The sequence below is a fragment of the Chlorocebus sabaeus genome, chromosome 11, assembly GCF_047675955.1.
Source record: "Chlorocebus sabaeus isolate Y175 chromosome 11, mChlSab1.0.hap1, whole genome shotgun sequence".
In the NCBI taxonomy this organism is placed as follows: Eukaryota; Metazoa; Chordata; class Mammalia; order Primates; family Cercopithecidae; genus Chlorocebus; species Chlorocebus sabaeus.
In genome coordinates, this window is record NC_132914.1 from 43,765,681 (window position 1) to 43,909,859 (window position 144,179).

Below are 144,179 nucleotides of genomic sequence, written 5' to 3' on the forward strand. Positions count from 1 at the left end.
AATATAACAGTAAAGTGAAAGTACTTTGAGATGATCAAAGAGCCACTAACAATTTTTTATTTATGGCACTAAATAATACCTCAGTCAGACCTTTGGTGGGAGGATAAAGTAGGTAGTAGGAAAATATAGGAAAAGACTCAGGTACCCAAGATGAGGAAAAAGGAGATTGTCACAGGCTCTTGTCCTGAACTCTTGTTTTATAAACTTTGCTCTCTATTCTTTAGAATTCCTAAAACCAAGATTTTCTGCATGTCAGATCCAGGAACTTTGTTTTTCTTATGGCATAAAAGCTAGCCAAAAGATTCACTGTGAAAGTTCCCATCAACCAGAGTAGATAAGCAGTTATGGGGGATGAAGGATGGCTACTGATACTTAAGTAGACAGGATTCTAAAATTACATTAACTTTTCCCTAGAACTTTATTAAAGTGGCAGTTTTATATGTGTCTTGCCCTCTGTGTACAAGAACTTCGGGAGCTAGCTAAAATCTGAATCTGAAAATATCTTCTATAAAAGAGAGGACTTTGTAGTTTTTTTTTCCTCTCTCTCTCTCTCTGATGAAAAACTGGATAGAACCATAAACACTTCAAAGGATGTGAAATCCACATGGGCTGGAGTCCTAGCCAGAGTCCTTGCAAGATCACTTTCCTCAGAGGATTTTCATGCTCTTCCTTTCTTAGGGGAATAAAATTTCCCAGCCACCTCAGGCCAAGAAGTGCTGTAGTTACATGTACTCACTTTGTGACTTCATGTTAAGAGGTCAAATGAGGAGTGGGAACGCTACAAGGCAGTGGGTATGGAGAGATTTCCTTTGGATGTGCTTTCACTTGGGTTACACCAGGTACCTGGAATTCTGTGTTTTACTTTTGGATAAAATAATTCTTTGCCAAAATGTTTTCTTCACTAGTGTGAAGCCATCTAGCTGAATCAAGATGGAGCTGCTGCCTGCCTACACAATCTTTATGTGGGTGAGCATTATTGTTTATTAGAGAGGTGAGAATATTTATTTCTCTCCATTTTCATTCTTCAGAGATTATTCTATCACTTTGGATTCAGCATAGGTTACCCAGCAATTACTACTCACTCTTCTTGGGTTCAAATAAATGAGTTTGGTCCAATGTTTCCTATATTTTAAAATGGAGGCAGTTCATGATGATCAGGATTTGGGGAGGAAGTGGATTTAATTAGACCAGGAAAAGGGTAGGAGACTGGACACCATTTGGGGTTATTTTCAGCTAGTTGAACCAATTTGTTATTGACCTAAAGCTGACAGCTTTTCCGTGGCCTACACAATATGAATTTAGTGAGCTCTGCCAATTCTCAGACGACAGGCTCTCATATTTCTAGACACACCAGCAGTGGTTCCCAACATTTTTATTTCACGGACAAGTACAATTAAAAATAAAAGAAGTGTGGAGATAGAAGCCAAAAAATCTTAGGAAAAAGTCAGTCCTTTAAATGGAATACTTTCAAATATATGAAAAAAGAAACCACCTCACTTCAACATCCTCAATTTTCTCATTTTTTTCCTGGCCAGTGATAACTAGATCCTGGGACAGCACTGGACACTCACCGATGTTTGAGAACCACTGTTCCCAATCTATGAAGTAGGCTGTAGCTTTTTAATCTGCAAATTCACTTCAGATATCTCAGAAGAACCTTGCAAGTGAAAATATGAAAGTGAACAAAAGCTTTCCTTTTTAAATACACTTGTGTAAACAATTGTTTGAAACTAGTCACCAATGATGCCTCACTTCAGTTCACTATTCTTTCAAATAAAAGATGTGTTTGTGCAATTATAATCATTCAAATAGCCATTTTGAGGACTATGTTTTGTTTTGTTTTCTTTTTCAGTCACAAATCTAAGTGACCCTGAGAATTGTAAAAAGATAGTATGGGAATATCAAGAGTGTTTTTGTGTTCTGAGCCAATGATTTTAAACTTCCACTTCCTAAAGAAAATCAAGAAAGATGGAGTATGAAAACAAGCACATAGATCTTTCTTTTGTGTTATGTGTGTAACTAAGAAGCCAGTACTCAGGTAAATGGCTTACAATCTTAATAGCTCACTCCTGGAAAGTCAAAACTGCACTTCTCTTTTGTCAGGACTGGAAGTATGTAAACTGATTGCCCAATTAAGGAAAGGTTGACTGAAGGTGAGTAAGGTTTCAATGTTCCTGCCTTAATTGCTCAGCAAGCTTTTCTAAGAGGCTAAATGGAGCAGCAAGGGGGTAGCTGGGGTGCAAGGGACTGCTTCTCTCCAAGTATTATTGGACAGCTGCCAAAGACAGTTAAAAAATAAAACAAAACTGCTCAAGCGTCTTATGTCATGAAGTACAAGATTCTTCATGTTGGGGCTCGCAGTTTTAGTTATAGCAAACGAATTACAACATACATAATTTCTAGTTACGGATAAGGGGCCATTTGCACAGCGTCTAGTAGTTTTCATATAATCTTACCCTGGATTCTGTAAATTAATAGAGGTAATATATTATTATGGAAAAAGATGGAATCTGGCAATGATCTCAGGCACTGAAGGAACCAGCTGTTCCATAGCAATGTGATTTTGCAAGCTTCTTGGGGCCTGGCATCCTTAAACTTCCTCCAGCGTTAATTCTTACTGGTGAGTTTTCGCTCTGCTGGGCCTGCTTATGCAGCTCAGTGGTCCAAAAGTCTGATGTCACAGCCTAACGCTGTGTGTCCTCTGCCAAGAGTCTTTGCTGTGGGCACAAATTTCTGATGAGAATCTACCCTGCTTTGACTCTTGACTGCATCAGTCTCTGGCAATTACTCTTGTGAAAATAACTCCTTTTTCAAGCATGCAATGTGTCTGGCTTTTATCCAATGGTTTAATCACAAACTCTCTGTGACAGCTTTACCTTGACTAGTCCCTTAGGGAATTCAGAAGAGCTAGGGTTGCACTTGGACTCTCTAGCTACAACATTCTTTTGGCTTTTATGCTGGCCTCAGATCTGGTCTAAACAATGATTTTGTACTTGCTGAGCTGAATTTTTCACTACTTTGTTCCATGAATTCAAAGGAAGCATGGAAAATGGCACAGATAAGATCATCTTAATGTTAATAGGGGAACTTATTGTGGGCATACTATGTGACAGATACTGTGCTAGACAATTTACAATATGCTATCCGGTCTAATTATTCCTTACAACCATTCTTTTTTTTAATTATACTTTAAGTTCTAGGGTACATGTGCTCAACATGCAGGTTTGTTACATATGTATACATGTGCCATGTTGGTGTGCTGCACCCATTAACTCGTCATTTACATTAGGTAAATTTACATTAGGTAAATTTACATTAGGGATAATGTCATTTATCCATCCTTTACATTAGGAATAATATGATCGCTCCCCCCTACCCCCTCCCCACAATAGGACCCAGTGTGTGATGCTCCTCTTCCTGTGTTGAAGTGATCTCATTGTTCAATTCCCACCTATGAATGAGAACATGCGTTATTTGGTTTTCTGTTCTTGTGATAGTTTGCTGAGAATGATGGTTTCCAGCTGCATCCATGTCCCTACAAAGGACACAAACTCATCCTTTTTTATGGCTGCATAGTATTCCATGGTGTATATGTGCCACATTTTCTTAATCCAATCTGTCACTGATGGACATTTGGGTTGATTCCAAGTCTTTGCTATTGTGAATAGTGCCGCAGTAAACATATGTGTGCATGTGTCTTTATAGCAGCATGATTTATAATCTTTTGGGTATATACCCAGTAATGAGATGGCTGGGTCAAATGGTATTTCTAGTTTTAGATCCTTGAGGAATCGCCACACTGTTTTCCACAATGGTTGAATTAGTTTACAGTCCGACCAACAGTGTAAAAGTGTTCCTATTTCTCCACATCCTCTCCAGCACCTGTTGTTTCCTGATTTTTTAATGATTGCCATTCTAACTGATGTGAGATGGTATCTCATTGTGGTTTTGATTTGCATTTCTCTGATGGCCAGTGATGATGAGCATTTTTTCATGTGTCTGTTGGCTGTATGAATGTCTTCTTTTGAGAAGTGACTGTTCATATCCTTTGCCCACTTTTCGATGGGGTTGTTTGTTTTTTTCTTGTAAATTGGATTAAGTTCTTTGTAGGTTCTGGATATTAGCCCTTTGTCAGATGAGTAGATTGCAAAAATTTCCTCCCATTCTGTAGGTAGCTGTTCACTCTGATGGTAGTTTCTTTTGCTGTGCAGAAGCTCTTTAGTTTAATTAGATCCCATTTGTCAATTTTGGCTTTTGTTGCCATTGCTTTTGGTGTTTTAGACACGAAGTCCTTGCCCATGCCTATGTCCTGAATGGTATTACTTAGGTTTTCTTCTAGGGTTTTTATGGTTTTAGGTCCAACATTTAATTCTCTAATCCATCTTGAATTAATTTTCATAGAAGGAGTAAAGAAAGGATCCAGTTTCAGCTTTCTACTTATGGCTATCCAATTTTCCCAGCACCATTTATTAAATAGGGAATCCTTTCCACATTTCTTGTTTTTGTCAGGTTTGTCAAAGATCAGATGGCTGTAGATGTGTGGTATTATTTCTGAGGACTCTGTTCTGTTCCATTGGTCTATATCTCTGTTTTGGTACCAGTACCATGCTGTTTTGGTTACTGTAGCCTTGTAGTGTCGTTTGAAGTCAGGTAGCATGATGCCTCCAGCTTTGCTCTTCTGGCTTAGGATTGTCTTGGCAATGCGAGGTCTTTTTTGGTTCCATATGAACTTTAAAGCAGTTTTTTCCAATTCTATGAAGAAAGTCATTGGTAGCTTAATGGAAATGGCATTGAATCTATAAATTACCTTGGGCAGTATGGCCATTTTCATGATATTGATTCTTCCTATCCATGAGCATGGTATGTTCTTCCATTTGTTTGTGTCCTCTTTGATTTCACTGAGCAGTGATTTGTAGTTCTCCTTGAAGAGGTCCTTTACATCCCTTGTAAGTTGGATTCCTAGGTATTTTATTCTCTTTGAAGCTATTGTGAATGGGAGTTCATTCATGATTTGACTTTCTGTTTGTCTGTTACTGGTGTATAAGAATGCTTGTGATTTTTGCACATTGATTTTGTATCCTGAGACTTTGCTGAAGTTGCTTATCAGCTAAAGGAGATTTTGGGCCGAGACGATGGGGTTTTCTAAATATACAATCATGTCATCTGCAAACAGGGACAATTTGACTTCTTCTTTTCCTGAGTACCCTTGATTTCTTTCTCTTGCCTGATTGCCCTAGCCAGAACTTCCAACACTAAGTTGAATAGGAGTGGTGATAGAGGGCATCCCTGTCTTGTGCCAGTTTTCAAAGGGAATGCTTCCAGTTTTTGCCCATTCAGTATGATATTGGTTGTGGGTTTGTCATAAATAGCTCTTATTATTTTGAGATACATTCCATCAATACCGAATTTATTGAGAGTTTTTAGCTTGAAGGGCTATTGAATTTTGTCCAAGGCCTTTTCTGCATCTACTGAGATAATCATGTGGTTTTTGTCTTTGGTTCTGTTTACGTGCTGGATTACGTTTCTATGGGATGATTATCATTATTCCCACCTTTTGGTTGTGGAAACTGAGACTGAAAGAGATTAAGAAAACTTGCCCAATGTCACTTAGCTTTTAAGTAGCAGAGGCAGGATTCCAACCAAGGTCAGTCTGAGTCCAGAGCCATGTTCCTACATCCTTGCAAATTCTCCTAGACAATACACTTGTTCTTGGGCCTTGTAGGGAATCCTGGAACAGAAGAACAGGCATTATACACACACAGAGAGAGACACACAGGCATACACACACACACTCCAGAGGCTAGCTTTGCTTCCCATCAGACATGGGACTAGTGTTCATAGAGCTGACTGGGGATATCTCTACCTGCCTAGGACACCAAATCTCTGTAAAAGACAGCCCACTTCCTGAAGCCTCGTCCAGTGGTGGGAGGTCCTGACATACTGTTTTGTTCAGGCTGGTCCTCCACCCCAAAAGTGGAGCTCTGCTTCCTACCTTACCTACCTAAGGACTACTTTCTAAAGGAGTACAAGAACCAAAGCCAGTTCACTGCAAGGCAGGGCATGCTGGATGCCTTTTTGGGCAGGATGTAAGACCCATTTCCCATCTTATTTCCATTTTTCTGTGGAGGTCTGATATAAGGCTTTGCTTGTGGGCAGTGTTGTCTCACTGGTTATAGGTGAAACCACCCCATGAGGACAGACTCCTTTATCAATTAACACTTCTCTTCACCCACTTGCCATATATGTTAGACCCTCCTTACCAAATTCCTCTCTAGGAAATAGTGTTATGAGGTTCTAGCCTAGATTTAATAAATTTGGATTTTATGCCTCCCCTTCCCCTGCCTAAGTTGGGAAAATTGAAAAAAAAAAATAGTCATTTTCACAGTATTATTTTGAGAACTGAAAAGTAGAAAAGTAATACAAAATTAACAGAAATTTCAAAATGACAAGCATTTTTATATGTCCTTCTAAAATACTGAGAAAGAGAATTCTTCTTTCTAAAAGCAACTGGGTTCTGAAGAGACAGGGTGTGTTGAAAGTTTCCTGTGCTTTTAAATGGTTCTGGAATTCCACTTGATTGTTGGGGATTTGGGATATCATATGGAAAGCAAGATAACCCAAGAGCAAAAAAGAGTCTTTTGGAATTATCCTAATATCTGCTGAATTCTCTTTAGCTTCAGTGAAAATGAAGGTGAACTGGGCAAAAAGAGTTTGCTTTGAAGTCTCATTTGATAAAAGCCAAATCATTTTGTTTTAGAGAGAAGTTGGAAGGATAGGTATTCTATTAGCTAAATTTCCTCTATTGAATTTCCGTTTAAGAAATAATCTAGAAGATCTTAAGATCATCTGATTATTTGCTAAAATCAAATTATGATAACTGTTTGGGGAACCTCTTAGACATGACTTTCTACCTGTTTGGTACCAGACAGTGGCTTGTTCTGCAAGGAAAGCATACTCACAGATTGCAGTTCATGATTGCATTGTTCTAAATCATGGATGATGCTACAGATGGTAGTCTGTCTACTACAAATCAGCCTTGGGCTAATTGACATTCAGAGGGGATATTTTAGCCTCAAATTCTGCTCAGTTCCTGTATTTGGTGTGAAACTTTCCACTTTCTCTGGAAAGCAGTCCTTAACTTAGAAAGAATTGTTGGTCTAGAGCTGAAGATAAGGCAGTCTAAAAGTTCAACAAAACCCTAACTGGGAGAAAAAGGGGAATTTATGTGCCTGGTTAGGATATGGATTAGTGCTTCTTATCACCCACCTAAAAGTACATGAAGGAGAGGAAATGAGTCACAGGAATCATTGAATCAAGTAAACTTTACCTGTAATTTCCCAATTAATCCCCAAAATGGATTATTTTCAGAACAAAGTCTTCCTTTTATGCTTTTAAAATGCGAAATGAAAAAAGGATGAGACATAGAATAAAAGATGAAATAGTATAGACCAATGAAAGTAGGGCAAAGCACATCTCTTCATCTGTAGCAGTGGTTCTCAACCTTTTGTATGTGCCAGAATTATCTAGGGAGCTTCTTGCGTATGCAGATTCCTGGCCCTATCCTATGATTTAATAGGTCTGAGGAGGATTCAGGAATTTACATTTTTGTCAGAGACACCCAACTATTCTGATCCAGGCGATCCACAGGCCATGTTTTGAAAGACACTGAGCTATACTAGTATAGATTAATATCTGTACATGCTGGTGTAACAGGCTGGATTTCCTCAGGGAGTGGAACGTCATAAAGGGTTGGGCAGACAAGCCTGAACAGAGAATCTCTGGAATTCATCTTTCGTCTAGGACTTGCATATTGTCTCATTCCTTCTAGATTATATAAGCTACATTCAGGAAAAGGTGGGAGCAAAAACACTCTCTACACACACATGTGCGCACACACACACACACACCCCTCTGATTTCTGTATTCCTGAATATCTTAGGCAAACACACATTGAGTTGTGTATCTTATCATTAGCAAAAACTTTCTCTAGTCATGTCAGTGAATAAACCCTAGTAGTTTATTACCTATTACTTTCTCCACATTTGGACCTTGCGGAACTCTCCAAATTTCAACCAGCATGAACAAGGATCTTCTCAGCTGAGCCTTACACTGCTCCAAGATTGGAAAGATCTGCTGGCCTTTTTTCCCTTTCTCTAAACCTACCTCTACCTCGGCTAGAGTCTCCTATCCAGACCTATCCCGGTAGAATCTCTATATAAGGTCTGACCTGGTCCTTGATCCCATTTTATCTGAAATAAGCAGGATACAAACAGACTTAGATTCCTCCTCCATACCAGCAGGATTTAATAATATTTAATTTACCTTCCATCCCTTCAACAATATTTTTGTGCCTACTCAATATTTGAGTGCCTACTATGTGCCAAGAACTGTTCCAGGAACTTGGGATATATCAGTGAACAAAGCAGAAGGATCCCCCATCCCCTTGTAGAGCTTATATTTCAGCAGACGAGATAGACAACAAACAATATTTATAATTAAGGTGGTAAGTTCTCTGAGAAAATGACAAAATAGAGCTAAGGATATGTATGTGTGTGTATGTGTCTCTGTATGCATAAGTTGCATTATTACATAGAATGGTCAGGGTAAGTCTTATTGAGAAAGTGAGAGCTGTGTAAGGATTAAAAGGATAAGAGGAAGTAGCCAGATGATATTTGTGGAAAGAGCATTCTATTCTATGCTGGGTGCAGTGACTCACACCTTTAATCCCAGCACTTTGGGAGGCTGACACTGGGGGATCACTTCAGCCCAGGAGTTAGAGACCAGCTTGGGCAACATGGCAAGGCCTGTCTCTACAAAAAATTTAAAAAACAGCTGGGTATGGTGGTGGATGCCTATAGTCCCAGCTATTTGGGAGGCTAAAGTAGGAGGATTATTTGAGCCCACTTGATTGAGGCTGCAGTGATCTGTGATCATGCCACTGCACTCCAGCCTGGGTGACAGAGCAAGACTGTGTCTCAAAACACACATGTACACCACACACACACACACACACACACACCAAAAAACATTCTACCCAGAGAGATAAGTTACAAAAAAGTCTCTATGGCAGAGGTATGCCTGGCATGTTTAAAGAACAGCCAAGAAGCCAGTGTAACTGGAACCAATTGAGCAGGAGGATACTAGAAGACAAAATAAGGGGTACTGGTGGGGAAAGTCAAGAATAACTACAACTTTTTGTCTGCTACTAGAAGATTGGAGTTGGCATTAGTTGTGACAGGGAGGGCTATGGATGGAACTAGTTTAGGGAACAGGGAAATCAAGAGGCTTGTTTTGGAAATATCAGACATTCACATGAAGATGTTGAGTAGGCACTTGGGCATATGAGCTTGGAGTTCAACAGATTCATAACAATGGCAATCATTAGCATATAGAATTTATTAAAGGACGTGGGATTGCTTGAGGTTATCAAAATGTAGATGAAAAAGAGGTCCAAGTCTGAGTCCTGGGGCACTACAACATTAAGAGGATGAATTAAGAGAAGCAAACAGCAAAAGAAAGTGAGAAGAAGCAACCCAAGAGGTATGACAAAAACCAAGAAGGTGGTACGTTTGGAGAGTATTATGGAAGAGGGAGAGCATCAAAAGCTGCTGATATGTCAAGGCCCAAGGTTTGAGCGTTATAATTAATAACATGGAATGGGTTCAAATGAAATACAAGGAAAGCAGCTGAAAACAGTAAACATAGATAACTCTTTCTAGGAATCTTGCTGCCAATGGAAAGGAAGAGAAATGGGACAGTAGGGAATAAGAGAGGTGTTGTTATTGTTGTTGTTTAAATGAGAGAAATATAAATGCTAATATGACTGATGACAATGATCAGAGAGAGAGAAAAAAGAAGGGAGAGAGAGAAGATTGTTGCTGTGGAGAGACAAAGGAAAATTGCTAGACCAATGTCCTTGATTTGATAAGAGGGGTTGGAGTCCAGTCCACAAGTGTGGAGACTAGCTTTATATAGAGTACAAATAGATTATCTGTGGTACCAGAGAGAAAAGCTGAGTTATGTGGGAGATGAGGCTGCTTGTTAGGTACATGAGATGGCGTGAGTTGGGGAGGTTGTCTTCTGATTGCTTCAATTTTCTCAGGAAAGTAGGAAATAAAATCATCTGTTAAGAGTGACGATGGGATGAAATTTTGGGGTTTAAGAAAAGAGAAGAAGGTATGAAATAGAGAGTAGGGGAATTAATGAACTTGACATATGTGGTATCATTACCTGTAGCCATTAGGGGCACAGTGATAGTTCCTGGTCATAAATTTTAACTACAACTCATTAGGAGGTTGTAGTTTTTCTCCAGCCATATTTGGATGCACAAGAGCAGGCACAGAGTATCTGAAAACTGGAGTTAACTCAAGGAGGAAAGAAAAGACACTTTCAAGAGGAGTTAAAATGGAAAAGAATCTAATGAAGGGACAATTCTTGAAGGTAAGGAGTGTGATATGGGGATCCCACAAGGATGATGAAACACTCCAGGGTTAGCAACAGCAGGGAGACATTCCACCACAAGAACCCTGTAGGAGAAAGGTCCCTCATTCAGATCTGTGGCCTTAAAGAAACTCAGCCATTGCGAAACTTCAGCCTGACTGTGAAGAGCAGAAGATCAATACCTCTACCTCTGTTTCTCTTGCCCTCCATGCTCCTTGTGGTGCCTCTCATTGGCTGAACCTAACTAATAGCTAAAGGAGGGAGAATCTTGTTAAGACATCTATAAAAGGCAGCCTTCTAGGGCACAGAGCAAAGAAGGATAGAGAGAGAATCTAGAGGAGTGAACAGAGAAGAACATCCAGTCTGACAAGAGTTGTGCTTTTGCCAAATGAGTACAATGAAGTGAAAGAGGGGCAAGGGAATTATATGCAAGTATGCAAGAGAGTGATAAGAGGCATACCTCGGGGGTATCGTGGGTTCGGTTCCAGACCACCACAATAAAGCAAATATCACAGTAAATGAGTCATATGAATTTTTTTGTTTTTCAGTGCGTGTAAAAGCTTATGCTATACTGTAGTATAGGAAGTGTGTGATATTATTATGTCTTAAAAATGTGCATACCTTAATTGAAAATTACTTTATTGGTAAAAAATAATGCTAGCAATCATCTTAGCTAGTTGTAATATTTTTGCTGGTGGAAGATTTTGCCTCAACCTTGATGGCTGCTGACTTATTAGCGTGGTCGTTGATGAACATCAGGGTGGCTGTGGCAATGTTTTAAAATAAGACGAAAATAAGGTTTGCCTCACTGATTGACTCTTCCTTTCAGAAAAAAATTCTCTGTAGCATGTGATGGTGTTTGATAACATTTTCCCCACCGTAGAACTTCCAAAATTAGAGTTAATATTCTCAAACCCTGCCACTGCTTTATCAATTAAGTTCATGAAATACTCCAAGTTCTTTGTCGTCATTTCAGCTATGTTCAGGACACCTTCACCAGGAATAGATTCTATATCGAGAAACCACTTCCTTGCACATCCATATGAAGCACCTCCTCATCTGTTCAAATTTTATCATGAGGTTGCAGCAATTTAGGCACATCTTCAGGCTCCACTTCTCTTACTTTTCCACCACATCTGCAGTTACTTCCTTCATTGAAGTCTTAAGCCCCCCAAAGTCATCTATGAAGGTTGTAATCAACTTCTTCCAAACTCCTGCTAATGTTATTATTTTAACTTCCTCCCATGAATCACCAATGTTATAAATGACATCTAGAATAGTGCATCCTTTCCAGAGGGTTTTCAATTTACTTTGCCCAGATGTATCCATGGAATCACTATCTATGGAAGCTATAGTTTTATGAAATGTATTTCTTAAATCAGAAGACTTGAAAGTCAAAATGACTTCTTGATCCATGGGCTGCAGAATGGATGGTGTGTTAGCAACATGAAAACAACAACATTTATCTCCTTGTACATCTCCCTCAGAGCTCTTGAGTAACCAGGTGCTGTGGCAATAAACAGTACTATTTTGAAAGGAGTCTTCATTTAAACAGTAGGTCTCAACAGTGGGCTAAAAAATATTCAGTAAACCAAGCTGTAAACGAAAGTGCTGTCATTCAGGCTTTGTTGTTCCATTTATAGAGCATAGGAAGAGTAGGTTCAGCATAATTCTTAAGGGCCCTCAGATTTTCAGAATGGTCAATGAACATTGCCTTCAACTTAAAGTCACCAGCTGCATTAGCCTCTAACAAGAGAGTCGGCCTGTCCTTTGAAGCTTTGAAGTCAGGCATTGACTCCTCCTCTCTAGCTATGAAAGTCTCAGATGGCATCTTCTTCCAGTAGAAAGCTGTTTGGTCAACACTGCAAATGGGTTTTTAGTGTAACCACTTTCGTCAATGATCTTAACTAGATCTTCTGGACAACTTGCTGCAGCTTCTCCATCAGCACTTGCTGTTTCACCTTGCTCTTTTATTGTAGGGAGATGGCTTTTTCCCTTAAACCTCGTGAACCAACCTCTGATACCTTCAGACTTTTCTTCTACATCTTCCTCACCTATCTCAGCCTTCATAGAATTGAAGAGAGTTGGGGCTTTTCTCTGGATTAGGCTTTGGCTTAAGAGAATGTGACGACTGGTTTGATCTATCCAGACCACTAAAACTGTCTCTCTATCAGCAATGAGGCTGTTCCACTTTCTTATCATTGGTGTGTTCACTGGAGTAGCACTTTAAATTTCCTTCAAGAACTATTCCTTTGCATTCACAACTTGGCTGACTGTTCAGTGCAAGAAGCCTAGCTTTCAGCCTATCTTGGCTGTCAGCATGCCTTCCTCACCGAGCTTAATCAATTCTAACTGGGTTGAAGGGAGAGACACACAACTCTTCTTTTGACTTGAGCACTTAGAAGTTGGGTTACTAATTGGCCTAATTTCAATATTGTTGGGTCTCAGGGAAGAGGGAGGCCTGAGGAGAGGGAGATAAATGGGAACAGCTAGTTGGTAGAACAGTGAAACCACACACATTAATCAATTAAGTACACTGTCTCATAAGGGTGCAGTTTGTGGTGTCCCACAAACAATTACAATAGTAACATTAAAGATCAGTAACCAGAGATCATGGTAACAGATGTAATAATATTGGAAAAGTATGAAATAGTACAAGAATTACCAAAATGTGACACACAGACGCTAAGTGAACACATGCTTTTGAAAAAATGGTGCTGATAGCCTTGCTCAAGGCAGAGTTGCCACAAATCTTCAATATGTAGAAAATGCACTATCTGCTAAGTGCAATAAAAGGAAGTGTAATAAAACAAGATACTCTTGTATAATAATTGTTTGTGGAATTTAAGCTGGATAAAGAAGTAAAAAGGGCATAAAAGGTGTAAGGGGCAGTGAGAATGCAGAGAACGTGTCATCTGGTAAAAATGAATGAGAACTGACATTCAGGTAACAGAAAGAATAAGCTATGCAGATGGGAAGTGGTGGTCAGAAAGTAGGATATATGGAACTGAGATTATGGAGGAGTTGCAATTGTTGGTGATGACAAGGTCTAGATATTATGACGCAAGTGAGTGACTAGCATGGAGTACAAAGTCACTGAAGGAGAGGAGGTCAAGGAACTAAGAGGCCAGACCCAGGGTCTGATGGCACACTGGCAGCCTTTGTGTCCAGAGTTTCTCCCAGACCACCTTGTTATCAGATCCTGCTATTGCTGTACCTGTTTGCTGCCTCAGCTGGTGGCACTGGCTTTTGCCTCAGCCTCGGTTTCTAAGTTCCAATCAGTACCTTGTTGACTACTCTCATCCCTTCTAGGACTGGAGACTTGCCCTGAGGTTCAGTATGGTTGATTGTGGACCCGCTGTCTTTGGAAAAGATTCCTTGCCAATGCTTATGGTCATCCTGACCTAGGAGTTGCTTCTGACTTTCTGTTGCAGTTTCATCACTACAAGGAACCTAGCCACTTTCCTTTTGGAATCAGTACCTCCAACAGAAGGCCATCACCCCTGAAGCTGGTATGACAGTCCCTATGGGCCTCCTGAACCTCCCCTCAACTGACAGCTGGATGGCCTCCCCCAAGAACCAATCCTCATGCTGAATCTCTTTCCCTTCCCATCTGCTCTTGCTGCTGAGGCCATTATGGCTTGAATTAGGGGGCTGAGTTATGAAAATACTACTGAAGGGGATCTATAAATGGACACAGCAAAGTGACAGGTGCTAGTCACATAATAGTCTTTTTAACTACACTGTGTGATGTAAAGTAATCCTATGTCCAACTCCAAATCCTGCATTCTTAGAGTTTCTTCTCATAAATATTTGTCTCTCTGGCTGCCCTTAAGATTTTTTCCTTCATTTCAACTTTGGTGAATCTGGCAATTATGTGTCTTGGAGTTGCTCTTCTCGAGGAATATCTTTGTGGCGTTCTCTGTATTTCCTGGATTTGAATGTTGGCCTGCCCTACTAGGTTGGGGAAGTTCTCCTGGATGATATCCTGAAGAGTGTTTTCCAACTTGGTTCCATTTTCCCCCTCACTTTCAGGCACCCCAATCAGACGTAGATTTGGTCTTTTTACATAATCCCATACTTCTTGCAGGCTTTGTTCATTTCTTTTTCTTCTTTTTTCTTTTGGTTTCTCTTCTCGCTTCATGTTTCATTCATTTGATCCTCAATCGCTGATACTCTTTCTTCCAGTTGATCGAGTTGGTTACTGAAGCTTGTGCATTTGTCACTTATTTCTCGTGTCATGGTTTTCATCTCTTTCATTTCGTTTATGACCTTCTCTGCATTAATTACTCTAGCCATCAATTCTTCCACTTTTTTTTCAAGATTTTTAGTTTCTTTGCTCTGGATACGTAATGCCTCCTTTAGCTCTGAGAAGTTTGATGGACTGAAGCCTTCTTCTCTCATCTCGTCAAAGTCATTCTCTGTCCAGCTTTGATCTGTTGCTGGCGATGAGCTGTGCTCCTTTGCCGGGGGAGATGCGCTCTTATTTTTTGAATTTCCAGCTTTTCTGCCCTGCTTTTTCCCCATCTTTGTGGTTTTATCTGCCTCTGGTCTTTGATGATGGTGACGTACTGATGGGGTTTTGGTGTAGGTGTCCTTCCTGTTTGATAGTTTTCCTTCTAACAGTCAGGACCCTCAGCTGTAGGTCTGTTGGAGATTGCCTGAGGTCCACTCCAGACCCTGTTTGCCTGGGTGTCAGCAGCAGAGGCTGCAGAAGATAGAATATTGCTGAACAGCGAGTGTACCTGTCTGATTCTTGCTTTGGAAGCTTCCTCTCAGGGGTGTACTCCACCCTGTGAGGTGTGGGGTATCAGACTGCCCCTAGTGGGGGATGTCTCCCAGTTAGGCTACTCAGGGGTCAGGGACCCACTTGAGCAGGCAGTCTGTCCCTTCTCAGATCTCAACCTCCGTGTTAGGAGATCCACTGCTCTCTTCAAAGCTGTCAGACAGAGTCATTTGCGTCTGCAGAGGTTTCTGCTGCTTTTGTTTATCTGTGCCCTGTCCCCAGAGGTGGAGTCTACAGAGACAGGCAGGTTTCCTTGAGCTGCTGTGAGCTCCACCCAGTTCGAGCTTCCCAGCGGCTTTGTTTACCTACTTAAGCCTCAGCAATGGCAGGCGCCCCTCCCCCAGCCTCACTGCTGCCTTGCGGTTAGATCGCAGACTGCTGTGCTAGCAATGAGGGAGACTCCGTTGGCGTGGGACCCTCCCGGCCAGGTGTGGGATATAATCTCCTGGTGTGCCCACGTGTGCAGTATTGGGGTGGGAGTTACCGATTTTCCAGGTGTTGTGTGTCTCAGTTCCCCTGGCTAGGAAAAGGGATTCCCTTCCCCCTTGCGCTTCCCAGGTGAGGGGATGCCTAGCCCTGCTTCAGCTCTGGCTGGTCGGGCTGCAGCAGCTGACCAGCACCGATTGTCCGGCACTCCCTAGTGAGATGAACCCAGTACCTCAGTTGAAAATGCAGAAATCACCGGTCTTCTGTGTCGCTGGCGCTGGGAGTTGGAGACTGGAGCTGTTCCTATTCGGCCATCTTGCTCCTCTCATAAATATTTGTAACATACCATTTTGGTTCATAGATAAAACCTAAATACTCTGTTAATTTTTATTTATTTATTTATTTATTTATTTATTTATTTATTTATTTATTTGAGACAGACTCTTGCTCTGTCACCCAGGCTGGAGTGCAGTGGTGTGATCTCCGCTAACTGGCTCACTGCAATCTCTGCCTCCTGGGTTCAAGCTATTCTTGTGCCTCAGCCTCCCGAATAGTTGGGATTACAGGCATGTGCCACTATGCCTGGCTAATTTTTGTACTTTTTAGTAGAGACCAGGTTTTGCCACATTGTCCAGACTGATCTCGGACTCCTGACTTCAAGCGATCCACCTGCCTTGGCCTCCCAAAGTGCTGGGATTGCTAACATGAGCCACTACACCCGGCCTTCTGTTAAACTTTCTTGCAAGGGAAAATCACTTGAGTTATATGTAAAGCACATAATATAAAGCAGACCTAGCTTTTCAAACTTCCTGTAAGTGTTTAGAGCTAGAATAATGGCAAATTTTAAAGGAAAAAAGAATGTCAGTGATAAGTTGACAAGGTTGGAAATAAGTAAGATGCTTCTTCTACCTGGCATAATAACATAAAGGATCTAGAGTCTGCTGGTAATCAGTTAGAAATGGAGAAGGAGAAAAATATTCAGTTTATAATTGTGACAAAAATGACACAATTCTCGGGAATAAATCTTAAAAGAAAGGCATAGTATCTATACGAAGCAGACTAAATTCTTTCTGAAAGATACAAAATAGCATCTACATAAATTGAGAGACATGCCATGTTTTAGATGGGAAGAAGACTCAATATAAGAAAAATGTCTCTTTTTCCCAAATAAACAAGGTTAATTTATCTCCATGTCTAGCTGCATCCAAACAGGCTTTAAAAGCTTGCACAAAATTATTTTAGCACCAAGAAAGAAGATTATATATTTAAAAGTGACCAATAATTTTTTAAAAGAAGGGTTGAGAGAGCTTTGCTATATCAATTATTGAAACATAATATGAAATGACTATAATCTAGACAGTGTTAGCACAGGACTAGAAAGATTAGTAAGAAGGCTAGAAGAGGAAGCCAAGAAACAAATCAAAATATACTTGAAAACTTCATTAATAAACAGGCAAAGAGTGGCTTATATAATAAATGGTGCTGACTCAATTATCCATCCATCTATAAGAAAAGTTATGCCCTCACCTCATATACATACAAAAATACTGTTCAGATGGCTTGAAGATCTTAAATATGATAAACAAGATAATAAACTCATTAGATTAAATTTTAGGAAGATATTCTTATTACTTGATACTAAGAATTTCTTTACGAAAACAAGAAATACAGAAAACGTCAAACCCTAAAATAAGAATAGATAAATTTGACTACATGAAAACATAAAATAAAAGGATGCAAGAGATATTACAAAGTCTAAAACCAAACACAGTAGACTGGGAAAAAATATTTCGTAACACAAATCATAAACAAATGCTCTTGCCAGGAATGGTGGTATGTGCCTGTGGTCCCAGCTACTCAGGAGGCTGAGGCAAGAGGATCGCTTGAGCCCAGGAGCTTGAGGCTGCAGTGAGTTACGATTGCTCCACCGCACACCAGCCTGGGTGACAGAGTGAGACCCTGTCTCAAAAAACAAAAATTCAAACAAACAATAAAAAACAAGTGTTCCTTTGTTCCTCTTATATAAACTGAGTTTAAAATAAAAAAGACAACCCTGCTAAACCATGGATAAAGAACATGAAGAGATATTTCATAGGAAAGGAAATGAGAATTGCCAGTAAACACATGAAGCAATGATCAGTCATGGTTTAAAATTTTAAAATAAAATGAAAACAAGATTCCATGTTTTTGTCATCACTAAGCAAAACTTTAAAAGCGTCTCAGCATTTAGTGTTGGTGAGGGTGCAGGAAAAGGGGCAAATATTTATTATTTGTGTATTTGTGGATTATTACTAATAGTTTTAAAAAGTAATTTGATAATTTCTATTAAAGTTAAATAAGCACAGACCTTTTGAATACCAAAAACAATCTCACTTTTAGGATTTTATGAGTTACTTTGGGATATTTAGAGAAACAATGCAGCAATTTACAAGCACCTATGGTTAGGATATTTGTTGCAGCACTGTGTGTACTGGTTAAAACTATAAAAATCTGTATGTCTCTCAATAGAGGAGAGATTAAAAAAAATTATATCCCTGGTTTATCCATACCAGGGAATGCTATGCAAGTATTCCTAGAGTGAATTAAATCTGTAGGTACTGTTTCAGAGGCATATACAAAATCTATTAAGTGGGAAAAGAATCAGATAATTTACTTATGCTTAAACATGATGTGTACCATTCTAAGTTGTTGCTGTTGTTTTAATTAATGTCATTTACTTCTCACAGCGATTTTATGGAAAGCTTCTCTTATTATTTCCATTTTACAAAGGCAAAACCAGGCATCAAATAACATGTCTAAGATTGCCAATCCAATAAATTTGAATCCAATCAGTCTGACTTTAGAATCCATTTGTGTAACCACTACCCTGAAAGTCATATTCCTGATATTTAGTATCAGTCTAATATTCTAATGACAAACCAAACAAATCCAGCCCTACATCTATGTGTCTTTAGGTAGATATGTATTGCTGTGCAAGCAGTGGGGAAAAGGGTATTAATTTTGATTGTTTCAGTGGGTGGGATAATAAGAGAGAAGATTATTGGTCATTTCTTAATACATCTCTGTAATATTTGACATCTTGCAAAGAGGAACCTACAATTTTTGAAACCCCTGGGAAGAAATATATTTTTAAATTAAATTAAACAATTGTAAAGAGAAAAGAAAAATAAATCTGGAAACATGATGTTGAATCCTGTGTCTAATTATTCCACTTTAAAGATGAAATGTGACTTAGTGTAAACTCTTTCGTGTATTTATTCACTCAAATATTTATTTGAACATCTACCCTGTTTCAGGTGCTGAGAGACAGCAGTGAATAAAATAAACCGTTTCCTCACAGAGTTTACATTCTAGATAGACATAGACCATAAACAAATAACTAAGCAAACTAAAGCATTTCAGATGAAGACCAGAATTGACTAAAAAAATAATAATAATAAAGCAAGAGAAAGGATATAGGGAGTAGGGAGTGAAGTATGCGTGGGCTGGGTAGGTAAGTTGTTGTTTGTTGTGAAATACTCTGAGAGTGTCTTAGTGAGAAGGTAACATCTGAGAAGAGACCTGAGGGCAGTGAGAATAAATTATACATGAATAAGCATGAGAAGAGGATGACAGCAGAGGGAACAGCAAGTGGACAGGCCCTGAGGTCAGAGTCTGTTTGGCATGTTCCAGGAACGAGGCTAGTTTGGGTGATGGTGGCCGGGGTGGGGGGTTTCAGGGTGTGGGAGGAAGAGATCACGGGAAGACCATCTGGGGAAAGGCTTCAGTTTTTTCTCTGAGTGATATGGGAAGTCGTGGAGCCATGGAGGAATTGTACACTCACATGATATGACTTACTGACCTAATACTGGAAGAATTGATTATTTAGTTGGTCATTTCAAATGTGAAGGTAGTAAAGTATTTGCCATTCATTCCACACAGCACACACAAACAATGCAGTGAGTGTCCCCTGAGAGCATTATTTGAAAAGAGGATGTGGTCTGCAAGAGTTTTCAGAGAAGTCTGAGAGGGGAACTATGGGGTATTCCTGAGAACAGTTTGGAAATCCCATGCTAGGTCCCAGGTGAACAGACACTGCAGACAGAATATGCTGTTTACATGGTTTATGTGGTTATGTCATTCAGAGAAAGAACCTTGGGAGATTGGTAGGGGAATTTTATTCCAAAAGGAGCATTTTCTATATGTTTGATATTGAACACGGGGAAGAAGGTCCACAGGACTTAGCTAAGGCAGGCACCAACCCCACACTAAAAAACAAACAAACAAACAAAATCCATAATCAGGATTTTTTTTTAAAAGAAAGCTCAAAACAATAGGGGGAAAATGATCATTTTAAATATAACCTATAGGTACTGTGGACTGAGGCACATTTAACGTCTTAGGTTGGGTTTCCCAGAAGCAAATCCCAAGACAGAATGTATGTGAAAGTGATTTATTAGGAAGTGTTCCCAAGAAGAATTCACAGAGGGTCAGGGAATGAGGCTGGGAAGGGAAGGAGCTATACAAGGAAGGATGCAGTATCCAGCAAAGCCGAAAGGGAAACCGGATCCATCTCACGGGGAGCAGTGGACACGCAAACACATCTCCACACCGTCCCCATCAGTGGCGGGGCTGCTGTGCCATTTACGCCTGTCAGTCACGGGTTAAGTAAGGGGGGAAATGCTAAATACCCGGCACGTACATCACAGAGTGGGCTCCACGAAAATCTCTTAGGGAACAGATCCAGGAATAAGGACATCGTTTGACTGTCAAAAGGGTCTTTGAAAACTCTGAATGGAAAGTAGATTTTCCTTCATGCTGTTCCAAACCATCCGAATTCCACAGGAAAATAAACCTTTACCTCAAATAAAAACTTTGATGTTTGAAAAGTAAAAGCAAGCGGCTTCCCCAGGCAGAAAGGTATGCATCTAAACTACTTAGAAGCGCTATCCTTTCAAAAGGTAGGGATGATATATAACACTTTTTCTAATGCCCAGTTTCCAAGTGCTGAGCTGTTCATACAGATCTAGTTTGCTTCCAGTGTGACTGACTGAAGAAAAAGTCACCAATTGGTGGTGGTAGGGGGCCTGTCCTGCTTTCAGACACGTTTTGTTTGGCCTGCCTATTGTTTCCAAAAATTGGAATTGCAATGTTTATCTTCATATAAGACATTTTCTCCCCTTCAAGAATATATCAAAAAATTACTCTATGTCCAGGGTACCCAGATCATGAACAAAATAAAAAGCTGATGATCAAAGATAATAAATACCATGGGGGCAGCAAGTATGACAACATCAAATATCACAATAGAGATGAGAATTTCACATCCTGTGAATAGTATTCTTTTTTTCCTTTTTTTAAGAGACAGAGTCTCGCTCTGTCACCCAAGCTGGAGTGCAGTAATGTGACTACAGCTCACTGCAACTTCAACCTCCTGGGCTCAAGCCATCCTCCTGCCTTGGCCTCCCGTGCAGCTCAGACCACAGGTGCATACCACCATGCCAGGCTAATTAACAAACATATTGTTTTGTAGGGGCAGGGTCTCAATTTGTTGCCCAGGCAGGTCTCAAACTCCTGGGCTCAAGCGATCCTCCTGCCGATATTACAAGCATGAGTCACTGTGCGTGGCTGATAATATTCTTAACAAAAATGATATGACAAAGGCCACACACAGGCAATATGAAGTAGGTTGGTAAAACTGGTTCAAAGAACATTTTGAGGCCCAGTGTGGTGGTTTGCACCTGTAATTCCAGCACTTTGGGAGACAGACGCAGAAGGATTGCTTGTTCTTATATCTTCTTGTAAGTTAGTAAGACCCCATCCTTACAAAAAAAAAAAAAAAATTAGCCAGGTGTGGTAGTGGTGTCTGTTGTCCCGACTACTGAAGAGGCTGAGGTGGAAGGATAACTTGAGCCCGGAAAGTCAGGGCTACAGTTAGCTGTGTTCTAGCCACTGCACTCCAGCCTGGGTGACAGTGAGACCCTGTCTCAAAGAAAAAAAAAAAACCTCAGAGTATTTTGAAGAACTGGATGTTTACAGGCATATAGAAATAATAGAATAATATAACAAAATTGTCAAATTAGATACAAATCTTTGAGGTTATTTTTCTACTGGGCAGAAATCATTTGCATCTCTACCAGATAAAAATCTGAACAAACAAAAGTACATTCCTCTAGATAATTAAATAATCCGTGGCTAGGACTGGTAAACAATTTCCCAGTTTCATATTATATCCTCTCTTCATCTTAAGTTTGGAGTAATTTTTTAAAATAATTTTTTAAAATTTAACTTTTAAATTCAGGGGTACACGTGCAGGTTTGTTACATAGGTAAAATTGTGTCATGTGGGTTCGTCGTACAGATGATTTTGTCACCCAGCTATTAAGCCATTAGTTATTTTTCCTGATCCTCTATCTCCTCCCACTTTCCACCCTGGAAGATTTTGAAAATATCTCTGACTATACCGCTAGAGATTAGGATTTAATTGGTCTGAAATTATTTTTTAAAGCTGTCCTAAATTCATGAATTTCATAAAAACTACCACTATCATTTTGAAACTGGCTATGAGGAAACAAACTGGAGTTGAAAAGGAATTTACCAATTAATATTTTCTGAGGCATATGGTAAAATATCATCCCTAGTTTCTATCTGTGGTAGGGAGCTGGGCTAACTGGGAGCCTGAATATGGAAAACAGGGCTGGGGCTGGGTTTAGTTAGGGGAAATATAAATATTAAGGACTGTTGAAGAGCTTATTGAAAAAAGAGAAGTGGTGAAGAAACAGCTAGGAGGACTACAGAAACATAAAAGAAGAGAGGCTGGAATATGAACTGAGGTAAAGAGACAAGATGAGAATCTGACATTCTATTGTTCATGTGTTCTTATACTTTCTTGTGAGTTTAGAAAAATTCACGGACACAGAATTGATGGGACAAAAGTAAAGAGCATTTACAATATTCATAGATATTGCCAAATTGCTCTCCAAAAAGGTTGCAATAGTTTACATTCTCACCAACTGCATACACAAATGCCTGTTTCTTACATCCTTACCAGAACTATAACAGCAACCACTTTGGTCTTTGCCAATATGAAAAATAAATAAAAAGGTATCATACAGATATTCTAATTTGCATGTATTTAAGAGTTAGAGTGTTAGATTGAACACATCTCAAGTGTTTATTGTATTTCTTTTTCTGGTAGCTCCTTTTTTATATTTCTACAGCTTATTTTTTTCCTTCTTAGTGATTTTTAGAAGCTCTTGATTTTTTAAGGAGATTAGCTTTATGCTACGTAGCCAAGGGCTGCTTAGGGAAACTTTAAGAAGCTTCTAGGTGCTTCTTTGTGAAGACAATTAGTCACTTTTAAACAAGAGAAAAGTCGAATGGCCCTTAAATTCTGAATAGGAGCCAAATTTTCTTGAAAGGGGGATTTTTAAAAAAGGAGACAGTAGGAGCCAAATTTTCTTGAAAAGAGGATTTTTAAAAAAGGAGCTAATCAGGCAAACATCACTCCAAAGGAAGGATGTGACAGTGTTTCTGTCGTTTAACATGAGTGCCCCAAGTCAGACATTTCTGCACCAAAGATTATTGAGTCAGGCAAAGTTGAAGAGGCACCAGGATGGCTCCTGGGAAAATAATATTGTCTCCTACTCAATTTTTTCCCTTTTGGGTTTTGCTACTTTTTATACTTCACTTGTGGATGAAGATAATCGTGGAAGGAGCAGGAAACAGTCCTAAGAGCTCTACAGGGGAACTCACCGTGAGGACACCAGGAGTAGAACCTGGAATCGGTATCAAGTTTCAACTCCCATGGGTTGGGGGAAAGCCAGAGGGTTGGTTTTAACACAGTGTGCAGTTGTAAACAAAAGTCCCTCCTGAGCCAGACAGAATGGAGGGCATGGATTGGGAGCGAGCTGGTGGCAAACTGAGGAGCCATTCCTTGCTTGGGCTCCGAAAGTGACAGCTACCATAGCACTGTGTGGTTTGGGGTCAACCTTCCTCTGCTGCTTCGGCCCTCCTTGAGTTGTGGACCTGTGAGGACATGATTGCAGCAGCAGACATAGATGTAACATTGCACAGGGCCGGTGTTCAACAGGGACATCATGTGACAGTGACAGAAGTGACTGAGGTGGGAAAGAAGCCTGCCGTGAACTGATTACATTCACCAGTTCTCTCTCTGCCTGGAGTTTGGAAGCAGACACCTCTGGGTTCTTGCACCATTTGGAAGTGGGAAAGAAAGAAGTGTTAGGCATCCTGGAAATTTGGCCAGGGGAATACTTTGAATAATTTGAACCTCAAACTAAAGAGGCAGGTCCCATCCATTGCAACATGTGAGTGGCAAATGTTAGTTTTGCATCCCATTTGGATTGTCAGATTTTTTTACTTGTTAGCACTATTATATGTCATACAGAGTTTCAAAATATTTACTGATCAATTAATTCCTCTGTGGCTCCTATGTTTTGTGACAAGAAGGGTCTTCTGCACTCCAAGGTATTATCTATATAAGATATATATATACATATTGCAACACAAAAATTGCGAAGGACTTTGAAATGGGCAAAACAGATTATTAGGTGACCTTTCAGTGGAATACCACATGGTCCTTCAAGGTTATCGATAAGGATACCTAAGATATGATGGATAACTATTAGTTACTGAGGTAAATTAACTACAACCTTTTGGTCTTATTATCAAACAGGTTTCTACTTTCTGAAACTTTCCTTAGTCTCTGCTATTAACTATAAGTCAAAATTTGGTTCTTGAGTCTCATGGAAAAAGACTGCGCTTAAAACTTAAAACTATCAAAGTCTATTCAAAGAATAGACTCTTGTGTACAAACCCTGAGCTGATGGTATTTAGAGAATTTTCAGTCTGTACCTGTGTAATGAGTATGAATTTACAGGAGTCTTTTCAACGCAGAAGCACCTAGCTGTCTGAATGCAGAAATGCTAATCCAAAATTCAGCAAAACAAAATTACAAAGGACAGAATGAGCTGATGAGGAAAATTTTTACTGTGGTTGTATTGATGTTGTTTTAAGGCTATATTTGCTGGATATATAAGGAAGCCATTTCTCTTTCTTCTTAGGCTATCTTCAGTCTACAACAATTCAGTAGACTCTGATTTTGTAAAATGAAACTAAACATTTTGGTTTTTTTTTTTTTTTTTTTTGCTTCTCACTGAACTCTCCCCCACCCTGAGTTTAAACACTGTGACTGAGTTGCCTTTTTCACAGCAATGTAGTTATTTGCACAGGTTCAACAAGAGTCTTTTGCTTTCCCGGTACATAACTGGACAAAATTGAATGTCACCATGGCCCTTGGAAGATTGTTATGTGAGGATGATGGTCATTTAACAGGTATGTCAAACAACTCTAAGGAACAAAGGTTAATTTTACTTCCGTAGCCAATGCCTACAAAACCCTGGCTTAGTACCAACCTCCTACGGTTGTAACCTATAGCCTAGTACCTAAACTGGTCTATAGGATGCTATTATGAAGGGTGGTGACAAAGAGCACTTCCTGGCAGGTCATGAACCTTAGTAAATTTAAGGGAACTCAAGTCGAGAGGAATTCATCCAAATCTACAGATGGTATAGGTGAATATGGTGGAGTGTCTCAGGCTTGCTTTCCTAGCCCTGAGCTAGCAAATGATGGAGACTTTTCCCCCCTCAACCCACTGCCCCCTTACCCCACAGAGACTTTTAAAAGCGCAGTTCTATGGTTCCAGTAGCTGTTCAATAGTACGTAGCTGTAGATTTGCAAAGCAAACTCAAGGAAGCTTATGTGGTTAATTAATACTCTTGCCACACCCATGCAAATAATCAGGCCAAGCCTAATGAGACCATTCTTTTTATGACCAAGAATAATCTTTGAGATTTTTATAGTCACAAAGGGGAAGTTATTAGGGAAACTGGAAAGACTTTAAAAGAAGCAAAAAAGATTACTGGGTAGGTGTACTTTCAACGAAATATTATATGCTGCTTCTGGGTTATCTGATTCTATAAGAATTTTGCCTCGCACCCCCTTTTTTGGTTTTTCAGCTACTTTATAACCCTCTAAATTGTGGAAAAATGAGAGATGGAAATGATTATCGTCCAGACATACAGAATAATTCTGTCTGATTAAGATGCAATTAATTTCCTTCTGTGTACAGGCCAGTTTTGCATCTACTAGCAAATTCATTTTAGCATTCCTGATTGCTGATATATGTATTTGCTCTTTGAGTTCTCCTTTGGACCAATTTTTAAACAAATTACTTGTTTCTTAATTAATAAGCTAACTCAATTTTTTGACACATACTTTATTTGACTCATGATTTCATGCTTATAAAAATAGATAGATTTATCATGTGTTATTTAAAGTCTTTAATATATCTAAGTTCTCTTTAGACATAAGGGGTAATATAGAAATCTGGTTTTATTTTCTTCAAAAACTATGTATTTTTTCCTATCATTTATTAAGTAATCTTTATTTTTCCCCATTGATTTGAAAGATCACCTTTCTGGTATTATTTGGGTCATTTATGCATTCACTACTATGATCTATTTATTTATTTGCACCCAGTTCAAGTCTGTTTTAAGTGCTATGGCTTTATAATACATTTGGATAATTTGGCAGGTTATTTTGATGTTGTACTGACTCTTCCAATGAGCAGATTTTTCTACCAACTTGGATTAGCCTAACATGTAAACTAATAAAAGATTTTTAAAAATTGATATTCAAAAATTGGCCTCGTTATTTGGGCCTCATCTACCTTTTCCAAACTAGGCAAAACACAATTACAAATCTAGAAAGTAAGAAAACAGGACATCTGATTTGCAAAGTTATCATTAAGCCCCGTGATGGTTAATATTAAGTGTCAACTTGATTGGACTGAAGGATGCTGGTAAAGTATTGTTTCTGGGTGTGTCTGCAAGGGTGTTGCCAGAGAAGATTGACATTTGAGTCAGTGGACTGGGAGAGGAAGACCCATCCTCAGTGTGGGTGGGCACCATCCAATAAGCTGCCAGCACAGCCAGAACAAAGCAGGCGGAAGAAGATGGGCTAAGCTGGCTTGCTTAGTCTTCTGGCTTTCATCTTTCTCCCGTGCTGGGTGCCTCCTTCCAATCCTCCTGCCCTTGGACATCAGACTCTAGGTTCTTCAGCTTTTGGATTCTGGGACTTACACCCGTGGTTTGCCGGGGGCTCTCTGGCCTTTAGCCACAGACTGAAGGCTGCACTGTCAGCTTACCTGCTTTTGAGGCTTTTGGACTTGGACTTAGCTACTACCGGCTTCTTTCTTCCCCAGTTTACAGATGGCCTATTGTGAGACTTCGCCTTGTGACGGTGTGAGCCAACTCTCCCTAATAAACTCTCTTTCTTATATACATATATCCTATTACTTCTGTCCCTCTGGAGAGCCCTGACTAATACAAGCCCACAGTTTATTCCATGGGAAAGGGGGAGAATAGTTCTTCCCTGGCAATTCTGTGTAAAAAAGGACGGAATAGAATAGTATTAGCAAGACTCGTGGAGGGAGAGTAGAAGGAAGGAGCCAGAACTATCAAAGGCACTGCAGGACTGGTCCTTTCGATTTGGAACAAAATCTGCTCAGATTCTCAATAGTCTTTTAACTTTTACCACTGCTTGAGTTTAAAAGTGATAATTACTCACTCACACCCTTTGCCCTTGGGGTTTTGATCAATTAAGAAGTAGGCATAGGAGGCATGTCAGGATAAAAATATCAGCTTTATTCTGAATGAAGTTAGGTTGGAGAACATGACTTGGACTCCCGTGCCCCAGGTTTCTACTTTGAGTTTTGCATGTGTGCCACTGAGGCCCCGCAGAATGCGCTGCTGTCACCTGGGCAGGCCAGAGGAGTTCATCAAGGGGGTCTTCATCCCCAGCCACACCGTAAAAGACCCAGGCTATTCCTGTGCTAGCCCTGTCCACAAGGAGAACTTGGATAGCAGACTTTGGCCATCTTGCTGATCTGGTAAAGCGTTTCTAAGATGCTGGAGAGGAGCTGGTGATGGATAAAGAAAAGACAAGAGGCTGCACTAGCTTTGACCAAATAGTTACTGAGAAAAGAAAGCATTGATAGAATTTCCTATTTTATAGGTGGCAGCAATGTGGGTAGAGGAAGACTCAACTCCTTCCTACAAAATAGGGCAGAAATTTATACTTATAAAGATAAACTTGACTTAAAAAAGAAGATATTATGGTCAATCTACTCTGATTATGAAGAATGGAGAAATATAGTATATATTTCAGGCCAGACAGATTGCTATCAGAAGTATTTTTAAAAATATTTATGTTAGGGTGCTTAAATATATAACCTTCTGTGACCTAGAACACTGACAAATGTGTACAACCCTTCTCCAGAAATCCTGAATAGTGTATATAGTACTCAACTGCCCCAGTTTAGTATTGCATTGCAAAAGAACAAGTACAAAATTTGTAAATATTTTTAGTTCACATTTTTTAATGTTTAAAAACTATGTTAACAGAGCAGTTATAGAAGAGAACTTCTTACATTTCTTTATTTACACCACACCCTGAAAAAAACCCAATTCTATTTGATTAACTGTGAATAGCAAAGTTTTGTGACTTGTGACTCACTTAAATCACCCATCTGAAATTCATTTACAAGGTTTTTACATTAATAAAACAGTAGTGTGCTACATGTACCAGACTCAGATGAAGTCTAAAGTACACTGGACTCTAGAGAGTGGATTACATACCTATGACCAAGATTCAAGTGTTTGGGGAAGAAATTACCTAAGACAGTCTATGTTGGCGTCAACACTAAAATAAAAGGCAAACATGCAGGACTTTCAAAGCGTGATTAGATAATGGTTCTTTGTTTTCTTTCCTTCAAATTTGTGCTCATAATTCATATTCAGGTTCCCTCTCCCCACTTTCATAGATCCCAAAGTTTGAGAAATGCAGCAATTCAATTGTGAAAAAAACATTCTTCTCTCCAACTTCTGTTTTCACATGTACTATGTAGTGATATCAGTGTTAACAATGGAAGATCATTATGAAGAAACAATTTGTCATTTTGGGTATATCTGTTTCTATATGACAAGGATTTGTGTCTAAATATTCCTTATTTGTATCTCAGAGGACTATCTGTTAAATAATTGATCTTAATGCCAGCACAAGAAATCAATGGAACTATTTCTCAGACATTTCTTTCTCTAAACAATTAAGTAGGGTTTTAGGTTCCAAGTTTACATTGAGAGAATTATGTTACCTGGGAGAGAATGTAAATTTTTCTAATTCCCAAACAAAACCACTAATATCTAGGAAACATTTATTGTTTATATGCAGATCCTAGAGACTTCTATTTCAGTGTGGATCAACAACTGCAAAAATATACAGCCTCCTATTTATTTACAATAATATTTACATACAAATGAAGTATTTCCTGCAATAAGCCTCAGCTGCATAGATTCTTCCTTTAAAAATGTAAATTCGAGCCTGTATACAGATGGGCCCAGTTTCATAGCCCTTCCTTAGATAAAAACCTAAAGAAGGAAAATGTCTGCACCTTGTGAACTTTACATATTTTGCAAGAACTTTCTCTTTGAGATTTAGTGATAATTGTTAGTTGTTAGACACCCTGCCTTCAGTTTGTACCTGAAAGCTTTATCTCGTTATAAATAATTCACTGTAATTTAGGGGAAGTATGTCCTGTTGCTAAAGAATTTTCAAACCTGCCATCCCCAAGGACAATCATGTATTAGTATTGCTAAATGATGGTCTGTATCTTCGTTTTGAAGGTGGCTAGATGTTTGCTGTGAATTTGAATGGGAGAATTATATTCTTAAAGTTTACAGCCCCTCTAAGCCTAAATTATATTCTTAAAGTTTACACCCCCTCTAAGCCTAAAGCCATTTAAATTGATAAACTGAGAGAGACAAACAGGTTTTACTCTAAGGTATAAAATCCAATATCTGATCATATTCCTGACCTCCCCCCGACTCCAACTAAATGTGCCATAGTCCACCGTGCCCCACTGAATTGGAACTCACTATTTCATTCTTTTGAGAGCAGTTTGTAGCTCCTTAAGCAGAGCAGACCTTTCAGTAGAGAATTCGCTTTAAAAGGAGGACAGGATTATCATCACACGATTAACACAAACACTGGAGAACTTACTTCTGGCAAATTTAGTATTTCTTCTAAGTCTGCATTTACAAAGGGTCTTTTCTTTTAATTTCTTTCACAACTGCCCCGCCCCCACTAAAGCCTCACTTTCATTTCCTCACAGCTTTAAAAAATAAAATATTATCATGCCTCAGCCCGAGGTAACACCGAGTGCAGGCAGCTTGTGTTTAGGGATGTGCACCTGCACTGGTATTTTCAACGAGAGGGGGATGACCAGGTGGCATCCCTGGATTCACTCGCTTTCTTGCCATTGCAGAGACCCCTGCCGCCAGGCTCCTTTCCTCCCCTCCCTAAAGCCTTGCTCCTGTATCTTGCACCATGAGTCCTAGGAATCATCTTGTGAGGTAGGATGAATGGGAAGTAAAAGTGAGACTCATTGACTTAGGGTGATTCTCAAACTTGATGCACTTTAGAATCATCTGCTGAGTCCCTCCCTGAGAGCTTCTGACTTCACCGTGTCTGGGAGGGGGCTGAGAATCTGCATTCTAATGAGGTCCCTGATGATGCTGATGCTACTGGTCTAGGGGCCACACTTTGAGAACCACTGGCTTAGAGGCACGAATCAAGCTCCAAAAAGCAGTCAGTTTCAGGGTAACAGTCTTAGGTGCTCTCCGAAACACTGAGGAATCTTACCACAAGCCTGTGTCCACCATAAGCCCTATCACCATCACCCATCTGGGTGCTTCTTTTTCTCAACAGGGTCTGTACCTGTAAAAAAGGAAAGTGGGTGGAAAGCTTTTTTTTTTTCTTTTTTCTTGTTTTCTAACCTCCCAGCTGATTCCTGGAGAGTTAAAACATGGTTACTAGCACTAAAAACATGAAAAGTGCTGTGCGCTGGCCTCAGTGACTGGTACACGGGAGAAGCTGTGCAGCAGCATCCTTTTCTGTGGTGGGCAGGGCAGGATATGGGCCATAGGAGCCAAAAGTCAGACAAGCAGAAGAAGGCAGACTATGCCTGAACCATCCAGACAACAGCAGAGGTAGCAGCTGACGGATGTCCCTGGAGGTTTCTGACCCATGAGAGGCCCCTTCACCCTCCTTCACCCTCCTCCTACCATCAGGCTCTCTGGCAGTTATGGACTTATTCCTCCCCATTTTTGCTGGACACCATGTTTCAGGCCACTCTGGTCACCTGTAGTCTGGTGGCATCTCTACCCCCACTGTCCAGTAGGTGGGATGTGGCTGGGATGGACAGTCCAGATTCTACTAACGGGCAACTCTGAACAAACACCCTCCCTGGAAACAATATTATATTTGATGGTTAGATTCTTTAGCAAACCTATTACATTATTCGATTTCAGCTAAACTATGGGCTTGATCATCTTTTCCAGCTGCTCTAGGGGCCTAACCACGGTGGATAACGTGGTCTCTAAAGGAAAATACATTCCAGGTTGCAAACAATCAACTGATAACCTTTGGAATATGATCTCCTTATATATTGGGGCTCCGTGTGCCTAAACAGAGTAGGTTTCCCTCCTGTGCGTATTTCAACAGCCCCACTTCCAATAAGTAACATTAAGTAAATTAGGGATTGACAGTATTCTGTGCTACAATAACTAGAGAACAGTTCTAAATCCAAAGTGTGAAACTGGCACTGTTCGCTAGTGTAGAGATCCTACCTACCAAAGGAAAACGTGCTGCTTCCCATGGCTAAGGTATAGTATTCTTTAATCTACTAATTTAGCAGAAAAACTTCCAGAGCACTTGACTGTGCTGTTTAAATTCGACCTAACATCTGTGATACATGTATTTTTGGCTACCAATTCACTATTCTGAACAAGAATAAGAGCAGTACACTTTACAGCTAATCCCACACAAAGGATGTAACTAATCAGTGATATTTGACAAATTACAGTAGGTCTATTACATTCAGTCAGCAACAAATTTAGATAAACATACAAAGGTTTTTAAAAATATGTGTAGTATCACACACAGCAACAACAGTGTGCCTCCTCTAAACAAATCTATTTTAAATAAATATTCCTTGTATTGACACGTGAAACCCAGAGACCCAAAAATATCCTACACATCCCAGTTAATGATAATGTTCTAAATTGACTTTGTGAGTGTAAAATGAATTGCTATAAAGTAACAAGGAAAATAGAAAGTAGCATAATATAGCTTGTGAACTCAATTACGTATTTTTAAAGGTAAGATCATCCCACTACCTGGCTATTTCATTACTGGTGCTCTAGACAAGCTCCCAAGAACCGACTGAATCTTGGCTTGTTCTGTTTCTGTCATTGCTAATATAATATGGAAAACATTGCTGAAAAGGACAGAGATGACCATAGATATGGCTAGGGTAGGTATTAATATCTAGATATCTGAACTCTGACCTAATGTGGACATGATTCTGTAGCATTATATTAAAAGCTATGATGATGCAATGCAGAAAATAACCTTTCATTCTCCCCCCAAGAGGATCACGACAGGTGCTTCAATGCCTGCCGTATCTATGGGACATTAGTGTGATTCTCAGTGAGAGTGAAGGCCTTTGGGGATTTGAGTCAGGAAGAGAACATGGCTAAGTGCCTGGAAACTCTGCAAACAGTCTGCAGTTAGATTCTACTTATCTCTGGATAAGAAATCTGTGCTCAGTGAAATTATGTGTTTGGAAAATTCAACCAGAATATAGAGGAAACATAAGTCCTGTTTCAAGAGGCCAGCTCACCGAGCATGCACATTTCTCACCATATGCAAGCTACGGACAATTCAATCACAGGGCATGGCCCCACTTAGGGGAATGCAGTTCTGGGTTTCCTTGCTATCCCTATTCCTTTTTCAGCTACAAACTCTCCTCTTTTTCAGTCTCTTCAGTCTCCTCGTGCTCCCTTTAGGAGAGGGACTAGGGTAAGAGTACCAGGCAACTCTGTCCTCCTGCATGGACAGTTGAGATGGGCAGTAATGGCACAGTCCTTGGTTGGGGAAGAGAAGAGGAGACAGCACAGACACTGAGACCCCCTTGTCTTCCTCATCTGGGGGAAGGAAGGTACTCAGTGATTCTGTCAGAAGCTCTTCACAAAGACTTTCTCTGAGGGGTTTTTTTTTTCCACAAGACTAGATGGAGAATTAATGAAGAAATGGAAATGAGGCTTATTTAAAGTACAAAAATCTTGTATTTGTAATAACCTAGATTTATAGATATAAAACAAGTCTTTTAAAGACTTCCCTAAAGTACTCAATATAAAACAGGAGTTACTTATCCTAGATCATCCTTAGTTAGGTACACATGATTCTCTGTGCAACTAGCTGGTGGACATGAATAAAAGCTGCTGGGCCTGTAATGTACTAAAACATTTTTCTCCCTTCAGCGAGACAGGGTTGAAGGCTAAACGCATCAGAGTAGTATTTTCTCAGGCATTTTGGACAATCATTTTGCAGTAGGTTCTATAGGTTTTCCCCAGCGAAAGTTGACTCAGACCAGAGTAACTCGGACACAAGTTGCCAAGAGGGAAACAATACTTCATTTGCTAGATTACCCAAATGTGTAGCTTCATTTAATTGCCAAGGTAAGAATCATCCCCAATGACTTTTCAGCAGAGAACACTTGCCAGAGAATGTCTCTGGATGGGAATGGATGTGGTACCAGCTAGTCCACTGGACTACCCGAGCTCAGCTGCCAGGTGATCAGAGCCACCTCAAATATTGGGCATGCTCTGATTCAGCAGTGGCAGTGCCCTATAACTTTCAGATGATTATCTCTGTGTGCTATGTTAACCAAAATAGGCAAATTATTTATGAAACCATTTTTTTTCTGTAAAGCAAAATAAATATATACAATTCAAGATTCTTTTCTCTTCTAAAAAGGTACAGATAGTGTGAGTTGAACATCAGTAGGAAAATTATTTCAGAATCTGGATGTATAATAAATAAACATGATTGCATATCATGTTTCCAAAGTTCTAAGAGACTGGGAAGCCACAAAACATAGAGTTAGATGGGTAAAAAATGACTGCGAAAAGTACTGGGAAATATGATTGTATGAAAACTGAAAAAAAAATTCACAATCCCTAAATTGATCCCAAATCTTGGAGGGACATGAAGCATTATAGAAACACGTCTCTGTTTTGCAACCAAAGTATTATTCCATTTTAAGTATTCTGTACATTTCTGTTTGCTTCTGTAAACTTGCAGAATAAGTGGTGAGAGATTGCTGATGTGTGGGGACTTGACTGAGTAGACAACAGGGCTGTTTCTTTTTCTTGGCGGGTCTCAGTGGCCTTCGTCGCCACTCGATGAGCAGGCCCAGTCATAGATGACCAAGGGAATGCTGACCAAGGAGAACACCACCCCCAGGCCCAAGAAAAGGGCAGCCTGGAGCAAGAGAAAGGCAAGGGTTATTTTCAGTGCAGTAAAAATTTTCCACATGTACCTGGGGAAAAAAAAATAGAATGGTTTTCCGTCTCCCTTTGTGTCCCCTGGTATTCAGAGTTTGTCACAACCAGGGCTGAACTGTGAGAATCTTTCTAAAATTGTATGAATCCGATTCTGCAAGGATGGGAAAATAGAAAAAAAAAAAAACAAGCTAAGCAGAGTATCCCTCTATGTCCCATTCTTTGACTTCATGGTCACCTCAAGTGTATGTATCCATTCTACAATGACTGGGTATCCTTATGGCTTCTCTCAAACTAATATTACAACCAAAGGGGAAAAAAAGGCCTTAGAAAATATCCAGGTCATTTTGTTATTCATTACCTACCAACCTAGCTTATCACTGGCAAGCAAACATTTCTGTTTGAAAAAGTGGAAAAAAACATACAAAAGCAAAATAGATTTAAGTGAAATAGGAAACAGGTGTCAAAAACTAAGTTACCTGAAGGGCTGATGAAGGCCATAGGTGGACAGATGATGATATGGTTTGGTGTGCCCCTACCCAAATCTCATCTTGAATTTTAGCTCCCATAATTCCCACGTCATAGGAGTGACCCGGTGGGAGGTAATTGAGTCCTGGGGGCGGATCTTTCCCATGCTGTGCTCGTGATAGTGAATACATCTCATGAGATCTGTTGATTTTATAAAGGAGAGTTCCCCTGAACATGCTGTCTGTCTGCCACCATGTAAAATGTGCCTTTGCTCCTTGTTTGCCCTCCACTATGATTGTGAGGCCTCCCCAGTCGTGTGGAATTGTGAGTCAATTAAACCTCTTTCCTTTATAAATTACCCTGTCTCAGGTATTTTTTAAAATTATACTTTAAGTTCTAGGGTACATGTGCATAACGTGCAGGTTTGTTACATAGGTATACATGTGCCATGTTGGTTTGCTGCACCCATCAACTTGTAATTTACATTAGGTATTTCTCCTAATGCTATCCCTCCCCAAGTCCCCCACCCTATGACAGGCCCCGCTGTGTGATGTTCCCTGTCCTGTGTCCATGTGTTCTTGTTGCTCAACTCCCACCTATGAGTGGAAACATGCAGTGTTTGGTTTTCTGTCCTTGTGATAGTTTGCTTAGAATGATGGTTTCTAGCTTCATCCATGTACCTTCAAAGGACATGAGCTCATCCTTTTTTTATGGCTGCGTACTATTCCATGGTATACATATGTCACATTTTCTTAATCCAGTCTATCATTGATGGACATCTGGGTTGGTTCCAAGTCTTTGCTATTGTGAATAGTGCCACAATAAACATACGTGTGCATGTGCCTTTATAGTAGCATGATTTATAATCCTTTGGGTATATACCCAGTAATGGGATGGCTGGGTCAAATGGTATTTCTAGTTCTGGATCCTTGAGGAATCACCATACTGTCTTCCATAATGGTTGAACTAATAATTTACACTCCAACCAACAGCATAAAAGCGTTACTATTTCTCCACATCCTCTCCAGCCTCTGTTGTCTCCTGACTTTTTAATGATCGCCATTCTAACTGGCATGAGATGGTATATCATTGTGGTTTTGATTTGCATTTCTCTGATGACCAGTGATGATGAGCATTTTTTCATATCTCTGTTGGCTGCATAAATGTCTTCTTTTGAGAAGTGTCTGTTCATATCCATTGCCCACTTTTTGATGGGGTTGTTTTTTTCTTGTAAATTTGTTTAAGTTCTTTGTAAATTTGTTTAATTTCTTTGTAAATTCTGGATATTAGCCCTTTGTCAGGTGGGTAGACTGCAAAGATTTTCTCCCATTCTGTAGGTTGCCCGTTCACTCTGATGGTAGTTTCTTTTGCTATGCAGAAGCTCTTTAGTTTAATGAGATCCCATTTGTCTATTTTGGCTTTTGTTGCCATTGCTTTTTGTGTTTTAGCAATGAAGTCTTTGCCCATGTCTGTGTCCTGAATGGTATTTCCTAGGTTTTCTTCTAGGGTTTTTATGGTTTTAGGTCTAACATTTAAGTCTTTAATCCATCTGGAATTAATTTTTTGTATAAGGTGTAAGGAAGGGATCCAGTTTCAGCTTTCTACAAATGGCTAGCCAGTTTTCCCAGCACCATTTATTAAATAGGGAACACTTCCCCCATGGCTTGTTTTTGTTAGGTTTGTCAAAGCTCAGATGGTTGTAGATGTGTGGCGTTAATTCTGAGGCCTCTGTTCTGGTCCATTGGTCCATATATCTGTTTTGGTACCAGTACCATGCTGTTTTGGTTACTGTTGCCTTGTAGTATAGTTTGAAGTCAGGTAGCATGATGCCTCCAGCTTGTTCTTTTTGCATAGGATTGTCTTGACTATGTGAGCTCTTTTTTGGTTCCATATGAACTTTAAAGTAGTTTTTTCCAATTCTATGAAGAAAAGTCAGTGGTAGCTTGATGAGGATAGCATTGAATCTATAAATTACCTTAGGAAGTATGGCCCTTTATACGATATCAATTCTTCCTATCCATGAGCATGGAATGTTCTTCCATTTGTTTGTGTCCTCTTTTATTTCATTGAGCAGTGGTTTGTAGTTCTCCTTGAAGAGGTCCTTCACATCCCTTGTAAGTTGGATTCCTAGGTATTTTATTCCCTTTAGAGTAAATATGAATGGGATTTCACTCATGATTTGGCTGTTTGTCTATAATTGGTGTATAGGAATGCTTGTAATTTTTGCACTTTCATTTTGTATCCTGAGACTTTGCTGAAGTTCCTTATCAGTTTAAGGAGATTTTGGGCTGAGATGATGGGGTTTTCTAAATATACAATTAGGTCATCTGCAAACAGAGACAATTTGACTTCTTCTTTTCCTAACTGAATACCCTTTTTTTCTTTCTTGTGCCTGATTGCCCTAGCCAGAAGTTCCAACGCTATGTTGAAGAGTGGTGAGAGAGGGCATCCTGTCTTGTGATGGTTTTCAAAGGGAATGCTTCTAGTTTGTGTCCATTCAGTATGATATTGGCTGTGGGTTTGTCATAAATAGCTCTTTATTATTTTGAGATATGTTCCATCAATACCTAGCTTATTGAGAGTTTTTAGCATGAAGGACTGCTGAATTTTGTCAAAGGCCTTTTCTGCATCTATTGAGATAATCATGTGGTTTTTGTCATTGGTTCTCTTTATGTGATGGATTACATTTATTGATTTGCATATGTTGAACCAGTCTTGCATCCCAGGGATGAAGCTGACTTGATCGTGGTGGATAAGCATTTTGATGTGCTGCTGGATTTGGTTGGCCAGTATTTTATTGAAGGTTTTTGCATCAATGTTCCTGAGGGATATTGGCCTAAAATTCTCTTTTTTTGTTGTGTCTCTACCAAGCTTTGATAACAGGATGATGCTAGCCTCATAAAACGAGTTAGGGAGGATTCCTTCTTTTCTACTGATTGAAATAGTTTCAGGAGGAATGGTGCCAGCTCCTCTTTGTACGTCTGATAGAATTCGGCTGTGAATCCTTCTGGTCCTGGACTTTTTTTTGGTTGGTAGGCTATTATTTACTGCCTCCACTTCGGAACCCGTTATTGATCTATTCAGATATTCAACTTCTTCCTGGTTTAATCTTGGGAGGGTGTATGTGCCCAGGAATTTATACATTTCTTCTGGATTTTCTAGTTTATTTGCGTAGAGATGTTTATAGTATTCTCTGATGGTAGTTCGTATTTCTGTGGGATCGGTGGTGATATCCCTTTATCATTTTTTTATTGTGTCTATTTGAATCGTCTCTCTTTTCTTCTTTATTAGTCTTGCTAGCAGTCTATCTATTTTGTTGATCTTTTCAAAAAACCAGCCCCTGGATTAACTGATGTTTTGAAGGGTTTTTTTTGTGTGTGTGTCTCTGTCTCCTTCAATTCTGCTCCGATCTTAGTTATTTCTTACCTTCTGCTAGCTTTTGAATGTGTTTGCTCTTGCTTCTCTAGTTCTTTTAATTGTGATGTTAGGGTGTCGATTTTAGATCTTCCTTGCTTTCTCTTGTGGGCATTTAGTGCTCTAAATTTGCCTGTACACACTGCTTTAAATGTGTCCCAGAGATTCTGGTATGTTGTATCTTTGTTCTCTCTGGTTTCAAAGAACATCTTTATTAATGCCTTCATTTCATTATTTACCCAGTAGTCATTCAGGAGCAGGTTGTTCAGTTTCTATGTAGTTGTGTGGTTTTCAGTGAGTTTCTTAATCCTGAGTTCTAATTTGATTGCACTGTGTCTGAGAGACAGTTTTTTGTGATTTCTGTTCTTTTTAAATTTGCTGAGTATTTTACTACCAATTATGTGGCCAATTTTAGAATAAGTGCAATGTAGTGCTGAGAATAATATATATTCGGTTGATTTGGGGTGGAGTGTTCTGTGGATGTCTATTAGGTCTGCTTGGTGCAGAGCTGAGTTCAAGTCCTGGATATCCTCCATAACCTTCATTCTCATTGATCTGTCTAATATTGACAGTGGGGTGTTAAAGTCTCCCATTATTATTGTGTGGGAATCTAAGTCTCCTTGTAGGTCTCTAAGGACTTGCTATATGAATCTGGGTGCTCCTGTGTTGAGTGAATATATATTTAGAATAGTTAGCTCTTCTTGGTGAATTGATCCCTTTACCACTATGTAGTGGCCCTCTTTAAGTCTTTTGATCTTTATTGGTTTAAAGTCTGGTTTATCAGAGACTAGGATGGCAACTCCCGTTTTTTTTCTTTTTTCTTTTCTTTTTTTTTGCTTTCTATTTGCTTGGTCGATCTTCCTCCATCCATTTATTTTGAGCCTATGTGCGTCTTTGCATGTGAGATGGGTCTCCTCAATACAGCACACTGATGGTTCTTGACTCTTTATCAAATTTGCCAATCTGTGTCTTTTAATTGGAGTATTTAGCTCATTTACACTTAAGGTTAATATTGTTATGTTTGAATTTGATCCTGTCATTATGATGTTAGTGTTTTTTTTGCTCGTTAGTTGATGTGGTTTTTTCATAGCGTCACTAGTCTTTACCATTTGGCATGTTTTTGCAGTGGCTGGTACTGGTTGGTCCTTTCTATGTTTAGTGCTTCCTTCAGGAGCTTTTGTAAGGCAGGCCTGGTAGTGATACAATCTCTCAGCATTTGCTTGTCTGTAAAGGATTTTATTTCTCCTTCACCTATGAAGCTTAGTTTGGCTGGATATGAGATTCTGGGTTGAAAATTCTTTTCTTTAAGAATGTTGAATATTGGCCCCCACTCTCTTCTGGCTTGTAGGGTTTCTGCCGAGAGATCTGCTGTTAGTCTGATGGGCTTCCCTTTGTGGGTAACCCTACCTTTCTCTCTGGCTGCCCTTAACATTTTTTCCTTCGTTTCAACCTTGGTGAATCTGACAATTATGTGTCTTGGGGTTGCTCTTCTCGAGGAGTATCATGGTGTTTTCTGTATTTCCTGAATTTGAATATTGGCCTGCCTTGCTAGGTTGGGGAAGTTCTCCTGGATAGCATCCTGAAGAGTGTTTTCTAACTTGGATCTATTCTCTCTGTCACTTTCAGGAACACCAATCAAACGTATATTTGGTCTTTTCATACAGTCCCATATTTCTTGGAGGGTTTGTTCATTTCTTTTCACTCTTTTTTCTCTAAACTTCTCTTCTAGCTTTATTTCATTAATTTGATCTTCAATCACTGATACCCTTTCTTCCACCTGATCAAATCGGCTATTGAAGCTTGTGCATGGGTCACGATGTTCTCGTGCTGTAGTTTTAAGCTTCATCAGGTCATCTGAGGTCTTCTCTACACTGTTTATTCTGGCTAGCCATTGATCTAATCTTTTTTCATGGTTTTTAGCTTCCTTGCAATGGGTTAGAACATCCTCCTTTAGCTCAGAGAAGTTTGTTATTACCGACTTTCTGAAGCCTACTTCTGTCAACTCGTCAAACTCATTCTTCATTCAGTATTGTTCCTTTATTGGTGAGGAACTGTGATCCTTTGGAGGAGAAGAGGTGCTCTGCTTTTTGGAATTTTCAACTTTTCTGCTCTGGTTTCTCTTCAACTTTGTGGTTTTATCTACCTTTGGTCTTTGATGTTGGTGACCTATAGATGGGGCTTTGGTGTGGATGACCTTTTTGTTGATGTTGATGCTATTCCTTTCTCTTTGTTAGTTTTCCTTCTAATAGACCCCTCAGCTGCAGATTTGTTGGGGTTAGCTGGAGGTGCACTCCAGAACCTGTTTGCCTGGGTATCACCAGCAAAGGCTGCAGAACAGCAAATATTGCTGCCTGATCCTTCCTCTGGAAACTTCGTCCCAGCGGGGCACCTGTATGTGTGAGGTGTCAGTCAGCCCCTGCTGGGAGGTGTTTCCCAGTCAGGGACCTGCTTGCGGTGGCAGTCTGTCTGTTCTTGGAGCTCAAATGCCGTGCCAAGAGAACCACTGCTCTCTTCAGAGCTGTCAGACAGGGACATTTAAGTCTGCAGAAGCTGTCTGCTGCCTTTTTTTCTGCTCTGCTCTGTCCCCAGAGGTGGACTCTATAGAGGCAGTAGGCCTTGATGAGCAGCAGTGGGCTCCATCCAGCTCATGCTTCCCGGCCTCTTTGTTTACACTGTGAGCTACTCAAGCCTCAGGAATGGTGGATTCCCCCCTGGATCAAGCTGCAGCCTCGCAGGTCGATCTCAGACTGTTGCGCTAGCAGTGAGTAAGGCTCCACTGGCATGGGACCCACTGAGCCAGACATGGGAGGGTATTTCCTGGTCTGCTGGTTGCTAAGACTGTGGGAAAAGTGCAATATTTGGTCAGGAGTGTACCGTTTCTCCAGGTATAGTCTGTCATGGCTTCCCTTGGCTAAGAAAGGGAAATCCGCTGACCCCTTGTGCTTCCTGGGTGAGGCGATGCCCCACCCTGCTTCAGTTTGCCCTCCATGGGCTGTACCCACTGTCCAACCAGTCCCAATGAGATGAACCAGGTACCTCAGTTGGAAATGCAGAAATCACCCATCTTCTACAATCTTGCTGGGAGCTGCAGACTGGAGCTGTTCCTATTTGGCTATCTTGGAAGCAATCTCGGGTATTTCTTTATTAGCAGTGTGAGAACAGACTAATACAGATTACTAAATCCAGAATCCAGAGAACACAAGATTATATGTTCCTTGTGCTTGAGCATGTTCAGTGAGAGCGCTGCAGGGAGAAGGATGATGCATTCTGAGAGCCAACAGGGCTGGACTGGAAACTGGAGGAGGAGAAAGAGCTAGGGAAGGAGAGGAGCGAATTGGGGGTTGAGATGGCTGCACATGGCATATCATCCTGGGTTCAGTCTAACTCCCAGTGATCCCTACACAGATGGAGCCCTTGTCTAATGCCATTTGGCAGACCCTACTACTCGTTTTATTATGGGACCAGGGTTGGAGAAGCTCAGAATTCATAGACAGCAGGCCTCCACCATTTTCAGATTTAGTCTGAATATACTGTCCCATTGTGCCAGAGTGACTGCTTCATCATCTCTGTCCTCATTAAGCCCCTACAGGTAAGTCTTGGAAAGATTTGGGAATTAAGGTTTCAGGGGTGATCATGTTGGAGAACTGGATGCTCTAATAGCATCAGTGCTGCTTTTCCTAAATGCACAGGGATGACCCTCCTGCCTACACTTCTCATCTGGATCTGTTGACTCAGGTAACAGGTACAATTGCAGTGCTTTCACTAGCTGGGAGGGTAAGTAGGAAGCCTTCTCTGAGGCCAAGCAAAATGGAGCTCCAGAAGGGACTCAGGTACCAGCCACTTCACCCCTGCTTCCCTCACTGTCTCCAAGTGCACCACCTTCAAGATGCCCTTGAACCTCATCAGACCTGGAAACAAGGATCCCAACATAGAAAGGCAGTTTTTGAATCCAGGTCTGTTGTTCCAAAGCATATCTGTCAAATAATAAAAAGACTATTTAAGCTAACTCAGACATTTTAATTAAGGCATTGCATGTTCCCTGGGCTGTAGGGAGGAGTTACATGAGTAGAAATCATATGGAAACAGTGGACTGCCTAACCTCTGTGAGTCCCTCGTCAATTCCTCTCTTGCTAAAGACTAGACACTGTCCTATAGAGACACAAGAGGATGAATGTCCATTCTTCTGACTGGCTATACCCTGGATCAGAACAAAAGCTGAGGCACCATAAGAGTAAAACCAGAGGGCCGGGCACGGTGGCTCATGCCTATAATCCCATCATCGGGGAGGCCAAGGCGGGCGGATCACGAGGTCAGGAGATCCAGACCATCCTGGCTAACATGGTGAAACCCTGTCTCTACAAAAAAATACAAAAAAAAAAAAAAAAAAAAAATTAGCCAGGCATGGTGGTGGTTGCCAGCTACTCAGGATGCTGAGGCAGGAGAATGGCGTGAACCTGGGAGGTGGAACTTACAGTGAGCTGAGATCATGCCACTGCACTCCAGCCTCGGTGACAGAGTGAGACTCCGTCTCAAAAAAAAAAAGAGTAAAATCAGAAAAGATATTTGGAGGGACGGGAGAAGATTCTGATATGATATTTTAAATCTCTCCCAAGTAGCAAAGCTACAGGGCTTCTGCCTCCTTTCAAGGCAACTGAAAGTAGTCTTGATAGAAAGGTGGACTATTTATTTTGTAAATTTAAATGGAAAACTAATCAGAAAAGTTAGAGTGGCTGGCAAGAGACATACCCAAATTCTTTGAGTTCCTTTATCTCCATCCTGGTGTGTGATTTTTAAATAAAGAGATGAAGGAAGAATGAAAATAAGCATGTTAGCAGATGTAACTCCTATAAAATAAGAAAAAAGAGAAAATTTAGCATTGCTATTGTGAAATTTTCCCTCCAAACAGCTACTGTAGAATGAGAAGCCCAAAGTCATGAAGTCATACCTACGACTCCAAAAATATCCTTCATGGAGGGTATGAAGATCACCAACAAGTTGATAACAACCAAGAGTATGCAGGTAACCACGATATGACGACATAAATTAAACTTTGTTTTCTTAGCCAGTTCAAATAAAGATGAACGAACCTGCAAGAAGAGAAAACAAAGATTCTGTAAATGCCTACAGCATGCCCACACTGACATTTCTCCGCAGAGTAACTGATTTATTGGTGCACATGAATTCATGAAATGTTTTGTAATGCCTAGTGAATTTATAGGTAGTTTAACAGTTTTGGAAGTTCTGGGGCTTGACTTAAGGAGGGAAAGTATTTTTATTTATAGAATAGTAGAGTTTTCTTTTGTGGGGGGGTGTAATTTCTGTCTTTGATTTATCTAAGACTTGAGTGTTCATTTCTGATTTTTTACATTCTCTCTTCATGTCTGACTGAAATTTGAACATTCTATTGTCATTTCTTTGTAAAGAACAGGGTCAGATTAATTAGAATGAAGATTCACTGCATCAGAGGCTCCCTGATGCACTGAATGCCACTTGCTTTTCAAACAGCCTGAACTGAGTCTTGGGATCTTTCCCAGATGCAGATTCAATAACCGAGGAAAGTTACCTGGGGCAGGCTTTCTCTGCAACCGGCTCCTGCAGGCAGAAGGAAAGCTGAGACCTCAGGTTTTCTCATATTGCACCGAGGCCCTTACTCACCGTGAAAAATAACACCGGCACTGTGAGGATCACAGCAACAATGACAGCCAGCCGCACTGTCAGGATAAGAATGTCATCTTTACTCTGATACTTGTGAAGGAGGTCTGACTGCACGTTGTCTGAAATGAGGGAAAAGCAAGAGGGTTTTAAAGGGAGATAAAGTATATCAGTTTTTTTGAACAACAAAGAATTTGTAAACTAAAGGGCAAGTAAAGTAATGTTTTGAAATGTCTATTAAAACAATTCAGTTGGAAAGAAAAATCTCTAGGTAAGACATGCTCCACTGTGCATATGCAACTTAGCAAAGGAGTTTAAAATAATCACTAGAAGAAGCTACATGGGGTGGGAATGCTTAATTTAGACTAAATTAAACCTAGGAGTACACTGGGCTTGAAAATGAAACATACAGTTGAAGCACGAAGCTGCTCTTAATCTAGACTTTCCCTCTACTCTTCAAACCATGCCAAACGACCACAAGCTTGCTCAGGGAGGGTGGGGGTGGGGTGGGGGGTGCTACAAGCCACCTTGGAGCTTGTTTCAAACTCTTCTCTTGTTAAGTCAACTTCAAGTGGCCAAGCAGCAGAGGCACTAGCTGAAATTTCACCATCAGGAAATAATTCCACTCTTCCATGTATATTGTTCTTGTAAAAAAAAAAAAAATTAGTTTATGTACTACTGTGTCTGTGTGTGTGTGTGTGTGTGTGTGTGTGTGTGTGTGTGTGTGTTGAGACAGGGTTTTGCTCTTTCACCCAGGCTGCAGTGTGGTTGCCGTAGTGCCATGTTGGCTCACTGCAACCTCTGCTTCATGGGCACAAGCAATTCTCCTGCCTCAGCCTCCTGAGTAGCTGGGACTACAGGCGTGTGCCACCATGTGTGACTAATTTTTGTGTATATATATATATTTTTGGTAGAGATGGGGGTCTCATTAAGTTGCCCAGGCTGGTCTCGAACTCCTAGGCTCAAGCTATCCACCTACCTAGGCCTCCCAAGATGCTGGGATTACAGGTACAAGCCACCACACCTGGACTTATGTACTACGTTGAACTTTTTCTCAACTCAGAACTTCAGAAAGTGTTATTTTAAAGACTAACAAAGCTAGAATGGCAGTCCCATAGAGTATGAAACTGCTCACTCTTTTGACAAGAGATAATTTCCCCTCCTGTCTCCTGCAAGGGCTTCTCACTGCACCAGTCTCAAGGTTCTCAGCATGGAATTCAAATGCTAATCTGTACCATAGAGCTTGGTCTCAGTTTCCAAAACCGAACCATAAGTTATAATACGAATCTCACTAGTTCTAATTTCCTTAATTCAAAATAACTAACCACTTAAAAATAGCTAAGCCTTTTTATTTAATCCAAGAGTAATACAAGTGTTTGGTGTTCTATTCTATGTGAAAACAATGCATTTACAAAGAAAAATTATAGCTTGAACAAGACAACAGTGAGACTTCAACTAACATTAAGTTCTCCCCCTCTCTCTCCCTATACCCACTGCAGCCCTGAAACTCTGTAGGCACCTTAGCAACACCATTTTTATGTAAAAATTAAATATAGTATTTATGAATTCATTAGACAATGCTATTCTCTATTGCTAGTGAAAATGATAATAATAACATCTGTATAATCAGAGTAGCCTTTTTCTCCAGGCTGAATTAATAATTTTTAAATGTGCTTAATTTTGAGACATTTATGTTTATGATAAAAAGTTCCAAAGAATTATTATTTAGTAGAAAAGATTGTGAAATACATACAGATATACATATATATATAGGTACACACACACATATATACACACATATATATATTTAAATTAGGTCCCCAATTATAAAGATAATGAAAGGTATTAAATAAAGTTTCAGGATAATTTGAATAGGAGAGGATGAAGAAGCAGTAAAAGCCAGTAAACTGTTCATTCAGGGTCAGTAAAGGTTACATATGAAAACTTGTTCCCTTTTTCAGATTTCATTTTTTAAAATTTTCTATATCATTCCTTCAGATCTTTGCAAGGTTCCGACTTACAGTGAACAATTAGGAGTTTCATTTTTAATTAACTCAGAGTGTCATGAGTGTAGCACTCTGCTCTTTCTCACTTTCAGCATCTGTCTCTGTCTCTCCATTCTATTAATGGAATCTGACCCAATTTGCAGTGTCAATTAGGAAAGCCTTGTCTGATGTAGTTTTAAACCCTCCTCAGTAAAGTTAGCATGCTTCTAAAATGCAATTTCTTTTAAGGACACTGTTAGGAGAAAAAAATTATAAATATTGTTTTAGTAAATATTTTATTCTGCAGTCTGCATGAACATGTAAAGATCACCATTGCTTTAAGTAGAAGAAAAAACTAGACAAACCAATGGATAGCTTTGTTGCTCTCTTTGCCTTTCACGTTAAAAGTTATTTCAACACTGATTTTTACTAATTTGTTTACAAATACTTATATTTATGTACCAGTAGAAATTACTTACCATAGAATGTCAAGTAGCCAAAAATGGCAGTCAGGAAGTACATAACAAACATGGCGAAAAAGGAGATGTTTGAAACCATCTGCATTTTTTTCTGTGATCGGCTAAAAACAAATAAATGTTAAAAATTAAAAATCATATCACTGAATTTAAACGCCAGTGTTAACATTGAAGAATACTAATTTAACTTTGCCTCTATCAGGTTAGGGAAGATCTGAACAGCTGAAATTACCCCTGGCAGTTATGCCAGTTGAAAATAACCTCTCTTACACCGAATTGGTATTGATCCATGGAGATTCATGGAACTACACTCCCGTAAGTGTTCTTCCCCATTCTTTTAAAAGAATATCAAGTTCTCATCGGAAGGGCAGATAGCATTTTTAAAATATTTGGCCTTGATATTATCTCCACACTAGCTGGACAAAGGAAAACATGCAGAAAAAAATCAGTGCTGTTCTCCTAGCTCCAGAGATTAGCGGCAGAGCTGGAACTTGACCTAAGGTGTTCTGTCTCTAAAGCTGCTGTTTTAGGTTCTGATTTTCCCATTGGGTGGCCTCAGGGATGCACCTGGAAGTCTGCAGGTCTCCAGTGCACCAAGCGCCCAAGAGATCACAGCTGGAATGATGAAGGGCTCCATCTCTCAGGTCAAGTTCACTCTGGGGTTGGGATGACCCTCTAAGTTGCTTTAACTGCCCAAACAATTAATCTGCAAGACTGGTATTCAATAAATAACAGACCACAGATAGTCATAACATTTGATTATGTCATAACAAGGAATCTGGGATGCCATGGGAGTACGGAAAACAAGAAAAATTGAGAAGTAGGCTGGGCGCGGCGGCTCACGCCTGTAATCCCAGCACTTTGGGAGGACGAGGCGGGCGGATCATCTGAGCTCAGGAGTTCAAGACCAGCCTGGGCAACATGGTGAAACTCTGTGTCTACAGAAAATACAAAAGTTAGTTGGGTGTGCGGGCATGTGCCTGTAGTTCCAGCTACCTGAGAGGCTGAGGTGGGAGGATTGCTTGACCCTGGGAAGTTAAGACTGCAGTGAGCTGAGATCATACTATAGCACTATAGTCTGGGTGACAGAGTGAGACTCTGTCTCAAAAAAAAAAAAAAAAAAAAGGTAAAGAAAAATTGAGAAGTATACACTTGAGAAAATTAAAAACTAAAACGAAAAGCTGAACTATTAAAAGATGCCAAAGACAAGGGCAACAAATCATGGATTTCTCTTCCCCGAGGAAAGGGTATCCGCCTCACCATCGCTGAAGAGAGAGACAAAAGACTGGCAGCCAAACAGAGCAGTGGGTGAAATGGGTCCCTGGGTGACATGTCAGACCTTTGTACGTAATTAAAAATATTGTGGCAGGAAAAAAAAAAAGATGCCAAAGATATATTTAAATTCTCCAAATAGAGGATCACAAACTAGGAGTGATGTATATACACATAGATGTGGATGGTTTAAAATTTAGCCATGTATCAATTAAATATGAAAAAAATGCGTGGATTCAATTCTAAATGACATCAACTTTGTTTCAAAATGGAAATAAATACCAATATTGTCTATCTTTTCTAAGTTTTTAAGATTATGCTATGGTGACTATTTTTGTTTATGTTTGATAACCGTAGACTAAAAAGAGAACACATGAAGACGTTTATAAGCAGGCCTTAATTTTCTCAAAACCAGCAATCAAAAATAAATCAATAAATCCATAGAATTTTCTTAATAGTTAAAAATGAACAGCAATATTCTCTTTTCCTAGTTTGTGGCCATAACATTGATGTCTTATTGTCTGATTTACTAGCCTTTTCACCCAAACCAACAGGCAATCAGAGACAATGTATTTAGCAGTTTACAGATGAATCTGAAGATTATCACCCACTTGCAAAATACGCATACATAATGGAAAGCAACACAAATACTCAAACTGTCCTCGGTGATACAATATTCGAAAAACCAATTAATGAAAAAGCCCACATGGTTGGCTACTTTTTATGTTTATGACCCCCCCAAATACTGCAAGTTTCTGATTTTTCTTGCTTTCTTGATTCTTAAAATACAATGCTTGTTTAAGAATGGCAGGATGTGAGTAAATGTTGAAGCTAGGTGATGAATCCACCTACGTTCATTAGACAAGTCTGTTTATTTTAATTCCATACTTGCCTATTAATGAGGAGATGTAAAACGATTAAGATTAAAAAATTAAACAAATTTCTTACTCTTTAAGCTCACTGTAAATTGGCAGGACTGATGGGTGGCAGACAAATGCAAATGCAATGGTTGGTAAAGCATACACGGTCTATTTGAGAGAAAAGAACAGACATTAGGAAAAACACTTTTACCATAAAAATGACACAGCTCCAGTATTTCTGAGCTCTTTTCATCTGACAGCTCTTCAGAATCCCTGGATTATTCGGTTATTAGGAGGGTTTTGATCTCCAAAATAGAAGCAGCTTTTCTAAGAGAGCTTATCTAGCTAGAGCCATTAGCCACTTGTCACAGAGGGACTTTGGATTTGGCTCACCTACGGCGTATTTTATATACTCCAGGTATACAACACCCCTGTTTATACAGCATGAGCCAGTTACATGGCACTCTTCCTAGGATAGCTCACTGGGTCCCCACAGCAATCCCAAGCAGTAGGCAGACTATGGCTGTTCTCCTGGCTCCCTCCAACGGGTCAGGTGACTGGCCCAGCACTCCCACCTCTAGTTTACTGCTCTTTGCTCTACATCAGGTGCATGGAATCAGACTTAAAAGATATCCTCTGAAAAGAAAATCTGTTTCATATTGCACTACTTTGGCTATATCCTTACAATTAGAGATAAAGAGAGAAAATCCAATCTATTTAGCTTTCTTAGATAAGGCTCTTTGAAACTCTCAAACTCAATCTAACTTCCTATGCAAAAAGAAGTGAAAACTAGCCCATCTTATGCCCTAACTCTGCTGATGCACTATGCCAGGCGTATTCTAACAAAACCTTGTAAGATACAGAATAGAATCCTTATTTTTACTCAAGAGGTTGGGTGACTTGCCTGAGGATTCAAATCCAAGCCTGACTGACTCTATAATCCTCTGTTTCCCATCGGTATCAACAATATTTTAATAGTATGAGTGTCTTTTAAGTGTCAGTTTGTGGTGGCATCTACATTTCAACTGTGCAAGCTGAGGAAGTCTGCAGTATTCATTTCTGTCATCACCAGAACCAGGGGGCAAAGGATGTTCCTAATCTGTTTTTGAAGCATCACCTAGCACTCTACACAGGAAAAGCTGAGACAATTATCCAGAATGGGATTTTGACAGGGAATGCTTAATGGTAAGAGAGAGTGTAAAATACAATATTTGTATATTTCTCAAGGATCTCTACATAGATGTGTAATCTAGAAGCAATGGTATCATGTGTTCTTTTGAGAACTAATACATTCAAAACAGTGCAATTACAAGTATGAGAAATAGAATGCCCTTAATAAAAATGCTCGTTTCATCTGCAAAGGATCAGGAAACTTACCTTTGAATTGAAGGTAACATATTTTGGCGTACACATGTCAGCATTTGTTGAATTAGCACTTATTGTTGAATTTAGCTCTGGAACAATGCAGGGAATTTGAAATTTCTTGTAAATAACCTGGTATTAAGAAGTATAGTAGAAGCAGTATGAACTTTAGTAAAGCCAAATAATGAATAATTATTACATGCCATTGTACTGTCACAAAACCAAACCAGCCATTTCAATCAGCACTTACCACTATTAGGAAAAAAACCATACAGCTCAAGGAAAATCCACTAGTATAGCCAAGATACCCTTTAAAAAAAGTAAAAAATAAATTATTTCTTTTTTTCCATTTTTAAAAATTTTGGAGCTACCCATCATAAACTGTTATTATTTCAAAATTCATCACCTCATTTATTTCAATGCATTATTTCAAGCATATTTTAGAGCTCCAATAATAAACATACGTGCCCAAGCGAATACAAGATTTATTATTTGACAGTGCTATTTTATTTGGCAAAAAAATGGGGCTCTGAATAAAAACATTATATTATGTGTTTTGATTCCAACTCTCCCTGCACACTAGAGAACACAGACTCCCAGAATCCAGCAGAAAAGAGCCTTCCAATTTTTGTTGTAAGTCTGTGTTGGTGGACTCTGATGGACTCCTATGGGCAAACCCATTTACTCCTTGATCCCCTCAATAGCTCTTTATTATGCACTTATTGTGTGCATACTGAATGTCAGTTATAATACTTTTCTCCCCAGATGAGAGAAAGTAGATGAAGCGAATTTCCAGTGGTAAATTGAGTATCTGGGGATCTTTAGCTAGCTCCCCGTAGAATGCCTAGGCGATCTCCAATTGCCACCATGACCTCCAGAAAGGTAGAGTTAAGTAGCCTCTCAAGACTGCATTATTTTCAACCCTGGGGAAGACCTTTTCTCTACTTAACTGAAAAGAGCTACCTCTATAGGTACGGAAAACACAGATGCAGAAACTGGAAAATTAAGTAGTTAAAAAAAAATCTATTTATAAACCTCACAGAACAGCTACAGAGGTCTGATATTTTGATCCAAAACAAAGCAAAAAACTGAGGCTCATAATTATTGTTCGAAGAACTTTTATCCAAACTTTTGTTTGAATTAGCCCAGAATTAAAGTAAATACATTTTACAGATTTTTGACTGGATGGCAGTCTGGCCACATTATTCAATGTATGAAATTCCCCTAACATCAGGCATCCTTGTCTTCAAATACAAGCATAAAAACAAGTAGTAGATCAAAGGCAAATGGATATGACTTGGGGATTATCCACCATTTCTGACTTTTGATTTATCTCTCCCACGTCGAAGAGAAATAATTGAGGCTGGCTAGACTCTCTAAATTTATAATACTTGTGGGTATAAATCTAGGCAGCTTTCTGTCTCCATAGTAGATTTGAAAATATATTTATCTAAATAATGATGGTAGTTAAGACTTCGTATGAAGAGAATTCCATTTTTTGGACTTTTTTCAGAGTAGCATATAAGTTGTACTTTTGAAAATAGCCCTGTCTGTCCTGGCCCCAGAACCTCCCTTCTCCCCTCCACAGCTCAGTAGAGAGATTGTTTAGGAGGTCACATACTGACTATTGCTTTTATCCCATATTAAAGTTGGCACCGATTAATACTTGTAATTTATCATGCACTTCATCTTTGAGCGCATGCAGAGGGGAAGCAGAGGGCAATGCTGTCCATGTTTACTCAGTTTCTGATTCACTGGGGCACTGCAGAATATGATAAAAACAAAATCTGTCCTTACCTAAGTTCTTCAAGAGACACAGAGGGAGAATTATGCCAAAGGTAACTATCACCACCAGAACTCGGCCATCCACGTACCAGGCTCTGAAAGGCATTTCAGGGGTTAGGTTATATTTTTTTAGAAAGTGACTTTTTCCCCCTCCAGTGTAAAATTTCATGGTATATATTTTTATTAATTTTTACTATATCCATTAATTTTTAAAATCATTATTCAGATCTTATCCAAACACTTTAACCCAACCACTACTTACTTACTACAGCTTCACTCCCATGTAATGGAAGAAGGAATATTGTTGTTGTTTTTTCTTTGCCATTGGCTAAATGTGGCATTCTTTTGAATTATTTACATGGTTTCCAAACTGAATGCATACATTGTATTCTGTCAGATTACAACTTGTCCTACCAATTATTTAAAGAGAAAGCTCCTTTTTGTTTTGCTGGGCTAGCATCAGCGAGAAACAAGTCACCACAGGTAGGCATTTCTCTCTCCCTGATCCCTTGGATTTGACCTTGAATCCTGAGAACACTAGAAACTCTGGCTTCTATGATTCTCCCTTGAAAGAAAACAGAGAAACTAAGACTGACAAGAACTGTTAAACAAGAGGGAGTCAAAACACAACTGTGCCAAATGCAGCTGCAACATTTTCCAGGGTTATCTATATCTTTAGTGAGGTTGGCTCATGTAAATTTTGCTTCCAAAATACTATGTCCCTTCTTTAAGCAAGAGGCTAGGGTCTTAATTTTTTTTTTCATGTTCCACTTTTGTGTTAAAAATATTCCATATCTGTTCTATTTCACCGAAACTAGATATAGATTTCAAGCTCTTGGGAAAATGCAGTATCTACCACTCACAGCATGACAGACAAATCTACCTTTCAAATGTTCATATTCAAATGACTCTCCTACTTTTTTCATTTATGTAGCCCCAAAGAAAATTTATTGTTGAAACAACAAACAAACAAAAACCAGCCTAGGAAAAACTTTCTGCAATATTCATAAAGCAAGAATTTTGATTTGCCCATATTTAAATGAAAAACATTTTAGTTATATCATTTAAAAAATGGTCTATAACTTACGAAAATGTCTCTTCCTTTCCCATGAGAAACTTTATGGCAGAGGGTAGTTCGTTTTTTACGATGAAGAGGTAGCTCAGCATTGCTGAAGGAAAATGAGAACATTTTTAGAAAGAAGATACGAAGGCTTACGTTGCAAGCTATGTAAAAAGTTATCACCCCGTTCTTAGACCAACCTTGTGTCAATAAGACACAAAGGCAACTTCAGCTACTCTAGCAGGATATGTGGCTTTAAATAAGTAACTGCTGTCTGCTTTACTTTCCCTGTGCCATTTTAGCAATGAGGATGATAACTGCTTGAATTATGTTAAAATTCATGCGGCCGCTTAGCCACCAGAATTAGTTTCAAGTTATGTATAGAAGAGCATGTTCTTTTTACCTCCAGTGTTCTGTAGAGAGGTGGCTCCAAAGATTACGAACTTCCCGGTGGTGCCAAAGACTTGTTCCCCCAGCTTTTCATATACCATGCAGCCTATTTAAAAATCAAATTTGAGAACACAAGAAATGACAGGGTTCAGAAAGTTAAAATAGTCAAGATTTTGTCATTCTACTGACAGTTCCCCAAGTTACTGTGTGCCTTTCTCAAACTCACACAAATAGTCATTTTGGCTTTGCAGGGTTTAAGGTATCCTCATTACAAAACAAACTCTTGACATTTTAAAATGTGAGACGCAACCATCATTTCTCCTTTTTCAAGTTGGCTACCAGAGCATTACAATTAACCTATTAGGTCATAAGGCTTATTTTTAACTACCTCTACCTTACAAAGGGGAAATTCCTTCTGTGATCTTTGTCTTCAGTCTGGTACATACCATTAAAATACATATTTGATTTAAAAAGATCCTAATAGTTGAAACAAAAAGATTCCTTTTGAATTAATGACTGATTAGGCTAATAAGGAATTATCTTAATAACATCCCATCAATGCCTCTGTGTTCTAAATGTAATAACAAGCTTAGACACATTTTAATAACCAATACATACAAAATCTAATCATTCATAAAATGCAGTTCAAATACATGCAACTCATAAAAGAGAGTAGAAGACTAATCTGTCAAAAGTATAATTTGTCTGTAGCAAAATTTGAAAATGTTCAACTAGCTCATCTCAATAAATACTAAAATTCTAAAGTATTCGCTTTTTAAAAAGTGTTTTATTTCTTTATAACTGTTCAGTTCATATTTTCAAAAGGTTCATGGAGAGCAATATGGGGCAGGCTATAATTAAACCTTTGTTTAATTTCTCATAAGACTAGTGTTTAAACTAGACAATGGTTAGCTCCTCAATTTATTATAAAATGTTCCAGTTAAATGGAGTCATGTATATATAATAATAGCTGGCCAGTGTGGTTTTAGCTAATGTAAAAGTCAAAGAATTACAAACATAATTCAGTGTCCCAGAAATAGAAAATAAACACTTCAGGTATTACACTGCCCAGAGTACTTGAAGTCTCTTCATAGCTTGCTCACTCCCACATTGCCTCAGGAGTAAAATTTTCTGCTTGGAATATGCACAAGAGAATGAAAGGTCTGCTTACTTTTAAAACCTTGGAAGCTATAATATAAAAACATGGAATCTTTGTTCTAGATTTATAAAGACCTAAGGAAAAACTGAAGCTTTTAAAATGAAGTCATTTTAAACTTGAAAAACAGGTATATAATTGAGGGTTCACTTTAAGTGACAACATTATTTCCTCATTGTCCATGACAATTTAATTTATATTTTGCTGCAACTGTTTCTCTAGATAAATACTCCCATAGGTCTTCTAATCACTCTAGGTCAAAGTAGTTGTTCTTTTTAATAATCAAATTGCTGTACAGAGAGAGAAGATCATTTGCTCCATAATGTCACCATAAAAATAATTCACCCTGGTTTTAACAAAATCAAACATGTCCTCAGCTTACCTGTTTCTTTTGAACAGATCAATAGGAGATTTATTGAATATATAGACAGCAATGTCACTGAAGTCAAAAGAACCCTAAGGCAAAGAAAATAAATTTTGTTGTAATAACTAGAAAAGAATATATTCTGACATTACAGTTTAGAAGGGCCAAGATTTATTTGTATGGTTAACACAATTTGTTAATAGTATCCAAATTTTGGAACCTATTAGTCATCCCTGTTTTAAGATCCTCAATAAAAATGTCCTACCAAATAAAGAAGTGCTCATTAGAATCTGAGTAACAGTTCAAATTCTTCATGTAATTTAAAGCCCAAACAGCTCTCTGGGAGCATTTCAGTTGAGATGACTTTAAAACAACATTCTGAAAGAAAGCTTTTGTAGTCTATGTTGCACTCTCTGTTACATCCGGGTGAGAAAGTGTGAGAATGGGGTGGGAGGGGCAAAGGGAAAGGCAGGCAGTGACTTTAGGAGAATGACCACCTGACTTTGGGCAACTTGCTTAACATTTCCCATCTCTGGATTCCTTGCCCATAATATAAAGATACAAGCCAAATGATGTCTAGGGTTCTATTCATCTATTACTTCATGGCTATTTTAACATCTATATATTGGGCTAATAATGTAATTTACTTTTTTTGCACCTGGTTCCTCTTAGATGAATAAGCACCCCTTGCTAACTAGTGGGAAAATTTGACAATCAAGTATAATGAAAAGACTTTTTTGAATGATGAACTCATGTTTTTGTTTTAGTACATCTGGCTCATTATCAAATGCTTCTCAAGAAAAAGTGCAGTTAAAATGATGTGGGAGATTATATAGATGATTTCTGAAACATTTGGTTAAAACAGACATGATAATTGAAAATAAAGCCTATTTATTAAAAAAGAAGGAAAAAAATCCAGTCCCCAAATGAAACCACTCACTTCCTGATGTGGGAAAATATATCCCTAGAACAATACATTACTGCAATTGACTCTACGTTTGAGTCATTAAAAGCAATTATTTTTCCACCAAGTGCTGTTGAGAGGCACTTGGCACATCATGCCGTTCGCTCTGCGTGGGCTGCTTCCACCTGGCTCTTCCCCCTCCCAGCACACCTGTTGAAGGCTGCTCTAGGCCCCAGCTCATATGCCAACTCCTCAGTCGCCTTCCCTGGCCCCAGGCAGAACGACTGCTCCTCAGCTGTCTATGATCCTACTGCGTTTTGTTTCTCCCACATACGAGGCAGCCATGAGGAGATAAACCAGGTGTACAGAATGGTCAGCAGCAGAACAGATGAACTGCCAGAAACTGGCCAGCAAGCAAATGAGGGGCAGAGCTCAGCAAAGGCAAAACAAACACTAGGAAAAAGAACAAAAGACCTAACACTTTGGGTAAAGGCCCAGCTGATCTGCCAATAAAGGGGAATTTAAGTTAAGAGATGATTGGTAAGGAAGTGCATTCAGATCTGGACTTATTTCCCTAAAATCCTTGAGTGAGGAGGCTGATTGATATGGTTTGGCTGTGTCCCCACCCAAATCTCATCTTGAATTGTAGCTGCCATAATTCCCGGTGGAAGATGATTGAATCATGGGGGCAGTTCCCCCATACTGTTCTTGTGGTAGTGAATAAGTCTCACAAGATCTGATGGGTTTTTTTAAATAAGGGGAAACCCCTTTTGCTTGTCTCTCAATTGTCTCTCATCTGTGGGCAAGTAAGATGTGCCGTTAGCCTTCTGCCATAATTGTGAGGCCTGCCCAGCCACGTGGAACTGTGAGTCTGTTAAACTTCTTTTTCTTTATAAATTACCCAGTCTCAGGAATGTCTTTATCAGGAGCATGAAAATTGACTAATACACTGATTAAGAGGGTAGGTCACTTACTATCTCTTCAAGTTGAGGGATGTGAGAAATGGAGAGCAAGCATTTATTAACCAACCCAGTAGTTCTGAGATAACGTAATGGAACAGGATTTGATATGCTCTGTCACAGAGTAAGATACAGGACCTAATTGTGGCGTGATTTTTTTTTTCTATCAAGTAAGATAAGCAATATTTATGTCAAAGAAGCAAGCTTTGGGTTTCCTGCAGAGTTCATTTGTGTTTTCAGGGACACAACACTAAGTAGCCACTTCTACATGAACATGTGACAGGCCCTAGAAGATTTCCGTGTGGCACAGAAGAATGTAGGCTTCCTAGTGGGGATAAAATGAGTGACATCTTAGGATGAGCCAGATGCTATTCAAGAGTGACCATGTGCCCTATTGGGTCTACTCTGCTGGGACCAAAGGTGACCAAAGGGATTTTCCCATGAGCCCAAGGCTAATGTATACAGAGTATGACCTTGTAGGAACTATCTATGTGCCTAGCAGGAGGGGATAGTTATGAATATTTACCTAATGATTTACAAAAGGCCCTAACCCTGGAGAACTCCGTATTTATTAGCAAAAGAAACATTCTAAGGAAACATTTGCTGTGTTCCCTCAGTCAGTAGCCCCGGCAACCACATGGTTCTTGCACATGGCTGTGTCTTAACACAATCTATGTGTTGAATCTCTTTGTAGATGATGCTTGTGGCATCCGGCCCTTTGAGCACCATAAACTGCTATACCCCTTTTTCAAGTGGGAGAAAAGTGTTGATTAGGGAAGAGTTTAGTAGTGTTCACTTATCTTCCACACCCCACTTAAACACAACAGAATGAGGTGCTCCCACAGTGATGCAAACAACCCCCTCCCATGTTTAAGAGGCATAACATTGCACCTCAGAGTACTCAGAGTCTGACAGTTTTGCCTTTAACTGTCCGATCTGCAAAGACTCTCTTCTTAGTCCTTTCCCAAATGTAGATCTTCTCTTCCAAGACTGAAAACTACTATAAAGCAAAACCCCCTTTTCTATCAGATCACTAAGAGGCAAAGTGTAAAAGTAAAATTCTAAGAATACTTTAGCCTATACCAGAATCTGGCATTAATAGGATTAAAATTTAGAAAGTTTGCCTCCTTGTTCAGATTCTTAGAAAGAAGGACTATATTGTCTAGTTGACTCTAATAGATCCTAGAAAGGGTTAGAAAAATCAAATCATAGATGTCTTGAGACACAGAAACCATGACACCTAAGAGAAAGACGAAAGAGGAATAACTGGACAGAACGTATTGACTTGTTTGAACACTTCTGTTTAGAGCATGATTATGCCCCTAATTGTCCAGGTAGATATCTGTACATATAATTATGGTATCCTGGAAGGGAAACACATGCTGGGATTCCTGTGCTAACATAGAGGAACACAAGTGATTCCTTTTAAAAATTTCATCTGGATGTAATTTAAGCTTCAACATTGTTAACCACCGACCACAAGTATTAATATGGCTGGGACAAAAACCGGTTGCTAAAAAAGGTGTACTTACATGGGGACTACAGCTCAGTGATCGATAATAGGGCTGCCAAGGTGTTGATACTTCAGACTTATGTTCATCTTTGAGGGGAAGATCTAGAGCATGTAACTGTACATGGGTCATGGGGAAGGGGTGGCAAGACAGTTAGAATTGCGAAGAATGTGGTCAGGAACCTTCAAGAGTCTTTGTGTCAGCAACATTATGAAAGATGTGGTGCAGGACATTCTAGTAGATTTTTGAGTATCCTGAGAAGAAACTTAGAATTTTAGACTCCTAAAGCAGGGAGAGACTTTCAGAGAGGACCTAGTCCGGCACAGCGTTTTCACCCAGGACAGGAAACCCTTATACTCCATGCCAACACACAGGCATCCAGGTCTACAAAGTGTCTTTTAAAAGGGGACGTATTATGCAACCCACTCTGTTTCTGAAAAGTTCTGTGCCTGGAACTGAGGCTCAGCTGAAATCACTGTTGCTACTTCTATCCTTGGGTCCTCATTTTACCTTCTGGACCTATTTGAATCTACTTGAAATTTAACACCTCTCCTACCTAACAGTCCTGAGGGTGCTCATTTTAAGATTGTGCTCTTTAACTCAAACATCTTTAATTCTTTGAACTGTTCATCTTGTGATGAAGTGTTTGGGCTGTTTACATCTCAGCGATGGTCCAGTTCCTCAACCATCCTTTTTAAAGGCTATGTGCTGAGATGGACACAATGCTATAACATCAGATTTGGTCCAAACAGTGCAAAGCATGATAGGATTTTTAAATTCTTTGAGTCGGACATCTTTCTTCTTTCAAGATGATCTATTCTGGAATTCATTTTTATGGCAACCACACACTTTTCATTCTTTTTGAGCTTCTGGTGTGAATGCTACTAGACTGTCTTCCTAATTTTATCTTGTGTACTTTTTTTGTTTGTTTTTGAGGCTAAGTGCAAGACCTATATTTGTTTCCATTACAGTTTATCTTTCAAGTCTCATGATCTCTTCTTAAATTGTTGATCCTTTTTACTTATATATTAATCATTGCATCTAACTTCATATCTTAAGTGTACCTTCATCCAAGTCACTGGCATCAACTTTGAATAGAACAAGACCATCTGGAAATGGCCCATTGTCCAGTCAACTGCTTGAAGCCTGGAAGTCGACCTTATCTCTCAGCCATTCCCTCATCCTTTATATCTAGTCATTGGCAAGTGCCCTATCATTTCTACCTCCAAAATTTATCCCAAATCCACAGGCATTTTGTTCCCATCTCCACTCTAGTGTGAGCCATCATCTTTAATTTCCGGATAACTGTGATCATCTTTACTTGTCTCCCTTTACTTGTCTCCTCACATCCATCTTCCACCCAGCAGCCAGAATAACCTTTTTATTTTATTGTGTTATTATGTGTCTCCATCACTAGACTATAAGACAGACCATGACAGTTTAATTCACCTATTTACCTATTTACATTCAACATCAAACACACACATAACAGAGTCTTCACTGAGAATGAGTGAATTTACAGACATTAGAACCTCATTGGCAAGTTATGTGAGACTATGCCAAATACCTTAACTAAAATCAAGTCTCCCTCTATGAAGATAGTTCTGTGATCTACTTAGCTCACCTTATTTCAAAAGATGATATTAGTTTAGTGACTATTTAGAAAAACTCTGTTGGTCTCTACAGAGCAATCTTTTCTGCAGTCGTTGCACATAAACAAGCCATTTAATAATTTTCTCTACACTATTTCTTGGCATCTACTTTTTGCCATTTTTGAAAGTTGGGATTAAATTAGCCTATTTCTAATCCTCTGGGGATACTCTTGCTTTCTATGATTTTTAAAAAGATTTCTGATAGTGTCTTAGACAAAGTGGCATAAGGAAAAAAAGAAAAACAGAAAAAGATTTCTGACAGTGGTCCTAGATATATTTACTCTTTTTGCTGCAAGAAAATTTTGACTCATCTTTTAAACAACGAACATCTAAACATCTATTGAAAAAACGTTATTTGTCAATGTTTTGAATCATATTAACAGAATTGTAATTACTTGGTCTTCCATAATTTACCCAAAGATTGTATGAATAATGTTGTTAGTATTTTCATATTTAAAAGTACCATGTGCTAATAAAGTGGAAAGCTATGACAACAAATAAAACCAAAACATTTAATGTGATTGAAATGTTTTATACCGTGATTGTGGTGGTGATTTCACAACTGTATTTGGGTAAACGTAACAAATCTCACCCTTTAAATTGGGGAATTTTATTGTATATAAAGTATATCCCCAAACAAACAAACAAAAAACCAACCAACAAACAAAAACCAACCTCAGGACACTTTAAGGGAGACAAGACTATATTTTAAAAGCCTAGCTAGCTACACAGCAACAAATCATATGACATCCTCCCAACACAGCATCAGAGCCTTTGGTAGGGGTGGAGGTAAAGCAGCCGTCACTGCTTCAGATCCAGAAATAGCTCAGATGGGGGTGTTTGGGGCTGCTGTGCAGCTGAGTGCTTTCAACTCCTCCAGGACCCATTCCTCCCCCAAAGAAGAGGGAACCGTTACCAGCAGCCCTTCCTAGCATGACTCTCCCTTGCAAAGTTGAAAGCAGCTATTCTCAAACTTTAACGTGTGTGCGAATTAGGATCTTGTTAAAATGGATCAAGTCATGGGTCAGGACCTGAGATTCAGCATTTCTAACAAGCTGCCAGATGCTGCTGCTGCTGCTGGTCCACGGACCTCCCTGGAAGCAGCAAGGCTGAAAGCGCTGAGTTCTGGCCATGTGGCGTATACATCCCAGTTCTTTCTGTTTCTCAGTCCACTGTGCTGTGTGCATCATCTGCCACACTGTCTGTGGTGAGGTGCTGTGCCAACACTGCAACTCAGTTACCTGTAAACACAGACCCCACGGCTATCCAGGTAAGGTGGCAGTGAAGAAATCACTTACAGCTGAATCATTCTCATTGCTGTGCAATGCTGACTAGCTTCCAGTATGAAAAGTAAGGTCTCGTCTACTTCGTTTGGCTGACTTCCTCAAGTATTACTTTTTTTTTTCCCCTTGAGACAGAGTCTCGCTCTGTCACCCAGGCTGGAGTGCAGTGGTGCAATATTGGCTCACTGCAACCTCTGCCTCCCAGGTTCAAGCAATTCTTCCTCAGTCTCCTGAGTAGCTGGGATTACAGGTATGTGCCACCACACCCGGCTAATTTTTGTATTTTTTTAGTAGAGACGGGTTTCACCATATTGGCCAGGATGATCTCGAACTCCTGACCTCAGGTGATCCGCCCACCTCAAGCATTATTTGCTTCAGCAGGAAATATATTTAAATATTATTTTCAACCTCCCCTCCCCCATGTTTCACTCCTTCCAAAAGGGATCTGAGGCTTACTAAAATATGTAATTCTTCCTCTTCTAAATCCAGCTAGAAGCATAAAACTTTTACTATCCTCAATTAAACAAGCAGGCTAGTACATATAAAAACTCCTTGAGCTGGGGTAAAAGTGGTCTTTATTACTAGTCCTCCTTTGATCTATCACTGTCTTCTATTAACCCACAGCCCTCAATCCAAAACTTTCAGACATGCTGCTGGTTGAGGCGGAGTATTTACAAGGAAAAATTTAGAATCCAGGACAAGGAACTTAGACAAACCATAGGAAATGCATCAGTTCTGGGCTAGTTTAACTATCTTTCTCCACTCCTCTCTGCTGTTGCTGGCCTCTCCCTCACCCTCTTCTACCTCTTACCTCCTGTCTACCTTTCTCAAGGGTCTCAACCCTCCTGCATCTTCACCCTGCACTTTCCTGTTCATCTTTCAACTCCACCAACTCTCCCTGCTTCTCCATCCCACCCCCAATTATTCTAGGGGAAATACCTGTATAAAGATTTGAAAACACTGTTGAAGAGACTAGAACACTAGCTGAAAATGATGGAGGGGTTGGACAGTGGGGAGGACCCAACTGAGAATGGAGACCAAGAATTTGGTGTCGCCTTGTCTATGCGGTTGGAAAGCTCAGCTTCAGGGGTTTTCCAGGCCAGTGTGACAGCCAGCCAGTGGAAACAGGAAGTAGGGCATGAGTAGAAGGTTTAAGTGAGGGACCAGAGGCTCTCAGTGAGGCTCAAGGACAGGAATAGTGGTTTCTGGCCCAGGGAAGCAATGCCAATGAGAGACTTAAGGGATGAGGAAAGAGACACAGAAGAAGAATCCTGGCCGGGCGTGGTGGCTCACACCTGTAATTCCAGCACTTTGGGAGGCCGAGGTGGGTGGATTGCCTGAGCTCAGGAGTTCGCGACCAGCTTGGATAACATGGTGAAACCCCGTATCTACGTATCTACTAAAATACAAAAAATGAGAGGGGTTTGGCGGCCTGCGCCTGTAGTCCCAGCTATTTGGGAGGCTGAGGCAGGAGAATGGCGTGAACCTGGGAGGCAGAGGTTGCAGTGAGCTGAGATCATGTCACTGCACTGCAGTTTGGGTGACAGAGTGAGACACTATCTCAAAAAAAAAAAAAAAAAAAAAACTTTTGTTTAATGAGAGCTCAGATGGAAAGAGGCAGGCCCAAAAGCGAAGAGAGAGGGACAAGGTGTTCTGAGTCCCTAAATTCATATGAAAATGTTAAATAGTTTGACAAATTCAAAATGATCTTTTATATGAAAATGGGTTTTGTCAAGCTCTTTAATTTACCTTAAGGTATTCAATATCATTAATAAAACACTTTACTGATCATTAATAATATCAAATGTTGGGGTATTCACTATATGTCAGGCCCATTCTATGCACTTTTTAAAATGCTTCACTTATGAGTAGTACTATTACTATCCTTATTTTACAGATAAGGTAAATAAGGTAGCCAGGGAGGTTACATATTTTGTCTAAGGTCACACAGCTAGTGTCAGAGCACTCAAACCCTGGTAGTATGACTCCAAAGTCCCTACCCATCATGTTGCATTGTCTGTTAAAGTCAAACATCCAGAGAGGAATAACACTGTAAAAAATAAGACCTAAGCACAAAACAAAAATCTTAGAATGAAATACGTTGAAATGTTAACAGAGCTTGTCTAAGGTGAGCCTGAACACCCTGAACAGAGAGACTTTGAGTGATTTCTTTATACTTTATTTCGTTTATTTTATGCATTTTCAAAATGGTTTAATGATTATCTTAGTTTTACAATAAAAATATAAAGAACTTTTCAAGTGATCGTATTATTATTTTAACCCATTTTTAGGGGAGAGTTGCATTTGTTTAAGTCCCAAGATCATTAATATAGTCCCTGTTTGATTAAGGAGATCACAAAACACTTACAGAAAAGAGTAGAAACATATAATTATTCAGTCCCAAAGTGGACTTCTTAGTCACTAAATTCTGATCAAATTTCAAAATTCTGAGGGTCAGAAGACCAGCACGCAGTGACCTTGTAGCATGTGATCGTGTATAATGCTTACAAATTAGATTAGGGAATTAAATGGGTGGTTTTAAAAGGCCAGACAGGAAACAGGTGGAGACCAATTATTTGTACAGTTCATTCCATTTCTCTCCTTGTAGGTAAATCTAAGTTTTGTGGCGCAAAGCTTCTCTTAAACTAGCCTCACTGTCAGTTAGGTATTTTGTTTTGTCTAGAAAAAGAAATATGCATTGCTGATGGCCAATTCAAATAGTATCTAATATAATCCTAAAAAGAAAGAGGACTCTAAAAGAAGTATGCTGGTAAAAATAGAATTTTAGTTTAGTTGGTTCTTTGTAAAAAAGTTAAAGAGAGCTCTGAGCTTAAATGAGGATGTTGTACCAGTAAGAAAGAGAGCCATGTACCACTACCACTTCCTGTTTTTAACCTATAGTGGGTAGAGGGTTGTGGGTTTTGTGGGTGCTCCATTTATAACTCTTGACACTTTTGATGTGTCCTTGTTCCTCTTTTCCCATTCCACAAGGACAAGTCGTTTCCCTTCTCCTCAAACCTAAATCCTTACTCTTTATCATATTCTAAAGACGTTAACTCTTGAGTGACAGAAAAACCCCATGTGACTTGAAATAAAGGAATATACTGTTCTCGATGGGACTTTTGTTCCAGTAGAAAGGTGGACTGGGGGCTTCGTTCATATTTTCCCTTTCTGCTTTTGTGGTAACAAAGCACATTTAAGGAGAAACAGGAGGCTTAAGAGGAGCACCCAATAGACTTGTTGCTCTCCTCCCCACAGATATCAGTCATCTTGGGCAAGTTACTCAGCCTCTCTGTCAATTTTAGTTTTGTAATCGCCCAATGGGTTCACCTTGGCCGCTGCCTAGACAGAACCAATTTATCGAGAGAGGGGAATTGCAATGGAGAAAGAGTAATTCACACAGAGCCAGCTGTGCGGGAGACTGGAGTTTTATTGTTACTCAAATCAGTCTCCCAGAGCATTCGCAGATCAGAGTTCTTAAAGATAATTTGGCGGCTAGGGGCTTGGGAAGTGGGGAGTGATGATTGGTTAGGTTGGATGTGAAATCATAGGGGGTTGAAGTGAGATTTTCTTGCCATCTTCTGTTCCTGGGTGCGATGGCAGAACTGGTTGGGCCAGATTACCAGTCTGGGTGGTGTCAGCTGATCCACTGAGCACAGCTCTGAAAAATCTCTCAAGCACTGAGCTTAGGTTTCACAATAGTGATGTTACCTCCAGAAGCAATTTGGGGCGGTTCAGACTTTTGGAGCCAGAGGCTGCATGACTCCTAAACTGTAATTTCTAACCGTGTAGTTAATTTGTTAGTCCTGCAAAGGCAGACTGGACCCCAGGCAAGAAGGGGGTCTTTTTGGAAAAGGGCTGTTACCAATTTTGTTTCAGAGTCAAACCATGAACTGAATTCCTTCCCAAAGTTAGTTCGGCCTATGCCCAGGAATGAACAAGGACAGCTTAAGGGTTAAAGCAAGATAGAGTCGGTTAGGTCTGATTTCTTTCACTGTCATAGTTTCCTCAGTTATGATTTTGCAAAGGCGGTTTCAGTTTCTTTATCTATAAAATGGGGGTGATTAACAGGGTTGTTATAAAGATCTGATGGAACAATGTACACTTTATAACTATCTTTTCTTTTTTAAAGTCCTTTATAAAATTTAAAGTCATCAATCTTACCTAGCCAGCCACACAAAAGGAGGCTGCGGGTGGCTTTGGTCTGCAGGCTGTCCCTTGCTGACCCCTGATACAGATGTAGATCTTTGATATCATGTGCCTGACATAAGGTAAAGTCTGTGGCCAGAGAACAAAGCAAAACTAACTGGCCCACAAAGGAGCAGTTTTCCAATTAAACCAACTACCACTACGTGAGTAATAAAAGTTCAAACTAACCTTGAAAATCCAACTCTGTGCACCATACTTAACCTGCTCTACTGTGCTAACACACACCTGGCCTACTGTAAACCAGACGAGTGAAGGCATTCTACAAATCAAGAGGTGAATAATGCTGTCAAACCACAGCCAGTATAGTTAAGTTGTCTGTTGCAGGCTAAGAAAAATACACTGTACCAAAACAGAGGTCACACTGTTGTCCCTGGATAGGACCAAGGCACCTGATGCAACTCAGCATAAATAGGATTGAGTGAACTCAGGGTGTACCCTCTTGTGCGTGCACACATGCACACACACACACCCCTACTTTTCTGGGGCCAAGAGAATTGAATTCTTGGAAGCCCCTTATCCGATGCATCACAGATGACTCATAAACTAGCAATAGCTGCTCAACTTCTAAAAACAATGGGTGGGACTCATCTCCTACGCATCTACGCATGCCAACTATTTCTGTTTACAAAATAGGCACTCATTGTTAGCGCAACACTAACCACTTTCCCATTTCCCTATTTCTGAAAAGCTTCTTAATCCAGTGGATTTCAATAGAGTTCAATGGCACTGCCACTGTCCCTTTTCCATTATTTCAAATGTTGGCAAGCCTGAATGTGCCATTTCTCCCTCTCCCGGGTTATTACTCCCAAACAACAGAGTCTGAGGCCAATGATTTTTGTTGCCAGCCAAAGGACAATTTTCTCTTCAAATCATTTCTAAGGAACCGTGACTATAACTCAAAGAATTCTAAAAACAAGAAACTGATTGGCAAGAGGAAAGATGAATGTGACTAGCCCCGTGGACCTCCTAGGATCATCCGGAAGAGCAGGGTTTCCTTATTGACTTCCTCTTAACTGCTCTGTCTTTAGATCACAAGGTCTGGTTTGGTATTTCCTAAGGAGGCAAAGAACTGCTCACTTAGGAGTGCACAGAGGAGATGACTTACCATTTATAAGGAATAACTTGATAAATAGCACACAGACCATCTTCGTTGCCACTGAGAGCAAAATTATTATCTTGGTAGGTGTCATTCAAACTGTTTGGCACATGTATAAAGTAATAAAGCAATGATAGTTTAAGAATAGGCCCAGTTTGTATAAAGGTATGCTGCAGTCTCACTGCAACTTAGTAGAATTTGCTGAAAAATATTTAGAGACATCAGAAACTGATGCTGGTGTAGTTGGTTAAGAATATGATTCTTCTGATAGAATGAGAAGACTGTTTTTTGCGATGGGATAATAAAGATCAAATTCCTATAATATATGAGCAAGGACTTAGGGCAATGTGCTGATGGATCTATAGTTCTAATTCTATTTCTATTTGCTCCTTATATAGGCTCAATTGTAAAACACTAAATTTAAAGAGAGAAGGAACCTGGTAGTCTGATCTCAGTTTACACAGACCCTTATATTTTTAGACTTATCCTTACTGGAAGGGGTACTTACTGGTTTGTTTGTAAACATGGATCATAGACAATACAATGGTGCATTGTTTTGCTGGTAGGATAATTACAAATGGCCCACAAAGGCAAATATTGAGAGACAGACAGAGAGACAGGGAGGGAGAGGGGGCCAGAGAATTCACCTACAATTAAGTAAACAATCCACCAAAGTGAAGGTAATTGCTGTAACTGACAATGACAATTACTGTCCTTTTCCCAAATAGCAATTTAACAACAAATGCCCTTTTGCAATACCAACCTCAGTATTTCTTAGCAGTCTCAGAACTATTTTGAATTTTCAAATGAAGGAGGCATTCCTAGGAAAGTAGACAATGAGCAGCCAGTCCCATGCTGACTTTGTGATTATTATCAGCACATCTCCATAGCCTACTAAAATTTTGAGGGTGAACTAAATCTTTCAGTTGATGTTTTTCCTCTCTGATAAATTCGTAACAATAATGAGAGCCACTGTTTTGTCCTAAAGCCTTGTTTCTGGTTTTGCAAAATCTAATTCTTACATATCCATTCACTCATTTCAGTAAAACTTTGCTGAGAAGCAGCTACATGCAAACGCTGTTCTAGAACTTGTTAGGGGGAGGAGGATGATTTCAACAAGGAAGAATTTGGCATTAATCCTGCCCTTGTAGGGCTCAGCGTTCAATAGGGAAGGTAAAATGTATGCCTAAATAATGGAAGTGATACTTACTATTAGAAAAATACAAATTACACTGAAAAGGAAAGGAAGAGAGACCTCCCTTCCACCTGGGAGGATCAGACAACCAGTTTTGGAGGAGATAACATCCGATCTAGGTCTTCCAGGACCATGAGGATTCAGAAGACAGGAATAAGATAGGGTAGGGGTGGGCTGGTGGAAAGACCGAAGTAAGGGTTTCAAGGCAGGCAGCCTGTACAGAAAAAGGAAGGTTAGTGTGACAGAAGCCGAGGTCATCTGAAGGGAGAAGAGATTGAAAATACAGTCTGGAACAAGTGGCACAGCATTGACAGAGTCCTCATTCTAGCTTCATGGGCTAACTATCTACATCAAAAATATATTTTCTCTCTCAAGTTTTTAGTAGGTAAGAGGAAAAGGAAAAAATCTTATTGCACTGGTGTTAAGTTCTTCAAAAAACCAATTTTTGCAACTAGCTTTTTTTCCTCTAAAAGCATGTTAAAAATAAATTTAAAGACTCTAAATTTTCCATCTCCACTCCACCTCTAGACCCTTTCTCACTCTCCAGAAGTAACCACTGTCAACAGTTATCTTGTGTACCCTTCCCAAATATTCTGGGCAATATAATGTATACATATAGACACACCCTCCTTCTATGCTCACTTCCACCCAATATTCAGTTTGTAATCATGTAATAGTACTATGTTACACGGTATTAATAATACTATGCTACACAGTAACATAGTGTTACACACTATGTTCCCAGTTACAACCTAGGAGATTTTTCCTCACCTGCCCATGTAAGTCTATTTTACTCTTTTAAGTAGTAGTCTAATACTCTATTTTATGAAAGTACCATGATTATTTAACAAGTTTCCTAGGGTTAGACTTGGTATTATTTGATTTTGCTATTACTTGGTGTTTAATTCTGAATTAGAAAATGTTTAGTTACTTCTTTCAGGAGTTCAAGGACTCCTGAAAGCAATGGGAAATCTTAAATTGCACATGCAGGAACCCACATGACAAATATGAAGCAGCTGAGAGATTTATTGGTTTTGCAATATACCTTAGGCATACATTTTACTTGTGAACAGGAGCCTGACATTCTCAGTCTACAGTCTGGTACACTTGATATTGCCAAGCTGTTTTCATGACAATAAAGGGGGTGGTTATTGGTGGAACACTAGCAAGATAATTCAGGAACACTGGCTGATTTTATAAGGTGACTTTAAAAGTACATTATATTGGAAAATAAAAGGTAAGTACTAACTTGCAAGCATCCATTGATAAGAATAACGTTTTTCTCAAGTTGTGGAGTAATAATGCAACTTTGGTGTCTGAAGAAGGCATCACCAAAGGCGATATGGTGTTTTAGATCATGCTGGCTCTGGAGTCAAGCAAGTCTGGATGGGATGCTGACTCCCCTGCTTTCTAATGTGTGATCACAGGTAAGTTATTAAGACTCAGTTACTTTATCTGTAAAATGGGGCTAATACCTACCTCATAAAGTTGTTGGTGGGGATTAAGATAGTGTAGCATATATAGATACTGTTCAATAAATGTTAGCCATTATTTAGTGACTAATACTAACTATAATATTTTAACAAATACCTACAGTGTGTACTATGCACCACACTCTACTATCACTCTCTCCATCTCTCTTTCTCTCTCACATTCACACACACACACACACACACACACACACACCCCACACATTTATTCCTCCTAGCAGCTCTATGCCTTGGTACTAATAAAAGTCTTCTTGCATACCACTTTTCAAAGTCTGTTTTTAGACAAATTATCTTTTTCATTCCCACAACCACAGCACAAATGAGTTGGAAAATGGAGAACAAGAATCCAAAAGGTCTGGTATTATAATCAACCAAATAAAATTTAAACTATTGTTTTACACACATTGTACTTTTGTTTCACAATTAACATTTCAAAGAGATTGTTCACAAACTCAGTGTTAATAATAAACTGATATCTCAGAAGTGTCGTGAATTCTACTTTCGTTTTTCATGGTTTTCAACTTAAGGTCTACATTATTAAAATAAAAAAATAATAATACATGCTAAGAAGTTATAGAAAAATAAAAAGCATTTATTGCTTTATCAGATTCTGTGTAGTGTAATAAACGTCACACTTACCTAGTACTATGAGATGTGTTCTAGAGATCAATTTCCTATAAAATATATGCCTTTAATAGAAATCTTTAGAAAATGTAACAAAATGTAACAAAACAAAACCTACCATTCTTCCATGTCAATATTGATTTTTAATCCCTACTTCTGCTATGATGGGGTTATAGGTAAGACTCGGATAAAGAGGAAGTTACGGTGGCAGGAAATTCCTTTAGCATCTATTGCCTTTTATTTGGGTCCTCACTCCTAGGAAAACAGCTCAATAGGTACTCTTTACCCTGAGGTACTTGTGCCTCAGTACATCCCTGACTGGCAGCCTCAGGGTCCAGCCCCACTTTGTTCCCCATAGAGGATATATACCTGCAGAACTATGATAAATTGAGAGTCCTCACCAGCATCCTCAGAATTCAGAAAAATGCAAAATCCAGCACCACTCTTACAACAGGACAGGACTCACTGAATCTAACTGAATTAGAGTGTGTTAAACAGGGATGACAGCCATTATGGATAGGTTTTAAAAAAAACGAGCCGCAGACTCATCCAAGAAAAAGAAATCACACCAACAAGTTTCCAGATGACCGCAGAGAAGGCTCCACACCCAGCCTCAGGGAGACACCAAGGAGCCTTCCCAGCTGCTGGTCCAAAGAAGCCTGGACAGTCTTGGATTCTTTTCCTGTGTTGGCCAATGTGAGTCTGGAATGGAGCCCTGTACCAGATGAAATATCTTGATCCTGCCAACTGCTTCTTGGCTTTGAGCAGCTGTAGGAGCAGCTGGTTTTACAACAGTCACAGAGTGAGTCCTTGTCCTGAGGTAGGAGAGTTCTAAGTTTAGTGAGAAACTTAAAGTTTGAGTCTCTGTACAACTACCTTCATGAGATTTAGCCTGAAGACTTGGTGTGTTGCGCTTGTTAACCATGCATCTTACAAATAACTAAATGATCTATAATAGTTTTATCCAGGAAACATCTTCCTTCAACTACAAAAGCAAATTTTTACAATTCCCCACTTTAAGCAGACACTAAAGTGTCATGAGATAGGGGATCAATTATCCCTCAGCCAGTATAGTTAAAAATCAATTGAATTCTAGGAATAGTAGATTGAATACAAGAACTTACTCCCTCTCCCTTGATATCCAGTAAAAAGATTTTTTTAAGGCATAAAGCTGCTAGGATAAAATATGACAGTAGACAATAATGAAATTTTGAAAGCTGGAAAGCAGAAAGACCTGAACCATAAATCGGCAGTGGAAAAAGGCAAGACCAACTCAGTTTACCTCTCAGAATCTCTAAAAGGCACTGCTGGCATGATTGAAAGTTGGGGATAATGAAAGGGGTGAGCTAAAATAGTGAGGATCTGTTGAACTTTTTTCAAGAAATAGCTAGATTCCCCAGACCAGGTTCTACCCCATAAAGCTGAGTGGTTGGTCCTCTCCCATCCTGACAACAATCTGAATATATGTTCTCTGGAAAGTATACAATATATGTTTCTAGGTGAGAGACAAGGCACAATTTGTGGGGAAGAGGCATACTCTAATGAAAATTGGGAACTGAGTTAACACATGCCTGTTGGGATAATCATTCCAGCCCTTTCCCCCTACTTGGTTCCCAGAAAGATGGTAGGGAGGTCCAGGCCCCCAGAACAGAGGATTGGGAGCTGTTCTCTGGGTGATCTGAACAACCAAAGAAGAGGGTCCTAGACAAACTGACCCTGGTGGTTCTCAAGTAAAGGGCTCGAGAGCATCTTAAGTGAAGCTATTGCGAACAAGCCCCACTCATGTATCCCAGGCTCAAATCAGCCTTGTTTTTCCTCCATTCTTGAAGATAGCAGATAAAGAGGAATTATCTGACATCTCAGTGAAGAGTCTAAGGTGAAAGACCCCAAAACAAACAAAAATCAGCTTGTACCTCAGGGACATAAACAGCAAAATCCAGATTGTGGAAAACTTTACACAAATGGCCCAGTTTCTTAAATAAATGGCACAGAATAGAAGGAGAGAAATGGGAAAATATAAATTAAAATGTCTTAAAACACTCATATCAACCAATTGCACTGTATGAACCTTATTTGAGTACTGATTTGAACAACTCAAATGTTTAAAAACATAACATAATCAAAGCAATTTAAATACTGATTGTATATTTGATGATATTAGGGAACTGTTGTCGACTTGTTTCTAGGTATGACATATTGAGTTAAAAGAGTCCTTATATTTTAGCGATATATACTAAAATATTTAGTGATGAAATAATAAAATAGCTGAGATTTACTTCAAGACAATCTTGGTGGGGGATTGACTAAAACAACCATCCATAGAAGGAAGGAAACATAAAAATCTTTTTCTACTATTCTCTCTACTTTACGTTTTAAATTTTTCATAATGCAGAAAAAAAATTATCATTAGAATCCTCAGAGAAGATACTGAAATCATGAAACAGAACCAAAATAATATTAAAAAGAAACATTCTTAGAGTTTTTAAGCTCCTATAAATAAAAAATAGTAAGAGAAATAAAACATTCAATAAAGAGGGAAAAAATTGAGGACATTCCAAAAATTACAGTGAAACATTATAGAAATGAAAATAAAGGAAGGATTAAAAAACTAGAGGGCTAGTCTAGAAGGTCCAAAATCCGGGGGGGTCATAGGAATTCATCAACACAAAAATTCCCCAAACTGAAGGCCATGGATTTCTGATTTCTTTCTTTCTTTCTTTCTTTCTTTTCTTTTTTTTTTTTTTGAGATGGAATCTTGCTCTGTCACCCAGGCTGGAGTGCAGTGGTGTGATCTCGGCTCACTGCAACCTCTGCCTCCTGGGTTCAAGTGATTCTCCTGCCTCAGCCTCCTGAGTAGCTGGGATTACAGGTGCCCACTCCCACACCCAGCTAATGTTTTGTATTTTCAGTAGAGACGGGGTTTCACCATGTTGGCAAGGCTGGCCAGGCTGGTCTCAAACTCCCAGGTGATCCAACCGCCTCAGCCTCCCAAAGTCCTGGGATTACAGGCATGAGCCACTGAGCCCGGCCAAGGCCATGGATATCTAAAAGAAAAGATTGCGCCCAATGCCTGACACAATTGATGAAAACAGGCCCACCTCAAGGCACGTCATGTGAAACTGCAGGATACTGGGAACTAAGAGATTTGACAAGTTTCCTGAAAACAAAACAAAACAAAACAAAACAAAACAAAAAACAAACTAACAAAACCTGGATATATATAAAAGATCAGGAATCAGAAGCATATAGGACTTCACAACAGAAAAAAGCTAGAAGGAAATAGAGCAATACCTTCAAAATTCTGAAGGAAAATTATTGCTAGTATAAAGTTCAATATCCAACCAAACTACCAATCAAAGGTAAAAGTCGAATAAAAATATTTTTCAGAAATAAAGGTCTAAAAAATTTTATTTTCAGTCACCTTTTCTGAACAATAACAGCACGTAAGTAAATAGAGAAAGAGGAATAAATGGAATATAGGAAACAATGGATCTAGCAAAGAAGAGAAGTAGAGGAAATCCCCAGAAGGGTGATCAAGAGAGATTCCAAAAGTAAAGTTACCCTTTATGCCTCAGTGCTTTCCTTGTCTGTGAAGCAGGAAATTAATGATAGCAGCCACTTCATAGAGTTATTGTAAGGATTCTGCATAAAACACTTGGAGTAGTGACTGGCACTACTAAATACTACTTATATCTCTTGTAGAGATACAAGAGTTACTGTTGTTACAATCATCAAAGAATTGACTTTTTACACTAGGTTAATTTATAACTTGATATGTTGCAATAACTTTAAAAAAAGAAATCAATGTAATACACATTCTGAACTGAACATATTCCCAGCTTTGGAATGACTGAAAATAGTCACAGAACCATAGCGTTTTGGAGATTGGCCTGGTTCTGAAATTTTTCTTGCACAACTTCCTTGTTTTGAAGAGGAAGGAACTGAAGCTCAGAGTAGCTAAGAAACTTGCTTAAAACTACATAGCCATTTAGAAGAGGAGTTGGGAGTAGCACTCAGGTGTCTCATGTAAATGCACTGAAAACCAGAAGTGTAGCTCCTCAAGCTGTCTACTATACTCAGAGAGTCCGAATTTCACATATACCCCCCAAAATCACCATAGAAATATGTTGTCCAATTCTGCCATATTATCCTAAAACCTGGCACTCAGCTCAAGCAGAAAAACAACTTAGAAAGATGCATTCAGGATGATCAAGAGAGGAGGCTAGAGTTAGGGTCACTGAATTAGGTTGACGATATGGAAGACAATGTATCAAATTCACCATCTTACACAGTCTTTTAATTTTAGAAAGGATGCATTAGTTTACACACAAAAAAACATTAATGCCTAATACAGGGTAACATGGATGGGCATTTCTGTTCCCGGAGTAACGGAATGGGCAGTAATATTCTTTTATCTCAGTTTTTGATGTGTTTTTAAAGGATATCCACACTTTATAGGATTAGTAACCATTTCGGTCACTGCTTCTAAGGAAATGATGCTCCTGTCAAAAGGACATGGCAACAAGAACTATCTAGCCAGGCCAATGAAGAGCATGAGTTTCAAGTCAGGGAACAAAAGGCAAGATCCTGGGAGAAGTGCTTTCTCTCTCACCTCACCACTGACACTCATGTGGCATTTGAGAGGGAATCAGGCTGGGTGAGAATTTTCCCAGTACAAATTCTATCATCTCTCTTAATCTTGTTCCAACTAAAAATAAGCCCTCCGTACATTTACAGAAAGTCCCATTCAACAGTTTGAGATAAAGTTATTTAAAAAGAAAATTGCCCATTTTGTTTTCATTGAATCTCAGCGGGAAAGTGCATGCTAATTTCTTGTCTTCAAAACACTGAAAATTTCTATGCTTCTTGAATATTTATTACAAACAAATTTGTAATTGCCCTTTGATGTAGTACATGCTTCATAGCAATTCAAATGCCAAAGTGGTGACTGGCTGGGGTTAAACACCTCTTAATATTTTAACTGAGATTTAAAGTCACAGGTAGATTCCAAAAATACCAAAAAAAGTTATTTTCAAAAGTTTTAATCCTTTTCACAAATGCTTATTTCAGTATTTTTGATTAATAAAACGATTTTCTCCTTCCTCTTTGTTGTAAGCATTAGGTACATTTTGGAAAATCACTCAAGCAATAAATATCAAAGTATGTACTTGTAACTTAGCCAAGTTAATTAAAAAAACTATTTATAAATATTTCACATTTCTTCTATGTAATAACAGAAACATACAAAAAGTTCAGTTTTAAAATGGAAAGTACCGGCATGTCAGTACTCACAGAAAAAGTAGGATTCCAGTGTTTGCCAGGGCAAAGGCGAGTCCCAAAATCCCACTGCCCATAATGGCGTTGCTTAGGTTAAAAACAGACATGCCTAAGGAGGTTGTACCTGGAATCTGAACAAAGAAACAAACATTGACACTAAGCAAAATAATCCCCAAGAAAGTTCATCAAGCCAAAGCCTTTCAGGCACTCTCAGGAACCAATATGGAAATAAAATTCAAGAAAATCCATTCTTAGTTGTCTAGTTATTTCCTTGAATGGACTTCAAGAGAAAATACATAAGGTATGAGGAATATCCTGGTGAATACAGGTAGTTTTGCTTTTGGTATTATGCTACTTGAATTAAAAAGATTTGTCCCAATTTATATGATTTAAAAAAAATACTTCATTCTAAAGATACTTACGTAGTCATCACATTTCTTTTTTTCCAAATGGCTGTTTGTGAGACTTCTTCTACTTTCACGATCAGAAATAAACTTGCTGTAAAGACAGGCGTAATATATTTAACCTTATGATAATGATTTTAAGTTTGACATCTTGACTAAATGATTTATTACTCACCAAAACATACATGAGCAGTTACCAATCAGCTCTCTAAGAGTTTACAGCCCTATACAACCACCAACTCCTCCCAATTTTTTTTTTTTTTTTTTTTTGCCAGTATGGTTTGTCTATATTCTCGTTTTACCACATAAACTATAAGTGCCCCAAGGGCAGGCACTTTGCCTCATTCATTTTTACATCCTGCACTCTACCTAGTACAAAACAATGCCAATAACAGGTGTTCATCTTGAGATGAAATGAAAGACAACCGTAAGTCAAAAACAGCTATACATTTTGAATCATTTTAATAATACATTTAAACACTATATACAATAAATTAATTTTTGTATAGTTTTTTTCTCTAAGTGGAAAATTAGATAATATCAAGACTACTATAAACCTGGTATTTAAAGGGATACTAAAGGCAGGTTTTCTTTTGAGCTCAGGTTCTTGGACTACAAAATTGTTAAATAGAAATTCCCTCTCCCTTGCAGAAAAGAAAACAACTGTTTCACCATTAAACATTCCTTCAGCACCTGCTATATGCAAGTCACTGGAACAGGCACTGGGGAGACTTGGCGGTATGTAATAAGTGATGCAAACAGGAGGCTATGGGAGTTCAGACTAGGAAATTATGGTGGGGAGGCAGGGCATATGGTCCATGGTGAGGGTCAGAGCCAGGGCTTTAAGAAAGCAAAGGACTTAGAACTTGAATTCAAATCCTCACTATCTCTGAGGGCCTGAGCATGCTACCTTTGTTTCCTCATCTGGGAAACAGAAGTTAACACTATTACATTATCTTATCAAGTTACTGGGAGAATTAAATGAGAGAGCACATGTTAAACATCAGTTCAGCCCTTGGCACATAGTAACAGCAATAGATGTTAGACAGTTCTCTCCACGGGGGAAATGGGACTTGAGATGGGAACAATTCAGCCAGGCTAAATGGAGTAAATGATGTACAAATATACAGAAGTAAGAATTTAAAATGCTTTGAGAATCATCAAATATATTCGGGGCGAATATCAAAACTTTATAGCCTAAATTTCTAATTTAAAAAAATTCTCGATTAGAAAACAAATGATTTTGTCAAAGAAAAGTCCAACAACAGATGTTGGTGAGGATGTGGAAATAAAAGGAACGCTTATACACCATTGGTGGGAACTTAAATTAATACAGTCTCTACGGGAAACAGTATGGATATTCCTCAAGGAACTAAAAATAGAACACCATTCAATCTGGCAATCCCACTACTGAGTATCTACCCAAAGGAAAGGAAACTATTAAATCAAAAAATACCTGCATTCATATATTTATCATGGTACTATTCACCATAGCAAAGTCATGGAATTAACCTAAGTGTCCATCAACAGATGACTGGATAAAGAAAATATAGTGTAGATGTATACCACGGAATACTACGTCACCAAAAAATTAATAAAACATGTCTTTTGCAGCAACGTGGATAGAGCTGAAAGTCTATATGAAATGACTCAGAAACAGAAAGTCAAAACCTGAATGTTCTTACTTATAAGTGGGAGCTAAACAATGGGTCCACGTGGACAGAGACAGTGAAATAATAGACACTGGAGACTCCAAAAAAGGGGAAGGTGGGAGATGGCAAGGGATGAAACACTACCCACTGGGTACAATGTTTACTATTTTAAAAGCCCAAACTTCACCACTACGTACTATATTTTTGTAACACAACTGGACTTGTACCTCCTAAATCCATAAAAATAAAAAATTAAATAAAATTAAAAGTCCATGCATAGGCAAACTGCTGCATATATTAGTAAGATATGTTAGGGATGCTTTTTGGCTCTTCTAGTCTGGAAATTCAATTACCTGATTATGGTTAGAACTAATGACAGTGAATTTTTCATTAATAAATATAAAACCACTTGAACTGGACTAGTTTAATGAAGCATGACTATTTAAACTGTACATTAGATTTTCATATACTTTTTTCTGAGACAGAGTCTCAATCAGTCACCCAGGCTGCAGTGCAGATGTTCAATCTCCACTTCGCAGGCTCAAGTGATTCTAGTGCCTCAGCCTCCCAAGTAGCTGGGATTACAGGTGTGCACCACCACGCCCAGCTAATTTTTGTATTTTTAGTAGATACATAGTTTTGCTATGACAGCCAGGCTGGTCTTGAACTTTGGCCTGCCAAAGTGTTGGGATTACAGGCATGAGTCACCGCACCCGTTCTCATACACTTTTTTCAATGATGTTGTATATCACAATAAAATGTTTTTAAATGAAACATATGTATTATTGATGTTGATTTTATTCATCGATGTTTTTCATCTTTATCCAAGGGATCTCGTTCTTTTAGGCATTATTTCTCCAAGTTTGTGTTATTTCACCAGGATATACCAAAGTTAGGCAATACACTTATTACAAACTTATGCTGGGATCATTACTTGGTATAAGCTATACAATCTGCGGACACTGCTTTTGGCTAGGACCTACTGGGGATCAAAAGGATGTGGAAGAAACACTTTGGTCTCCTGAAACACAGGAGTTGACATTCCGGCCAAGGAGTGATCATACCAGCTAATACCAGTATAAGAACGTCAGGCTGTGCAGATTAAGATGAGGTAAGGATTCCAGAGAAGGAAAAAAACAGCATAGACTGGGATTAGCCAGAGGAAACTAAAAGACAAAAGCCTAAGAAATAATATAGAATGTTCTTAGCAAGAGATTGACATGATAAAAGCAATATCTTTGCAGGCAAACTCTGGTGGTTGTATATAGCATTGCTGCTAATGACTGGTTTGGTTTTTCTTTTGTCTTTAAAGTTTTGAATCTTTCACAGAACTAAGATTTACAGATCTGGCTGCAGAATGTCAGGGGAAAGCAGCCTTTCCTTTCACACAGGCAGCCCTAAGAAACGTGGGCACTGGACTTTCCAAAATGAAATTGACTCAAAATATTTAAGTGTTGTTGTCAAAAGACCGTACAGTGTCCCTTGGTATTTTTAGGGCATTGGTTCTAGGATACCCCTCTCTCTTCTGAAGATACTAAAATCAAGTCCCTAACATAAAGTAGCTATAGAATTTGCATATAACCTACGCATATCCTCCTGTATACTTTAAGTCATCTCTAGACTACTTATAATACCTAATATGAATGCTAGGTAAATAGTTGTTATAGTATATTTTAAAATTTGCATTTTTAAATTGTCAATTTGTGTTTGTTTTTTCAAAGATTTTCAATCCTCAGTGGAATCTGTAGTTGCAGAACCCAAGGATATGGGCAGCCAACTGTATTTCGTCAGGCTAATTTTATTATTATTATTATTGTTTTAGAGACAAGTTCTTGCTTTGTTGCCCAAGCTAGAGTGCAGTGACACAATCATAGCTCACTGTAACCTGGAGCTCCTAGGCCCAAGCAATCCTCCTGCCTCAGCCTCTCAAGTAGCTGGGACTACGGGCACACACCACCACGCCCGGCTAATTTTTAAAAAACATTGTGTATGGACGGAGTCTTGCTATGTTGACCAGGCTGGTCTTGGACTCCTGGGCTCCAGTGATTCTTCCAATCTTGCCTTCCCAAAGCACTGGGATTACAAGTGTGAACCACTGTGCTTGACCTAATCTGGGTAATTTTCATAACCAACTCAAGTCTACTAAGTCTATCCAGCAATTTCCCTCTGTCTTTCTTGTGGAGGAACTTGTTTTCCAGAGATAATTTCCATTATATTTAAATTAATAGAAAAGCCTAAACATTTTCAAACAAACCAAACAAAACACCAATAAACTGCCTGTTACGGAAGATCTAAATTCCAGGCCTGGTAACACTCCCCTGGGTTGATAGCAAAGCATAGGTGAGCAGAGAAGTAAGAGATCCAGGCACTGTAACATGAAGGCGCATTCAGCCAGGTCAAACATTGTGCAGCTGAAGCGGATAAAGAGTAAGTCCCTGTGTGACTGCCAGCTGTTTCTTGCAGAACTTCTGCAGAATGAGAATAATGATACTGACTGACAGAGCTGTTTTAATAAGTAACCATTAAATAGTACATTAAAACACATTATTTGTAGAGTGCCTCCTTGATTCTGTCTCTTTCAGTCCACTTTCTGCAACAAGACTTAATAGATTTTCCCAAAAATCTCCACTGGCTCCCCCAGTGAACAAGCCTCAAGCACAAATTCCTCGCCCTGCAATTCCAGGTACTGCTTAATTTGATTTTGCCTCAATGTTCCAATCTTAGCTTCCCCTGCTCCTCCTGAGAGGGGCTGAGGGCTGAGATAAGACCAGCACATTCTGAGAGCAGAGAATGAAAAGCAAGATGGCAGTAGGAATTCACTTTCCCTTGAGGAGGTCCTCTTTCTTCCTCTCAGCCAATCTTTCCCTATCAATTCAAAACCCTCATCATCCACAAGTCTTCCACACTCTGGTTTGGAATTTTTGGACTGTGACCTACTTACTACTTTATCTGTACCACACTGTCAACACTGCACTCATCTTGAATTGTGATTGTCCAGTGCCGTCTCTCAGCTCCTTCTAATATGTACCTATCCATACCTTAACAACTCAGAGGAGCTCTCCATAAGCTGGATAGGCATATTCTGTTTAGAAATTAGGGAGTAGCTTAGGCTGGAGGGAAATTTAGCTCAATAAGAATGAAGTACTTAAAGCCTCCCTATTCTCTATATGGTGTTTCAACTTTTTCTTCTCTTTAAGTCTTTACATCTTTGCTTTGTATTTCTATACATTTAAAAAAATCTATAAAACCAACTTTTTGTAATGGAAAATTCCATTCAAAATAACTAGGCCAAGCAGCTTCTCACAAGTTTCTGTTATCTCACCATTTAAAAGATACACTTGCTTGTTACAAAGCACGACCTCTGGCAATATAATTGATGTAATATTTCTCTTTATTGACTTAAAATATGCTATGGATGAAGGTGCCTTTGACATGTGATCTCAGGATGATATAAAGTATTATTAAAAAAGAGTTCTCACTGTGTCTGTAGCCATAAAACAGAATCTAATTAACCATTAGGTAGCCAATTGCTCTGTGAACAAACAAAACAAAACAAACTCTACAATGGGTGATTGGATGACCCTGAACAGACAAAGCCTTAAAAATGATGTAAGCTATTATACTCAGGTACATTGTGAAGAGAGGCAAGCAGCAGAAAGCTGTTATTTAAAACCAGAAACAAATCAACAGTAACAATCTAATTAAGGATGAGTTGTACAACAGAAAGATAATCTTCCTATTTTAATCTCCTACCCATCAGGTTCTTACTAGATTATACTGTTTCATCTGAGGAGTCATAACATAAAAGAGATGAGTGGTTGAACTTAAATGACCTTTCCCACTCCTTTCCCTGAAATGCTAACATTGTATTAAAAAAGAGAAAAAAAATGAAAGGGAAGAAGCAAGTAACAAAGAGATTGGAAAACATGAAAAGGGGGAATTGAAGAAACAGGAACCTAAAGAGAAGAGAAGACTGAGAGGTAAGCAAAACCTTATTTGATGGACAAATTCCACTGAAAATAGGAAGAAAAAAAAAAGACTTTAATTGTAACAGGAGAAATGAAAGCAAGATAAGAATTTCCTGACATGAAAATTGAATACAGGGAGAAGTTACGGAATCTTCTTCCCTAAGGTATAGAAAACACAGAAGAAGAAGAGGGATAACTTTTCAAGGGTCCTCTCAAGTGATAAAAATTTAGCCCACAAACTCCAAAAGATATATAAAGACAAGTGGATTCAGGGTGTAGTGACAAGAGTTGCCTCAAATTCTTTTAAAAACAAATCTTAATGAAATAATATCAAATTTTGTTAAATAGTTCCTGGGTCATAATAGCAATAACTATACAGAAAGAGTAATAGCAGATAAATATTAAAATATGTGCATATTTGTCTGGGTATACTTAGAATAATCTACTAATGTTTCACCTAATTTAAGAAGCAAAACTAGCAATCATACAAAACCTAGAGCAATGTTATTGCTTCTTGAGGTGGAGAAGAAAGAAGTGCTTGCCAAAGAAGGGGGACTGCATTTTTACTGACAGACTTTTCTCATACTAAGAGGCTTACTATTGCCAGATACTGTGCCAAGTACTTTACGTGGATTTCCTCATTTATTTTCACAATAATTATATGTGGTTGGTATTATTTTTAGCCCCAGTTTGGGAAAATTAAGTAACTTGACCAAAGTTACATTACTATTAACCCATTTATGCTGGAGGTTGCATTTTTTGTGTGTGAAAAATTAGGCCTTGACAATGACCTTGAGCAATAGGATATAAATAAGTCCCACAAGCTTAGCATTCCAATAATGGAACACTAGGAATAAATAGGCTAAGTAACCTGTTGTGGCAGGGTTTGAACATAAGCAGGCTAAGTGGAGAGCCTATGTTCTTAACCTACAGATAATAGTGCATTAAACATTCCCCAACAATCCCATGAGGTAAGGTATTATTATTATCACCATCTTAAAGGGATGGGATTGAAGCTCAGAGCATAAGATCAATAAGATCTATGATAGAGCCAGAATTCAATGCAAGTCTAAATCCAAAGCCATGTACTTTACTCTCTCTCTCTCTCTCTCTGTCTCTCTCTCAGTCAATACATAATTTGTAATGTCCACCCTGTAGACATTACCTAGACCCTAGGTTAGGCAGTCCACCCTGCCTAGACACTAGGATAGGCAGAAGGAATATAAAGATGATTAAGACAGTCCCTTCTCACAAGAAGTTCACATTTAGAGGAAGAGTCTAGAGCTTTCTACTCAAAGTTTGGCTCATGGACCAGTAGTTATGGGCGTCACCTGGGAATTTGCTAGAAATCAGAATCGCAGACCCCACCCCAGGCTTACTGAATCAGAATATGCATTTAACAAGGTTTCCAAGTGTTTCATATACACATTAAAACACCAGTTGGCAGCACTGGTCTAATGGATATTTTAAAAGGTATTATCATTCCAGGTAGAGGTTTCTATGACTGCAGCCCCAAAATTTAGGCATGAAATAAAACAACTGAACTGGAATAAGGGCAGATGTCTGAATGTTCAAATGACACTACTCTTATTTTCAACCACACTTAAAAGAATAATTCTTATTGTATCCAATTGCGAAGTTTCCAGGCAGAGCTATCAGCTAGATGCCAAGTAACACAACATCAATGTTCGTTTTCAACATTTTCTCCAGCTTCCTAAAAGTTCACTGTTTGGGGAGAAGTGGTTTTCTTAGATTCATATAATTGGACCTACCCTCCTCTCACAAATTTGAGAAAGCTGTAGGAAGAATGAGGGGTATTTAGGTGTAGTTTTTGCAGGAATCATGGACTACTAAAATATGCCAATACAGTAAGCCAGATAACCCAATAGGGACCTTCAATAAAACTGGCAAGGGTCTTTTTCTTTACTAGCTTCGTGCTATAACATGTTGCTTTTAATTGTCTTGGAGCCAGAAATGAAACAAGAGTCACGAACTGAGTTAGAGAAGGAGGGGAAAAAAAAAAAACTCATCACACTGCATTTGCAATACAAGAACCAAAAGCCAACAGACCTCTGTACCAACGCTTGCCCTGGTCGGAGCCTATAGGGAAGTGAGCTCATCCGGGCAAGGTGCCTAAGTCGCGGGTGAGAATGGATGTTTCTCCCATCTACCACAAGTGGTAATCATCTAAAAACTTGATATTTTTAGTAAGTGACACTTTTAAAAATCAAGTTGAGATTCTAAACTGACTATTATAAATGACTCCCACCTTTGAGGCCCTTGGGGTTTGGATTGCTTTGATAATGGATTGCTTTGATAATTTTATAAAACCACAATGTCCTACTTGTGAGAATTCCTTCCACTGTTCAGTGGAGGTCAATAGGGACTACTGAACCTTCCAGGAGTACAGCACATAAAACGGCCCTGGTAGCATTTAATAGAACTATTAAAGACTAGCTTTTTACCAATGCCCAAGCATTATAACCAGAGGGAGGAGGGTAGAGTAAAAATACACAAATTTTAGACAGACCTTTGTGTACCCTTGGATAAGTTATTTTCTTTCTCTGAACCTTAGTTTCCTTATTTGTAAACGGAAATTTTACATTTTTCTCATTTGCAGAAGAATACCTGCTTTGCATGGCAGTTATAAGGATATGTGGTAGCATATGTAAAATACCTGGCACTCAAGAAATGGGTATTATTATTAATAATTACTCAAAAAAGGTGAAAGAAGTAAGTACACTTGAGTCCCATAGTAAGAAACATCACCTAGCACAGTTGACAGTACTTGGATAATAATGAGGAAGAGTGTTTGAGTTGAGAACTTAACCTCTAAGAACATTTAAAGGAGGAAAAAAGGAGAGACAAGGCTGGAACTTCTGAAAATCCTATGCTGGACTTCTAATCACACATTTTATCAGAATGTAGACTATCAGAAATGATTCCTACAAAGATGCCTGGTTAGTTGGCATAATATTCTTATCCTTTCCCATCCCAATTTCCTTTTGACCCTCCCAAAGTATAACATTGTAGGTGTTCTAACAGTCCTGCATATGCCACTCTCTTTTCCTAATCTTTTAGGAGGCTGTGCCGCTAACTCCCAAGCTGGAGGGCTTCCTGCTAAGCCAGTTAGACAATCAGTGGGTCTAAGAATGCCCCAAATCATTTTTTTAAAAAGACATTTGGTTCTACTCTTGTAACGTAAGCAATAAAGACCCAAGGGTTGGAAGGACTTGCCTGAGGACACAGCTAGTGGCTGGGAGCTTCCAGGCCAGCACTCTTCCTACCCTGACCCTCTACTTCTTCCCCATTGCTTCTCCCCTCAGTCGTGGTCGCTTTCCTTCTCTTTCTCTTTTATGTACTATGTCTCTATTATAGTTCCTCATAGAGTCATTTGGGCTCAACTATTATTATTATTTAAAATCCATACTACAAATGATGCTTATAAGGATGATACACTTATAGTTTAACACAGATTCATTAGCAAATGCAACTTTGACCATTTCTTGATTAAAATATGTACAGATGACTGTAGTACACGTTTGGATATGGGATGCAGTGAAATTCCAGTAGTCTGTTTAATTCATAACACAGAGCTTGGTTGGGGTTCAGTGTATTCATACATTTTTATTAGTCTCAATTGAAAGATTTTAAAAGATGAATAAATTACTTTCCTATTTGCTTCATCTGCTATTGCAGACTATGCCCAACAGATGTCACATAAGAAATTCAAATTGCATCTTCAAATGGAACATAACTTTAGTAATGAATAATTCAACAGAATAACTAAAAACCAGAATAATTTTTATAGCCGTTTCTTTTTCTTTACCTTTTTTTTTTTTTTCCGAGACAGAGTTTCACTCTGTCGCCCAGGCTGTAGTGCAGCAGCATGATCTCGGCTCACTGCAACCTCCACCTCCCAGGTTCAAGCGATTCTCCTGCCTCAGCCTCCTAAGTAGCTGGGAATACAGGCATGCACCACCAAGCCTGACTAATTTTTTGTGTTTTTAGTAGAGACAGGGTTTCGCCATGTTGGTCAGGCTGGTCTCGAACCCCTGACCTCAAATGATCCACCCACCTCAGCCTCCCAAAGGGCTGGGATTACAGATGTGAGCCACGAGCCATTTCTTTCACTAGGTAGGAAGTGTTAGTGGAAAAATACTCACCTATTTATCTGACCATTTTCTACTTCAGTGAAATCATTGGAATCATTGCTAATGTTATCATCTTCAGGCACTGTCATGTTTTGCAACTCAGTTAATTCGAGTCCACTTTTGAAATGCATCATGGTTAGAGAGTATCTGTAGTTTGAAAATTAGTCCAAATTTCTCCTGTTCTGAGTGTATTTAGAAGTAGATACCAAAACTGGAAGCTTGACACCCCTAAAATATAGCAAAATAAAAAAATAACTAAACATATGAAAACACTACTGATTAAAAATAAATTACCACAAATAAACAAGTAGTTAATTTACTGATTATACAACTTTTACATGTTGCTACTAGATGCATTAAAGCAATATTTGTCTATCAAGTTATGGAAGTGTATCTAAATTTTATGCCTTTTATAAATTTCCTTCCACTTTAAACTATACAGTGAATCATGTCCTATAATCTTACTGATCAGGTTTATAAGAATATCATGTTAGTTGTAGGTAACAGAGACTTCCTTTTATCATATGAAGCAGTGTTGTTGTTGTCATTGTTGTTTTTTGAGATGGAGTTTTGCTCTTGTTGCCAGGCTGGAGTGCAATGGCACAGTCTCAGCACACTGCAACCTCCGCCTCCCTGGTTCAAGCAATTCTCCTGCCTCAGCCTCCCAAGTAGCTGTGATTACAGGTATGTGCCACTATGCCCAGCTAATTTCTGTATTTTTTGTAGAGACAGGGTTTCTCCATGTTGGTCAGGCTGTTCTCGAACTCCTGACCTCAGGTGATCCGCCCTCCTCGGCCTCCCAAAGTGTTCAGATTACAGACATGAGCCACCGTGCCTGGCCTGAAGCAGTGTTTTTAAAATGAAAGTGATTCAGTTATTTTAGTGTGTCAGATCACAGAGCACACATATAGCTGGGTACAGACTGCACAGACACAAAAGCACCTTCAGTTTAGCAATCCCAGCTTAAAAAAAAAAATGCAAATCCTGGGATCAAGTACCCAACCTGGTAGTCAACCAGTAAACAACAAATTTATGTTTTGAAATTTTGCAAGTAGTGTATCCATCAACTGCAAGAGATTAAATCAATCTCTTCAATGAAATCACTTTATGTCAGGGAATTAGGGGATTAAAAACTCATACTCAAAGGATTTGGTTTAATCCATCTGCTACTATATTACTCATCAGAAATGAAAAACTTCCAGAGTTCACATTTTCTCCCATATGGATGACTATGGTTTAAGTTTCTGTGGGATCACCCATAGTAAGTAGGGAGGGAGAAAAAGAATTTTGGGGGCACAGCAGCCTCACGAATTAAAAAGCAGATGGCTTGTCTATGGCCATGCCACCCTGAATGTGCCCAATCTTGTCTAAAAAGCAGATGGCCACAGAGGCAAATGCAACTTCAAAAGCAAGGCCTATAATGCATGGGGAGCCTCACTGTGATACTCTCAGCAAAGTTCTGGGGACCATGGAATGAAGGAGAATGTCAATGAGGTGTTTTTTTTTTGTTTTTTTGTTTTTTTGTTTTTAATGTCATTAGCAAATCCCCTTGGACAATGCTTTGAATTTTGTCTAATCCTAAATTCCATAAGATGGCTGTAGCCTAGTTAAGGGTCAAACCCCAATGTGCCCAACTAAGTAGTATTTCAAGAAGCATCTTATTAATTTCTATTATTTTGAAGATCCACAGAAAGTGCCCTAGAATAATAACTTTTCCAGGTATCCCCCTCTTTTCCTCTTTCCATAACCAGGCCACACATTATTCTTTTCATTCACACAGTCTCCTATCTAGAATAAAACTTTCCTGGTTTCAGGATCCTGTAATGTGCCATAATACACACATGTTTATAACATCTCAGGTTCCAGGAGCCTCGTCTTGTCTTCAGGGCAGGGCACCTCCTCAAGAAGGAAGAGAGCCAGGACAGGGAGATTTGAGCCCCATGACTCCTGGTCTGAGGCTGATTCATCTAACCAGAGTGGTGGTGCTAGAGATTGGCCCATCTCTGATTGTTTCTGGTACCTTCATGCAGTGGTGATGTTTTACCATCTGCCTTATTTTGCAAAAGCTGAAATGAATTTAAAATGGTTGAGCCCCATTCTTATCCCTTGCCCCTCTTTGATGAAAGCTGTCCAAATGGGCTAGACTGGCTAATTTCTAAAAGTCTTGCCACATTGACTCCCTCCTGTGTGACTACATCCCAGGCTACTGAAGTGATATTACAGGGCTGATAGAAAGTTAATTCAGTGGATGGCATTTCCAATCTGGGTTAAGGAGACTTTTCTCTCCACAAAATGGAAGGAAATAGGGCACTAGATAAAAATTTTCTGCAGTGAGAAAGGATTGACTAATAATAGATCTTGAGTCTACTGTTTAAATTTTCATATTAAAAATACATATGTATGTATATATATGTGAGTGCATGTATGCATATCACACACACACATGCCTGTGTGTGTAAAACTAGTAAGAAATAGAGAAGAAGGCAAAAGAATGAAAACAACAGATGAAATACTGGCCACTAAAATTAGGTCAATATTATGCAAATGGTAGTACAAATTAATCACAAAGAATAATTTTTGATTATTATTATTAAATAACCTCTCTGAAACCTAACTTGTTCTTGAAAATCAAAATAGAAATTGAAGGGAAAAATTAACAAAATTAATGACACCTCTCACCAAGGCCACACTTGAAAAAATAGTATAAATTCAACTTATCAAATATTTATTGAGTACTAAGTGATGAAGGGATTGAAAAAGCTTGAAAAATGTTAAATGCAGGGATCTCAGGCAGCTTCCTAGAAAAGTCACATTTGGATTGGACCTTGAAATTTTTTTTTTCCTACTTCTAAAAGGAATACAATGACTGGGCATGGTGGCTCACATTTGTAATCCCAACACTTTGGGATGCCAAGGCAGGTGGATCACTTAAGCCCAAGAATTTGAGACAACATGGCAAAACTCCATCTCTACAAAAAACAAACAACAAAAACAAAACAAAACAACAACAAAAAAACCAAAACAAAATATTAACTGGGTGTGTAGCACATACCTGTTGTCCCAGCTACTTGGGAGGCTATGGTGGGAGGATCACCTGAACCTAGGGAGGTCAAAGTTCCACTGAGATGTGATTATGCCACTGTGCTCCCGCCTGGGCAACAGAGTGAGACCCGTCTCAAAAAATAAATAAAAGTAACACATACTCACTGTAAAATCTTCAGAACAGATACTGTAAAAGAAATTCTACCACCCCCAAATGGGCCACTGTTAAGATTTTTCTTCCTTTTTTTCTTCCTTTTTTCTTTTCCTTTCCTTTCTCTAGCTCCAGCTCTTCTTCCTTCTCTTTTTTAAGTTTAGCATTGGTGATTTTAGATTGTTTTTAGCCTACTTTTTTCATTGAGTATTACATTGTAAGCATTTTGAAGAACAGAGGTGATTCTTTTAAAAATATTATTTATTAATAATACTAATTTATTTATTAAAAATAAATGAATAAATGAATGAATTAATTAATACAGGTTTGGTAGAAAAGTTAGAATATACAATTTTTCAAATGGAATAAAATGAGCAAAAAGAAAAAAGTTCACCTGTTATCTCAGCAAGCAGAGACGATCACTCTCTCTATATATTGTTGTATAGCCTTCCAGGGTTTTTCTATGCACATAGATATAGTGCCTGGCACACAGTAGACACTCAATAAATATCTGTCAAATGAAAGAATGAGTACAAATAAAAAATATATACACATTTACAAAAATGGAAATTATACCAAACATTGAGTTTTTAAAACATTTTTTTCACTTAAGATATCATTTCCTATCCTGAGTTATGTCAGTAAGCACAGATCTACATCACTACTGTTGATACTTGGTTAACTCTGCCAGAAATTGATATCTAACCGGTTATTGCTGGACATTCAGACTGGTTGGTGGAGAGGAGATTGACAGATGGAGATGGGGCCTGAGCTGAGACTTCTCAGTGGAGGGAGAACATGGTCAACGGCACAGAAGTGGGAAGTGCAGACTGAGTTCAAGAAACAAAGAACTATAGTTTCACTGAAAGATAGAAATAATCATCAAGCTATATGATTAATTAAAAGGCAGACTAGGGTCATCTTATGAAGATCTTGGTGTTAACACAACCATAATTACTATCTGTCAACATTTATAATAGGTTACAAATTAAAATTTATTTAGCACAGAACATTTCTGATCCTTACCACAATCTTGTGAGGTACTTAAGGAAGGCATCAATTTCTTGGTATGCTTATTGGTACAATTTATTAATAGTACCAATGTAAAATACATAATCTTGCTATTTATACTACATGGTGTTATACATCAAAGGAAAGGATACACAAAGAAACTTATCTGGCCTTAAGTCACCTAGAGCCTATTTAACCAAGCAAGACTAACCTATCTAAAATGACACTGTACCTCAAAACATTTGCATGATATAGACTAAACTACATGGCAGAATGAAGAATAAGCCCAGTTCAGAGACACACACACTTACACAGTGCATACATGCATGAAGGAGGGAAGGAAACAAGGAAGGAAAGAAGAAAGGAAAGTAGAACGGTGGAGAAATCAATGAGGCCAGGAGAGATCAGGTAAGGCTTAATTTAATAAAGAGATAGGACCTGAACTGTGTCTAACAATAGGTAATATTTGATTGGAGGAGAGGGAAGACTTTCCTTGTACTGGGAACAGTACTGACAGCCTAATTGCTAACACTTTGTGGTGGATTGGTCCACTCAATATTTGTTGCCACCTCTTTTTAGCCCAGTTCTATAAAGGATAGAAAGTTGAAAACTACATTTCCCACCCTCCCTTGTGGCTAGGGTTCTAGATATAATTTAGAGTCCACCAATGGGAGAGTGGTGGTGGCCAGAGCAAGGCATCCACTTTGCTGGTACCATTCCAGCAGGTGCAGCAGCAGCTGGTAGCCCTGGCGCCAACAGTTGTGGCTATGATTCCTGATCATCAGATCTGGCTTAAGTGATGTGTTCCTGGAGCATGCACTTGAGATAATGGCTTCCTGATTTCCAGACTTCCTGAAGGAGGCACAGATAGCATTTAACCTTAGCAAGCCAGTAGCATGTGTTGTTATGCTAATTACTCCTAGAGGCCCAGCCTAGAGAGTGCACTGCCAGTAATTTTAACAAATTTTTAGACACTGAATTCCCTGTATTAAATCTGTTTTCCTCAGCATAAACAGATCTCTGTTAAATGAAACTAAACCCTGACTGATATCCATCCTTAATTTTATTTTTCCCTTAAAAAATTGTTTTTATTACTGGAAATTTTAAACATGTGTAAAAGAAGACAATGGTATACTGAACTCCCATATACCAACTTCAATTATCAATTCAGGCCTGTCTTGTTGGATTTTTTATGCCCACCATCACCTGGAATTATTTTGCAGCAGGTCCTTGATATCATATCATCTGTAAATATCTCAGCATGAATTTCTAAAAGGCAAGAAGCCCCTTCTTAAACAATACCACTGCATCACTATCAAAGTTAAATAATGACAAAAATTGGGTAGCACTACATATCTTGCCACATACAATTAATTCTAAAACTTGTTATGAATCATCATTGGTTTCTTATTGTGAAGAACTAATATAATCAGACCTCTCCTAGCTCAACTCCTAAGAATCAATTATAAAAGTTAGGTCAGTGATTTTTAGAAAGAATTAATAGACATTTCTCCAAAGAAGACATAAAAATGGCCAACAAGTATGTGAAAAGGTGCTTAACATTATCAACCATCAGGGAAATGCAAATCCACACAGCAATGAGCTATCACCTCACAGCTCTTAGTACAGCCATTATCAAAAGTCAAAAGATAACAAGTGTTGGCAACAGTATGGAGAAAAGGAAATCTTTGTACACTGTTGGAGGGAAGGTAATTTGGTGAGCCATTATAGAAAACAGTATGGAAGTTCCTAACAACATTAAAAGTAGAACTTTACTGGTTTATATGACACAGTAATCTCACTTCTGGATATATACCCAAAGAAAATGAAATTACCACCTCATAAAGACATGTGCACTGAGCCTGGAGAGGTCAACACTCCACTGAGCTGTGATCATGTCACTGTGCTCAGTCTGAGAGTGAAACCCTGCCTCAAAAAATAAAGAAAGCAACACATACTCACTGTAGAATCTTCAGAACAGATATTGTAAAAGAAATTTGCCACTCCCAAATGGGTCACTGTTAAGATTTTTCTTCCTTTTTTTCTTCTTTTTTTCTATTTATTTCCTTTCTCTAGCTCTAGTTCCTCTTCCTTCTCTTCCTTAATTTAGCACTGGTGATTTTAGATTGTTTTTAGCCTACTTTTTTCATTGAGTATTATATTGTAAGCATTTTGAAGAACAGAAATGGTTCTTTTAAAAAATATTATTTCTTGATCTCTGTTGTGTTCCGTTCAAAGACGGCCAAATACGAACAGCTCCATTCTGTAGCTCCCAGTGTGAACAAAGTAGAAGACGGGTGATTTCTGCATTTCCAACTGAGGTAACTGGTTCATCTCATTGGGACTGGTTGAACAGTGGATGCAGCCCACGGAGGGTGAGCCGAAGCAGGGCGGGGTGTTGCCTCACACAGGAAGTGCAAGGGGTCTGGCAATTTCCCTTTCCAGGCCAAGGGAAGCCATGACTGACTGTACCAGGAGGACACCCCCACTCAAATACTGTGCTTTTCCAAAGGTCTCAGCAAACAGCACACCAGAAGATTGTATCCTGCACCTGGATCAACAGGTCCCACACCCACAGACCCTTGCTCACTGCTAGCACAGCAGTCTGAGATTGACCTGCCAGGCAGCAGCCTGGCAAGCAGGAGGGGCGTCCGCCATTTCTGAGGCTTGAGTAGGTAAACAAAGCAGCCGAGGAAGCTCAAACTGGGTGAAGCCCACCACAGTGGAGCAAGGCTTGCTGTCTTTATAGACCCCACCTCTGGGGACAGGGCATAGCTGAAGAAAAGGCAGCAGAAACTTCTGCAGACTTAAACATCCCTGTCTGACAGCTCTGAAGACAACAGTGTGTCTCCAACAATGTTAGAGCTCTGATAACAGACAGACTGCCTCCTCAAGTGAGTCCCTGACCCCTGTGTAGCCTAACTGGGAGACACCTCCCAGTAGGGGCTGACTGACACCTCATACAAGCAGGTGACTCTCTGGGACAAAGCTTCCAGAGGAAGGATCAGGCAGTAATATTTCCTGTTCTGCAATATTTGCTGTTCTGCAGCCTCCGCTGTTGATATCTGGGCAAACAGGGTCTGGAGTGGACCTTCAGCAAACTCCAACAAACCTGCAGCTGAGGGACCTGACTGTTAGAAGGAAAACTAACAAACAAAGGGGAATAGCATAAACATCAACAAAAAGGACATCCACACCAAAATCCCATCTGTAGGTCACCAACATCAAAGAGCAAAGGTAGATAAAACCACAAAGATGGGGAGAAACCAGAGCAGAAAAGCTGAAAATTCTAAAAACCAGAGCTCCTCTTCTCCTCCAAAGGATTGCAGCTCCTCATCAGCAATGGAACAAAGCTGGATGGAGAATGAGGTTGACAAGATGGCAGAACTAGGCTTCAGAAGGTTGGTAATAACAAACTTCTCTGAGCTAAAGGAGGATGTTTGAAGCCATCACAAGGAAGATAAAAACCTTGAAAAAACATTAGACAAATGGCTAACTAGAATAAACAGTGTAGAAAAGACCTTAAATGACCTGATGGAGCTGAAAATCATGGCACAAGAACTACGTGACATATGCACAAGCTTCAATAGCCGATTCGATCAAGTGGAAGAAAGGGTATCAGTGACTGAAGATCAAATTAATGAAATAAAGTGAGAAGAGAAGTTTAGAGAAAAAAGAGTAAAAAGCAATGAACAAAGCCTCCAATAAATATGGAACTATGTGAAGAGATCAAATCCACATTTGACTGGTATATGTGAAAGCGATGGGGAAAATGAAACAAAGTCAGAAAACACTCATTAGGGTATTATCCAAGAGAACTTACCCAACCTTGCATGGCAGGCCAACATTCAGATTTAGGAAATACAGAGGCCACCACAAAGATACTCCTCGAGAAGAGCAACTCCAAGACACATAATTATCAGATTCACCAAAGTTGAAATGAAGGAAAATATGTTAAGGGCAACCAGAGAGAAAGGTCAGGTTACCCACAAAGGGAAGCCCATCTGACTAACAGCAGATCTCTCAGCAGAAACTCTACAGTCCAGAAAAGAGTGGGGGCCAATATTCAACATTCTGAAAGAAAAGAATTTTCAACCCAAAATTTCATATCCAGCCAAACTAAGCTTCATAAGTGAAGGAGAAATAAAATCCTTTACAGACAAGCAAATGCTGAGAGATTTTGTCACCACCAGGCCTGCCTTACAAGAGCTCCCGAAGGAAGCACTAAACATGGAAAGGAACAACAAGTACCAGCTGCCACAAAAATATGCCAAATTGTAAAGACCATCAATGCTGTGAAGAAACTGCATCAATTAATGAGCAAAATAACCAACTAACATCATAATGACAGGATCAAATTCACACATAACAATATTAACCTTACATGTAAATGTGCTAAATGCCCCAATTAAAAGACAAAGACTGGCAAATTGGATAGAGTCAAGACCCATCAGTGTGCTGTATTCAGGAGACCCATCTCACATGCAAAGACACACATAAGCTCAAAATAAAGGGATGGAGGAAGATCTACCAAGCAATTGGAAAGCAAAAAACAAACAAACAAACAAACAAAAAACAGGGGTTGTAATCCTAGTCTCTGATAAAACAGACTTTAAACCAACAAAGAACAAAAAAGACAAAGAAGGGCAACACATAATGGTAAAGGGATCAATTCACCAAGAAGAGCTAACTATTCTAAATACATATGCACCCAATACAGGAGCACGAAAATTCATGAAGCAAGTCCTTAGAGACCTACAAAGAGACTTAGACTCCCACACAATCATAATGGGAAGCTTTAACACCCACTGTCAACAATAGACAGATCAATGAGAACGAAGGTTATCAAGGATATCCAGGACTTGAACTCAGCTCTGCACCAAGTGGACCTAACAGCATCTACAGAACTCTCCACTCCAAATCAACAGAATATACATTCTTCTCAGCACCACATTGCACTTATTCCAAAATTGACCACATAGTTGGAAGTAAAGCACTCCTCAGCAAATGTAAAAGAACAGAAATCACAATAAACTGTCTCTCAGACCACAGTGCAATCAAATTAGAACTCAGAATTATGAAACTCATTCAAAACCACACAACTACATGGAAATTGAACAACCTGCTCCTGAATGACTACTAGGTAAATAACAAAATGAAGGCAGAAATAAATACATTCTTTGAAGCCATTAGAACAAAGACACAACATACCAGAATCTCTGAGACACATTTAAAGCAGTGTCTTTAAATTTATAGCACTAAATGCCCACAAGAGAAAGCAGGAAAGATCTAAAATTGACACCCTAGCATCACAATTAAAAGAACTAGAGAAGCAAGAGCAAACAAATTCAAAAGTTAGCAGAAGGCAAGAAATAACTAAGATCAGAGCAGAACTGAAGGAGACAGAGACACAGAAAACCCTTCAAAAAATCAATGAATCCAGGAGCTGCTTTTTTGAAAAGATCATCAAAATTGATAGACCACTAGCAAGACTAATAAAGAAGAAAAGAGAGAAGAATCAAATAGATGAAATAAAAAATGATAAAGGGGATATCCCCACCGATCCCACAGAAGTACAAACTACCATCAGAGAATACTATAAATACCTCTACACAAATAAACTAGAAAATCTAGAAAAAATGGATGAATTCCTGGACACATACACCCTCCCAACACTAAACCAGGAAGAAGTTGAATCTCTGAATGCACCAATAACAGGCTCTGAAATTGAGGTGATAATTAACAGCCTACCAAGTAAAAGAAGTCTAAGACCAGACGGATTCACAGCTGAATTCTACCGGAAGTACAAGGAGGAGCTGGTACCATTCCTTCTGAAATTTTTCCAATTAATGGAAAAAGAGGGAAGCCACTCTAACTCATGATGATGAGGCCAGCATCATCATGATACCACAGCCTGGCAGAGACACAACAAAAAAAAGAGAATTTTAGGCCAATATCCCTGAGGAACATTGATGCAAATATCCTCAATAAAATACTGGCAAACCGAATCCAACAGCACATCAAAAAGCTTATCCACCACGATCAAGTTGACTTCATCTCTGGGATGCAAGGCTGGTTCAACATATGCAAATCAATAAACCTAATCCATCACATAAACAGAACCAATGACAAAAAACACATGATTACCTCAACAGATGCAGAAAAGGATTCTGACAAAATTCAACAGTGCTTCAGGCTAAAAACTCTCAATAAACTGGGCATTGATGGAACGTTTATCAAAATAATAAGAGCTATTTATGACAAACCCACAGCCAATATCATACTGAATGGGCAAAAACTGGAAGCATTCCCTTTAAAAACTGGCACAAGACAGGGATGCCCTCTCTCACCACTCCTATTCAACATAGTGTTGAAGTTCTGGCTAGGGCAATCAGGCAAGAGAAAGAAATAAAGGGTACTCAATTGGAAAAGAGGAAGTAAAATTGTCCCTGTCTGCAGATGACATGATTGTATATTTAGAAAACCCCATCATCTCAGCCCAAAATCTCCTTAAGCTGATAAGCAACTTCAGCAAAGTCTCAGGATACAAAATCAATGTGCAAAAATCACAACCATTCCCATACACCAGTAACAGACAAACAGAGCCAAATCATGAGTGAACTCCCGTTCACAATTGCTACAAAGAGAATAAAATACCTAGGAATCCAACTTACAAGGGATGTGAAGGACCTCTTCAAGGAGAACTACAAACCACTGCTTACTGAAATAAAAGAGGACACAAACAAATGGAAGAACATTCCATGCTCATGGACAGGAAGAATCAATATTGTGAAAATGGCCATACTGCCCAAGGTAATGTATAAATTCAATGCATCCCCATCAAACTACCAATGACTTTCTTCACAGAATTGGAAAAAAAAAAAAAAAAAAAAACTACTTTAAAGTTCATATGGAACCATAAAAGAGCCCTTATTGCCAAGAAAATCCTAAGAAAAAAAGAACAAAGCTGGAGGCATCATGCTACCTGACAGGGCTACAGTAAACAAAATAGCATGAGACTGGTACCAAAACAGATATATGGATCAATGGAACAGAACAGAGGCCTCAGAATTAACACCACACATCTATAACCATCTGATCTTTGACAAACCTGACAAAAACAATCAATGGGAAAAGGATTCCCTATTTAATAAATGGTGCTAGGAAAACTGGCTAGCCATATGTAGAAAGCTGAATCTGGATCCCTTCCTTACACGTTATACAAAAATTAATTCAAGATGGATTAAAGACCTAAATGTTAGACCTGAAACCATAAAAACCCTAGAAGAAAACCTTGGTAATACCATTCAGGACATATGCACAGGCAAGGACTTCATGACTAAAACACCAAAAGCAATGGCAACAAAAGCCAAAATAGACAAATGGGATCTCATTAAACTAAAGAGCTTCTGTACAGCCAAAGAAACTACCATCAGAGTGAACAGGCAACCTACAGAATGAGAGAAAATCTTTGCAATCTACCCATCTGACAAAGAGCTCATATCCAGAATCTACAAAGAACGTAAATAAATTTTCAAGAAAAAAACAAACAACCCCAACAAAAAGTGGGCAAAGGATATGAACAGATACTTCTCAAAAGAAGACATTTATGAAGCCAACAGACACATGAAAAAAATGCTCATTATCACTGGTCATCAGAGAAATGCAAATCAAAACCACAATGAGATACCATCTCATGCCAGTTAGAATGGCAATCATTAAAAAGTCAGGAAATCACAGATGCTGGAAAGGATGTGGAGAAATAAGAACGCTTTTACACTGTTGATGGGAGTGTAAATTAGTTCAACCATTGTGGAAGACAGTGTGACGATTCCTCAAGGATCTAGAACTAGAAATACCATTTGACCCAGCAATCCCGTTACTTGGTATATACCCAAAGGATTATAAATCATGCTACTATAAAGACATATGCACACGTATGTTTATTGTGGCACTGTTCACAACAGGAAAGACTTGGAACCAACCCAAATGTCCATCAATGATAGACTGGATTAAGAAACTGTGGCACATATACACCATGGAATAGTATGCAGCCATAAAAAACTATAAGTTCATGTCCTTTGAAGGGAAATGGATGAAGCTGGAAACCATCATTCTCAGCAAACTATCACAAGGACAGAAAACCAAACACTGCATGTTCTCACTCATAGGTGGGAATTGAACAATGAGAACACTTGGACACAGGGAGGGGAACATCACACACCAGGGCCTGTCATGGGGTGGGGGACTGGGGGAGGGATAGCATTAGGAGAAATACCCAATGTAAATGATGAGTTAATGGGTGCAGCAAACCAACATGGCACATGTATACCTATGTAACAAACCTGCACGTTGTGCACATGTACCCTAGAACTTAAAGTATAATATATATATTCATTCTTGCTAATTTATTTATTAAAAATGAATACATGAATGAATTAACTAATATAGATCTGGTAGAAAAGTTAGAAAATACAATTTTTGAAATGGAATAATACAAGCAAAAAGAAAAAAGTTCACCTGTTATCTCAGCAAGCAGAGACGATCACTGTATATATATTGTTGTATGGTCTTCCATGGTTTTTCTATGCACATAGAAATGTTATTTGCATGTGCATTGCAGCATTATTCACAATAGCCAAGATATGGAAACAATCTAAGTGCCCATGGATGTGAATGGATAAGAAACACAGGCACATATAAAATAGAATGTTATTCAACCTCAAAAAAGAAGGGGATCCTCTCATTTGCCACAACATGGATGAATCTGTAGGACATAATGGTATGTAAAATAAGCCAGAAACAGAAAGAAAAATACTGCAGGATCTCGTGTATACATGGTATCCTTTTTTGGAAAAAAAAAAAAAAAAAAAAAAGTAATACATAGACACAGAGAATAAAACAGGTGTTACAAAGAGTTTGGGGAGGAAATGTGGAAATGTAGGTCAAAGGATATAAATCTGCAGATATGTAAGATGAATAAGTCTAGGGAGCAAATGAACAACACGAGGACTGTAGTTAATACAGTTTGAGTATTCCTTATCAAAAATGCTTGAGACCAGAGGTGTTACAAGAAAGGGGTCCTGATCTGGACCCCATAAAAGGGTTCTTGGATCTCACGCAAGAAAGAATTCAGGGCAAGCCCACAGTGCAAAGCAAAAGCAAGATTTATTTATTTATTTATTTATTTTTTGAGACAGAGTCTCGCTTTGTCCCCCTGGCTGGAGTGCAGTGGCGCGATCTCGGCTCACTGCAAGCTCCGTCTCCTGGGATCATGACATTCTCCTGCCTCAGCCTCCTGAGTAGCTGGGACTAGAGATGCCCGCCACCGTGCCTGGCTAATTTTTTGTATTTTTAGTAGAGACGGGGTTTCACCGTGGTCTCAATCTCCTGACCTTGTGATCCGCCGGCCTCGGCCTCCCAAAGTGCTGGGATTACAGGCGTGAGCCACCGCGCCCAGCCGGCAGCAAAAGCAAGATTATTAAGAAAGTAAAGAAATAAAAGAATGGCTACTCCATAGACAGAGCAGCTCCAAGGGCTGCTGGTTGCCCACTTTTATGGTTATTTCTTGATGATATGCTAAACAAAGAGTGAATTGTTCATGCCTCCCCTTTTTAGACCATACAGGGCAACTTCCAGATGTTGCCACGGCATTTGTAAACTGTCATGGCACTGGTGGGAATGGAGCAGTGAGGATGACCAGAGGTCACTCTCATCACCATCTCGGTTTTGGTGGGTTTTAGCCAGCTTCTTTACTGCAACCTGTTTTATCATTAAGGTCTTTACGACCTGTACTTTGTGCTAACGTCCTATCTCATTCTGTGACTTAGAATGCTTTAACCATCTGGAAATGCAGCTCAGTGGCTCTCAGCCTCATTTTACTCAGCTCCTATTTAAGATGGAGTTGCTCTGGTTCACACGCCTCTGACATTTCCCCCCTTCCTTTTATAACAGAACCCTTAATCCTAAGGGTTGCAAAGGGATGAAGATCCATCTCTAGTAACTTCTTCGGGCTGAATAGGAGTGATGGTATTCCTGCCTAACTATGAAATATCTTGTGTTCAGGGTAGAGAGGAGCTCAGTCAGAAAGCATCAGTATGGTGAGGGACATTCATGACTCTTAAGTTCTGACAAAAAGTGATATTTGGAAGATTAATAAGTGTTCAATTTAAGAAAACGTTGAGTAAGCTTATCCTTATTCCTATACAGAGTGCAATAGCAGTGTATTCCACAAGAGTAAAGCAAAATAAGTAAAATTATCTCAAGTAAACTAAATTATAAGGCTTTCCAAATTATAAGGGCAACTGATGGAACCAAGCTGATATGACATTGCTAGATGATTCCATTATGTCCAGAATTAGAATATTGATCTAGATTTTTACATTACTCATCCGTCTTGTTTCTTCTGAGCAACAGCTAGAGATCACTGGTTGGTTCACAGGAATAAGCAGGGTTAGCCTAAATTGCAGTAACTAACTTAAAAGCAACTGATGAGACTAGAATTTAATAACAAGTGTAGCATAGCTCTTGAAACACAGTTTCTCTCTCCAGTTTCCCATTTTTTACTAAAGACAAGTCATAGTAACACTGATTTGCTTTATTATACTTGGCCTGATTTTTTGTATAAAGTGCAGCAAGAATAATTATTTTTCACATAAGCCTTTTGTAATTTGACTTTGATGGAACTCCGCTCCATAGAAGGAATCTCAGATAAGACTTTTTTAGACCCAAGCCTTGCAATGAGTTTGAACCCTGAAACATCTATGAGTTGGGTAAATTTCTCTCCTTTTGAGGTCCCAAGATAACTTGGGACTCCTGGACCTATTAGAAAGTGACATTCTTACAACAGGTTAGAAACCCTGTACAGGGACTGTGTAGGCAAATATAAGGCCAGTTCCCCAAAGGGATTTTATTGGCTTTACAAGTCAAGTTTGATTCCTCAAAGGAAAGCATGCTATTCCAGTCAAAGCCTTGGTAAAATAACCAGTTTCTCCAATCACGTTCTGTTACAATAGAAAACAGATTCTCACTGCACTTATGCAAATAACTATATTGCTAAAAGTTAAGAATACTCACAGATAGTTTCCAGATTCTGGAGAAATCAGGTAGAGAGAAACAAACATGCTCCAAATTTTGTTCAGAGGAGTATACTCTACATAATTGCTACAAGCTGTAAATAGCTCAAAAGAAAAGTTTCCTTGACTCTGAAAAACAAAACAAAGGGTCAGCAACATTTTAAGCAAAGTTAAAAGATTACTTTAGTCTTCTATTGTTTTGGTTAATTTAGTTAATTCCTGTTCTGCTTGATATTCATGAACATTTCACCTCTCTATGAGAGTTCTGAAAATGTTTTCTTCTATTCTAATGTCACAATTTCCAAAGTTATCAGAAGCTTGCATTTTAGGACATCTGTCAAAGTCCTATTGTTGATTATAAAACCACCTTTTAAAGAGGATTAAAACAAGAAAACGATTGTCCGTGGATGAAAAAATCTTTTAGAACAGCCACTATTAAAGCCACGATTGACTAGGAAATTTGGGTTACCTCTGTGCACGCAATAATTTTATGTAACAATTATAATTATTAATAACATACACTAAGTTGTATCAGAATTGTAGGAGTTTCCCATTATTTTGGAACACATACCAGTAACATATTTATATGAATATAGCCCAAAGAAAACCAAACACCATTTTATATTTGATAATGCTTCCTACATAACTCTTATACCAAAAAAGCCAAATGTCTCTGTTGCATTAGTGCATCATTGATGTCAAACCTAATTCTTAATGAAACTTTATAGATAAAGTATTTAATCTTGATCAGTTTGACCATAAGGTAAGATTTTCATAAACCTTTTATAAGCCTTTACAAATTTTTGTTAAAGAGCAGAGCATGAGAAGGTTTTTCCTCTAAGAAAAACCTGTTGTGCTTTTATTCCAATGTTTCACTTATGGAAAAACTGAATAATAATACCCCTTTAGTTTTAGCCAATGTCCACATACAGAATCTTTTTTTACAAGATTCGTTTTTTACACACTTTCCATAACTTGCTTAAACCTTCGGCTTTATTCTATCTAACTTAAAACAATTCTTTAATCCTTTAATTTGGGCAAGAAAAATCCACATTCCCATACGTTCTTATAATCTTTCACCAAAAACACATTTCACTTTTCTTACACACTTTGCATGTAGAACTGTTTTTTCAGTAGTCTTAATTATATGTTACAATGCTAACTCTTTTACTTTTGATGAAAACTTTGGTAAGTTTGGGATTTTAATTATGTACTAGGTGTGCAGCCTAGAACAACACACAGAAATGCAGATAAGGGCTGACTTTTTCCAGCATAGCTACGGTGTGTGGCTACCACCACATGTCCCTTGCCTTATCTGGAATCTAATGCTCCAAAGTAGCCAAAGTAGGTAAATTGAACAATTTTCAAAAGTCAAAGGGCCAGGTGTGGTGGCTCAAGTCTGTAATCCCAGCACTTTGGGAGGCCAAGGCGGGTGGATCACAAGGTCAGGAGATCGAGACCATCCTGGCCAACATGGTGAAACTCCGTCTCTACTAAAATTACAAAAACTTAGCCATGTGTGGTGGCGGGCGACTGTAGTCCCAGCTACTCGGGAGGTTGAGGCAGGAGAATGGCGTGAACCTGGGAGGCAGAACTTGCAGTGAGCCGAGATTGCACCACTGCACTCCAGTCTGGGCAACAGAGTGAGGCTCCGTCTCAAAAAAATAGTCAAAGCGGCAGTTTACAACCTTAAAGCATTTAGCAAACTTAATATCTGACCTGCATAATTTAGACCAAATGTCTTCATTTTACCAATAATCTTTAAAACTGTTTTTATTTCCCAAAGATTACTTAAGTCACATGAACTAAAAGGCATTACACTTTTTACTTATGTGACAAAATATTTGATTTAAACTCATTATTATTAAACCAATTAATTAAAGTTCTTTTATATTACACACACACAATACATATAAATACATAGACAAATAGAAGATAAAGGATGATCCCTTAAGCTGGGAATTCAATCCCGAACCCGGGCTGCCATTGTAATGGCAGAGAACAAGAGAAAGTACTGCCACGTGGTTGCTAGGTCAAGCTCCCAAGGACTGACCAGAAGGAAACCTCACCCAGTTTGCACACACACACATACACAAAATACATACACAGAGAGAGAGAGAGAGAGAGAGACCAGAAGTCTGGCTGGTAAGAAATTCTTACCCTTTTGCCAGCATGCCAGGCTTCTGGGTTCCCTCTCCCTGAGACCTGGCTGGCTGCATTACTGCCCTGGGGGCCAAGCTGCAACACAAAGGAAAATCATCTTTTTCCATCTGGCCAGAACAAAATATGTGTGACAAAACATAGACACTAGCCACTCTGCTTAACACCCAATATCAAACTGGCAAGGCTCAAACTTGCCCCCATCATTGTTAACCCAACTTCCAACCAAGAGTTTCAACATGTGGTCTTGGGTAAGTAGGTCACCCTGAGTAATAGAAAAGATAAGAAAAGGAAAGGAGAGAGAGAAAAACGTTGCCTGTGGCAGGGTGGAGAAGGCGAAATGCCCAGGGAGGCCAGAGAAAGACCCACACATTGCAGCACCACTGAAAAGTTCAGATGGTCACTTGTCAGTCAAGAAATGATCTTTTCCAGCAGTCCCATCAGCTCTCAAGTTTCCCCTTTTAGGGAGGAAAAAGCACTCCATGTCCCAAGATTCTGTACATGCCTAATCCTGTCACCCACAGCCATCAGCAGAGACTGCCAGGCAGATTAATCCAAAGGGAATAGCAGTTAACAGGCCATAGTACCAAGTCCATTCTTAGCCGAGAAGGACTTCACAAGAAGGACTTTACTGAGAGGGACTTATAACACCCTAAATCTTGGAAGGACTTCTAACCCTCCAAATTTGGGCCTCTAACCCATTATGGTCAAGTGTCCTTGCTTTTTTATCAAGAGGACCCTTTAACCATCTCTGTCTTAGGAGAAACTCTCCTAAGACAACTCTCGTAAGTTGGGCCTCTAACCCAATCCCATTCTTTACCCAGGTAGCCCATTACTTACCCAGAGTAGGCTGATCAGTCTATTGCCTTTGGGTTGGGAGGCTTCTTCAGTATTGTACCTTCAGGGTTTGGCGGAAAAATGTTACCAGACCCCACACTTACTCAAAGTTAGCTTTTGGGTTGGGTGGTTCCCTCACTAGTTGCTTCTGCGGTGGCCAGAAAGATATTACAGGACCGCACTACTTACCCAAAGCTAGCCTTTGGATCAGGGGTTTCCTCACAATATTCGCTTCCACGGTCCCCAGAAAGATGTTACAAGACCCCAACACTTACTGGGGGTATCTGCACTATAACCCCTTCGTCGTTGCCAGAAAGATGTTACAGGAAAAGGGTCCCAATCCAGACCCCAAAAGAGGAGGTTCTTAGATCTCGCATAAGAAAGAATTCAGGATGAGTCCATAGAGTAAAGTGAAAGTAAGTTTATTAAGAAAGTAAAAGAATAAAAGAATAGCTACTCCATAGACAGAGCAGCTCCAAGGGCTGCTGGTTGCTGATTATGGTTATTTCTTGATGATTTGCTAAACAAGGGATGAGTTATTCATGCTTCCCATTTTTAGACCATATAGGGTTCCTGACATTGCCATGGCATTTGTAAGCTGTCATGGTGCTGGTGGGAGTGTAGCAGTGAGGAGGAACAGAGGTCATTCTCATCATCGTCTTGGTTTTGGTGGGTTTTAGCCATCTTCTTTACTGCAACCTGTTTTATCAGCAAGGTCTTTATGACCTGTATTTTGTGCTGACCTCCTATCTCATTCTGTGACTTAGAATGCCTTAACCATCTGGGAATGCAGCCCAGTACATCTCAGCCTCATTTTACCCAGCTCCTATTTAAGATGGAGTTGCTCTGGTTCACATGCCTCTGACAGAAGTAGTTCAGATTTTGGATTTTTTGGATTTTGGAATATTTGCATACATATTATAAGATACACTGGGATGAGACCCAAGTCCAAACTTGAAATTCATTTGTTTCGTATACACCTTACAAATATACTTTAAAGGCATTTTACATAATATTTTTAATAATTTTGTGCATAAGACAAAGTTTTCACTGCATTTTGACGGTGACCTATCACAGGAGGTTAGATGTAAAATGTCCTACTTGGGCATCATGTCAGTGCTCAAAGAGTTTTAGGTTTTGGAACATTGCGGGTTTTGGACTTTTTAGAATGTGTTTACCTATTTATTTATGTATGTATTTATTGAGATGAAATCCTGCTCTGTCACCCAGGCTGGAGTGCAGTGATGAGATCTCCGCTCACTGCAACCTCTGCCTCCCAGGTTCAAGAGAATCTCCTGCTTCAGCCTCCCAAGTACCTGGAATTACAGGCACATGCCATCATGCCCAGCTAATTTTTGTATTTTCAGTGGAGATGGGATTTCACCATATTGGCCAGGCTGGTCTTGAACTTCTAACTTCAGATGATCCACCTAACTCAGCCTCCCAAAGTGCTGGGATTATAGGCATGAGCCACCGTGCCCAGCCAGGGTTTTGGATGTTTGGATTAGGAATGTTATATCTGTATATATCTGTAATACTGGATTGTATATTTGGGATTTTTGCTAAAAGAGTAGATTTTAGGTGCACTTGCCACAAAAAAGAAGTGACCATGTGAGATGATGGATATATTAATTTTCTTGACTCTAGTAACCATTTTACCATGCATATGTATACCAAAACATCATGTTGCACACCTTAAATACACATAATTTTTAAAGTGGAGAAAGAAAGGGTTAAGCCTAAGGTCAACAATGGTCCTATAATTCCGGGTCAGCTAGTCCCATAACTGACTGTGTCTGTTTACCCACTTGGGGTTCTTGGATTCTCAGGGTTCATAGATGATAGTGATAAGGATCTAAGAACTAATATGCACCTATATTTCAAAAGGCCCCAAACAGGCTAAACAGGTTAACTAAATGGTCAGGTATCCATACTGTTAGCAAGATTGCATTAACTTGATGTGATAATCCTAAATTTTGATTGGCAATTTTATATACCTTTCAGTAATAAAAATAGGAAATGAATTAATATATTAAAGTCAACACTCAAAACTCATTAAACAGTATACTTAATATCTGGACCCTGCATTGCATATAATTTATACTTTAGTTAAAATAAAAACTTAAAGCTGATCATCAAAATCTTTGAAAATCTGGGCCTCTTGAAAGGTGGGGAATAATAAAAGTGGCCTTTGGTAGTGAAAAACCTGGGAAGCTAGTAAATGGTCTCAGAAAAATAAGTCGTTTTAGTCTCTTTTTGCCCAAGACTATTGGTTTAACCTGTGCTTAAGGTCCCGGCTCCTCCACTAGGATCTTGTTTCTCTAATTCCTCTCTGCCTTCCCTGACTTCTTGACATCCATCATTCTCAGAGCTCTTTATCTGGAATATAACTCTGTCTAGAACCTTGAACTATCACTACACCCCTTTCTTTACTGCTAGCAGTCTCTAAACTACTTACTACTGCCACCACTCCTCTGAAATCATGCCTGATTAGTAAATTCTGGCTCCACCACTTAGGAGCTGTGTAACCCCAGGCAAGAAGGTTAACTTCTCTTTGCCTCAGTTTCCTCATCTGTAAAATGGACTTAAAGAAATACCCATCTGATACAGTCATAAAGATTCCATGACTTGGTACATGTGCGGCACTTAGAACAGTGTCTGGCTCGGGTCCTTTAAGTTACTGTAACCATTGTTCCTGTTTTCTGACTTCTCCCAAATAACTCCACAATGCATCCTCCCAAGAGCTGCTTCTTGGTCTCCTCTGCCAGATCCCTCCTCCTCTCAACTTTCTGTGTAGAAGTAGCTCTTTGGGCCTCCAGTCTTCTTGCTCCACGCATTCCAAATTCTTTCCATTTTAGGGCTTCAGGGCTGTAGTGTCAAGTTTCATTCTACAAAAGCATCTTTCAGATCTTTCTTCCCAGTCTTTTTCACTTTATAAAACTAGAATTCCTTTGCATTATGAAATAGGATCTCCCTCATAAATACAACTTGATCATGATCATGCCACTTAACATGTCACATGTGTCTTCATCTGTAAAATGAGAGGGCAGGAGGAAGAGGTGATCTCTCAGGTTCTTTCCTTCTCAGAAACATTTCCATAAATTCTTTTCAGACTCCCGCTGCCTTCTGGACCATTAGGATGGTTGTCATTACCTCAGACTCCACATGCCTAAAGCAGAACGCATTACCTGACCTCACATGCCAGCATTCTATTTCTGTTAAAGATATAATGCGCATTCTCCTTGTCACTCAGACTTGAAACTTGGGTATGGCTTTCATACAGCCTCATATCTAATCAGTTGCCAAGTCCTGCCAACATTCCTTCACAAAGTCCCTTTCCTTTCCCTTATTCCTTACAGTTTCACAGCTTGAACTTTGCCACAGTCACTCTCCGCCATGCTACCTCCTGCTTCTTGCCCTCTCCCACCTATAGAGGCAGATTCTTCCTGAAAACACGGTCTTGCACATTCCTCTTTCTGCCTTGCCAATCATAACTGTTCCCTCTACAGGATGAGGTCTAATCTCTAGAATCTCAGACAGCTTTCTCTTTAACTTATGCTCCCACTACATTCCTTCTGACTTTCCATTCGTGCAATGGGTCTACTCTTACACAGTTTTCTGCTTTGTTCACACCATCCCCCTGGTCCTGGACACACTCTCTCTACCTTCCCGTGAAGCCTATGCTAACTTAAGTATGACTTTCCTTCAAAGCCCAGCTTACTTGCTTTTTTAAAAAATTCAAGCCGACTCTTCTGTGATGCCTTTCTCCAACGACCAACCCGGGCATTGCCAAATACCTCCTGGGGGCAGGGAGAGGGACATAATTGCCCCAGTTGAGAACCTGCTTGACTGTTTACCTGTGATGAATTCTTACAGCAGTTTTGTGTACTCACTGGCTTATAGCAAGGGCTCTCATATTTTAGTAATCTTTTTATTTCAATTCCTTGGGGACAAGGACCATACACCTCAAAGGTCTAGTACATGGTGACAGTAAACATGTGTTAACATAAAAATGAGGACTAAATTTAAAAAGAAAGCTATGATCCCCTGCCTGCAGACAATATATTCGGTGAACATCACAAATGCCATCTCCCCATGGAAAACAGAACAAAAATGGGAACATGAAGCAATGTGGATAACCCTAACTCATAGTTTTCATTAAGTTTACCATATAATTTCCTATACATTTGATCTGGGCATGTGGGACTTATGTAAAAATACATTTAATATTGTAAGGTACCATATAAATGGAAGGTATTTATCATTACTGTCCCGGCCACTATGCCTGGAATGTTTAAGAATTCTTGGCATGATTTCTAAAAGTCCAGAGAATGAGTTATATTAAAGAAATGGTTCTCAACTGGGGACAATTATGTCCCTCTCCCTGCCCCCGGGAGGTATTTGGCAATGCCTGGAGACATTTTGGGTTGCAATAAGTGAGGGGGTGCTGCAGACATCTAGTTGAGAAAGACCAGGGATGCTGCTAAACCTCATACAGTGCACTAGACAGCCATACACAACAAAGAGTTGTCTGGCCCCAAATGTCAGTAGTGTGAAGGACAAGAAGCCCTGTGTTAAAGGAAGCTCACAGGGGGTGAGTATGGACCCTCACTTTGTGGGGCATGGAGATGAACCACTAACTTCCTTGGACAAATTGCCCACTGCATCCTATCTTAACAGGATCCCAACACCTGCTCTTAATCGCTCCATAATTCCTCTTGTCTTCAAGTTCCCATATGACCTTTTAAATGCCCATTATCAACGTGACCAGCTTATGATGTTGGTAACTAACTTATCTATATTTCAGAAATTTTGAAACTATTCCAATTTATTTAAGACAGAAAATATCAATAAACTCTAAAGTTAATGAGGTCTACCTGTAACTGGATATAGGAGGACAGACTGTATATTCCATTTTAAAAAAACACCAAAAGAACTGAATCTTAATTAATTAGAACAGTGAGTATATATGAGTAGTGTGAATACCAACAAAAATAAAAATATTTCTCATCAATTGAAAATTAATGGATTTAAATAATTACTAAAAACTCATGCAGCTGAAAACAGCCTGGAATATTTCAGCCCTTGAGAAAAATCCCTTTCTTTGCACATATATGTTTTTTGTTCTAAAGATATTTCTGATCAAGGATAGCTATTGTACTAAAAAAGATGGATACAGTTATGTGTGTTTGTTTTTAAGCCCTAGCTAAGTTATGACTCCTAACAAAATACTCAAGGAAAAACAGAAATAATGAGAACTTTAAAGTTTCTCAAAGTGGTGCATATAAAGAGAATCATTTATAAAAAGAAACTTTAAAAATAGACTTTTATTTGAAAAGAGAAAATGTAATAAAAGACACTATATAATTCAATACCAGATGACAGTTATAGTTTCAGAAAAATTCCTTTCTCCTCTCTGGGTCTCTGTCTCCTCACCTTAAAATAAGAAGATTGGATTAATGGCTGCTCTCTCAAAGACCTCTCCCAGTTCTCTGAATTAATGATTCTATACACTATTTCTTAATGGATCACTTTCAAAGATAAGAAGGTGGACTTGTAGACAAATCTCTTGAATAGTTGCCTTGGTAGGCCAGTAGGCCTCAGGTCTAACAGGACACTGGAACAAACTGGGGAGCTTTAAAAAAAAAAAGTGATAAGGGGACACTACACACACAACAGTCTCTGACTTAGTTGGTATAGGACAGGATCCAAGCATGGTTATTTTAAATGCTGTACAGGGGAGAGCATTCTTATGTGCAGCCAGTGTTAAGATCCCCAGATTTAGAATAAAAGTTAAAACAAAAGCAGCTAGTGCTCAGGTAGGCAAGATAAATGGGCAAAGCAGACTGGACATAAGGAACTGGAGAACACGTGTCCCATCTATTTCCCTCCAACCAGTGGGAGGAATGAGCCTAGTCTTTTTTTTTTTTTTCCCCCCAATAAATGCCAGAAATGAAAATTTTAAGTGAAATTCTGATATTTAAGAGTTGGCAACTAATTTCAACTAATTTTAAAAGAAAGTGTAAGTCACATAAAATATGCTCACAAGCTTAATTTGACTCTCTAGCCACCAGTTTGCAACCTAAACAAAACTGGTTCAATAAATCAAGCACAATGTTTTCTCTGTGCTCTGCCCTGTCTGTCTCCTGCCCAGAGCCTCTTTCTTCTATACCTTAGTCTATAGCCTATCCCTTTCTTTTTCCTTTCCATTGTCTTTTTCTTTTCCAACTTCATCACTCCTAAGAGATGGAAACTGAGACCCACACATTAAATCTTCATGTGGCTCTGGCTGTGTCATTGGACAGGCTTCTATGCCTGGGAAAATTCAGGTTATAAACTGTAACCTGAGGCCACATGTGGCTCCATGATGTCAACAAATGGTTGGTTTAGTAAAATCAGGGGGAAAATCAGTCAAGCTCATAATTTCACACTACTAAGACTAAGACTTTGTCAAGCAACATATGGAGGTCCTCATTTAATTTCTGATTTTGTTTTGTTTTCCTTGCTTTAAATCTAAACCAATGCATATCAAAATCACCCCTGATATTTTTTAAGCTCCCATATTTGGGCTCCACCCCAGGCCAATTAAATCTGAATCTCTGGAGATGAAGTCTTGGTATTGATAGCTTTTAAAACACTCTAAATGAGTCTAATGTGAAGTCTGCTCTGAGACTCACTAATCTAAAACCATCACCTGACCCTGAAGATCAGCAGTGTGCTTAATGCCAGACGACTATCATCTTGAATTGTTCAAGGACTTTCTCAGCTCTGCTCTCATTGTATCTTCACAACTCTGAGGTAGGCAGCTCTGATACTATTATTAGCATTGGATAGATGAGAAAATGAGGCATAAAAACGTGAAATGAGTTGCTCAAGGGTACCCAGCTAGTTATTGGCAAAGACACATTGTAACCTCACTTGAAACAGAGTTACTGACTAATACTAGAGGAATTCAGTGATTGGGAAGGTAACAAGGTTAGGGGAACTCCTCTGCTGTTAGTAAGGTTATCACTAGAAAACAAATGTGATCAATATTCAGAAATAAGTACAACAATATTTTTAAATTTAAAATTTTACTTTAAATTTAGGGTCAGTGTCTTTTTGTAGGTTATTGAAGCTAATCTTTTAATTTTACTTAAAATTTTTTTATTTCAATAGCTTTTGGGGTATCGGTGATTTTTGGTGGTTATACAAATGAATTGAAAGCGATGAAATCTGAGACTTTAGTGCACTTGCCATCTGAGTAGTATACATTGTGCCCAATATGTAGCTTTTTATCTTGCATCCTCCCTTCCAACCTCTGGATTCTGAGTCTCCACAGTCCATTATATTACTCTGTGTGCATACAAGATGTCTTTTTCTAAGTCTGTCACAGGTTTTCAAAGTACTTCTGCACACGTTCTTCTCCCATCTCCTCACCACTTTTCATAGATGTATATTCTCCCAGACACTAAAAAGATCCAGGTAGTTTCCATTAAGATATTATTTTCAGAAAAGTATTTTAAAAAGATTACATAGTCATAGAATTTCAGAGGTAAAGTGAACTTTACTGATCAACTTTCTCTCCCTCCTCTGATAGATGAGAGTCTGGTTTAATTCAATACATATGGAATGCTAACACTATACCAAATATTTCACATTCATCATCTTAATTAAATTCTTACCATAACTCAAATAAAGTACCACCAACACTACCACCACCATCATCATTCCCATTAAGCAAATGAAAAAACTGAGGCTTAGAGATGCCATACACCTTGCCCAAGGTTCCTGGGTGAGTAAATTGAGGCCTGATATTTACATTTGACTCAGAGCTTAAACCCCTATTCACCACCTTCTATCATCTGGAGTAACAATAGTGCAAAACGTGAAAGATAAACAAATCTTTATGAAAATGCCAATGAGACGATCAGTGAACACTTCTCCCAAGAGGTGGAAAAGTGGCATCAGGGATAGGCCATCACAAGCAGGATTTCAGTAGGCATTCTGGACTGGAATCCAATCCACACAGATATTGAAGCAGAAAAGTAATAGGCAGGGAAAAGGGTAAACTGTGAGAAAGAAAATGTCAAGAGAAAAATTGGAAAGAGATGAGGAGGCAGGTTGCAAAGGGTCCTAAGTGCATGACTAAGGAATTTAGACTGTATTTGTGTGCAATGGAAACCCACGGAAGTTTTTAAAAGCAAGGTTCTTTAACAAAATGTGAACTCAATTTTAGAAATATAAATCTTATGAAAGAATGGAGATTTAATTAGGGGAGCATAATTTGGTATGGAGGAGACAACAGGAAAGCTCTTGCACCTCAGTAACTGGCTGTTTCACTCTTAACTATGTGTTGTGCTTGCATTTTTCTCCACCGCCCACTCCCACTTCCCCGAGATTGTTCAAGGCACCTCTATATCTGTTTCATATGTCTCCAAGTCTAGGTCAGGTGACAGGGACCTGAACTTGGGCAGTGGAAATGGAGACAAGAGGACAAGTATGAGGGGTATTTTCAAGGGCCTGGTCACTGCTCAAAGTGGGGAGGGCAGTAAGAGAAGGAGAAGCAGAGAAGAGAAAGACTCTAATTTTCAAACTTAGGAGAAGGGGAACAGATGAGATATAGAAAGGAAGGGATGGTCAATAACATCACAAAGAGATGAACAAGATGGCTTGACCAAGGTCTCAATCCAACAAGTATTTATTAAGCAGGTACTATGTGCTGGACATTAGAGGAACAATGAGTAAAATCGGTTTTTGTCCACAAGCGTCACCCAAAGTAAAGAAAAGAGTAGCAACCGTAAGATGTCAGGACTCCTAAACATGGTGCTCCTTTCATTAAATGGCCTTAATTCATGGAGCATCATTAAAAAAATACATAAACAACATACGTATAGGTTTAAAGATCCAAAACACCTTTAAAATCTATTCATCTCTCTGTTCAATTATATTACAGTCAAAGAAGAGTGCAGTAAGTACTTGCTGTTCCTTCTTCCTGTTCCTTCTGCTGGCCTTCTTCCCTCAATTATAGAAATAGCTGGTCCCTTTTCATCATTCGGGTCTGAGGACAAATGTTATACCCTCACACTGGCCCTCCCGGTGAGTCACTCTATTTCAAGCATCCTCCCCCATCACATGATCCTGTTTTACTTCTTCATTGCACTAAGAATACCCGAAATGTATATGCCTACATTTATATAGTCTGTTTCCCCCTGAGAACAGAAGCTTCATAGAAGGTGAAACAAATCGTTAGTTGCTACCAGTCGCACAGTAAACCCTCTGTAGAAAATGTTTATTGCCACATTTTTTAAAAAAGCGAATAAATCTCAAGATTAAGACCTCAAACCAAACTAGGCCAGTTTCCAATTGCTTGCGGCGACATACTGAGAACTCGAGTGACTCTCAAGTGAAAAGCCATTTTGAGGCTGGGGTCGAACCAAAATCCAGGGGGTCCACACCAGGTCAGTACCCCGGAATTGGCTGTTTCGCAAGATTTCGGGAGGACAAAACTAGCATGAGGTATCTGACAACGAGGCCAGCCATGCACCGAGCTCAGGTTTTATTTCCGTTGTCCTTCTGACGTCAGAAAAAGCACGAGTTGCTGCACAGTTTCTTTTATCAAGGTGACAAATTACAACCTCGCTGGGCCCTGCATTCTGCAAACCATAAATTTATTTTCCTCCTCCCCCTTGTATTGAAAAATGTAAAAACCCACTGCAGAGAGGTCAAAACCCCTTCCAAACGCAAATGAATACTGTTTTCTAGCAGAGTCGTCTTTTTTCACTTTTACTACACACATCACCGTGGATTCGTCTGAGAAAGTAGACGAATCCTGGCGGCAGTTAGTTTCTAACAGAGAACGAGGGTTTGTATAAGCCTCGGGTCCGCGCCGCAGAGCAAGACAAAGGGCTCTGAATTGTAGCACCACCTTCCCCAGTCCAAGGCAGCCTGTGAAAGGCACTGGGAGCGGCGTGACGCGGTTACCGCGAAATTCCTTTTGCTGCCATATGCACTTGTGCCTTCACTGACTACAGTTCAGCAAAAACCTCGGGCGGGCGATTTGGCAGGGAATCGGCGCCCAGGCAGCCGGGTAACCTACCGGATCCCAACGGTGCTGAGGAGCCCCATGTTCCGGGAGGTGGGTAATTTAGGGGGCAAAGGGCTCGCACAAGGGCGAAGGTGCGCTCTCCTCCCGGCACCGACCCACGCATTTAAAGGCCTCTGTGGCAATGTTTAGGGACGCGAGCTTGCTGTCGGGGGTTGGGAAGGAGGTAGGACTGGAGCCCAAGACCGCGCAAGAGGTGGCCTTTTGTTCGCTGGCTCCAGCACATCCCAGCTCTCGAAAAAACACTATCCCTGTCCCCCGCCACCCTCTGCATTTTAGAAAAACCTCCTCAGGGCAGGAAAGGACAGTGAGTCACTTGCAAACATCCTTTAGTAATTTCTCCTCGCGCCCTCCTACTTCCCCGCGTTACAGTGGGGCAGAGCACCAGGAAGGACGGCAAACGTGCCCCGGTTTACTGGTGGTCCGCCGCGGCTACCCAGCCGGCCACACGCAGCACCCCAGGACATCACACGATCTCCCCTGGGCCTTGGGGACACAGGAAAATTTCCCCAAAGGTCGGGGATTCAAACACTCCTAGAACAGGGTCGCGCCCTCGGGTCAGATGCGCGCTCCCTCCAGACCTGCGTGGTTCCCGGCCCTCGTAAAAATGGAACCAGATCTGGTACCACACTCCGCCACAGCCACAGGAAAACACACCAAAGCCACAGGAAAACAAACCAAAAAGTAAGCCACAGCCCACGCAAAGGTGAACTCGGGGGCCCTGGCGCTTCCTCGCTCTGCCGCATGCGTTCGGGAAGCACAGGAGACCTGGACTTTTCCTCTCCTAAAAGCAACATCCGAAAGCATCCGGCACAGCCTAGCTCTCTCTGCTTTCACGCCAGCAGAGATGATTTCTACGTTACCGCCTCCTCCCACATCTAAACATCCCCTCGCCGCTTGCCCAGCCCTCCCAGGGAACGGATAATCACCTTACCTCCGCAGATAAAGGGAAAGGTGGCGAAAGGCGACGTGGATGTGTCCGCCCTTCCGGGGTTTTTACCCTCGGCAGTTTGATGTCCTTTGTGTCAAGGTCTGGCTGCGGAGGCCAGGAAAAGGTGGCTCCCGTCAGTCAGGGCTGGACAGGGAGCTTGGCGTGGCCTGGCGGATTTCCGAGGAAGGTGAAGGGCGGAGGCTCCTGGCGACCTTCAGGCGGAGTGGCGTGGCTGCCCCAGTCCGCGCTCGCCTGTCTCTCCTCCTCCTTTCCGGGCCGATTGCATCAGAATCTCCCCTCACCACCAACCCCCACTCACACTCTGCTCGCCGGCCTCGCACTTACATCGACATGCACCCGCGCTGAGGGTCACGAATCGGAGTCATTCTCCTACTGGGAGGCGCGTGGCCCTTCCGCAACCATGGCTTGTGATGGTTTAAGGGGGACAGGCCATTCCTCCCTGTCCCGCGCGCCGTCTCCTCCCCTCCTGTGCGCCCGCTCTTTAACCAAAGCTGCGTGTCACTGAGCCGTGCCGGTCACATGGTGTCACTGCTGGCGGCCGCGCCTTGCTGCCTCCCTCTTGCAGCTCTCTGACGATGCAGCGACCGCGGCTGGCGGAGATTGAGCAACTGGGAAAGGGTGAGGGAGGGGTTGCGGGGCGCGCGTGTGCCCGCCGCACTGAAGGTGGCACCGGGAGCGGAGGCTGCGCACCGCCCTGGCACCTGCCCCTCTCCCTCCCGGGGCCCGGCGGCGTGTTCGGAACCCAGCTGCGGCGGCAGCTGGAGAATGAGAGCCCTTAGAGATGGGGGTGGGGTGGCTAAAGGGGCACCGGAGGAGGACAGGAGGGCTGTGCGTTCCGCTGGGGCCTGCATTTTGGGTACGCCAGAGCCCCGCCGGGGCCGAAGGAGCGAGGGAGTTGCATTGTGGGAAGGGCGCAGCATGAGGATGGCCGCGGGAGTGGCCGGTCCAAGCCCAGCCCGGAGAGCCGCGGGGAGCGCCTGGGACTACGAGCAGCGTTGGAGCGGAGGGTTGGCCCTGGGTACAGCCCGCAGGTGGCCCGGGTTGGCGGGAAGGGGAACGAAGCGACAGGGGGAGCGGAGAGCTCGGGCACCTTTAGAAACCCTTTGTCCCTATCCTGAAGCGGGAGGCACCTCCCTTCTTCCGGATCCAGCATCCGCAGACCTGGCAAGCCCTTCCTGAGATCTGCCCTGTGGAGCTCTGCTTTGGGGACTGGGTGTGAGGCAACCAGAAAGATTTGCTGAGTGCCGAGAAAGCACCGGCCTAGGCGCAAGAGGCGGGGGCCAGCTCTTGGAGGGCCTGGAGACCCCATGTGGTTCCGACCGAAGGACCTGGTGCGTCCAGGTTAACTGAGCTGGGGCGCTCCAAGTCCTGGGGACAAGGGAGCGCGATGGAGGGGAACAGGGGCAACTGGGCCTGGTTCCCTTTTTTCCCCCGCTTACTCTTTGTTTCAGACACAGCCCCCTTTTACTGGCTGGGCACTTCCTTGCAGAAGAGTTGTGTCTTAAAATGGCGACAGGAAATCCCACCTGCGCCTCAGCCAATTACACTGTCATTATAGCGCGAATTTGCAGGGTGGAAATGCGAGCTTTTTATTGACAGGGATGGTTCAGTCTCCTGTTCATGGCTCATCAAAACAGGAAGGGCAAGATGAATCATAATTCAAAAATTACCTGGAGCGTTTCAAGCAGACAGTAGTCATTGTATTTGAGTGATTTTTGCTTTTTCATCACCACTGGAAAAGCAAGATGATAACCAAATTTGAAACTCATCACCGACTAAACTTCTTATTCCCTTCGAATGGCTGTAAATGGCCTTTATTAATTCAATAGTGGCTTCCTGAGAATCCTATTTAGAAGGCATGCTCTTGAGAAATACTGAGAAATGGAAAGTTCAGAGCAAACAGAAAGGGCAAACACATGGGCAGGCTAGCTCAGACAGACTTGCATTCAATTTCTTCCTCTGACGCTTACTGCTTCCCTCATCTGCTTAACTTTTGTACTAATCCTGTTTTCTAAATTTGTAAAAAAGGGGAGAAGAGTACACACAACATAGCAATATTCTATAGGTCATCAAAAAGTTGGTTCTTTCTACCTTACTAAAGGAAGCTAATTTAGTGTGAAATTAATGATTTTAAGTAGTATGCACCTTGCCTGGCACAAATAATTCTTATCAATAAGGTAAGAAATCTGAATAGGTAACGTAGATGAACTATGAGCTATAGCTTAATAGGCCTGTTGGAATATTTACCTTATTAAAGGCAGAATGTGTATTCATCAGTGTTTGAAGATTATCTGAACCAAGCTTATCTTTTGGTTCCAATTTTAACTTACTGGCTAGTTTCTATATAACAAAATGACTGCAGTTATTTAGCACTTTTTGAATTGGATTCAATAGTTATGAATTGAGCTCCTATGATATGGCAGCTATTGTTCTAAGGACTTTACATGTAAATATCTCATTTAAAGCTTTCAATCCCTCAATTGGGTATTATCCTCATTGTATAAACAGGAAAACAAATACAAAGTTGAATTAGCCATGTTCACCTAAGACAGTAATTAGTGAAGGGGAAGTGATTCCCATTCAGGTCTGAATTCAAAATCCGTGCTCAGTCTTCACAGTGGTACTACAACCATTTGCAATCAGACATTCTTGGGCCTAGAGTTTGAAGGATCTTCACCCCTCCTCTGGATTTTAGTTGACAACCTAGAACCAGAGTAAACATCAACATGGAGGCTGCTGTGGTCTCAAATTGAGGCCAGAGATGTCTGGATGATTCCTCTATTCACTGTGTGCTTACTGAGAGACAAACAGCAGGTTAAACACTTCACAGATGGTCTCTCATTTAATTCTCATGACATTCCTAATAGAGCGGCCTATCCTAATCCCTGACTCAAAGGTTAGGGAATTTATCCCAAGTCCACATAGCCCTAAGTGGCACATCCAAATCTTACATCCAGAGCTGACTGCTAAGCCAGTTTTCTGTGGCTAGATCTAAAATGTTCCCTGATTCTGGAATAACCATCTTTGGAGGGCTAGTGGGTAGAAAGGGTCTCAGGCCACTCTCCCTCCGAATAGGAACCACTGCCCTATTTTAGTAGAGTCCAGGGATTTTTTTTCAGTAACAGGAGTTTTCAGGGAATTTTCTCAGTAATAGGGTTGTGAGGTTCAAGAGCCTTGTGGATAGTATCTAATGTTATTTGTGGACCTTTCCCATTTGAGCAGATTTCCAATGTTATTAAGGTATTCAGGACATATTACCAGGTTTGATTGTAGGCTGCCCTATGGAACTGAGAAAATTCTGTATCTGCTCTGAAAGTGAGGTTAGGGAAGGAATTTGTACTATGAAAGGAGAATTGGGTAGCTTTAGGTGGCCTGAGAGTTTTCTTGTAGCCCCCATAGCTCTTTTTGGTATGGCTCCAGGAAGGTGGGTCAGCTTTGTGAAGAAAAATCAATTATACCCCAAAGAGGATTCAGCCTGAACTTAAGCCACATCTGCTCTCATCCCAGCTTCACTCTGTACTCACCCGGGTTGCACTTGCTCCCTACCTGGGTTGCCCAGTAGGACAGCTACAGAAGGGGCCACCACCAGCTGTGCACTTACAGAGAATATGTGCTTTCCTGCACTGGTTTTCAAAGCTTTCCAAATACATCTGGTTTGATACCAGCAGTCTTCTTGTATAAGAATTTTTGGGTAATAAGATCAAAACTATTTTCTGAATATAGTGTTTTTAAAAATCTGTGAAAGACTACCAGTGGAAAATCTGATTTTTAATGATGATGAAAAAGTAGGAAAGTCAGCTGGTAAGATTATCTCAGAGCAAGTGTCCTGCATATCTTCTACTTGTAACAGAAACACTGCAGCAGTGGATGTGTTTGGATGAACAAATCCAATCTCACTGGAAAATAAATTGTTTATTCTGCAGTCTTTTATTCCTATTTATAGGGTCTACCCTAAACAACAAATGGTCTTAAGATGATTGGTTTTCCTTGACTTTCACTTTCTTTTGCCTGATTAACTCTTTTTATCATACTTGATGTTCTTTGAATCTCATCCATAGATGACAATATTTTGACACTAGAAGTTAGTAAAGCAGCGATAGGAAAAAGCACATTTGCAATTAAAAGAGCTCCCAAATTGTGTTGGCCAGCCTTCTGCAGATACATGGCACTGTGTGCCCTAACATTCCTTGGTGGGTAGCACTGTGTCAGGGGCTATTGTTACCTCTTCCATCATTGAAATGAACATTCTACCTCACCAGATGGATAACCGATCCTGGCAAGAGGTCAAATACCCCCACTTACTCTAAACTGAAGTTAAATTAAAATCCCAGAACAAAACTGTCTTTTATTATCTTATTAGTTAATTAATTTTAGAGACAAGGTACCATTCTGTTGCCCAGGTTGGAGTGCAGTAGTTCAATCATAATAGCTCACCGCAGCCTCAGATGGAACCAGGGGATCCTCCTGCCTCAGCTTCCTGAGTAGCTGGGACTATAGGTGTGTGCCACTATGCCTGGTTATTCTTTATTATTATTATTGTAGAAACAGATTTTCACTTTGTTGTCCAGTCTGGTTTCAACTTTATGGCCTCAAGCCACCCTCCTGCCTCAGCCTCCCAACAATGCTAGGATTACAGGCCTGAACCACCATACCCGACTCGAGACGCTTTAAAAATGTCTACTGTCTCTGATTTTGGCCTGAGTCATATTTGTAAGGTCACTTATTTATTTTTTATCTGTTGGGGAAGTGGAAGTGGAGTTTATTAGGAATTGCGACTGTGTGGCAATACTGTGACATTTATTCAAGTTAACTAAAGACCCAGGACCAAATAATCAGTCCTGGAAGTTTAATATCTAACTTGTCTGATATGCAACATTCTGCAGATCAACCGTGAGTGCAGTTCCCTAGCTTGTTGCAAAATGGGGAAAATGATATGGATATAGTTTGGATGTGTGTCCCTACCTGAATCTCATATCGAAATGTAATTTCTAATGTTGGAGGTAGGGCCTGTTGGGAGGTGATTGGATCGTGGGGGCAGATTTCTGATGCATGGTTTAGCACCATCCCCTTGTGTGCTTTTCTCATGATAGTGAGTGAGTTCTCCAGAGATCTGGTTGTTCTCACTCTCCGGCTCCTGCTTTCACCATGTGAAGTGCCTGCTCCTGCTTTGGCTTCTGCTAAGAGTAAAAGCTCCCTGAGGCCTCCCCAGAAGCAGATGCTCCCATGTTTCCTGTACAGTCTGCAGATCTGTGAGCCAATTAAACCTCTTTTCTTTATAAATCATCCAGTTTCAGGTATTTCTTTATAGCAATGCAAGAATGGACTAATACAGATACCCATCTGGTGATCAAATGACTCAAAGTCTACAGAGTACCTAAGCACAGTGCTGGGTATATAATAAGTGTCCAATAAATGGTACCTGTTATTATTTTGCACACTTTGCAGAAATAAAAATGGGGCAATGAAGTTTCAAAGTCCAAGTTTATAGGCACAAAGTATTCTATTGTGTTCACTTCATGCTGAAACAGCTGTTAAGCCCACACCTCCACTCCCATTTCTCGTACGGTGAGAATGAGGAGAAAGAAGGTATTAAAGAAGAGTTAGGCCTCCAATTCAACTCTCAGTCTTAACTTTAAGGTGAGAAAGTTAAGTTTTGAACCTATAAGAATGTGTTAATTAAGAAGTAAAAGTGAGCCGGGTGCAGTAGCTCACCCCCGTAATCCCAGCACTTTGGAAGGCCGAGGTGGGTGAATCACCTGAGGTAGGGAGTTCAAGACAAGACTGACCAACATGGAGAAACACCTTGTCCACTAAAAATACAAAATTAGCCGGACATGGTGGCACATGCCTGTAATCCCTGTTACTCGTGAGGCTGAGGCAGGAGAATCGCTTGAACTCAGGAGGCGGAAGTTGTGATGAGCTGAGATAATGCTGTTGCACTCCAGCCTGGGCAACAAGAACAAAACTCCATCTCAAAAAAAAGAAAATAAAAAAAAAGAAAAGAAAAGGTGCCTTTGGGAAGAAGCATTTAAAAAAAATTTTTTTTCTCCTGGCAGTATTTCGGAGGTAGAATTCTATTTATTACTTGAGTAGAGTAACATGCTTTACTAAAATAAGCTTCCATTCTAAATGATTGTGGTTTTTTGTTTTTGTTTTTTTTTTTGTTTTTTGTTGTTGTTTTTGACAGAGACTTGCTCTGTTGTCTAGGCTGGAGTGCAGTGGCGTGATCTCAGCTCACTGCAACCTCCGCCTCCTGTGTTTGAGTGATTCTCCTGCCTCAGCCTCCTGAGTAGCTGGGAATACAGGAGTACACCACCACATCCAGCCAATTTTTGTAATTTTAGTAGAGGCGGGGTTTCACCATATTGGTCAGGCTGGTCTTGAACTCCTGACCTCAGGTGATCCAACGCTGTGGCCTCCCAAAGTGCTGGGATTACAGGCATAAGCCACCACGCCCGGCCCATGATTATTCTTAAAATAAGAAACACCACATAATATTCACTGTGCTTGATTTTGAAGGGCTCTTTATTTGGTTATATTTGAGGCATATGAAGCTATTTCATAATCACAAAGGGGATAATTTAATGAGATTTAGAATTGATAGTCTTCTGTTGACATATGTTTATAGTTATTTATACACATATTTATGTGTTCCTAAAATAAAATGTTCAAAGTTTTTGATTCAAAAGTAACATGTCCAGAATTGAAATCATTGTGTGTGTGTATGTGTTTCCAACTTGAACCCTCTTCTCTTCCCATAAACCCCATATTGGGAAATGGCACCACATGGGCATAGTTGCTCAAGCTAGAAGGATGGGGGTATTTTGGCTCATCCCCTTCACTCTTCACATCTAATTAATTCACTCTTCTGAGTAACATTTACTAAATGCCAGGCCTTCTGCTAGTCTTTCCTGAAGCTTGGAGTTAGAGTGAGAGATCAATATTACTCAAATGATCTTGCCGGTGAATGTACAAGTTAAAGGTGGAGATAAGTGCTCTGCAGAAAGGAGTATGGCTCTGTGAGAGGAACAGAGGACCATGTTCTGACCTAGGAATCAAGGAAGACTTCCCTGAGGACGTGACCCTTGTTTGGACTCTATTCTGTTTATGCTAAGGATTTTAATAAGGACATGATCCAGTGTACATTTTTAGAGGAATATCGTGAGTCCCATTACTTCATCTCCTAAATATTTCTGACATCTGTTTGCTTTCCTCCATCCTCACGACCTTCACTGGTATGGGCCTCCATCAGCTCACTGTGGGGGAAGTTTCCCTCATAGGGCACTGATAACACATCTCATTAAAACTATACCACATATACCTCCCCAACATAGTATGTTCATGTATGTATTTGACAATAATATATATGTATTACTATCCTATTTATTATGTACATTAAAAGCATTCACAAAAAATTAAAAATTCAAATGGTAAGATTTTACACTTATTTATTTGATGACAATACTTTATTCTATTACTAAACATATATTCCTAATTGTCATTAAGATACTTTCATGTTAGAGAAATTTGCTTCACTATACAATATCATTTTTTAAATCTTAGTTTAATACTCTGTGATACAGCAGTTCACAAGTGTACTTTCAAATCTGGCTTTCAAATTTGATTCTTTCATGTAATGGCTGTCATAGCTGAAAAGGGACCTCACAGAGACCCAGTGGGGGCAGTGCCCTATTGGCTATACTTCCCAAATCAAGCCATTCATTTCTCAATCCCGTTCACTAATTTACAAAGATTTACTTATTTTTCATTGTTAGCCTGCAAATGGACACTAAAATGAGAGTCATTCTTAATAATTATGAATGTGAACCCATGAAACCTACTTCATAATTCTGAATTTGTTTTGACAGATTCTTTTCCACAGTCGGTTAGAGGGCCATTGCTATACCTGACATTGTGGCTGACAAAAGAGGTCTTAATAGGACTGAAAGTGTCAGCTCTACTTTTTCTTGCGTCTTTATTCTCATGTTATTATTATTTTTAAAATCTGAAGTTTAGAGGAATCTTCTAACTCTACTTGTCTATTTGGGAAGACAAGCTAAACTAGATAGTATAATTTATAAATTCCCTCAACTAAGTGCACAGAACTATAATACATTGAAATCTGCCAGAGAGAACAAATCAGTGAGGGCACCACTGTATTCCTTTGTGTCTTCTTCGAGATACCTTGAGTACTGTAAGTGACAGGGAGCCATTTGATGTGTGGGCTGAAGGGGGCCACCATCAATCTAGTAACCTGAACAGAAGTTCCAATGTTTTCACCCTGCAGTCCACTTTGTAACCCTTTCTTAGCCTTCCACAAGAGTCTCCTAACTGGAATCCCTCCATCCACCCCTGGGCACCTAATGTCTCTACTACAGATTAGAAATTACTTTCACAGAAGGCCATTTCTGAAACCCAAACTAGTTTATGTGTTACCCTACATTGAAATTATTCAGAGGCTGCCTTCCCCACTAATCTGCAAGTTTCACAAAGGTAGATGCCATGTTCTTAATGGTTTCCCAGCATATAGCACATAGCACATAACAGAAGCTCAATAAATATTTGTTGAATGGATAAATGAGTAAATAGAATATTTCTACAGTTAAATACCTTTAATTCTTTTATATTTACTTTAAATTTCAAGTCCTTAAAGAAGGAAGAATTGAAAAAATATGAAATATCAAATATACATTTAGCTAAATTTTTAAAGTTTAGTAGGCTATATGCACAAATCGAATGAATAGCAATATTTGGAACTGTAACTATTTTTGGAATCTTGTGTGAATAAATTATAATTTTAAAACATCAACACTAAGTGCCTATTGAATGTCATTTTTAAAGGAAAAAAGAAACATCAGTCTGTATTTAAAAAGTAACATATTTCATTTAACAGTTTTCTAATTTATGCAAATTATCTGGAGAATTCAGAACCCCAATCACCTAAAAATTATCTTCCTTAAGAGTAAGTGTGGTTTTTGCTTCCAGAATCATCTGGATAAGTGCCAGCATTCTCCAAGTCACTTTCTTGGTATGAAATGAACATTTGTGGCTGGGTGCGGTGGCTCATGTCTTGAATTCCAGCACTTCAGGAGGCCGAGGTGGGTGGATCATGAGGTCAAGAGATCGAGACCATCCTGGCCAACATGGTGAAACCTGTCTCTACTAAAAACGCAAAAATTAGCCAGACATGGTGACGTGTGCCTGTAATCTCAGCTACTTGGGAGGCTGAGGCAGGAGAATTGCTTGAGCCCGGGAGGCAGAGGTTGCAGCGAGCCGAGATTGTGCCACTGCACTGCAGCCTGGTGACAGAACGAGATTCCATCCAAAAAAAAGAAAAAGAAATGAACATTTGTAAATGAAGTCTAATTAAATTTTGTACTTTAAAAGAAGAGTTACAGGTTAATTTGTTCTGTTGTTTCTTGTTGTTATTTTTATAACAATTAGTATTTTGGAATAACACTGTGGTTCAGATATGAACCATTTCACAAAATCAGCTTAATAATGGAGTCAACAATTATTTCTCTTTATTCAATCTTGTTACTTAGCTCAAAAAAGAACTGCACTGATCTTTCCTTTTCAGTGATGAAAAGGAATAGAATGCTAGAAAACCATCTTACAGCTTGGCATTGTTTTCACTTGTTTATTTATTCATTTATTCAATGAATATATTCCAAGCTAATTCCTTTTGCAGCACTCTTTATCTGATTCTTGTCTCCTCTGGAAACTTCCTCCTTAATTTATTTTTTGCTTTTATATTTTCATCCTCGTTTGTATTGACTGTAAAGTAGTCAAGCCTCTCTCATTAAAAAAGAAAGAAAGAGATGGGGAGAAGAGAGGAAAGGGGAGACAGGAAAAGAAAGAGAGGAAATATCCTTTGAATTTACATTTTTCTCTTTCTATGGCTCTCATATTTCTTCTATTTAAGAGCCAAGATTTTTGAAAGAATGGTTAATAAGTTTCAAAACTTTTATTTCCCACTCACTCTTTAAATACCCACACCAAGTCACAAAATTAATTTATTCTCACTGTAGAAAACTTGGAAAATGCAGAAAAATGTAAAGAAAAAAATCAAAACCATCTATAAATTTATATACTGCAGTTACCATTGTTGATTTTTAGTTTGTTTTGTTTATATGCATGTATTTTTTACATTCAGAATCATGTCCAATTTCATATTTGTATATGACATTAAATTATGATCATTTTATTATATCATTAAAATTTTTCAAAAACCTAAATTTTAATAACTACAAAATATTCTACCATATAGTTTTATAATAGTTATTAATTTCAGATTTTCATTTTGTGTAAGTATGTATAATACTTTGTCCCAATCTCTGATTATGTCCATAAGATAAATTTCTGGAAGTAGAATTACAGGGTTAAAAAAGCAACATTTAAAAATACCTGATACGGGAGGAGTGGCTTCAAGATGGCTGATAGAAATACCAGGTACTCACTTCCTCCCAAAGGAAGAACCTAAACAGCAAGTAATCACACCTCAAACAGAGTGTCTACGAAAGAACACTGAAATTCATCAGGAAAGTGACAGGGAACATCTGAGGCATGGAAGGAAAGAGAAGCAAGGCAGCTGGTCCAGCTGGCATCAGCTGGTCCAGCTAGCATCAGCTGGGAGCCAGGAGATGCTCCTTGGTGCAGCAAAAGGGTAAGTGAGAGACTCCCAGTGGTCCACATTCCCACCATGGACTCCTACAGTGCTAGCCATAGGAAAGCCCCTCAGCCCTCACAGGCCCTGAGACTAGTGTAGGGAACTGCCTGAGGTCCATACCACAGCATGGTTCCAGACAGATAGTTTGTGCTGGGTCCCACATATCCCTCAAAACCCAAGCAGCTGGCCAGGCACAGTGGCTCATGCCTGTAATTCCAGCACTTTGAGAGGCTGAGGTGGGCGGATTGTTGACCCCAGGAGTTTGAGAATAGCATGGGCAACATGGAGAAACCCCATCTCTGCAAAAAATACAAAAATTAGCCAGATGTAGTGGTGTGCACCTGTAATCCCAGCTATTTGGAAAGCTGAGGTGGGAGGATTGCTTGAGCCCAGGAGGTCGAGGCTGCAGTGAACCATGATTGCACCACTGCACTCCAGCCTTAAAACAGAGCAAGACTTTGTCTCAAAAACAAAAACCAAAACACCCCAAGCAGCTGCAGCACCATGCCATTTTGAGATCCCAGCCCCCAACAGACTGCATCCTGCCCTGGAACCCAATAATCCCTGTATTTCCACATTCAGGGAGCCCTACTGACCCCCTCCCAAGTCTGCCTGGAGGGCTGCAGTGGCACAATGCTGGCTGGACCCAGCAGTGTGGCCAGGTCCCTAGTACTTTAGCCCACAGTGTCCTACACCCAAGAAAATGGGCAGTATAGCACACCAGAGAAGATGCCACCAGGACAAAAAGAGCAAAAGTGTGCACCCCCCAGAGCTTGAGGCCATGGCCACTGACAGCAACTCTGCTCTCCCACACCTTCAGTAGTGGGGCTGCCATGCACCTGCACATGCCTACAGTGGGCCTGAGGACTGACCTGCCCAAATGCCATCCTGGGGCCTGAAGACAGGCTTACCCTGCTCACTGCCATCACCACTAGGTGCCTAGGGATTGCCTTGCTCTGCCCACCACAGCCTGGCCCATGCGCACCATCGGGGTACCTGAGAACAGGCTTACCCTGCCCTGTGCTACCCTCTACAGTGCCTGAGTGTTCAGGACCCTAGGGATCAACCTGTCCTGCCTGTCATATCTGACACATGCGTGTACCATCTGGGGGCCTAACACAGGCCCAGACTGCCTGCTGCCAGCATCCAAGCATGCAATGCCATACAGGAGCCTGAAGAATGCCCAAACCCAGCCACCGCAGTTGCTGCTGTGTGCACCATTGAGGGACCTGAGGACAGGCCGATTCTATCTGACATAGCTCCCTGCACTCCCTGAGTGTGGCATCTGGGGGCCTGGGGATCAACCTACCCTACCTGCCACTTCTGATATGTGCCTACACCATCAAGGGGCCTCATAACAGGCCCAGACTGCCTGCTGCCAGCACCCAAGCATGCTATCCGAGGGGCCTAGAAATCACTCCACCCTGCCCATCACAGACAGTGCCTGAGCACATTATCAGGGGCCTTAGGACAAGCCCTCCCCATGGGTACTACTCAAACCCCCACTGCCCAAACATGTTGTCCAGAGGGGTGGGGATTGTCACGTCCTGCCTACCACCACTACATACACACACACACACAAACACATGCACACATCCCAGGAGTCTGAGGATGGCCCTGCACAGCATGTTGCCACCACCACCACCAACACCCACCTGCACCATCCCACAAAGGCTGACAACTGGCCCACTCAACCCATTGCTGCCACCATTGAAGCTAATGTGTGCTGACTGGGAGCCTAAGGATTGGCTTGCCACCACTACTGAAATTGCTGATGCCATGCATACTGTCCAAGGGCCCAAGAACCTGCCCACCCACCCAACTTACCCCTGTCATTGCTGGTACACAGAAAAGCAACCTGGAGGCCCAACAAGTGACCCCCCAGAACCAGCTAAAACTGTACCCAAGAGCTCAAGGAAAGGCATGTTGGCCTACTTCCACCACTACTGGGGCCTTAGGACAGGTCCATTTGGTATCCCCATCCCCAGCAAAGCCTCATGACAGCCTCCACTAACAACTGTAGCCTAAGCCACTGAGGAAATCACATGATGGTGTCTACAGCCAAAGAAATCATACAGAGATTACACTGCTGCATCCACCCAGAATCAAAGCTAAAGTGCCTTACCCAACCAACACCACAGATACATCTGCAGGAAAAAATCCTTACCTATGAAAGCCAGACCAAAAAATTAGAAGAGGTGACTGTTATAACAGATGAGTAGATATCAATGTAAGTACAAAAAAAAAGAAAAAGAAAAAGAAAAAGAAAAGCAACAAAACATGATAAATTCAGAGAAACACAATAATTCTCCAGTAGCAAGTTCCAACAAAAAATGTATGCAATGCCTGAAAAAGAATTTAAAATAATAAAGAAGCTCAGTGAAATACCAGAGAACACAGATAAATAATATGAAGAAAGCAGAAAAACAATTCATTATGTGAATAAGCAGTTCACCAAAGAGATAAATGTCATGGAAAAACGAAAAACAAAAAACCTGGAACTAAAGAATTTAGAAATCCTGGAACTAAAGAATTCAATAAATAAAATAAAAAATATAATTGATAACCTCAACAATAGACTAGATTAAGCTGAAGAAAGACTTTCTGAACTTAAAGACAAATCTTTCGAAATAACTCAGTCAGACAAAACAAAAGAAGGAAGAAAGGAAGAGAGAAAAAGAGTGGAAAATCATAGACACCCTATGTGACATGTGGGACACCATAAAGTGACAAAATAATCAAATTGTAATGTTCCATAAGAAAAAGAGATGGACAAAGGCACAGAAAACCTATTTAACAAAATCATAGGTGAAAAATTCCAAAGTCTTGCAGAGATACAAACATCTAGACACAACAAAGTCAAAGAACCTCAAACAGACTGAACTCTAAAAGGTCTTCTCCAATGCACACTATAGTCAAACTGTTGAAAGTCGAAGACAAAGACAGAACTCTTAAAAACAGCAAGAGAAAAGTGTCAAATCACAGAAAAGGGAATACCCATCAGACTAACAGCAAATTCTCAGCAGAAACTTTACAGGTCAAGAGCGTATGGGATGATATATTAAAAGTGTCAAGGGAAGGCCGTTCCAAGATGGTCAAATAGAAAGAGCTCCAGTCTGCAGCTCCCAGTGTGATCAATTCAGAAGACAGGTGATTTCTGCATTTCCAACCAAGGTACTTGATTCATCTCATTGGGACTGGTTGTATAGTAGGTGCAGCCCACAGAGAGGGAGCCAAAGCAGGATGGGGCATCACCTCACCTAGGAAGTGCAAGGGGTCAGGGATTTCCCTTTCCCAGTCAAGGGAAACCATGACAGACTGTACATGGAAAAATGGGACATTCCCATCAAATACTGAGTTTTGCCAATGGTCTTAGCAAACTGCACAACAGGAGATTATGTGCTGCACCTGGCTCGGCGGGTCCCACACACATGGAGACTGCTCACTGCTAACACAGCAGTCTGTGATCAACCTGCAAGGCAGCAGCCTGGCAGGGGGAAGGGCATCCACCACTGCTGAGGCTTGGGTAGGTAAACAAAGCAGCTGAGGAAACTCGAACTGGATGGAGCCCACCGCAACTCAGCAAGGCCTGCTGCCTCTGTTGACTCCACCTGTGAGGACAGGGCATAGCTGAACAAAAGGCAGCAGACACTTCTGCAGACTAAAATGTCCCTGTCTGACAGCTCTGAAGAGAGCACGGATTCTCCCAGCATGGTGTTTGAGCTTTGAGAACAGACAGACTGCCTCCTCAAGTGGGTCCCTGACGCCTGTGTAGCCTAATCGGGAGACACCTCCCAGTAGGGGCTGACTGGCACCTCATACAGGTGGGTACCCCTCTGGGACGAAGCTTCCAGAGGAAGGATCAGGCAGTAATATTTCCTGTTCTGCAATATTTGCTGTTCTGCAGCCTCCGCTGTTGATATCCGGTCAAACAGGGTCTGGAGAGAACCTCCAGCAAACTCCAACAGGCCTGAAGCTGAGGGACCTGACTGTTAGAAGGAGAACTAACAAACAGAAAGGAATAGCATCAACATCAACAAAAAGGACATCCATACAAAAACCCCATCTATAGGTCACCAACATCAAAGACCAAAGGTAAACAAAACCACAAAGATGGGGAGAAACCAGAGCAGAAAAGCTAAAAATTCTAAAAACCAGCGTGCCTCTTCTCCTCCAAATGATCACAGCTCCTCGCGAGCAATGGAACAAAGCTGGATGGAGAATGAGTTTGACAAGATGGCAGAAGTAGGCTTCAGAAGTTCAGTAATAACAAACTACTCCGAGCTGAAGGAGGATGTTCAAACCCATTACAAGGAAGCTAAAAGCCTTGAAAAAATTAGATGAATGGCTAAATAGAATAAACAGCGTGGGGAAGACCTTAAATGACCTGATGGAGCTGAAAACCATGGCACGAGAACTACGTGACACATGCACAATCTTCAATAGCTAATTCGATCAAGTGGAAGAAAGGGTATCAGTGATTGAATATCAAATTAATGAAATAAAATGAGAAGAGATGTTTAGAGAGAAAAGAGTAAAAAGAAATGAATAAAGCCTCCAAGAAATATGGGACTATGTGAAAAGACCAAATCTACGTTTGATTGGTGTACCTGAAAGTGATGGGGAGAATGGAACCAAGTTGGAAAACACTCATCAGGATATTATTCAGGAGAACTTCCCCAACATAGCAAGGCAGGCCAACATTCAAATTCAGGAAATACAGAGAACACCACAAAGATAGTCCTCGAGAAGAGCAACCCCAAGACATATAATTGTCAGATTCACCAAGGTTGCAATGAAGGAAAAAATGTTAAGGGCAACCAGAGAGAAAGGCATGGTTACCCACAAAAGGAAGCCCATCAGACTAGCAGCAGATCTCCTGGCAGAAAATCTACAACAAGAAGAAAATGGAGGCCAATATTCAAATTCTTAAAAAAAGAATTTCAATCCAGAATTTTATATCCAGTCAAACTAAGTTTCATAAGTGAAGGAAAAATAAAATCCTTAACAGACAAGCAAATGCTGAGAGATTTTTTTTTTTTTACCACAAGGCCTGCCTTACAAGAGCTCCTGAAAGAAGCACTAAATGTTGAAAGGAAAACCAGTACCAGCCACTGCAAAAACATGCCAAATTTTAAGACCATCAATGCTGTGAAGAAACTGCATCAACTAACGGTCAAAATAACCAGTTAACATCATAATGACAGGATCAAATTCACACATAACAATATTAACCTTACATGTAAATGGGCTAAATGCCCCAATTAAAAGACACAGACTGACAAATTGGATAAAGAGTCAAGACCCATCAGTGTGCTGTATTCAGGAGACCCTTCTCACATGAAGAGACATACATAAGCTCAAAATAAAGGGATGGAGGAAGATCTACCAATCAAATGAAAAGCAAAAAAATGCAGGAGTTGCAATCCTAGTCTCTGATAAAACAGACCTTAAACCAACGAAGATCAAAAGAGACAAAGAAGACCATTACATAATGTTAAAGGGATCAATTCATCAAGATGAACTAATTATCCTAAATTTATATGCACCCTAAAAATATATATATATATATCCTAAATATACAGGAGCACCCAAATTCATAAAGCAAGTCCTTAGAGACCTACAAAGAGACTTAGACTCCCATACAATAATAATGGGAGACTTTAATACCCCACTGTCAATATTAGAAAGATCAATGAGACATAAGGTTGACAGTGATATCCAGTACTTAAACTCAGCTCTGCACCAAGCAGACCTAATAGACATCTACAGAACTCTCCCCAGCAAATCAACAGAATATATATTATTCTCAGCACCACATTGTACTTATTCCAAAACTGATCACACAGTTGGAAGTAAAGCACTCCTCAGCAAATGTAAAAAAACAGAAATCACAACAAACTGTCTCTCAGACCACAGTGCAATCAAACTAGAACTCAGGATTCAGAAACTCGCTCAAAACTGCATAACTACATGGAAACTGAACAATGTGCTCCTGAATGACTACTGGGTAGGTAATGAAATGAAGGCAGAAATAAAGACGTTCTTTGAAACCAATGAGAACAAAGACACAACGTACCAGAATCTCTGAGACACATTTAAAGCAGCGGGTAGAGGGAAATTTATAGCACTAAATGCCCACAAGAGGAACAGGAAAGATCTAAAATCGACACCCTAACATCACAATGAAAAGAACTAGAGAAACAAGAGCAAACACATTCAAAAGCTGGCAGAAGGCAAGAAATAACTAAGATCAGAGCAGAACTGAGGGAGATAGAAACACAAAAAACCCTACAAAAAATCAATGAATCCAGGAGCGTTTTTTTTTTTTTTTTAAAGATCATCCAAATTGATAGACCACTAGTAAGACTAATAAAGAAGAAAAGAGAGAAGAATCAAACAGATGCTATAAAAAATGATAAAGGGGATATCACCACTGATCCCACAGAAATACAAACTACCATCAGAGAATACTATAAACACCTCTACATAAATATACTAGAAAATCTAGAAGAAATTAATAAATTCCTGGACACATACACCCTCCCAAGACTAAACCAGGAAGAAGTGAAATCTCTGAATAGACCAATAACAGGCTCTGAAATTGAGGCAATAATCAATAGCCTACCAACCAAAAAAAGTCCAAGACCAGATGGATTCACAGCTGATTTCTACCAGAGGTACAAAGAGGAGCTGGTACCATTCCTTCAGAAAATATTCCATTCAATAGAAAAAGAGGGAATCCTCCCTAATTCACTTTATGAGGCCAGCATCATCTTGATACCAAAGCATGGTAGAGACACAACAAACAAAGAGAATTTTAGACCAATATCCCTGAAGAACATCGATGCAAAAATCCTCAATAAAATACTGGCAAACTGAATCCAGCACCACATCACAAAGCTTATTCACCACAATCAAGTTGACTGCGTCTCTAGGATGCAAGCCTGGTTCAACATATGCAAATCAGTAAATGTAATCCATCACATAAACAGAACCAATGACAAAAACCACATGGTTATCTCAATAGATGCAGAAAAGACCTTCAACAAATTCAACATCCCTTCATGTTAAAAACTCTGAATAAACTAGGTATTGATGGAACTTATCTCAAAACAGTAAGAGCTACTTATGACAAACCTACAGCCAATAGCATATTGAATGGGCAAAAACTGAAATCATTCCATTTGAAAACTGGTACAAGACAGGGATGCCCTCTATCACCACTCCTATTCAACATAGTGTTGGAAATCCTGGTTAGGGCAATCAGGCAAGATAAATGAATAAAGGGTATTCAATTAGGAAAATAGGAAGTCAAATTGTCCCTGTTTGCATATGACATGATTGTATATTTAGAAAACCCCTATCATCTCAGCCCAAAATCTCCTTAAGCTGATAAGCAACTTCAGCAAACTCTCAGGATACAAAATCAATGTGCAAAAACCACAACCATTCATATACGCCAAAAACAGACAAACAGAAAGCCAAATCAGAAGTGAACGCCCATTCACGATTGCTACAAAGAGAATAAAATACCTAGGAATTCAACTTACAAGGGATGTGAAGGACCTCTTCAAGGAGAACTACAAACCACTGCTCAATGAAATGAAAGAGGACACAAACAAATGGAAAAACATTCCATGATCATGGATAGGAAGAATCAATATTGTGAAAATGGCCATACTGCCCATGGTAATTTATAGATTCAATGCCATCCCCATTAAGCTACCAATGACTTTCTTCACAGAATTGGGAAAAACTGCTTTAAAGTTCATATGGAACCAAAAAAGACCTCGCATTGCCAAGACAATCCTAAGCCAAAAGAATAAAGCAGGAGGCATCATGCTACCTGACTTCAAACTATACTACAAGGCTACAGTAACCAAAACAGCATGGCACTGGTACCAAAACAGAGATATAGACCAATGGAACAGAACAGAGTCCTCAGAAATAACACCACACATCTACAACCATCTGATCTTTGACAAACCTGACAAAAACAAGAAATGGGGAAAAGATTACCTATTTAATAAGTGGTGCTGGGAAAAATGGCTAGCCATAAGTAGAAAGCTAAAACTGGATCCTTTCCTTACTCCTTATATGAAAATTAATTCAAGATGGATTAGAGACTTAAATGTTAGACCTAAAACCATAAAAACCCTAGAAGAAAACCTAAGTAATACCATTCAGGACATAGGCATGGGCAAGGACTTCATGTCTAAAACACCAAAAGCAATGGCAACAAAAGCCAAAATTGACAAATGGGATCTAATTAAACTAAAGAGCTTCTGCACAGCAAAAGAAACTACCATCAGAGTGAACAGGCAACCTACAGAATGGGAGAAAATTTTTGCAATCTACTCATCTGACAAAGGGCTAATATCCAGAACCTACAAAGAACTCAAACAAATTTACAAGAAAAAAGCAAACAACCCCATCAAAAAGTGGGCAAAACATATGAACCAACACTTCTTAAAAGAAGACATTATGCAGCCAACAGAGATATGAAAAAATGCTCATCATCACTGGCCATCAGAGAAATGCAAATCAAAACCACAATGAGATACCATCTCATGCTAGTTAGAATGTCGATCATTAAAAAGTCAGGAAACAACAAGTGCTGGAGAGGATGTGGAGAAATAGGAACACTTTTACACTGTTAGTGGGAGTGTAAATTAGTTCAACCACTGTGGAAGACTGTGGCAATTCCTCAAGGATCTAGAACTAGAAATACCATTTGACCCAGTGATCCCATTACTGGGTATATACCCAAAGGATTATAAATCATGCTACTATAAAGACACATGCACAGGCATGTTTATTGCAACACTATTTACAATAGCAAAGACTTGGAACCAACCCAAATGTCCATCAGTGATAGACTGGATTAAGAAAATGTGGCACATATACACCGTGGAATACTATGCAGTCATAAAAAAGGATGAGTTCATATCCTTTGAAGGGAAATGGATGAAGCTGGAAACCATCATTCTCAGCAAACTATCACAAGGACAGAAAACCAAACACTGCATGTTCTCACTCATAAGTGGGAATTGAACAATGAGAACACTTGGACACAGGATGGGGAACATCACACACTGCGACCTGATGTAGGATGGGGGACTGGGTGAGGGACAGCATTAGGAGAAATACCTAATGTAAATGACGAGTTAATGGGTGCAGCAAACCAACATGGCACATGTATACCTATGTAACAAACCTGCACATTGTGCACATGTACCCTAGAACTTAAAGTATAAAATAAATAAATAAATAAATAAATAAATAAATAAATAAATAAAAGTCCCAAAAGGAAAAAAAAAAAAAAGCCTGCCAGGGATGACAACAAAGCTCTCCTTCAAAAATGAAAGAGAAATAAAATCTATACCAGATAAGCAAAAACTGAGGGAATTTATTCACCACTAGAATGATCCTGCAAGAAATGGTTAAGGGAGTCCTACATCTGGAAGCAAAAGGACAATATCTACATTCATGAAAGCATACAAAAATATAAAACTCACTAGCAGTGTAAAACTCACAGAGATACAAATGAGACAAAGAAAGAATTCAAATGTTACCACTACAGAAAATCACCAAACTTCAATGATAAACAACACAAGAGAAATAAAGGGAAAAATGATATACAAAACAACCAGAAAACAATTAATAAAATGACAGAAATAAGCCCTCACCTATAACTAGTAACCAAATGAAAATGAATTGAATTCCCCACTTAAAAGAGATAAATTGTTTGAATGGATTAAAAAAAAACTTGACTACATGCTGCTTACAAGAAACTTGTTTTAGGTGTAAGGACATACATAGACTGAATGTAAAGGGAATGGATAAAAATACTTCACACAAATGGAAACCAAAAGCAAGCAGTAGATATATTTACATCAGATAAAACAGGTTTTAAGTAAAAAACAATAAAAAGTGACAAAGAGTTTCATAATATGGTGTTAAATAGATCAACTAGCAAAAGGATACAAAAATTCTAAATATATATGCACCCAACACTAGAGCACCAAGATATATAAGGCAAATATTATTAGTTCAAAAGGGAGATAGGCTCCAATACAATAATAGTTGGGGACTTGAATATCCCATTGTTAGCATTTGACAGATCATTTAGACAGGAAATCAACAAAGCAACTTTGGATTTAAACTGCACTTTAAACCAAATGGACCCATGAATGGTGCTGGAAGCCGTTATCCTCAGCAAACTAACACAGGAACAGAAAACCAGACACCACAGGTTCTCACTTATAAGTGAGAACTGAATGATGAGAGCACATGGACATACTGTGGGGAAACAACACACACTGGGCCCTGTTGGATGGGTGGGTGGGGGAAGGGAGAGCATCAGGAATAATAGCTAATGGACACTGGGCTTAATACCTAAGTGATGGAATGATCTGTGCAGTAAACCACCATGACACGCATTTACCCATGTAACAAACCTGCACATCCTGCACATGTACCTCTGAAGTTAAAAAAAATGGACCTAACAAACATTTATAGAACACTTTATCCAACAGTTGCAGAATACGTATCTTCTCATCAGTGCATAAAGCATTCTCCAGGATAGACCATATGTTAGAACATGAAACAAGTCTGAACAAATTTTTAAAAATAAAATTATGTCAAGTGTCTCCTCAGACTACAATGAAATAGAGCTAAAAATCAAGAACAAGAGGAACTTTGAAAACTGTGCATATACATAGAAATTAAACAACATGTTCCTGAATAACCACTGAAAGCACAGCTAAGAGCTTATTGCTATAATTTTATGGCACCTACATCAAAAATATAGAAAGATTCAAATAAACAACCTAACAATCCACACCAAGGAACCAGAAAAGCAAGAATATCCAAGCTTAAAATTAGTAGAAGAAAATAAATAATAAATGGCAAAGCAGAACTTAATAAAACAGAGACTGAAAAACAATGATAAAAAGATTAAGAAAACTTGACGTTGGTTTTCTGAAAAGATAAACAAAATTGATAAACTGATAGCTAGACTAACCAAGAAAGGAGAGAACACCAATAAATAAAATCAGAAATGAAAGAAGAGACATTATAACTGATACCAGAGAAATACAAAATATCATCAGAGACTATTATGAACAACTATATGCTAACGAACTTGAAAACTCAGAGGAAATGGATGTATTACTGAATATATACAATTTAACAAGGGTAAATCAGGAAGAAATAGAAAATATGCACAGAACAATAATGAGTAATGAGATTGAATCAGTAATGGTAAGTCTTCTAATAAATAAAAGCCCAATACTGAAGACTCCACTGATGAATTTTGCAGAACTTTTAAAGAAGAATTAATGCCAATTCTTCTCAAAGCGTTACAAAAAACTAAAGAGGCAGCTCTTCTTAACTCATTCTAAGGGCCAGCATTACTCTGATACCAAAACCATACAAGGATACAATAAAAAAAGGAAACTACAGGCTAACATTCCTAATGAGAATAGATGCAAACATCTTCGACCAAATACTAGGCAACCAACTCCAACAGCACATCAAAAAGATAATACACCATGATCAAGTAGGATTCATCTCATGGATGCAAGGATGATTCAACATACACAAATCAATAAATGTGTGAACCCAGAATGGAGAACCCAGACGTAAATACACATGTTTTCGACAGCTCTATTAGTCTGTTTTCATGCTGCTGATAAAGACATACCCGAGACTGGGAAGAAAAAGAGGTTTAATGAACTTACAGTTCCACACGGCTGGGGAGGCCCCACAATCATGGGAGAAAACAAGGAGGAGAACATCACTCTTACATGGATGGCAGCAGGCAAAGAGAGAGCTTGTGCAGGGAAACTCCCCCTTATGAAACCATCAGATCTTGTGACTGAGACTTATTCACTATCACAAGAACAACAGGGGAAAGACCCGTCCCCATGATTCAATTATCTCCCACCAGGTCCCTCCAACAACACTTAGGAATTGTGGGAGCTACAATTCAAGATGAGAGCTGGATAGGGACACAGCCAAACCATATGATTCCGCCCCAGGCTCCTCCCAAATCTCATGTCCTCACATTTCAAAACCAATCATGCCTTCCCAACAGTCCCCCAAAATCTTAACTCATTTCAGCATTAACACAAAAGCCCACAATCCAAAGTCTCATCTGAGACAAGGCAAGTCCCTTCCGCCTATAATCCTATAAAATCAAAAGTAAGGTGGTTATTTTCTAGAAACAATGGAGGTACAAGTATTGGGTAAATACAACCATTCCACATGGGAGAAATTGGCTAAAACAAAGGGGCTATAGGCCCCATGCAAATCTGAAATCCAGCAGGGCAGTCAAATCTTAAAGCTCCAGAATGATCTCCTTTGACTCCATGTCTCACATCCAGGCCACGCTGATGCAAGAGGTGGGCTCCCATAGTCTTGGGCAGCTCTGCCCCTGTGGTTTTGCACAGTACAGCTTCCCTCCAGGCTGCTTTCACAGGCTAGCACTGAGTGTCCACAGCTTTTCCAGGGGAACAGTGCAAACTGTCAGCAGATCTACCATTCTGGGTTCTGGAGGACAGTGGCCCTCTTCTCACAGCTCCGCTAGGTGGTGCCCCAGTAGGGACTCTGTGTAGGGGCTCCAAAATTTCCCTTCTGCACTGCTCTAGGAGAGGTTCTCCATGAGGGCCCAGACCCTGCAGCAAACTTTTGCCTGGGCATCCAGACATTTCCATACATTCTCTGAAATCTAGACAGAGGTTCCCAAACCCCAATTCTTTACTTCTGTGCACTAGCAGGCTCAACACCACATGGAACCTGCCAAGGCCTGGGGCTTGCATCCTCTGAAGGCACAGCCTGAGGTGTACTTTGGCCCCTTTTAGTCATGGCTGGAGCAGCTGGAACATGGGGCACCAAGTCCCTAGACTGTACACAGCATGGGGTCCCTTCCCAGCCCATGAAACCACTTTTTTCTCCTAGGCCTCCAGGCCTGTGATGGAAGGGGCTGCCATGAAGACCTCTGACATGCAATGGAGATATTTTCCCCATTGTCCTGGGGATTAACATTTGGCTTCTCATTACTTATGCACATTTCTGCAGTGGCTTGAATTTCTCCTCAGAAAATGGGATTTTCTTTCCTATCACATTGTCAAGCTGCAAATTTTCTGAATTTTTATGCACTCCTTCCCTTATTAAACTGAATGCCTTTAACAGAACCCAAGTGACCTCTTGAGTGCTTTGCTACTTAGAAATTTTTCTACCAGATATCCTAAATCATCTCTCTCAAAATCAAAGTTCCACAAATCTCTAGGGCAGGAGCAAAATGCCACCAGTCTTTCTGCTAAAACATAACAAGGGTCACCTTTGCTCCAGTTCCCAAAAGGTTCCTCATTTCCATCTGAGACCACCTCAGCCTGGACTTTAATTATCATATCACAACCAGCATTTTGGGCAAAGTCATTCAACAAGTCTCTAGAAAGTTCCAAATGTTCCCACATTTTCCTGTCTTCTTCTGAGCCCTCCAAACCTTTCCCTCCAAATTGAATCATGAAGGGTGGGGAAAGATCTGCCCTCATGATTCAGTTACCTCCCACCGGGTCCCTCCCACAACACATGGGAATGAGGGAGCTAAAATTCAAGATGAGGGTTGGGTGGGGACACAGCTAAACCATATCAACAGCCAACTTATTTATTTATTTATTTATTTATTTATTTATTTATTTTTGAGACCAGGTCTCACTCTCTTGTCCAGGCTGAAGTGCAGTGGCACAATCACGGCTCACTGTAGCCTTGACTTTCCAAACTCAGGTGTTACTTCTACCACAGACTCCCAAGTAGCTGGGATCACAGGCATGGACCACTATGCCCAGCTAAATTTTTAAATTATTTGCATAGATGGAGTCTCCCTTTGTTGACCAGGTTCCAACTGATTTTTGACAAAGGCAAGAACATACATTGGGGAAAGGACACCCTCTTCAATAAAAGGTGTTGGGAAAACTGGATAACGATATACCAAAAAAAGAAATGAATTTCCTGTCTCTCTCTCACCATATAAAAAATCAAAATGAATTACAGACTTGAGTGTATGACTCAAAACTATAACACTACTAGAAGAAAATATAAGGGAAATGCTTCAGGACATTGGTATAAGCAAAGACTTTGTGGCTAAGACCCCAAACGCACAGACAATAAAAACAAAACAAGATAAATGGGACTATATTAAACTGAAAATCTTCTGCAAAGCAAATGCAACAATCAACAGAGTGAAGAGACACCTGCAGAATGAGAGAAAATAGTTGCAAAGTATTTATCTGACAAGGAACTAATATCCAGAATATACAGGAATTCAATTTAACTGTGAAAAAATGTAATATCAAAACATGAGCAAAGGATATAAATAGATATTTCTCAAAAAAAGACATACAAGAGGCTCACACCTGTAATCCCAGCACTTTGGGAGGCCGAGGCGGGTGGATCACAAGGTCAGGAGATTTAGACCATCCTGGCCAACATGGTGAAACTCCATCTCTACTAAAAATACAAAAATTAGCTGGGTATGGTGGTGTGCACCTGTAATCCCAGTTACTTGGGAGGCTGAGGCAGGAGAATCGCTTGAACCTGGGGGGTGGAGGTTGCAGTGAGCTGAGATTGTGCCACTGCACTCCAGCCTGGAGACAGACCGAGACTCCATCTCAAAAAAAGAAAACCAAAAACAAAAACAAAAACAACATAACTAATCATCAAGGAAATACAAATTAAACTGCAATGATGTATCACCCCACCCCAGTTAGAATGGCTATTATAAAAATTATTAACAAATTCTGGCAAGGATGTGGAAAAGAGAAGTTACCCGCTGTTGGTGGGAATGTAAATTAGTACAGCCATTATGGAAAATAGTAAGGTGGTTTCTCAGAAAACTGAAAATAGAGCTACCATATGATCCAGCAATCCCACTAATGGGTATTTATTCAAAAGAAAGGAAATCGGTATATCAAAAGAACACCTGCACACTATGTTGATTGTAGCACTATTCACAGTACTTAATATATGGAATCAACCTAAGTGTCCATCAACAGATTAATAAGGAAAATGTGGTATATAAACATAATGGAATACTATTCAGACATAAAAACAGAAATCCTGCCATTTGCTGCAACATAAATGGAGCTGGAAGTCACAGGCACAGAAAGACGAATAACAGATGTTCTCACTTATATGTGGGAGCTAAAACAGTTGATCTCATGGAGGTAAAGAGTAGAATGATAGTTACCACAGGTTGGGAAGGGTCAAGGTAGGGGGATGAAGAGAGGTTGATTAATGGGTAATCAACATTAGTTTGATAGAATGAGTAAGTTCTGGTGTTCAATAGTACAGTAGGGTGCCTATAATTCACAATTTATTGTATATTTCAAAATAGCTAGAAGAGATTTTCTATGTTCCCTACACAAAGTAATGATAAATGTTGGAGATGATGTATATCCTGAATACTCTGATTTGATCATTATACATTGTATGGATGTATCCAAATATCACATGTACCCCATAATAAGTACAATTATTATGTATCAATTAAAATTTTTTAAAATAAAAAAAGCAGATTCAAATCAGGCAGTCTGGGTTCAAACCCAGGCTCTGCCCTGTGCTGGCTGTATGACCTTGGGCAAGTTACTTTACCATGTTGTCGATCAATTTCCTTGCCTGTAAAGTGCGGATTATAACAGCTCCTGCTCATAATGTTCTTGTGAAAATTAAGTGAATTAATGTACATAAAGCCTCTAGAATAGCACCACATAGAAAGAGCCAAGTGAATCCTAGCTATCATCATTATCATTACTACTTGAGTCGTTAAAGATATGTGCTCCTCTGATCAGTTGAAGTTGCAAAACACACAAGCTGTCAGGCACACATGCACACATTAGTATGTATACACACACACACATACACACACACACACACGTTACACATAGTCCAATTGGCTGCAGTTCCTTCTCTAGGGAGACCATCAAAGCACTACTCTCCAACTAAAATACTCTCCGCCTCAGCTCTTTATCTGAGAAAGGGAGATAACTCCTGTAACGGAATCTATGGGCAAGATAACAGAAGAGGAAAGGGCAACCTGTGGCACAGCCACCTCTGGACAGAGTATCCCAGTGCCCTCCTTACCTCCCTTATCAGCCTCTTTCCTTCCTTGTGCCACTCCCACCCTCCACTGCCACCCCAGGGCCTCCCCTATGTCCATTCCCTGGATCCAGTGAATTTCAGAAGAGTCCTGGCTAAAGTATGAACTTTGATTAAGGTATTTGCTGATAAATTCAACTAGGAAACCTCATAGGGGAACTTTTCCTTTTTTCAAGGAGGAAGGAGCAATGCTTGCTTCATTGCTTCCCTGCCTCCAGTCCTTCCGCTTTTCTTCAATACCTGTCCCCATTGTGGTGACAGCCTGCCGCAAGTGGAGCAGGGAAACCATTCCAACTCTACCTGCAACTCCTCTGGTGGGGCTGGGGTTATATATGCTGGGTTTGGGAGACACAACCCACATCAACTGTGGCCTCTGTTACTAAATCGTAAGTCAAAGCAGGGCTTCTTATATTTGCCTTAAAAATATTATCACCAGACATCTAGTCGGTCTCTTTGACTTCTGTTCCACAAGAAACTTTCACTTTTTTAGGTGGAGAAAAGGAGAAGTGGGGCAGAGGACACACTAAAAAGAGGAAGGAGGGCAGGATGCGGTGGCTCAGACCTGTAATCCCAGCATTTTGAGGCTGAGGCAGGTGGATCACTTGAAGTCAGGAGTTCCAGACGAGCCTGGTCAACATGGCGAAACCCTGTCTCTTACAAAAATATGAAAATTAGCTAAGCACAGTGGCAGGCACCTGTAATCCCAGCTACTCAGAAGACTGAGACATGAGAATCGCTTGAACCCAGGAGGCAGAGGTTGCAGTGAGCTGAGATCACAACACTGCATTCCAGCCTGGGCGACAGAGCGAGACTGTCAAAAAAAAAAAAAAAAAAAAGAAGAAGGAGAAAGAGATTTACTTGTGGGGTTGAACCTCTCAGGAAGCTTGCAAAGTCCCTGAAAAGACTAGACTTACCAGTGGCAATGCAGGTGTCAGCTGCATAAGTGGCCAGATCTTGAAACCATCATAGAAAGACAGCAATCCAAGCTGGGATGCTGGAATTTTCTTCATAATATATTTCTCCATATGATAATTTTCTATAATCACTTCCTGATAAATGGTCTTCCAGCCCCTTGGGCTGGAAATAAACAGTTATTTCATGAGATGACAGATACTCCAGATATTTGCGGTAGCTTCTCATGTATTCTCTCTGCCATGCCCTTCCCCCTCCTTCCCTACCAATTTGTCTTTTTTCCCTCTTCCTCAGCATAAGTACTTCTAGTGTCCTCAACTATTTTCTATATGTGTTTTGACTATATGTCCCATGCTTTAAATTTTCAAATATACGATCTGTGCTCACTTTGGCTATTCTACTGTGAATAGCCAAATCTATTGGTCCCAGATTTTGTTTGAAGATGTTTCTCTACCATCACCCTGCTTCCAAGAATCTCTAATTCTAACTCCTGATCTTGTTCTTTTCCTCCCTCTTCAACCCATTACAACTTCCTAAATACTTTGCACATTTACCTGTAAAAGGTGCTGACTTCTAGAGGCGTTTAAACATTATTCTAAAGTGCTAGTGGACATGGAATGCAGGAGTGACCAGAAAGTGCTAGGAGAGGGTGCAGATGATAAATCCTATGTGACAGAGAGGTGCACGAGAGGCGTGCAGAATTTGGATCTAAAGTTAATATAAAAGATGAAAAGTACATCTAGTCAAATTTATTCCTGAAATCCCTTAAAACTTTGGGTCTTTCTATTCCTTGGCAAATATTTGTCATTTGTAGGTTACTTTTGCTTTTTATCTCTTTATTAGTTAGTATTTTTCTATGGTTCTCAATTAGTTTTTCCATTTTTTCCTTGAGAATATCTCCTCAACCTTTGCTACTCAAGGATCAACAGCATCAACATCACCTGAGACTTTATCAGATATGCAGAACATCAGGCTCCACTCTAGGCCTGCAGAATCAGAATCTGTATTTTGAGCAGTTCCCTAAGCGATTTTAAGCAGTCCCTAAGTGATTTTAACCAGTTCCCTAAGTGATTGCAGTGCACACTGAAGTCTCAGAAGCTCTAAACCATCACTGCCAGCTTGACCACCTCAGCCATCTGAATTATGCTTCTCTGTCAGTGGCTGGAAAAATCTTAAAATCACAATGTCTTGTTCCAAAATTCCACCAACATATACCAAAAATTTTATCTTTGACTGCATGCATTCATTTTTTTAAAAAGATGTCCATAGTTAAATTAGGGGCGTTCAATGTGAGTGAAGTACGCCCAGAAGTACAAGAATAGAGTATTTCACTGCCTTTCTAGAAGAAGGTGAAGATTTAAATCTTTTCTTATGATAAAAAATGGTAATAAGGAAAGGAAGGAGCATGAGGGAAATAAAAAGGAACCTTAGGACTGGAGCTGAGAAGGCAGAGAGAGAGACTTGGAATGGCTACGTTGTGTTGCACTGAGAATGAGTTAACAGACACTAACCCAATATCTGTGATTGGAAAGCTGAAGTAAGGTGGGTGAGAGGGGTGTGTGCAGTTAATAGAATATCTTAGGGACATTTGAGCAAATAAATCATGGGACTAAAATGGATGTTGCAGTTTTTTAATGAAATTGTAAAAGATGGACTGTAATTTTTTTCAAGTCTGTTTTCCCATCTGTAAAATGGAGCATAGTATCTAGTGGGCAGAATGTTGTAAGGAATAAAAATAAAACATATTGAGCTCAGACCAAAGTTGGCACATAGGAGGCACTTAGCTGGCAACAGAGGTCACTATAGTTATTCTTGTGTGTGGGTTGAGAGCCTGAAAGCAGAGAAAACGTTGAGGGAGCTCCTCCTGTAGTAAGAACAACAGCAATATTGGTCAAGTGCTCACTGTGTGCCGGGCACTATTTTAATAGTGCATTACAGAAAGTAACACATGTACTCCTCACAATAGTCCTATGAGGTAGGTACGTACCATCATTCCTATTTGTAAAATTGGAGGCTGAGGGACAGAGAGGCTAAATTATTTGCATAAGTTGCCACAGACAGAATTCGAAAGCTCAGCATGATTTCAAACCCCACATTCTCTATCACCATGCTATTCTACTACAAGTATTCCAATGAAGACAAGGAGGAGATGAGTGGTGGGAGAAGTAGAAAAAAAATGGAAGAACAAAAACTCATCAGTGAGAAGGAGATGGCAATGTGTGAGCAAACAGCTCTGGATGAACAGAAAGAGTCAAAAATAACTGAGCTGATAAGTAGAGCCGGGAGGAGAGCGGCACCATCACCAGAGGTGGAGGTTTGTTTTGTATTTGGCTTAATGTCCTTGAAATGTTTAAGATTTGATCAAAATCTCTTGGGTTCAGTTTG

General features: G+C 39.7%; 1 protein-coding gene across 5 annotated transcripts; it reads right to left on the bottom strand.

The window, feature by feature from the left end:
* Positions 1–28,070: 28,070 nt before the first annotated feature.
* SLC38A1 (solute carrier family 38 member 1) lies at positions 28,071–114,732 on the bottom strand. 5 transcript variants are annotated; one of them, XM_073020653.1, is made up of 18 exons: positions 114,374–114,714; positions 100,018–100,145; positions 88,325–88,441; positions 84,750–84,965; positions 74,982–75,057; positions 74,575–74,690; positions 54,378–54,451; positions 52,853–52,945; positions 52,477–52,558; positions 51,402–51,484; positions 49,855–49,913; positions 49,620–49,736; positions 48,331–48,410; positions 46,114–46,214; positions 43,653–43,771; positions 42,943–43,084; positions 42,744–42,841; positions 28,071–34,095 (listed from the first exon to the last, which is right to left on the bottom strand). In XM_073020653.1, the coding sequence occupies exons 4-18, from the start codon at positions 84,869–84,871 to the stop codon at positions 33,994–33,996; spliced, it is 1,464 nt and encodes a 487-aa protein (XP_072876754.1). In that variant the 5' UTR covers positions 84,872–84,965; positions 88,325–88,441; positions 100,018–100,145; positions 114,374–114,714; the 3' UTR covers positions 28,071–33,993. The 5 variants fall into 5 exon arrangements, with proteins under 5 accessions (XP_072876754.1, XP_037853161.1, XP_008001156.1 ...); XM_037997233.2 differs by having other exon boundaries at positions 114,032–114,714; XM_008002963.3 differs by lacking the exon at positions 28,071–34,095 and adding an exon at positions 35,833–41,310 and having other exon boundaries at positions 114,032–114,732.
* Positions 114,733–144,179: the final 29,447 nt, after the last annotated feature.

What these genes read in the sequence shown, in the direction of transcription:
- SLC38A1 (XM_008002963.3), bottom strand. Translation starts at nt 84,871, where the DNA reads ATGATGCATTTCAAAAGTGGACTCGAATTAACTGAGTTGCAAAACATG. An exon ending in TGCCGGTGTTATTTTTCACG is followed by an intron (nt 43,085 to 43,652) that starts GTGAGTAAGGGC and finishes CTCTTCTTGCAG; the next exon opens with GTTCGTTCATCTTTATTTGA. An exon ending in GGATATTTTTGGAGTCGTAG is followed by an intron (nt 42,842 to 42,942) that starts GTATGACTTCAT and finishes CTTATTTTATAG; the next exon opens with GAGTTACATCTGCTAACATG.